General features: G+C 51.8%; 7 protein-coding genes across 23 annotated transcripts; 5 read left to right on the top strand and 2 right to left on the bottom strand.

The window, feature by feature from the left end:
• Positions 1-203: 203 nt before the first annotated feature.
• Positions 204-31,959, bottom strand: Slc44a2 (solute carrier family 44 member 2). 5 transcript variants are annotated; one of them, XM_060370267.1, is made up of 23 exons: positions 31,817-31,959; positions 16,317-16,365; positions 13,553-13,626; positions 13,354-13,438; positions 13,063-13,147; positions 12,820-12,939; positions 12,674-12,734; positions 12,464-12,587; positions 12,282-12,365; positions 12,085-12,197; positions 9,905-10,036; positions 9,423-9,522; positions 9,248-9,340; positions 8,636-8,720; positions 7,712-7,974; positions 7,534-7,628; positions 6,474-6,577; positions 6,316-6,389; positions 6,066-6,136; positions 5,843-5,931; positions 2,562-2,646; positions 2,019-2,146; positions 204-1,555 (listed from the first exon to the last, which is right to left on the bottom strand). In XM_060370267.1, the coding sequence occupies exons 1-22, from the start codon at positions 31,845-31,847 to the stop codon at positions 2,022-2,024; spliced, it is 2,142 nt and encodes a 713-aa protein (XP_060226250.1). In that variant the 5' UTR covers positions 31,848-31,959; the 3' UTR covers positions 204-1,555; positions 2,019-2,021. The 5 variants fall into 5 exon arrangements, with proteins under 5 accessions (XP_060226250.1, XP_060226260.1, XP_060226264.1 ...); XM_060370277.1 differs by lacking the exon at positions 31,817-31,959 and adding an exon at positions 30,755-31,018; XM_060370281.1 differs by lacking the exon at positions 31,817-31,959 and adding an exon at positions 16,862-16,983.
• A 120-nt stretch (positions 31,960-32,079) lies between these two features.
• Ap1m2 (adaptor related protein complex 1 subunit mu 2) lies at positions 32,080-57,489 on the top strand. Of its 2 annotated transcripts, none has more exons than XM_021649214.2 (13): positions 32,080-32,232; positions 43,986-44,231; positions 46,521-46,677; positions 46,862-46,929; positions 48,605-48,735; positions 48,823-48,970; positions 49,053-49,179; positions 51,645-51,787; positions 51,886-51,957; positions 54,261-54,419; positions 55,297-55,422; positions 56,452-56,527; positions 57,054-57,489. In XM_021649214.2, the coding sequence occupies exons 2-13, from the start codon at positions 44,190-44,192 to the stop codon at positions 57,074-57,076; spliced, it is 1,272 nt and encodes a 423-aa protein (XP_021504889.1). In that variant the 5' UTR covers positions 32,080-32,232; positions 43,986-44,189; the 3' UTR covers positions 57,077-57,489. The 2 variants fall into 2 exon arrangements, with proteins under 2 accessions (XP_021504889.1, XP_021504888.1); XM_021649213.2 differs by lacking the exon at positions 32,080-32,232 and adding an exon at positions 40,819-40,875 and having other exon boundaries at positions 51,639-51,787.
• Positions 57,490-60,821: 3,332 nt separating this feature from the next.
• On the top strand, positions 60,822-63,599 carry Cdkn2d (cyclin dependent kinase inhibitor 2D). The gene is made up of 3 exons (XM_021649181.2): positions 60,822-60,978; positions 61,239-61,395; positions 62,707-63,599. The coding sequence occupies exons 2-3, from the start codon at positions 61,255-61,257 to the stop codon at positions 63,064-63,066; spliced, it is 501 nt and encodes a 166-aa protein (XP_021504856.2). The 5' UTR covers positions 60,822-60,978; positions 61,239-61,254; the 3' UTR covers positions 63,067-63,599.
• Positions 63,600-64,049: 450 nt separating this feature from the next.
• Kri1 (KRI1 homolog) lies at positions 64,050-76,365 on the top strand. Its single transcript, XM_021649188.2, has 19 exons — positions 64,050-64,206; positions 64,302-64,375; positions 65,373-65,478; positions 66,010-66,124; positions 68,094-68,148; positions 68,226-68,275; positions 68,388-68,484; positions 68,566-68,643; positions 69,157-69,278; positions 69,581-69,707; positions 69,811-69,906; positions 70,430-70,600; positions 73,294-73,369; positions 73,450-73,538; positions 73,768-73,894; positions 73,974-74,104; positions 74,454-74,518; positions 74,587-74,685; positions 75,548-76,365. Exons 1-19 carry the CDS (start codon positions 64,113-64,115, stop codon positions 75,873-75,875), a joined length of 2,100 nt encoding a protein of 699 aa, XP_021504863.2. The 5' UTR covers positions 64,050-64,112; the 3' UTR covers positions 75,876-76,365.
• Atg4d (autophagy related 4D cysteine peptidase) lies at positions 76,036-84,682 on the bottom strand. 2 transcript variants are annotated; one of them, XM_021649191.2, is made up of 10 exons: positions 84,252-84,682; positions 83,212-83,295; positions 82,954-83,127; positions 81,720-81,993; positions 81,578-81,642; positions 79,506-79,636; positions 77,251-77,329; positions 77,084-77,160; positions 76,866-77,003; positions 76,036-76,573 (listed from the first exon to the last, which is right to left on the bottom strand). In XM_021649191.2, the coding sequence occupies exons 1-10, from the start codon at positions 84,484-84,486 to the stop codon at positions 76,391-76,393; spliced, it is 1,440 nt and encodes a 479-aa protein (XP_021504866.1). In that variant the 5' UTR covers positions 84,487-84,682; the 3' UTR covers positions 76,036-76,390. The 2 variants fall into 2 exon arrangements, with proteins under 2 accessions (XP_021504866.1, XP_021504867.1); XM_021649192.2 differs by having other exon boundaries at positions 76,391-76,573; positions 76,884-77,003; positions 84,252-84,680.
• A 13,969-nt stretch (positions 84,683-98,651) lies between these two features.
• On the top strand, positions 98,652-103,604 carry S1pr5 (sphingosine-1-phosphate receptor 5). Of its 9 annotated transcripts, XM_060370235.1 has the most exons (3): positions 99,131-99,264; positions 99,507-99,786; positions 101,625-103,604. In XM_060370235.1, the coding sequence occupies exon 3, from the start codon at positions 101,694-101,696 to the stop codon at positions 102,897-102,899; it is 1,206 nt and encodes a 401-aa protein (XP_060226218.1). In that variant the 5' UTR covers positions 99,131-99,264; positions 99,507-99,786; positions 101,625-101,693; the 3' UTR covers positions 102,900-103,604. The 9 variants fall into 9 exon arrangements, with proteins under 9 accessions (XP_021504860.1, XP_021504859.1, XP_021504858.1 ...); XM_021649185.2 differs by lacking the exons at positions 99,131-99,264; positions 99,507-99,786 and adding an exon at positions 98,652-98,843; XM_021649184.2 differs by lacking the exon at positions 99,507-99,786 and having other exon boundaries at positions 99,126-99,264.
• Positions 103,605-109,309: 5,705 nt separating this feature from the next.
• On the top strand, positions 109,310-118,469 carry Keap1 (kelch like ECH associated protein 1). 3 transcript variants are annotated; one of them, XM_021649199.2, is made up of 6 exons: positions 109,310-109,516; positions 110,848-111,515; positions 114,651-115,336; positions 116,691-116,896; positions 117,177-117,353; positions 117,695-118,469. In XM_021649199.2, the coding sequence occupies exons 2-6, from the start codon at positions 110,895-110,897 to the stop codon at positions 117,859-117,861; spliced, it is 1,857 nt and encodes a 618-aa protein (XP_021504874.1). In that variant the 5' UTR covers positions 109,310-109,516; positions 110,848-110,894; the 3' UTR covers positions 117,862-118,469. The 3 variants fall into 3 exon arrangements, with proteins under 3 accessions (XP_021504874.1, XP_021504873.1, XP_021504875.1); XM_021649198.2 differs by lacking the exon at positions 109,310-109,516 and adding an exon at positions 109,550-109,823; XM_021649200.2 differs by lacking the exon at positions 109,310-109,516 and adding an exon at positions 109,913-110,485.
• Positions 118,470-121,896: the final 3,427 nt, after the last annotated feature.

Here is a 121,896-nt window from a genome sequence, read left to right as displayed (position 1 = left end):
GTCAGTTCCCACTCTGAAGCTTTTGTTCACTAGGGGCCTACAGGACAGGCCCAAGAAGCTGCAGGGCAAGCTTTGGAGGGGAGGTCAAGGCTGGCTCTATCCCTCTTTGAGAAAACTGCCACAGCTAGGGGATGCCCAGGGCACTGAACGCCATTACTGCCAGGAGCTTCCCACATTCCCATTGCAAACACGCCAAGCCAGGGTCTGTACAAGAGGCACTTTATTAAACGGTTGGAATGCAATTATGTAAGCATGGGGCTGGGCGTACGAGAGGAGGGTGGGGCGGGGTGGCACACACAGGGCAGACACGGGAAACCATGGACCCCACGTTGGTAGCCTCAGTTTTCAAGATCCTGGTATCTTCCTGGTAGGCAAAGGAGGACTGAGGGGAGGGTCTTAGCTTGACAGGTAAAGTGAGGAGCCAGTCTATCGGCTCCCAAGTTCAGAACGTTTGGCAAAGAGATTCTCTAGCGTGTCAGGTGACAGAACAGGACAGGCCTAGTTAGCTTGGAATCCATAACACACCCACACCTCATCCCCTGAAACCATCCCTTGAGTGAACTTAAGTTTCTTTCCTCTTACAAAGACAGCAGTGTGGATTACTGGCAGAGAAAGGGGCGGGGAGGCAGGCCCTGTTCTCATTCATTTTCCAGCTTGGACGGGAAGCCTCAAGTTTTCCATTAAGAAGCCAACAGCCAAAGCCACGCTGCAGGATCTAACCAGAGAGGCCTGTTCCCCACAGCCACTCCCAACCACTGCCATTCTCACTCCTCGCACAGGGCCCTGCTTCTTCCAGAAGGCTCCTCCCATGCACACTCCTTCCTGCGACCCCAGCCAGCCCAGGCTGGAGGTGGGGTAACAGATGAAGGCACTCTCAGCGGCTCCATGCAGCTGTGGAGCCTGACTGAACAAAGCAGATAGACCGCTCACTGCATGTCCAGGTTAAAACGCAGTAAGAGCCAGAACGTAGTTGTTGGCTCTTGGGCTGAGTCTGCCACAAAGATCCAATTCTGTCCTGGCTGGAGCAGGCAGGGGAGCTTGGAGCTGGGGTTCACTGAGCCCATCTGCAGAGGGTCTCTCCTCCAGTCTTTTCCTCTTGGCTGGAGGGGGTATAGGAAGTACTAAGAAGCTTGCTGTAGACATCCTTGGGTCACCTCCTACCCTTGACTTCAAGTTACTTCACCAAATTGGCACCGTCGGAGCCAGTGAGGACTGGAGAGACCCATTCTGTCCCAGCTTCCAGGGCTGCACGGAAAACTCCCAAGTGCCCTTTGGCATAGGAAAGAGATGCCCCAAATCTTGTAGGTCCCTGGAGATGGGAACTCAGGGAGGGTGGCAGAGAGGCAGTGATGTGCCGTTAGGCAAGTCCGCTGAGCTGGGGATTCTGACCCCACCGCACAGCAAGCACCCGATCACAGCTTCCTGAGAGGGGCAGGAGGCAGGCGGCTTTAAGATTCTGCTACCTTCTTGTTGGTTTTATTCAAGAGTTTCTTGAGAGTGGAAGACATGAAGTAAGGCCTCTCAGCTGAGCCGTCATTTCTCTCGAGATCCTCCACTGTGGACAGAGCCCCAAAGCAGGTAACATAAGAGGGAGTCAGGAGGTAGGGGTCAGGATGGGGCACAGAGGGCTACTGAGGAGACGGGACAGGGTGGGGGAGGCGTTAGAAAGCAACACACAGAGAGCAGGTGTGACAGCAAAGGCCCGTTACCCAAGGCGCTTAAGAAGCTGAGACAGAACAACCCCACGCTCAAGACCTGCTTTCACTACAGTAAGCCCAAGGGCGGCCTGGGCAACCGAGGGAGGCATTGTCCCCAAGTAAAAAGTAAACAAGGCTAGGGCACAGTTCAGGGATAGAGCACTTGCCTAGAACCCTCCAGTGAGAGATGGGAGCTTGGCTCAGCGGGAGAGCCCCTGCCTTGTCTTGGGAAAGAGGGGTAGGAAAGGACTACAGGAGCCGCACATTCCCCGTCACAGCGCCACCACATGCACCGCATGCCAGCTTGCCAGTCTCCCTCACTTTCTACTTCTCCTCAACTTCCTCCTGCTCGCCCGCCTGCGAATTCCCCTTCAAAAGGATGTCTCTCAGCTCGGGCGACATGAAGTAGGGTCGCTCCTGAGAGCCGTCATTCCTCTCAAGGTCCTCACCTGGGCCCCCCAGGAACCAGCAGGGGGTAGAAATGGGGTGGTCAGGAAAGGAGGGGGGTGGGAAAGGGAGACAGAGGAAAAAAACAGAAAAGAAGCCAGCAGGCGTGGGGAGAAGAAAAGGCAGGGGAAAGAGAAAAGACACGTGGAGACCAGAGTTAGTGGCAGCCGTGGATCCCGCTCTAATCCCCAACACAGCCAGAAATTCCGAAGCCGAAGACCCAGGTCCAGCCTCAGCTCCAGGGCAGGAGGGTAAAGGTGTCTGCGTGGAGCACGGTGAGGAAGCCGGAAAGGTATGCACAGGCCCAGTAGAAGGGACATCCAGAGCCCAGGGAGCTCTGGGTGAGGGTGGTATTTCCTTGACCAGTGGGAGAGGGAGTCGGGGCCCCTGGTGGGGTGAGATAAAGGGGTCACTCACAGAAACAGAGGAACAGCGTGTCCACACACATGCCATAGACGCTGAAGAAGCCATGTGCGATCAAATAGGAGCCGATGATCACTGTCTGTTTAAGAGAAGACATTTGTTCCAGCCCGGTTCTGATGTAGAACCCCACCCCATCACTCTGCCCTCCCTGGGCTGGGAAACCTCTCACTCTCACGAGCCAAGAGGCTGCCTGTGGTTTCCCCGTTCATGGCAATCCTCCCGCATCTTTAAAGCATTTTTTTTTAACCTTTTGAAAAAAGATTTATGAGCCAGGCATAGTGGCACATGCCTGTAATCCCAGCACATTCAGGGAAGCAGAGGCAGGTTGGATCTTTCTGTGTTTGAGGCCAGCCTGATCTACAAAGCAAGTCCAAGAGAGCCAAGGCTACACAGAGAAACCATGTCTCAAAAAACATGTGAGTGTTTTGCCTGCATGTTTGTATGTATGCCTGATACCAAGGAATGCCAGATAACCTGGGATTAGAGTTATGAATGGTGTGAACCACCATGCGGATCCTGGGACTGAACCCATCTTTTGCAAGAACAACAGTGCAATAAACTACCAAGCTATCTCTCCAGCCCCTAAAAACATTTATTTTTCAGCTTCAGGTGTAGTGGTGCGTGCCTTTAATCCTAGCACTTGGAAGGCAGAGGCAGGTGGATCTCTGTGAGTTCAAGACCACTCTAGTCTACACAGAGTTCCAAGGCAGCCAGGGTTGCATAGTGAGACTCTGTCTCAAAATTTAAAAAAAAAAAAAAAAAAAAAAAAAATTATTACCATGTTGATGTGGCTAGAACGAGTACATCTTTTCCTCAGTGGGAAAGATTTTTGCTTACACATATGTGCACAGACCCTTGAGTGCACTGGCCCACGGGGGTCAGAAAAGGACCTTGGAGCACCCGGAGCTGGATTCACATGCAGCCCAGTGCAGTTGCCGGGAATTGAACATAAGCCCTCTCGCTGCAGGGCCCCCTCACTAGCCTTCAGCCTCAGCCTCTTGAGTGCCGAGATTACAGGGAAAAGTCCCACAGCTGAGTCCTCTGTGGTAGCTGGTGTGTGTGGAGGCCAGGTCACCAGCTCATGTCCTCCCTTTCCACCTTAGCTGAAATATTTGTCTTCATGTATATAAAACATTTCATGGAATGTGCACACACGCCGACAGTGCGCTAGTGGAGGTCAGGAGAAAACTTTGGTAGTTGGTTCTCTTCAGCCACGATGTGGGTCTAAGGGATGGAATTCATGTCTTCAGGCTTGGCAAGTTTCTGACTCACCTTGCTGGACCTTCACCTTAGTTTTTAGAGATAAACTGCTGCTCAGTGATTGGCTAGAATGTTTGGGCAGTGTGCTCTGAAGCTCTGCACAGTGCTGGAGTTACAGATGGGCACCACCATGGCGCACGTGTGTGTGTGTGTGTGTGTGTGTGTGTGTGTGTGTGTGCGTGTGTGCGTGCGCGCGCACGCCCAGGCTGGCATGAACTCATGATCTCCCTTGCCTCAGCATGAGCCATCATACCCAGTCCAGGGGGTACATGCCTATAATCTCAGCACTTTGGAGGTTCAAGTGCAAGGAGAGCCAGATCCTGAGGCCAGCCTGCGCTGCACAGCAAGTTCAGACACTACCTGGGCATGTAAGAGATGATCCGTGGAGAAAACACCTGCTGTGCAAGCCTGAGGACCCAAGTTCAGATCCCCAGCACCCAAACAAATGTCCTATGAGTGCGGTAGTCCACCTGCAATCCCAGCACTTACGAGGATGACTGCAGGCCCTCAGGGCCAGTTGGCTACCTACACTACCCAAACCAGTGAGCCCTGGTCCAGCAGGAGACCCTACCAGGAAATCAAGAGAGCCACCACTAGAGTGCGCTATCCCTGCCAGTTTTGTTCCTTCCTTTGCTTGAGATGGGGTCTTCTGTAGCCAGTCCTGGCCTTGAACTCACTATGTAAGTAAGGGTGACCTTGAATTTCTGCTTCTTCTGCCTGTACTTCCCGAGTGTTGGGATCACAGAGGTGTGCCATCAGTGTCATCGCTGGATAATGTCCCTACACATCTGTGAGGCCTTGCCTTGGGTGACAAAATTTGGTTTGATGGGGCAAAAAGATCAAAAGTTCTCTGCCAGCCTCAGCAGATCTCTGTGAGTTCCAGGCCAGGGTGCCACAGTGGGGCCCTAACTTAGTCAAGGAAAGAAGGTGAGAAGGGGAGCACTGGAGAGCTGCCTCAGCAGATGGGAGCATCGGCTGCTCTTCCAGAGGACCTGGGGGTCAAGTCTCAGGACCCACATGGCAGTTCACAACCACTTGTAATCCTGTGTCTAGAGGATTTGATGTCCTCTTTTAGTCACCATGAGTATCATGCATGCATGTGGTACACAGACATACATGTAAGCAAAATACCACAACACATAAATAAAAGTAAATAAACCTTAAAATTAAAGGTCCACACCTTTAATTTCAGCACTAAAGAGGCTGAGGCAGGCAGATTTCTATGAGTTTGAGGCCAGCCTGGTCTACATAGCCAGTTTCAAGTTAGCCAAGCTACATAGAGAGACTCCATCTCAAAATAAGAAGCAAAAACACTGAGTTTGAGGCCAGCCTGTTCTACATAGTGAGCTCCGGGTCAGCCAGAGTTATGTGGAGACCTTGTCTCAAAAAACAAGAGAAGAGCAGGGCCACATTGGCATGTGCCTTTAATCCTAGCACTTGGAGACAGAGGTAGGTGGATCTCTGTGAGTTCGAAGCCAGCCTGGTGTACAAAGCAAGTTCCAGAACAGCCAGGGCTACCCAGAAAAACCCTGTCTCCAAAAACAAAAGTTTTCTATAATAATAGTAAAAGTAATAAGAAGACCTATTATTATTATCATCATCATCATCATTATCATTATTCTTGCTGGAAAGACGGCTTGGCAGATGAAGGTACTAATCATCATCATCATCATCATTATTATCATTATCATTATTCTTGCTGGAAAGACAGCTTGGCGGATGAAGGTACTAACCACCAAGCCAGGTGAAAAAGAGAACCAGCTCCCACAGGTTGTCCTCTGACTTCCCACAAGCGCACCCACCCACACAGACAAAATGAACAAATGCTAGTAATAACTGTAGCACCCCTTAGGGACAGTCCCTTCATCCCTGTGCCTTGCATGCAGTAAATGTTTAGGGACTGAATAACCAATGACTGTCCCACCTCAAACTTTCACCAAAGGAATTAAGTAAATCTCCGCCCCCACCTCCCCCTGCTTCTACCCAGACCCTGATCCGTCCCCGAAGGTCCTTACCAGTATGGGGACCCAGTAATAATTGAGAGGTGGGGCCGAATCTTGCACGATTCTGATCCGATGGGTGAAGAAGAAAAAGGCCAGGATGCCTAAGGTGGGATGAAGCCAGAGGCTGAGTCCCCATCGAGGACTCAGCAGATGACCTGAGCATGACAGCGGTTTACAGTTCACTCCCAATGGGCTCCCGCAGGCCAGCAGGGACAGGCCCAGTGGCACCACTCACCCACACTACCCACAATCAGAAGTTTGCCCAACAGGAAGAGGAAGTCTGTAACTTTGTCCAGGACGGCCACCCTGTAGGGCAGAATGAAGGGAGGAGTGTGACTGTGGGCTCGGAGCCTGGGAGAGGAGGGAGGCTGGGAGGGGAGGCAGGCTAATGCAAGGCTGGTTGAGAAAGGGGGGTTAGGGCAGAAGGGAGCTGGGAACTAAGGTGAGATGGGACAGGTAGAGAGGCTGGCGGTGTGTCTTCTAACCTGATGATATTTCTCATGAGCAGGAAGAAGGCGTTCCTGGCCGAGGTGCAAAAGTTGGTACCATAGATGGCAATCTGGAATGAAGAGAAGGATGTTCGAGACGTTCGAGGCCCCGAGGGAGGGACATGGGGGACCGCCCCACCCCTGGCAGCACTCACCATGATGTAGGCATTCCTATTGAGGAATCTGATAAACTTCTCCAGGCACCAGAAGCAGCACTTGAGACAGACCATGAGGAACTTGGCAAACTTGTTCTGCGCAGCTGAGAGACAAGGGAAGGCATGCAGCGGGGACCGTAAGAGACTGGCCAGCTTCGGACGAGACCCCTCAGAGTCCAGCAAGACGGCTAAGCATCGCAAGTCTGAGGCTCGCTGCAGCTACCAGGCCAACCTGGACAACTTAGTGAAACTACCTCAAAATAAGTAAGTCAATCAATCCAGGTGTGGACGGACAATAATACTCTCCAAGGACCAGGGACACTAAGGTCATCCTTGGCTATTTAGTGAGTTGGATGTCAGCCTTTTAAACCCAAACATCTGGGAGTGGTGATAGACACCTTCAATCTGAGCACTCAGAAACAGAGGCAAGTGGATCTGTGAGTTCTAGGTCAGTCTGGTTTACAGAGTTTGAGGCCAGCCAGGACTACACAGTAAAAAGCTGTCCCAAATGACAAAACACTAGCTGGCTGCACACCTGTTATCCCAACACTTGGGGAGGCAGAGGCAGGTGGATCTCTGTGAGGCCACCCTGGCCTACAAAGTGAGTACAGGACAGCCAAGGCTACACAGAGAAATCCTATCTCAAAAAACAAACAAACAAACAAACAACAAAAAACAAAACCAAAAACTCTTAGTTCAGCCTTGTTAGCCAGAGCCAACAGCCCACCACTCTTCCTGGATCTGCCCCTAAACAGCCAGACTCTTTTGGCTCTTTGGCACTTTTTAGGTTTCTCTGTGTAGCCTTGGCTGTCCTAGAACTCACTCTGTAGACCAGGCTGGCCCAGAAATCTCAAGAGATAGGCCTGCCTCTGCCTCCAAAGTACTGGATTAAAGGTGTGTGTGCCACCAGGCCTGGCTTCCGGTGGCTCTTCTAACCGCTCCTCCTCCTCCTCCACCAACAGAGACCCAGCAGAGGCTTAACTCCAGCCCTCGCCCCTCAAGCAAGGCCCAGTCCCAGGCTAAGTCCAGGCCCTAGCCGAGGCTACAAAAAGGGCAGCACCTTTTAGGCGCTGGTCCAGGTACTCCAGAATCACCCGGATGATCTGCACAATGGCCAAGATAAGGGAGCCGAAGGCCAGGGACCCCGTGTGGTACCTGGAATCAAAAGGGAGAATCGGTGGCCCAGCCAGGTGAGGTCCCTGTACCCCTTCCCTTCCCGCCCCAACCACCCCCTTTACCTGAGCGCTCGGCCAAAAGCAGAGAAGAGGGGGAAGGCAGGCATGTCATCAGGCTTTCGAATAGCCCAGTAATAGGAGGCAAAGGCTCCAGCCAATGTCACCTGGCCCAGTGCCAGCACGAAATTGGAGAGCCAGAAGAACATGAAGGCATTGAAGATCTGCAGGCCCAGCAGGGAACGGTGGTAGGCCGACTCACCACCATAGAAGGCAAACTGGCAGCGGGCATTGGGACACAGGCGACTCTCATTCGCTGAGGGGAAGGTCTGAGGAAGGAGCCATATGGGGTCAGAAGTTCAGAGCAGGCTGAGGCTGGACCAAGGGCAGTTCCAAGGTGCATGACTACCCACTACAAAACTCCAGAGAAAGGTGGCTGGGGTGGCCTGGAGACATGGCTCAGGGGATAAGAGAACTTAAGAACAAGGACTTGAGTGAGTCAAGCCTCCAACACTGCAATAAATAGTTGGGTGTGGCCATGTGCTAGCCTGTAGTCCCAGTGCCACAGGGAAAGGAGGTACCAGCTGAGCTCCTGATTTAGTGAGAGATACTGTCTGAAAGGAATAAGGCTGAGAAATACAGAGAACAAACACATATGTACATACACCACACACACACACACACACACACACACACACACACACACGCGCGCGCGCGCGTGCCCAGAAAGACATCAAGAAAAAGGCATCAGAAGTCAAGAAAAAGGCAGAGGAACAAAAAGTGACATCATAGACGGAAAAGATACATAGTTCAGCATGCAGGGTTGGGGACAGCCCAAACTTGTCCCGAAAAACTACCAAATCCAGCAATGGCTTGAAAGCCCCACCCCGCAGAGCTCGAGATATACAGCAAGTGCAAAATGTTTTCGGAATTTATCTTCAAGGGGAGGGGCCCGGGCAGCGCCTGTCCTCGCACTGATAGAAAACCTACCTCTGGGTTGCAGGTGTTCCTCAAAAGCGGGCAGGGTGTGTCATCAAAAACCTTGTACACGGCTTCATTAGAGGTAGACAGGAAGCTGAAGGCTCATTAAGGAAACTGAAATCTAGGACTAGGAAGCTTAGGAACTTGGGAAATTCAGGAGTAGTGGCTCACCCTTAGACTCCCAAGACTTGGGAGGCTGAGGCAGGAGGATTGCTGAGCACTGGAGGCCAGCCTGGGCTACAGAGTGAGTTCCTGGAAAGCCTAAACCACAGAGTAGGGCTCTGCCGGAAAGTGGCAAAAATGGGCCAGGGAGATGGCTCGTTCATCCGATAAAGTGCTTGCCACCAAGCCTAATGACTTGAATTGGATACCCAGGACCTGCTCACGGAGGGAGAGGACAGACTGCTGCAAGTTATCCTTTGACCTCTGAGTACTGTTGTCCCTTTACTCAAAATATACAAATGTAATAGAAGTTTTTAAAGTGGAGAGAGCCATGGGAAGGAGGGCAGGCAGCTCTTGGGAAAGGCCGCCAAACCCACCGGGGTACAGCCCCACCCTGAGCCGCTGGGCATTTTAGGAACGTTTGTCACTGGAGATGACAGACTACTGAGCAGTGGATACACAGCGGTGGTGCACCAGTAGGCGATGCAGAGACACAGGAGGAAGAAAGTCACCAGCGGGTAGAGCAGAGAGCACATGACATGTCCCACAGCCCTGGGGAGAGACAGAGACAGAAATCAGGGCCAAATGCCCCAGGCTAAGACCCCAGGCACATCCCTGGCCCTCCAAGCTCCACCTGCTGGCTTCTTTGATGAGGGCTATGGCGATCAATATCCTTTTGCGAAGAAAGATGAGTAACAGGATGATGACGGCTTCCAGGATGCTTAAAATGATCACTGTGGAGAACGGCAGGCAGCAGCCATGAGGTTGGCTCATCAGCTAAAGACAACTGCAGCCAGCCCTGAGGAGCTTAGTTCAAGTCCCAGGACCCACAGGTGCAAGCAGAGAACTGATTAGCGGAAGCTTCCTCTGACCTCCTGACCTCCGCACAGGAGGGCTTTGGCAAAGATGCCTCCGCTCAACAAGGAAATACAATAAAGAATTTTCAAAAGTTAAAAGTAATGAGAAATAAAATCGATTTAAACATAAAATAACACACAGTTCAGTGAGTGCCGGAAGAGCTGAGAGGAAGCTGTTTGGAAGTCCTACCTCAATTCCTCCAGGGTTTCTCATAATACAAGCATGGGGCGGGGGAGGGGGGGCAGTGCCCCAACTCACTGAAAGCCATCCAGGTCTGCCGCAAGTGCAGATACACTCGGAAGTCTGTCTGGAAGCCAAGGTCCACCAGGGAGATGTCAGCGCCTGCCTCTCCCCTCAGCCTAGAGTACTCCATGTAGCAGTGAAATATGCCTGTAGAGCCACAAGCCAGATGGCAGTTTTTCGTTTGGTCTTTGAGGCAGGGCGCTATATTATGTGGCCCTGGCTGGCCTAGAACTTGCTGTAGAGACTGGGCTCTTGCTTGAGAAACGGCCGAGAGAATGAATGGCTATTAGGATGCCTCCTGCCTGCTGACAGCCTGCAGCCAGCCAGGTATGGTGGCACACCCCTTTAATGCCAGTCCTTGGGGAGGCAGAAAAAGGCAGATCTCTACGTAGCCAGTTCCAGGCAAGCCAGGACTACACACGGAGACCTTGTCTGAAAACCAAAACCAAAACAGTCAAGTCACCTAAATTGCCAACAAGAGCTCAAACCAGGATTAACATGACCAGCTTCTTTTCTTTTTCTTTTTTGAGACAAGGCCTTACTATGTGGCAGGATCTGTATTCAAATCTATGATCCTCCTGACTCCATCTCCCTTGACTGAGGATGACAGGTGTGTTGACCACCATGCTAACGCTGAGATTTTAGTATCTGGATCCTCAGATTAAGGTTCCAAGCATTTACCCTTTCAGGAAGTTTAAAAGGAAGAAAATCAGAATAAGGGCCACCAACGGCTCAGTGGATAAAGGCACCTGCTGCCAAGCCTGATGACCTGAGTTCAATCCCTGGTACCCATATAGTAAGAGGAGAGAAACTAGCCAGGCGCAGCAGCATGCGCCTGTAATCCCAGCCTCAGGGAGGCAAAGGCAGGTGGATCTCTGTGAGTTCGAGGCCAGCCTGGTCCAGAACAGCCTAGGCTATACAGAGAAACCCTGTCTTAAAAAAGCAAAAAAAAAAAAAAAAAAAAAAAGGAAAGAAACCACTGTCCACTGTTGATATTTGTCCTCTGACCTCCATACACACACACGTGTTCACACACATGTGCATGCACACAGACACACATACTAAATGAACATAATATAAAAATACAAAAGAAGGACAGCTGTAATGGCACACTCCTGTAATCCCAGCACTCTGCAGGGTGGACCTCTGTGAGTTCAAGGCCAGCCTGTCTACAAAGCAAGTCCAGGACAGCCAAGACCATACGGAGAAACCCTGTCTCCAAAATAAAAAACAAAACAAAACAAAAAACAACAAAGAAGAGCTGAGTGGTGGTACCTTACACATTTAATCCTAGCACTCAGATGGCAGAAGCAGGTAGAACTCTGAGTTCAAGGACAGCCTGGTCTACAGAGAGAGTTCAGGTTGGGTAGGGCTATACAGAGAAACCCTGTCCCCCCCCCCCAAAAGAAAGAAAGAAAGAAAGAAAGAAAGAAAGAAAGAAAGAAAGAAAGAAAGAATCCACAGAAGAAAACTTAATGAGAACAGGAGCCACTAGTGGGCAAGGCAGGCCTCTGCCCTGCTCAGGCCTCCTCTTGATATTATCCTCACATTACTACATTACTACCTTCTCATTAAGACTCCAGCTAGGAAACGCTGTCAATTATTCCCATGAGGTGGAAGTAATTATGCACTGGGAGGCTTAGTCATGTGCCCCAGGACAGAGCTAGGAAGCAGTAAAGCTGGGATTTGAACGAGGAACCTCGGGCACCACGGTACAGAATCCTACTCACTGGAGTAAGCAGGCGTCTTCAGAACGTCTTTGATTGCTGATTAAAATACCAAACCCGCCCTGGCTCTCAAAGCCCAGAGATAGGGTTTCTCTTTTCTGTTTTTGCAGCAGAAGGAATGGACCTCAGGGCCTTGCATGTGCTAGCACGGTGACACTGAGCCAGAGCCGGGGCCCCCCACGGGGAAGGGGTCTACCACGGTGCCACAGCACCTCACTGGAGGGCCACAGGCAAGTGCCTGACTTATACGCTTAGCCCTGGCCGGTTCACCCATCCCTGCTCCATGGGCTCTGGCTGCCTCAGTGTGCCGACAACAGCAGCGTGACCCTCTTCACAAATGTGTCAGTTTAACAGTGAAGAGCATCTGAAGGCTGAGGAGGACGTTTCTGAGAAGCTGTCACCAGGACAACAGGCATTGGCATTTTGCAGACCTTAGGCAGGAGAGAGGAGGGGGAGGGGGAGACGTACCATAGCCAAGTACCAGGATCACCATGACAATCATCACCCAGACCATAATGCCTGCCAGGTATCGCAGCAAGATGATGAACAGGAGACTCAGCACCATGGCAATGACCAAACCTCTGGGGGATAAGACGGGGGCATGAGTGACACTATTCTTAGGCTCACAGATGTGGTAGCTAGGGGACAATCTCCTCCCGACTCACATGACAATCCAGTACCAAGATACAGTGAAATCTTCAAAAATCCGCATGGCGAGCTGTCGGGCCTCTAGAACCCTGTTGGCATTCCTAGGGGCAGAAGAGACTCAAGTCATACCCAGAGAAGCCCAGCTCCAGTCCCACCCCAGGCAAGACAGGCGCCATACACGAGAGGGCTGCCTTCTCACTTGGCGCCCTCCACTAGGTCTGTGATGTTCTTCCTGGTGCCGTGTCCATCCTCGTAGGTTGTCTCATTGCCCACCATGATGACCCCTTTGCTGGCATGGATGGCAGGGAAGCACCGCCGGGCGACTGAGGGACCAGAAGACACCTGTCAGGCTGAGTCCTTGCAGATCCCCCACTCTGCGCCCGGCCCTTGTGGGGTCCCCGGGACTCACAAGGTTTGCTGGGGATGATAACCGCTGGACACTCCCCATCTCGAAGCACCTCAGCCACACTCTGCAGACAGAATGGTCAGAAGGGAATCCCTGAGGACACCCTCCTGTGTCCCCTATCTGGGTACCAAAGGGGTCTTCCTGCTCACTTTTCCGCTCCGGAAGCCGGGCATGCAGAACTGCTTGTAATACTCAAAGTCACGAGGCTCTCGGGAGCTGTGCGCATTCAGGAAGGTGAGGAAGCGGTCTGGGCACTGCTGCACGCAGATCTGGGGAGGTGGAAGGAAGGAGGTGCAGATCAGGGCACTGACACCCCATCGGGGACAGAGGCCCCACCTGATGCTCACGAGAGAGCTGTGGGAAGCGTCAAGGGGAAGGGGTGGAACGCTTACCTGAGGAGTGGGACACTGAAATTCCAGCAGGACCAGGGGGCTAACACACATCGCGATGTTGAAGTAAAACAAGAACGGTTTGTCCCTGGGGTGGGAGGAGGGGGAAAAGAGTTGGTGGAGACTTCTTACCTACTGGGCCCAGAGATGGCTCAAAGGGTTAGGGCCCTTGCCACCAGGCCTGCCGACCTGAGCTCCAATGCCTGAGAATCACACTGATGGGAGAAAACAGATTCTCTGACCTCCACCTGGGTGTGGCCGCTTAAGTACACGAACGCAAATGAATAAACTCACGCATTTTTTGTTCCCTTCTGCCCACAGAACTCGCCCCGGCTATCCGTGGGGTAGATCACCTTCCGGGGGTCTCCATGGGTCCAGGCTGTGGAGAGAACCAGAGATATATCAGCTCTGCCACTCCTCACCCACAGTGCACCCTGACCCGAGAGGCTGTGTCAGCCCCTTCCTCGAGGGCCCTCTCCCTTCCAGCATTTACCTATGATGCCCACGGCCACGTAGCCTACGATGGCCAGGAAGAGGAACACACAGCAAATGACATCTGTGCAGCCCCTGGGGAGCAGAGAAGCATCAGTGCACGTGACCCTATACACCTTTATTTTGTTTGTTTTGTTTTTTGAGGCTGGGTTTCTCTGTGTCCTCTTGGCTGTCCTGGGACTCACTCTGTAGACCAGGCTGACCTCGAACTCAGAGATCCTCCTGCCCCTGCCTTCCAAGAGCTGGGATTAAAGGCTTGCACCATTGCCTGGCTTTTATCTTTTTTTGCTTTTTATTTTTTATCTTTTTTGCTTGCACATGTTTCTGCATCACACGTGTGCCTCGTGCAAAGGCCAGAAACTGGTGTTAGAAGTGGTTGTGAGCCACTAGATGGCTGCTGGGAACAAATCCTGGTCCTCTAGAATTGCAGCAAATACTCTTAACCACTGAGCCATCTCTCTGGCCTTATGTGCATGTCGATTTTCTGTGAATAGGCAGGATCTAGAAGAGGACACCAGAGCTACAGGCATCTGTGAGGCATGTGGCTCTCTAAGTGGGAGCTGAGAGCCAAACTCCTGTCCCCATGAGCAGACAAGCGCTCTCAATCGCTGAGCCATCTCTCCAGTTGCCGACTGCCACGCTTCTCAATCCACCGCACTTAAGAACAAATTCCTCTTGTGTATCGTGAACGTATGCACGTGCCTTTGAGGGGTCCGTTTTCTCTCCCCATCGTGCAGGCTCCAGGAATTGAATGCAGGTCATCGGGCTTGCTGGCAATGGTCCTTTACTTGCTTACTGAGCCACCTTACTGTCCCTTTGCTCTTTATTTATTTAAAACAGGTCCCACACACTCAAGACTCCCCCCCAAGCTTGCTATGTAGCCAAGTTCACTGTGAAGTCCTGATCCTCCTGCCTCCATTCTCTTGGGTTGCCTCATCATCCCTGGTGAGTTCCTCAGGGCTGGGGCTAAAGACAGGGCTTCCTGCCTACTAGGTAGGTACTCTATCAACTGTCTCCAGTCCTGGCTTTAGAAGAACAAAAAACTGGGGCTGGAGAGACGGCTCAGCAGTTAAAAGCATTGGCTGCTCTTCCAGACCACCTGAGAGTTCAATTCCCAGCATCCACATGGTGCTTCATGACAATCAGGGATCTGACAAAGGTGTGCATGCAGACAGATCACTCAGACATGAAAAAAGAATAGAGAAATTAATAAAAAAAAATTAGAAATCTGAGGTGCTTCAGCAGTAGAAAGCATTCGTTCCAGGAGGCTTACAGTGGCAGTGGTGGTGCACGACCTTAGTTCCAGCACTCAGGAGGCAGAGGCAGGTGGATTTCGGAGGCCAAAGCCGGCCTGGTCTACAGAGAGAATTCCAGGACAGTCAGAACCATGGAGAGGTGCCCTGTCTCAGAAAATCAAAACAAACAAACAAACAGATAGCACTTACTGCTCTTCCAAAGGAGGAGGTTCAATTCTCAGTACCTACACTCCAGTTCCAGGGGATCTGAAGCCCTTTTCCGACCTCTGTGGGCGTCCATGCATGTGATGTACATACATACATACATGCAGGCAAACACACACATAAAATAAAGCAAAATCTACCTACGATTTTGAGACAGGATCTCTGAAAGTCACTCAGGCAGACCTTCAACTTTATTATTATTATTATTTTACAAATAGTAACTAGGAGCTGGAGAGATGGGTCAGTAGTTAAGAGTTAAGGCCATCCCTGACTAGTTATTAGGTTTAATCCCAATAACTAGGTTTAATCCCAGCCACAGGAAGCAGAGGTGGGTGGATCTCTGAGTTTGAGAGCAGACTGGTCTAGAGAGAGTTCCAGAATGGCTCGGGCTACACAGAAAAACTCTGTCTTGAAAAACAAAAAACAAATATAACACACCCACACAAACACACAAAATAAGAGCACTAGGTTTGATTCCCAGCATCTACCTGGAGACTCACAACCTTCTGTAACTCCAGTCCAAGGGGATCCAACCCCCATTCCAACCTCCTTGATACCAGCCAGGCAGGCACACAGACCACAGACATAAATGTGGGCAAAATATCCAAAAAGTTCTAGAGGCTCCGATACCCCCTCTCGACCTCCATGTGGCACACATAAACACAGGCAGCCAGAATAGTCAGACACATAAAATTAAGTCTAAAGCTTAATTTTAAAGGCACGTGCCTTTAATCCCAGCACTCAGGGAGGCAGAGGCAGGTGATTGCTATGAGTCAGAGCCCAGCCTGGTCTACAAAATGAGTTCAGGAAAACCAAAGCTACACAGAGAAAGCCTGTTTTGAAAATACAAAACAAAACAAACCCCACAAAACTAACCAAACAAAGAAACAAACAAAAAATGAGGGTAGAAATGTCACACAGTGGTAGAACCCTTGCTGGCTACTGAAGCACGGGAGGGAAAGGAGCTAGGATGATGGCTCAGGAGACAGGGGCGAACTGCTGTGGATCCTTGGAACACATGAGAAAACCAACTCATGCAAGTTGTCCTCTAACACATGCACAGTGACAAATGCACACCACACCCGTACATGCAGGCATGCACACGTAAGTTTTTAAAAAAAAAATCCATGTACACATGCACAATGGATGCCTAGCGCATGAGGCTCAGTTCCATTCAGACTCCACTGGGAGGAGTCTAGGACCTCAAGGAAACTAGCTTTCGAATCAGAGTGCAATGGTCTATCCTGCTTCGTGCAAGACCGTCCCCCTGCTTTCCCCTCTGCCCCAGGAAGGGAGTGCTCCTACCTGTTGTAAATGGGTCCCTTGAAGGTGGGGTCGTATTTCTGAGGCGTCCCTGAAAGTCAACAGGATTAGGTAGGATGGGTGAGAAAATGACACAGCCGAAGAAACTGGAGACCCCGGATCCCCTCAGCCACAAGGAGCGCGGAGTTCTATCTGCAGCTCACTTACAGGGGACTACAACCGAGCTCCGAGGTCATCAGAGACCACAGCAGGGACCACTGTCCGTGGGGGTGAGCAGCTGATTCATCAACCTGCTGTCACCCAGGGAGAATGCCTGGAAGGGCTTACAGGGACCAGAGCAAAGAACGCCAAGTCCGCTGTGGAGAGGTACAGGTGTCCTAGAGAAGTGTGCGGACCCGGTCCTCGGTAGAGGACAGAGGAATGGTTTCTGAGTCAGCTGTAGGAACCACTGGGGTGATGGGAGCTAGCATGGGGCAAAAGGCAATTGCTATTTCAGGGCAGTTCCTCCTGCATCCCTTTTGCAACCTTCCCTGACAGTCCAAGGTGCCCGCTGCTGTCCCCGAGGAGCGCAAGGAGAGCCCGCGTACCGTGCTTCCCGTAGTAATCCCGCGAATCCTTCCCCATTCCGACGGGGCAGCCCGGAAGGCGCCTGACGGCCCCGCGCCCTCCCGGACCCAGCCGCAGCTGCTCAGGCAGAGTGGCTGGCGGGACGGCCCAAACCGGTCAGACAGGCCCCAGCCAGAGAACCAAGGGGAGGGGCCGGCCAGGGGGCAGGGCCGGGTGGGGCCGCAGCTGCTCCTGCCACTCACCGGCGGCCAGATTTAGCCCTCCCTGCCCCCACTCCACCCAGCCCCCACCCGGGAGCCTGAGATGGCTCCTCGGGACCCTGGTCTCATCCTCCACCCACCCACCCACGAAGTAATGCATCCGAGGGCGCTTCTCGACCCTAAAATGTCACCCCGACCACTCCACCCCGCAAGACGGAAACTGAGGCACAGCGGGAAGAGAAAACTGGCAGCCACCAAAAAGGAAACATTTGGGCTAAAACTCAAATATATGGATAAAAATGGCGGTCGACTGGCCAGTCGTTTGTTTGAGAAAGTCTCCCATGCTTAGGCTGGCATACAACTCACGGTTCAGCCGAGTATAACCGAGTTTAACTACTCATCCTTGCGCCTCCACCTCCCCAGCGCTGGGATCAGATCAGTCAGAAGAGGCATCAGGTTCCCTGGAAACCCAAGCCGGGTCCTTTTCAAGAGCAGCCAGCGCTCTTAACCACTGAGCCATTTCTCAAGCCCTCTTATTTATTGACTGATTTATTTTGATTCAGGGTCTCACTATGTGGCCTCTACCTCTCAAGGATACACCTGTTTCGGCCTCCAAAGTGCTGGGATGAAACGCTCATGCCATCATGCCTGGCTGACTATTTACTTATTTATATAGTTATATATATATAGTTTACTAGTATGTGTATGTATGTGAAAGGGTGGGTGGGGCCATTTGCACATATTTATAAGGTACCCTAAGAGGTCAGCCTCTCCAGTCTTGTCAAAACAAGAAAGATGTGGCTACAGCAGATGTGAGATCAAGTTCAAGACCAGTCTGGGATACAGAGTGATTTGGTCTGAGAACAATAGCAGCAGGTAATACCAATCCTGGCCTAGAGATCACCACAGGAGCCAGGGGTAAGCGGCTGGCACTAGGGCTGAAGGCTGCAAACTGACAGTCAATGCAGGGGTCAACAGCGAGGGTCAGGATGGCACGTACAGTGGGGGTAGCTTTATACGGTTGGCAAGGAGGTGTGTACACACACCAGTTTATGTATGTTGTACACTTCCATAAGGGCATTTACTCGGCCGGGAGGCACACTGCAGAAGCAAGGCAGACGGTAGCTGTGATGTGTACTCTATGGTAAGTGTATGAGGACGTTCAGTGTGCATGGTGAGAGTCGCTGTCTATACCCCCTCATCACTCCTACACACACTCAAACCAACCTCCAAACCACACTGGGGCATGGCTCGGAGGTAGGGCCCTACCTGGAATTCCCTAATGAAAGACGGGTGGGGGTGGGGTGACTGGTTCAGCCCCTGCCTAGAATCCCACAGTGAGGGCTGGGGGTGTGGCTTATTGCCTAACACGTGCAAAGCATTGAGTTCTAGCTGAGCACCTTCGCATTAATCTTACTACCTGCAGCTGCTACCTCAGAGTCTAGCACACCCAGCTGGGCTCTGCTCTCTCATCATCTGTCCCCAGACACCTCCCCTCCTCCGGCTCACTGCAAGGAAGCCTTGGGTGACCCCTAAGCCACAGGCTTTGGCAAACAGGTGGGGCTAAAAACTCCAAGCCAAGAACTCCCAAAGAAACCCTGTGTTTCTGGAAGCCCCCAGCAGCCCTCACGCTGGCTGGTCACACCTCACCTAGATTTAGCTGTGGACGGAGTAGATTAGTCAGAGGCAACAAACTGCTTCTGTTCCCAGCTGGACAGTGTCTCGAGGACAGTCAAACAAAGATTTGCCCCTACCGTCACACCCTCAAGCCAAGACAGTCCTGACTTGGCTCCCTCACATGGGCTCACCCCGACCCCTGCCACTCTTCATGGAAGCCGCAGTGTCACCTCATCCTTATCGAGGTCAGAGGCAAACCTCTGTCTCTCAACCTGACCTAGTAGGGTGGTGGCTGCTCCCTCTGTGCTGGGCTCAAGTGGAGAGAAGGAGGCTTGTTCTGTACCCAGTTCCTTTGTTTGAGATACAGCACTTAGTAGACTGATTTCTGTAAAGCCTTAGGTTCGATCCCCAACAACCTTTCTCCTAGAGGCTACGCTTGGTGGCCTACAACTGCTACCCCATCACCTAAGAGGATGAGGCAGGGGACTGCCTTGAGGCCACCCTGGGTTACATAGCTAAACCCTGGCTGAAAAAAAAATTAAATACTTGGGGCTGGAGAGATGGCACAGTGTTTAAGAGCGCTCGCTGTTCAGAGGAGTTCAGTTCCCAGCTAAATCCACAGGACAGTTCGCCTGCAACTCCAGTTCCAGGAGATGGGACACCCTCTCCCTCCCTCTAAGGGCACCAAGCAGGGACATGGTGAACATGTATACAGCCAGGTACTCACGCATACACATGAAAGTAAACAAAAATATTTTTAAAAACGTTTTACATATTTGTTTATTTGGAGGAGAGGTTTTAAGACACAGGGTTTCTCTGTGTAGCCTTGGCTGTCCTGGAAGCTTTATAGGCCAGGCTGGCCTCAAACTCAGATATCTAGCTGCCTTTCCTCCTGACTGCTGGAATTAAGGGCATTTTTTAAACATGTTAAAACCTTGAGCAGGCCACTGTGGCACACAGTGTTAATCTCAGTGGACATCTGTGAGTTCCAGGCCAACCTAATTTACATAGTAAGTTTTAAGCCCATTAGGGAGACAAAACCAAACCAAGAATTTAAAGCTGCTGGCCCAATGTCACACACTTGTGACCCAGCATTAAGAAGGAGCCTGAGACTCTGGGAGGAGAGGCAGGCAAACTCTGTGAGTTTGAGGCCAGCCTGGTCTACAAAGCAAGTCCAGGACAGCCAGGGCTACACACAGAGAAACCCTGTCTCAAAACCTTGTGTCAAAAAAAAAGAAGGTGCCCAAGGAAGCTCTAGAGTTCATGGCTTGCCTCAGCTACATAGTAAACTGAGGGCCAGCCTCTATTACATATTAAACAGAGGGTGAGCCTCAGCTACAGTTTTCAGTCCACAGATAAAGCAAAACTCTTTAAGTCAGTATGCCTGATATCTAAGTGGAAGAAAATAAATTTAACCTTGCCTGCCTCAGAGGCACACAAATTCCACAAGAATTAATCATTTCAATACAGAAAACTATTAGAAGCATGAAGGAACTTCAGGAAACCATGTCTCTGATAGGAAGTCTGGTAGGGCAAGTGGGAGGCCAGATAAGGGAGTATTAGATGTTTCAACTGGGATGCCTGACGGAGGGGAACAGCCACGAGACCACAGTCACTGGGATGAAGCCTTTCCACGGCTTTACAGGGGGAAGCCCATCCCTGCCAGGTCTCCTGAAGGATCCACCCCTAATTTAGGTTTGATGGGCAAGTGGGGGGTCACTGAGGGTGACTGAGCATAGACCTGTTTAGGGAAGAGAAAGTCTCTGCCGTCTGGCAGCTGCCAGCTCTATCTGTTACAGAAAAATGGAACTTGGATTAACCTTCAGACAGAATTTAGAATACAGAGGTGGGGAGAAATGGCCTGGCAGACAGAGGTTCTTGCTGCCCAGGCCAATGAGCTGAGCTCCATCTCCAGGCCCCATACAGCAAGGGAAAGGGCTGACTCCTCCAAGTTAGCCTCCAGCCTCTGACCTCTGTGTGCAGGCCATGATGTGAGCACACCCGCCTGCAGGCCCCCACACGCATAACAGATAAGTGTAATTTTATTTAAATGTAGAGAGGGCACCAAAATGGGCTTGGCTCCAGACTGGCACTGAGGCCTCTTAGGAAAAATGAGAACATTCCTGTCACAATCTGATGGGTTCCAGTAGCTCTCATTAAGCTGAGCTGCCTGGAGATGAGAAGGGAGGGGAAGCTGGAAAAGTTTCTGATCGCGGAGGCTGATCCAACCCCTGCAGGATGGAGAAGGGCTGGGTCTTTGCAACCACAAAACCAGATAACACAAACAGAAAGCTGAGTGTGAGAGTGGGCAGAGGGAAGTGGCTAAAGCACCTGCCAAGGTGGCATGAAGCCCTTCTCCAGTCCTCGGGCTGAATAAATACAAGCTCCTCATCTCCCCCTGGGGAAGCAGAGGCTGCCTGAGGCTACAGCTAACTGGGCAGAACACTTGGAATGCAAGCATGGGGACACAAGTTTCAATTCCAAGACTCCATTTAAGAAGCGAGGCACTAGGCTGGGCGCTGGGCTCGCACAGTGATGTGAGGCTTTGATCCCAGCACCCAGGGGCAGAGGCAGACGGAGCTCTATGAATTTGAAGCCAGCCTGGTCTACAGAGTAGGTCAGCCAGGGCTACACAGGGAAACCCTGTTTGTGTAGGGGTGTGTCGGGGATGGGACCACCACGACCACCGTGAAGTTCTGTTGTGTGTAGCAGTCTCCTCTACAGAGACTCCTCTGAGGTGAAAGACATTCCGCCCTGCAGGGAGGCCAACAACAAGCAGCCTCAAGAACTCACCGACCCTGACCGGCCAACAGTAAAGCAGAGAGTGTAAGACTCCCGGAGGGGAAAACTGCAAAGACTCTCAGACAACAAGAACTGCCTGAAGAGGTGCAGACCAACTGAGGCACCTGGGAAGGACGCGATCCGACCTGCCGGCTGCCTGCAGGCTGCGCAGTGCGCTCGCTCCGGGTTCCCAGCTCTTTGGGCTGTCGCTCATGCTGGGGTGGGCAGGCCTTACTGAAGCAGCTGTCTGTGAGTCATTTCTGCTCCGGGAAGCCCTCCCACATATTCCTGTAAGCGACCCTGTACACCTCAGGGCTCACCACGTTGGGTCTTTGGTATCTTTGGTCTGATGCAGGCTCCCTGTGCGCGGTGGGTAGACGAGCGTGTTTCGTTTCCCCAGAAAAGTTGTCATACCATGGGTATGAACCGGGCACGGTGGTGCACACCGTTTGATCTCAGCAAGCTCCAGGGCAGCCAGGGCTACAGAAGAACCCTGCCTCAAAGCAAACCAAATGGTAGGCAGGTGCTCTACTCTCACATGCTCACACCACACCTTGGCCTGGTGAGGTGGCCCTGAGGAGAAGTCCTGCAGGACGCACTCTGCCTTACACTTGAAACTCTCGAGGCACAAATGTGCACACACAAGAAAGAAATCATGTTGCTGTTGTTTTGTTTTTTTTAAGGTGGTGTTATGTTGCCCTTGGTCTCTGACCAGCGCTGGAACAGATTCTACCAATCTACTGAGTCAAACCTTGCTCTTGGGGTGCCTTGACAGGTCTCTGACTCCCACCTGTCCATTCATCCGTTCCTCCAGGTTTGCCACTGGTTTGGCTTCTGGAGAATTTTAGAGTGCCCAGATTCAGGGCTTCTAAGCTTACAGGTTTCTGTAACCAAACTTGGCCTCAATTTTCCTTACATGACAGATCCAAAATGAAACTTTTTAAATCACTGCCATCGATAGGATAAATGGAGGTTCCCATGTTCAAATCTCTTCTTTCCTCCAAACCTTCCATCTCTGCTCACTGTCCCAGAAGTTTCAAATGAACACCTAAAAGAATTTGTTCTTGGCTGGAGAGATGGCTCAGAGGTTAAGAGCACCGGCTGGTCTTCCAAAGGTCCTGAGTTCAATTCTCGGCAACCACATGGTGGTTCACAACCATCTATAATGTGATCTGGTGCCCTCTGCTGGCCTGCAGGCATACATGCAGGCAGAATACTAGATACATATCTAGATAGATAGATAAATGGGATTGGGATTGTCTTCCTAACATAGGTAACTTTGTCTTCTGCCCATATATGTGTCATATCCTGCTGGTGTTTCCACACCCAAGACAACACCAAAATAGACAGCTACCCACAGGTGCTCCAGCCTAACTTTACAGACTTTGTCACTTTCCCTCCCAGCCACAGAGGTTCTCACAGGCCCTGGCAGCATCAAAACAGCCTTTTCTTGGACTTGGCCAACATTTCAGCCTTTTGGCCTCCTATCGCCACCCCAATTTCAGCATGAAGTACCCAAAGATGATTGATTTCTTTACCCCTTATTCATTTATTATCAACAGAAGGCAGGAATGGTGTGCTTCAAGCCAGGGACAAACAGCTCCAAGTTCTCCCAGCATTCCTCAGTCCCTACCTGCTGCTGGGCATGGCTGGCAAATCTCACCCTCTACCCTGAACCTTCCAGAGCAGGGACTCCCCCTCCTCCTCACCATGTAATCCAGCTCTTACTTTTATTTTTCTTTCTCTCTTACCCCCTTACACAGCGACCAAGAACCTACATTTATGTACTTTAACTTGCCTTGCGTGAGAAGCAAGGCCAACATCCTCGTTCCCACCTTGTCACCCCTCCCTAGCTCCTCATTTTTTTAATTAAACAAAAAGGGAGGAATGTTATGTTGTTGTGTAGGAAATTCAACTGGCCTGCCCTCAGGGGCCTTTAGGGTCCTATCAGTGTCCTCCATCACCACCTGTGCCCTATGTCATCACCTGGCCCAGGTGCTCCAGACATAACTTGTCTGCCATTCCCAGCTGCTCTCTTTCTCTGCTCCTGTCCTCCACTCTGACTTTTCTCTCTTGCTCCCCGCCACCATGCTCTTTTTCTTTTCCTCTAACTTCTCTCCCTGTTCCTTCCCCCAAATAAATCTCTTCATATCCAGATCTGTTGAGTGCGTGGCATTTTTAAATATGTCCTAACACGTGGTCTCTCTTCATAGCCCTGGCTGTCCTGGAACTCACTATCTATAAACAGACTAGCTAATATTTACAGAGATTTGCCTATCTTTGCCTCTTGAATGCTGGGATTAAAGGCCTGCTCTACCATGCCTAACACAATAATTTTTTCTTCAAAATTTGACTAAGCTATGGGACACCTTGTCACAATAAATTACAAACCAAGAAGGGAACCAGAGACATGGTTCAGCTGTTATGAGCTCAAACAGCTCTTATAGAAGACCTAAGTTCCTGTAACTCTAGCTCCAGGGGATCAAACACCTCTGGCCTCCTCTGGTAAGCACGCTGGCTCATGTAGGCAAAAGCGCGCGCGCGCACACACACACACACACACACACACACACACACACAGGTTTGTGGGGGGATAGTGAGGAAAAATGAAAATAGAAAAGAAAAAGCTAACTTGAATGTAACCTCGCTTGACAGAAGGGTAAACTGCAGCCACTTAAGTCCCACTGCTGGTCACTGACATAGTGACATGGTTTGGGCTGACAGCAAAAAAAATTTCTAGTCCGGCAATTTTTCTGGTAGATCCTGCTGGTGGGGGAGAAGGCAGTCTGTGCCCTCTGCAGCTCTAATCCCCACCGGGAGGTATTAAGACAATGACCAGATACAGACCCGGGGCCTTCGGGAGGTGATTAGGAGAAGGAACATTTGCCTCGGGGTTGGGCCCTGGGGCTTTATAATAGAGCTGGGTCTGGTGACATAAGCCTGCCATCCTTTCTACTGAGGAGGTGGAGGAGGGAGTGTGACAGGTTCAAGCACAGAAAGAGTGCAAGGCCACCCCTAACATAGTCATTCTCTTTCCACACAGTGGCTGCCACACACTGCCTCAACCTCCTGCTGCCTTACCCTACCCACGTGCCTGTACCTTGAACTGTGAGCCAGAACAAACCATTTCTCCTTGTTAACCCCACCACCACCGAAATAGGTCAGCCTTCCAGCGTGACTCAGCACCCAGTGCCTAGACTCCACCATGGAGGGCTGGGGGTGTGGCTCGGTGGGAGAGCACTAGCCTAGTGTTCCCCGGCTAGCTAGTTTTATATCAACTTGACACAAGCTACAGCCATCTAAGAAAGAACCTCAACTGAGAAAATACCCCTGTGGTGGCTGTTCTGTGATGCTTGTGAGCCTGACCACATCTGGAACAAACTTGGAGGGTACACCTGTGAGGAATTTTTGCTTAATTTGAAGTAGGAAGTTTCACTTCTAATCCAGATCTTTCATTCAGATCTAACCTGGGCCTTGCCTTCTGCTGGAAGCCTATAAACTAACATGGAAAAAGGAAGCTCTTACTCTTTGCCTGCCTGCCCTTCCCTTGCTACCAAATCCATTCCTTCACTGGCATTGGAGCCTACTTCAGGACTGCAGCCTCTACTGCAGAGCAGCTGAGGCATCCAGCCTCACAGACCAAGCAATTTCTGGATTCTTGGTTTTTCTGTTCATAGCCAGCCATTGAAGCCTGTAAATCATTTATATATATTATATATATATATATAATATATGTATATATAATATATATTTTATATATATATGAGAGAGAGAGAGAGAGAGATATTCATTCTGTAAGTTCTGTTACTTTAGACTCTAGAAAATCCTGACTAATACAGCCTCCATAAGATCTGGCTGCATCTGTTTGTTTTTTTGAGATAAGGTTTCCTTGTGTAGCCCTGGCTGTATTGGAACTTGCTCTGGAGACAAGGCTGGCCTCAAACTCACAGAGACTAGTCTGCCTCTGCCTCATGAGTACTGGGAGGCATTTTCTTAGTTATTGATGGGGAGGGGGGAGGGCCCAGCCCATTGTAGACGGAGATACCCCTAGGCTGGTGGTCCTGGGTTTTATAAGAAATCGGGCTGAGTAAACCACTGCGGAGCAAGCCAGGAGGCAACATCCCTCCATAGCCTCTGTGTCAGCTCTTTCCTCCAAGTTTCTTCCTGATTTGAGTTCCTGCCTTGGCTTTCTCCAATGGACTGTGACTCAAGACATATCAGCCAAACAAACAAACAAACAAACAAACCCTTTCCTCCCCAAGTTGCTTTTGGTCATGGTGTTTCATCCCAGCAAAGGTAAACTGTAACTAAGACAACCCTCCAGTAAGGTATGGGGCTCAGTGATAGATCTCCTACCTAGAGTACCCTAATGAGGGGCTGAAGGCATGTCTCTAAGGAAGAGCCTTTGTCTTTCATGGTGGTGGACCTGGGTTCCAACCCTAGCATGGTAAAACAGAAAACAAAAACAAAACACAGCACACACGTGTGGTTTCACTGACTCTCAGGCCCTGCCTCTGATTTCTTCTACAAGAAAATCATCCCTGGATAAAGCCTTGTGACCCTGGGCCAAACTGAAAGCTAACTCCCAGCGTGGTGTTAAGAGCCAGGGAAAGGCAAGGTGGGGCTGCTGGATGGTGGAAACAGTGGAGGGAGGTCCTGCCAACCTGGACCTGAGGGCTTATCTACCCAAGCTCAGTGGGTGTGGGAGATAAGGGAACCAACACAGGCAGTCTGTCACGACGTTTTTGCCAGGACATCAAGTGGCACCCAGCCCCCACACCTCCCAAACACTGGCGAAGTCAAGGGCTCCACTGTCCGAAGCCTCACCTACACAGGCCCTGCCTTTCCAGAAGCCTGGGTCTGGCCCAGAGAATGGAGATCTTGTCCTTCTGACAAGGACTCCAGGGGCAGGACCTATGAAGTGAAGTGAAGGAGAGAGTTGGGCCTGTTGGCTGACGCCTGTAATTCCAACACTCTAGTAATGGAAGCAGGAGGATGATAAATTTGAGAGCAGTTGAGGCTGCAGAGTGAATTCTAGACCAGCCTGAGCTAAGTAAGTTAATCAATTAAATTAAATAATAATTCATAAAGTAATTAAAAGCTGGACATAGTAGTGCACGCCTTTAAGCCCAGCACTTGGGAGGCAGAGGCAGGCGGATCTCAGTGAGTTCGAGGCCCGCCCAGTTACATATTGATTACCGGACACTCAGGGTTAAGTAGAGCGACCCTGTCTCAGAAAAGTGAATGAATGAATGAATAAATATAATAGAAGCTCACGGTATCATGGGTGGAGCCCTGGCTTTTCATTCTGAAATGAGACCCCTGGCCTTGCATGCAGAGTCCCGAGAAACCTGGGGCTTTCCCCAGCACCTCATCACCTGAGCAGGATGGGCCATGCCTGTCACTCCAGCCTTCAGAAAGTGAAGGGAAGCGGGTCAGGCAGGAGTTCAAAGCCAATCCAGGCTAAATAGTTTGAGGGCAGCCAGGGTTACCTGAGACCCTTCAATTCAGATTTAAAAAAAAAAACAAACAAAACTCAGAAAATGGGGGGAAATGAATGAAGCAACCACCCTTAAGCCCTCACCCTCACTTCCTCTCCTGGAGGAGTATTTCCCCTTTCTCTCCTTTCAGAAGCTGTGTGCAATCGACAGACCCGGCACATCCGCCACCCTCTGTCTCCCAAGTGTTTGGTGCTGGAATGACCAAAGGAATGTCACACAGTCTTGCCACAGAGCTTCCCCCACACGCCTCGTCTCTTCTCCCACATCTTCCTCTTGGCTAATTCACAGGGTAACAAAACTGCTTTGTTCCTCCTCCCCAGCAAGGCTGACCTCCTCCTTGGACAAAGCTACAAAGTATACATTTAAAATGTTTTTCATTAGAGCTATCCATTTTAGTTTGCCTGAGTGTTTTCCCTGCATGTGTATATTTTCACAATGGACATATACACACATATATGGATATATACATATATTTATGGATATATACATATGGATGTATATATATATGGATAGTAGGGACTCACAAGGCCCCGCCCCTCCCTGGGGATTGACAGGTAGTAACTGTTGCTGGGGAGGGAGAGACATTCCTCTGTGGTGTGAGCACTGGTAAGGAGCCGCCAGCCCTATAAACAGCCCCTCACCCACGCTCTGTAAGCAATCCCTACCACTCTCTGGGTCACACACACACACACACATAAAAAAAAAAAGACATGAAAGTAAAAGGGGGATTGGTTGGGAAGAGGGAGGGGTCAACAGGAGTGGGCAAGGCTGAGGGGGGTGGCGGGTGATGATCTAAGTGCCACACAGATATTATAAAACTATGATGGGGCTGGGCTGATCGACCCAGCAGTTAAGAGCACTTGCTGGGCCCTGGCTGTCCTGGAACTCACTATGTGGACCAGGCTAGCCTTGAACTCAGAGATCTGCCTGCTTCTGCCTCCCAATGCTGGAACTGAAGATGTGTACCACCACACATAGCTCTTATTTACTTATTTCTATACATGGGCACGTACGTGTGTGATGTGTGTGCCTGGGCTTATGTGTACCGTTGCTTGGAGGAGGATGTGAAATCCTATAGACTTGGAGTTGTAAGTGGTTGTGATGTGTCATCTGGGTGCTGGGAACCAAACTCAGGTCCTCTGCTAGAGCGGCAAGCACTCTTAACTCCTGAGCCGCAGACAAGGCCCTTACATTGTTGTTGTTGTTATTATTATTATTATTATTTTGAGACTTGCTCTCATGTATGCTGGCCTGAAACTCATATGTAGCCATGGATGAATTCTAGTCTTCTGCCTCCACCTCCTGAGAGCTGAGATGACAGGATTATGCACCATCACATCTGGTTTATGAGGTGCTGGGGAGGGAGCGTGGAGAGCCAGCCATGTATGCCTGGCAAACACTGTGCCAACAGTTACGGTCCCCAGCGAAGCAGTCTCCTGTTAGCCAAGCTTCGCTGTGCGTTGCCCCGCTTTGGGTTCTCTGCTTTCGTATGCCGAGGCTAGGCTGGGAGAAAGGCTGTGCCATTAAGGATACCGGCCAGGTCCTGAGCCATTTCCCTTTCCTGAGGAGCTGCTACGTTCTTCCGGAATTATGTTATCTACTGGGAAAGGTACTTCCTGTTCTGCCCTATCTTGCCTCATTCTGTTTCCTGACATAGGTTTGCCTGTCCATCAGTTCATGGAAAAGCTACGTCCTTCATGCCAGCAGCCACGGGGTCATCTAAGCACACAAGGCCTTCCCAGATATCATTGATAATGCAAGTCCAGCTAGGCATGGTGGCACACGCCTGTCATCCTTGCACTTGGGAGGCAGAAGCAGGGGGATCTCTGAGTTCAAGGCCAGCCTGGTCTACGGATTGAGTTCCAGGACAGCCAGGGATACATACACACATACACACACACACACCAAAAAAACAAAACAAAACAAAACAAAAAACCCTGTCTCAAAAGGCAAAACAAAACAAAAATGTAAGAACCTTGATCTGAAGCTAGGTCTGTCTGAAGCCTTTTCCTAACAATGCTCTGAGGCCATTCCATCGGCCATGGAGACAAATGGGAGGCTACTAACCGTGGGTTTACAGTTATGCCCAAGAGAAAGCTGGCACTATAGCTCAGTGCTTAGCCAGCCTACAGGAGACCCTGGGATTCCAGCACGGCATTAACTGGGCATGGTGATGCACAGCTATAACCCCCGGGTATGGAAGGTGAAGGCAAGAGGATCAGTCATTCAGATGCTCGGTGAATGTGGCGAAAAGCTTCAACTATTTTGCAGGAATGCTACGGGAGGCATAGGCAGCCCAGGTCTTTCATTTTGGTGAGGTGGGCTAAGTTGCGGGAAAAACCAGAGCCTTCCTATAGCAAGGCCCGGTGGCCTGTAATCCCAGCTATATGTGAAGGCTGAGGCACAGTGACAGGAAGACCAAGTTCAAGGCTGTCTGAGTTACAGCACAAGAACCTATCTCACAAATCTGCATGCTTGAGGCCCTAGGTTCCAGCCTTAGTATCCCTAAGGGAGGAGAGGAGGGAGGGAGAGAGGCAGGAAGGAAGGAAAGGAAGGATGGGAGGGAGGGAAGAAGGAAAAGAAGAAAATGGCGGGACATGGTGGTGCACACCTTTAACCCCAGCACTTGGGAGGCAGTGGAAACTGGATCTCTGAGTTCCAGGACAGCCTGATCTACAAAGTGAGTCCAGGACAGCCAAGGCTACACAGAGAAACCATGTCTCGAAGAAAGAAAGAAAGAAAGAAAGAAAGAAAGAAAGAAAGAAAGAAAGAAAGAGAGAAAAAAACAACAAGAAATATAAAAAAAGAGAGAAGAAAAATTCCACTTGCTAGCAGTCAAGCTGGGCGGTCCCCCTGGAGGCGGCGAGGCGGCTCTGGCTGCAGAAGCCAGGCAGAGTCTCCTTAACAGGCTCCGGAGCCTCGTGGAGGAAAACATTAAGCTGTCCCTTCTGCCTGGAACACTTTTGTCTCAAACATCTCACTAGGCCTTTGCACTCCAACCCTCATTTCTTAAAATAGACCCTCTCGGCTCTACCTCACAGGCATCCTGCCCGTTGCTCTACAACCTGAGCAACCTGTAATTACAAGTTCATCCTCTTGTCCACCCCACACAGTCGAGGCCTCCGTCTGCTCGGTGGACTGCTGTGTTCCCCGTCAGACCTCTGCCTGTGAAAGGTTCATTAATTCTTGGGGGCCTGAAATTGGGGAGGGGACGTGGCTAAGCAGCAGAATGGGATCTAGGCCCAGCCACTTGCTGATCATGCTTGGAGGCCTTGGGTTCCAGGCCCTGCCGCTTGCTGAGCGTGCGCGTTGCCTTGAGTTCCAGTGTCTCGAGGCCCTGCGTCGCATCCCCACCCCCACGCAAACACCCATGCTTTCTGAGCACCAGCCGCACCATTGGGACTCCAGTTCTTGCTAAACACGAGCCTCGCTCTCTCTCAACCCCCTTGCTTACTGACACTGACCGTTAGCAAAGCCCAGAAGGGTTCCATCCAATCACAAATACGGCTCCCCTCTACCCCTCCCCACAAAAAAACCAGGCCCTGCTTTTGGCCAAATTCAAGCCTGGGCAAATCATATCCTTTCCCACTCTTATTCCAAACAGACTTCAAGAAGACCAAAGACCTCAGGTGCGACAGCCAAGCACACTCAGGCTCCCAGACCGATTTCCACACCAGAGACCCACAGCCACACCCAAGAGTTGCACAGCGCAGCAGTCCCAGAGCCGGGAGCTTCAGACAGGAGATCGTCTGGTGGTTTGGTGCTGGCCATTTCAGCTTGGTGCCCCGGGAGGTCCCTGGCACGCGAAGCCTACCGTTTCCTTTAAGCTGGGCGGGGTGGGTCGCAGCCTCGCCCATCTGTATATTCATTTCGTTTTCTTGAGGGCACGGTCCCAGGGGACGAGAAGGGAGGCTCAGTGAGCGCCTACTTGCTTTTCTAGTTCTTTCTGAACTATTTCCGGCCCCCTCCCCAAGACTCTATAAAGTCTGGCGGTCTCCAGGAAGTTCCTGTCCCACGAGGTGGGACAGCACGAGGGGGGATAGAGCCCCTCGGCTGCAGTCTCAGCCTGGCCACTTAAGGCTTGTGACAGATTTGGGCCCAGGGAACCCAAAATAGACATGAGGAAGGAGACTCAGAGTTCAACCCTCGGTTCGTGGGAACTCGAAATCGGATGGGGTTTGAGAAAGCCGCATCCTGGCCCCACCCCTAGCTCCAAGTGGCTGACGCCTCCCCCAGGCCTCTAGGAGGTTAGGGTCCCGGTCTCCGGGACCCCTTAAAAGTACAGGCACCTGCAACAGTCCGCTAGGCAGGGAAAGTTTCTGCATCCTTCCCGCTTGCCCCCTCCTCGAAGGCACCCTCGATTCTGTCCTTCCCTGACCCGCTGGGCACCTAACCCCAGTATACAGGTCCGTCCAGCCTTGCCTCAGTTTCCCCATCTTGGGGTCGCTACTTCTGGATGTAAACGGCGGATATATGGCAGGCATTGGGGTCTTGAGGTGACAGGACATGTGAGGAGGTCGGGGCCTTGATCTTGCCCCTTGTCCCAAACTACCCCTCCCCCGCCCACCATCCAATTCCTCCCAGATAACGGGACCTCCAAGGAAGGAGCATGCGCCGTTAAGTCCCGGCCCATCGCTCAGGAGGGAGTACGCTTGAGGATACTCGGGAAGGGACACGGGGGATAACCTGGGCAGGGGCCAGGCGCTCCGGCCGAGCCCGAGCGGGATGCAGAGGCCTCCAGGCGCGGGCAGAAGGGCCCTCGTCCTGGCTGCAGCGACGAGTGTTTTGTTTTAAGGCTCTCGGATGTCCCCCTTCCTCAAAATCTCCTCCTTCCCAAGTCAGCGCAGGCCACCTCCGGGCCGGAGGAGACTCCTACCATAGACTCCGTCCTTCCGATCGTCCTCCATGGCCACAACAGGAGGGGAAGCGGGTCCGAAGCCAGCGCGACCCCAACCCAAGCGGGCCAAGACGCCGCGCGTTGCAGGCCCCGCCCTGACCCCTGACCCCGCCCCCAGCCAGCACGCCAATCGCAGCCCGGCGCCTCCGGGGCGTGGCCAGGACCCGGAGTTGGGGGCGGCCGCCTTCTCGCTTCCAGTCTGCCCCATCTGGGAACGTCCTGTGCCTTGCATCGGCTTCTCAGTTGTTCTCTTGTTTTTACTTCGTTCTTGTGGGAGTGGGTTGTTTGTTTTTCTGTGTGGCCCCGACTGTCCTGGAGCTCACTCGGTAGACCAGGGTGGCCTCGAACTCAGAGATCTGCCTGCTGGCATTGAAGGCGTGTGCTACCACCGCCTGGTAAGTCATTCTTTGTCCCGGGTACTGAGCACGGACTGTGAGTCAGCGGACTGGGAAAAAGTTAACGTGTGTTTACTCATCAAATTGGCAAGAATTTGAGAATCTGAACACATGTCAGAAGGGAATGAAAGATGAGAAGCAGAATGTTTCTTGGCAAGCCAGGTGTAGTGGCACACACCTTTAATCCCAGCACTCGGGAGGCAGAGCCAGATGTATCCTTGAGTTCGAGTCCAGCCTGGTCCACAAAGCAAGTCCAGGACAGCCAGGGCTATGCAGAGAAACTTGACTGTGCCGGGGAACAAACAATTCCTTGGCAGCCAGGCACTGTGGTTCCGGATTTTAATCCTTTAATCCCAGCACTAGGGGACAGAAGCAGGAGGATCTCTCCTTTGGTTCTGGGCCAGCCAGGTAGGGCTACATAGTGAGACCTTGCCTCAAAAAAGGAGGAGGCAGGCCTGGAGGGACGGCTTCGTGGCCAAGAGCACTGGCTGCTCTTTCTCAAGACCCACATCAGGAGACTCACACCGCATGTAACTCCAGCTCCGGGAGAACTGAGGGGCTCTTCTTCTTACCTCCACAGGTGCTGCGATGACCTGTGTGCCTGCGTGCTCGCGCACACACACACACACACACACACACACACACAGAAAAATAAGCACAAAAGAGAGAACACTGTAAAGATGATATCCTGACCGAGTCTCAGTGGCCTCAATCCTGGAGAAGCCATGAAAAGTAAAGGAACCAAAGGATGTTAGCGCTCGCCTTTTTGTTACCGTGACTAACCATTAAAAACCTACATGCATGCACATACACAAACATACAGACAATTAAAAAATAAATCGCTCTTGAAGGTTGCTCCCCATGGCTTGGTCAGCCTGCTTTCTTCTAGAATCCAGGATCACCAGCCCAAAGAGAGCACCACCCAAATTGGGCTGGGTCCTCCTGCAACACCCACGAATTAAGAAACTACAGGATGGCCTACAGCCCGTCTTAGGGAGACATTTCCTAAATTGAAGTTCCCTTCTCTCTGATGAGTCTAGCTTATGTCAGATGAAACCAGCCAGTGAGCTCAGTCTCTGATATAAAAAAAAATATTTTTTTTGTTTTAGTTTCATTGTTGTTGTTAGTTTTGTTGTTGTTTGCTCATGCCTAGCTCTGTCTCTGCCTCAGGCCTACTGGGATTAAAGGCCTGTGCCAGCGCCTGCTTCTTTTCTTTTGGGGTCCTGGCTCTCCTGGAAGTTGTTGTGTAAACCAGGTAGACCAGGCTGGGAGAAGATTTCCTCCTGCTTCTGCCTCTGAGCCCTGGGTTTAAAGGTGTGCTCCACCGTGTCTGACCTTAAAAGGAAGTTGTGTAAAGACAGTGCTGAGAGAGCAGAGCACACCTCTCCTCCCAGCACTCCAACTCTCTGGAGAGAGGCTGGAGATGAAGGAGCTGCAAGCCTGAAGCCGGCGTGGGCAGCAGGCGGTCTCAGTGGAAAAGGAGAAGAGAGCTAGGTGTGGTGGCACACTTGGGAGGCAAAGGCAGGAGGAGCCCTCTGAGTTCAAGGCTAGCCTGTCCTGAGTTCCAGGACAACCAAAGAAAAAAAAGGAAAAAGGAGAAGAGAAAAACCAGAAGTGACGGAAGCGGGGGTGGGTGTCAAGCCCACTGTAAACACAGCAATGGGAGTGGAAGACAAGAGGGTCCCTGGAGCTCACTGGCCAGTCTGACTGCTGAGCTCCAGATGCACTGGGAAATCTTGGAAAACAAGATGGAGGGTGCTAGAGGGCTGTCAAGAGCCCTGGCTCCAAAGGACCAGACTTGGTTCCCAGCAACCACAGGGCAGCTCACAACTGTCCAGAACTCCAGTAGCAGGGGATTCTGACACTCTTGTTCTTCTGAACTTCCTGAGCACCAGACACACGAGGCATGTGGGGTACTCATAACTACCCACACATGTAAAAATAAAACTGAAAAATCTAAAGACAGGAGCAGGTTGTGTTCCAAAATACTAACAGAGAGGATGTCCTAGGTTGACCGCCAGCCTCTCTACACAAACACAAATTCACACACATACACACACACATTCACACACACACTAGCATGATTAATCAAGTCCCTTGTGTACTACGTACTAAAGTTTCAATGTGAAACCACTTCCCATTTTCAAAACTAACAGAGTACAGGCTTGAGACAAGAAGACTGTAATTTCCAGGAAGCCTGAACTACATAGTGAGGCCCAACTTTTTGTCCATTTTTTTTGTTTGTTTTTTGAGACAGGGTTTCTCTGTGTAGCCCTGATTGTTCTGGAACTGGCTCTGTAGACCAGACTGGCCTTGAAGTCAGAAACCTGCCTGCCTCTGAGATTAAAGGCAGGTGCCACCACTGCCCAGATGTGAGGCCCTTTAAAAATAAAAAAATAAAAAAGTGGCAGCTACGGTTAGGGATACACTCCTATCATCCCAGCACTTGGGAGATGAAAGGAGGAGGAACAGAAAGTAGCTCGAGGCTAGCCTCATCTACGTAGAGAGTTTGGGGCCAGCCTGGGATACATGGCTGCTTCTTTTCTTTTGCACTGTCTCAATAAACAAAACAATTGTCATTGGTCAGTAGAAGGTTTGAAATATTGACAGACAGGACCTAAAATAAGATCTTGAATAAGAATGATTAATGTTAGCTGGATGCAGTGGTGCACACGCCTGTGCTCCCAGCACTCAGGGAGGCAGAGGCAGGCAGATCTCTGTGAGTTCGTGGCCAGCCTGGTCTACAAAGCGAGTTCTAGGACAGCTAGGGCTACACAGAGAAACCCTGTCTCGAAAAAAAAAAAGATTAATGTTGAACAGGGGCTAGATCAACAGCTGCCTTTGCAGGTGACAGTGCTTGGTGGGACATGCAGGTGGCAGGAAACCCAACCGTGGGTCGTTGTGTGGGAACTTGACTTCTGCTTCTTCTTAGTACACATCACATTTAAGAGCAGAAAACGGGAGCCAGCAAGATGGCTCAGCAGGTAAAGACACATATCACAAAGTATGACAACTCGAATTCCGTCCCCAAGACCCACAGGGTGAAAGGAAAGAGCAAACGCCTGCAAGTTGTTATCTGACCTCCACACGTGCATGCTGGCGCACACACTTTTCCAAAACTAAAAAAGCTGGGTGGTGGTGGCACACGCCTTCAGTCCCAACACTGCGGGGGAGGAGGCAGACGAATCTCTGAGTTAGAGGCCAGCCTGGTCCACAGAGCAAGTTCTACAACAGCCAGGGCCACACAGAGAAAACTTGTTTTAAACCACCTCTCCCCGCCCCCAAAAAAGTAAGTTACAGTTAAAATGGAAAATGTTTAAAATAGAGAAAGGGAAGAGGGTGTGGCTCTGTGGTAGATCACTTACCCTAGCAAGTGTAAGGCTAGGGCCCATCATTAACAACCACAAAGAAAGAGAGCGAGAAAAGGAGGGAGGGACGGAAAAGATATGTAGCTGTAGAGTGTCTGGTAGTATAGCCTGGGGTTGTGGGCTGTGGAAGGAAGGAAGGAAGGAAGGAAGGAAGGAAGGAAGGAAGGAAGGAAGGAAGGAAGAGCTGGCACAGTGCACAGGATTTAAATAGGAGCTGGGCAGTGGTGGCACACGGCTTTAATCCCAGCACTCAGGAAGGCAGAGGCAGGCAGATTGCTTTGAGTTCAAGGCCAGCCTAATCTACAGAGTGAGTTCCAGGACAGCCAGGGCTACACAGAGAAACCCTGTCTCGAAAAAAAATAAAATAAACCAAACAAACAAACAACCAAACTTAAATAAGGTCTAGAAAGATGGTGCCACAGTTAAAAGTGCTTGCCCTTGCAGGGGCCCCCCTTCAGATCCTTGAACCCATGATAGACAGCTTTCAGCCACTCGTAACTCCAGCTCCTGTGGATCCATTGTCTTCTTCTTCTGAGCTAAGGGCACTGAACTCAAAGGGAGAAACACATATACAGATATAATAGCAATAAAACAAACTTTTTTTTGAAGTTAAATAAATAAAGGACTAGAGAGATGACTCAGAAGCTGTGAGTATGTACTACGTGTGTGTGTGTGACTGTGTGTGAGGCATGAGACTATCACAGCCATAAGAGTAACAATGCAAGGGAGGCAAGAAAGGCAATTAAGTTCAACATGACTCGTAGCCAGTGTTGGTTCAAATTTCAGGAATCTGGCCCAGAGTAATTTATTTTAGGCATATCTAAGTACAGCACATTTTGTTGAAAATGTTTCTGGGAATAACTAACTCAGTCCTGTGTGCACAGTAAAGCACGAGACATGACCACATTAAAATCTTTGTAAACGGCCTGGAGAGGTGGCTCAGAGGTTAAGAGCACTGGCTGCTCTTCCAAAGGTCCTGAGTTTGATTCCCAGCAACCACATGGTGGCTCACAACCATCTATAATGAGATCTGGGACCCCATTTGGTGAGCAAGCATATATACACATAATAAATAAATCTAAAACAAATATTTAAAAAGAAAAACAAATATTTGTAAAGTACATGTGACATGTTGCATTAAGATGTGTTCTATAGCCTAGCCAGGCACGGTGGCGCACACCTTTTATCTCAGCACTCGGGAGGCAGAGGCAGGTGGATCTCTGTGGTTCAAGGCCAGCCAGAGATATATAATGAGACCCTGTCTCAAAGAAAGAAAAGGAAGGAAGGAAGGAAGGAAGGAAGGAAGGGAGGGAGGGAGGGAGGGAGGGAGGGAGGGAGGGAAAGAAAGAGGGAGAGAGAGAAAGAAAGAGAGAGAGAGAGAAAGATAGATAGCCTGCAGTGGAAACCGCATGCCTGTAATCCCAGCATTTGGGAAGCAGAGGCAGGCAGATCTCTGTGAGTTCCAGGCCAGCCTGGTCTACAGAGTGAGTTCTAGGACAGCCAGGGCTACACAGAGAAACCCTGTCTCAAAAAAAAAAAAAAAAAAAAAGGATGGGTGAGGACTGTAGATTGACTACATGTGACATCTTCCACAGGTTTTATAAAGGTCTGGGGAGGATCCAGGGTGGTTTTGGCTAGGTGACACAGGTAATGCAAAGGCTATTTGCTACATCTGCCCCCAGCCTTCTGGGCCGATGGCAGGTTATGGAACAAGCCTGTGGTTGGTTTAACATCCCAGTTTCCCTGAGTGCTTATCTGTGAGCACAAGGGCCTCCGTGCCCCCTACAGCCCCACTTTTTAAAAAATTGAAAAGAAATGTGTGGCTGTACTAGAGGCGAAGTTTGAATGCATTGCCTGCATGGCTGGTGCGTTAGAGGCAGCATAAGAGAATTATAAGATGACTAACAGAAGGACCAAGGGAAGGGAAAGCCATCTTAACCATGACGGCCATTCAAAGGCTACTTGAGAGAGTTTTGTTTATCTCTATGCAGATCATCAATTTGCCCATGAGCATGAGAAAATCTGACACACTAAAGCAACAGCATGCCAGGAGCTTGTTGACAACCAAGATTGTGCGTGAGCAAGAAATAGTTTGTAGCAGCTCTGTTTTGTAAAATTGTGGTTCTCAGTTTGCCTGTCTCTTGACTCTTTCTTCTAATATGTTGCTCTAATATCAGTAGCTTTACACTAATCATACAGGCCATTTTTGGAGCCTCTCTTTGTATTCCAGTAATCATTTCCAGGACTGGAAATATAAAAGCCTAAAAGTCAATCCTTCCCCCCCCCCCCCGCCCTCCACATAGCCTTGGCTGTCCTGGACTTGAACTCACAGAGACCAGCCTGACTCTGCCTCCCAGAGTGCTGGGAGTAAAGGTGAACACTACCAATCTCGGCCTCTAAAAACAATCCTCAGCATGGTAAAACAACATCATACTGTCTCCTACTATAGGCATGCTTTCTTTCTCCTGTTTCTCTTTTCTTTTTCCCTTTGGAATCAGGGTCTCTCTGTATAGCCTGGCTGGCCTAGAACTCACAAGATCTGATGGCCTCTGTCTCTGGAATGCTGAGACTAAAGGCGTACACCACCCTGCCATTAGGCCAGGCGTGCCTTTCATCCTCCCTTATAGACAGCATTGATTTAGGTGCTGCATTGGCAAGCTGGGGATTAATATGCAATGTAGTCAGTAAACATAACAGCATCATTTTGGGGTCAGTAGTATTATGCCTTGGTCTCTCTCAGTCATCGGCTTAATTTTTTCTCCTGCAATGTCTCTTCTTGACGGGTTTGTCCCCAGTCTTCAGATTCTTCACTTGTCTGGTGGTCTCCGGGATGCCGTCCTGGTCGGATGCATTAGAATGGGAGCCCTCTGGGACTTCATTCATTTTCTGGAAAGATACAAGCCTCATCCTGGTGGTAGAACAGCAGGCCCTTTCCATTAGTTCCCAGGTCTTTTCATTTAACATGTATTTTAGGCTGTGCCCCCTTTAGGGAAAAATGTTTTGGGACAGTAAGAGAAGCTTTATCCTTTATAGTAAGAACGTTTAAAGTTAGCATGGGGTAGACCTTTGTGCTTTCCACACTACTCCTGCAGAGGACCAAGTTTGGTTCCCAGCACCCAAGTAGGTTGACCCACAAGTGCCAATAGCTCTAGCTCCTCTGGATCCGAGGCTCCTTCTTCTGGCTTCCCCAGGCTACCACACACACAAATAAACATAATAAATAAAGAGTAGACAAAAACTAGTAATGGTGTTAATATTCTTTATCTTGTGGGGATGAGCATTTGTCTGAATGTCAGTCTCTGCATCTGAGGACTCTTCCCGCCTGAGGAGGCCAGAAGAGGGCATCAGATCCTGGAACTGGAGAATTACAGATGTTTGTGAGCCCACATGTGAGTGCTGAGAATGGAGCCAGGGTCCTCTGGAAGAGCCTTGACTTCTCAGCCATGTCTCCGGTCATGTAAGCTGGGTTTTTATAGAGCTGACTCAGAGCCAGGAGAGGTACGAATTTTTATATGAAGTTTTTACAACAACTTTCCAGTGTGGGGAAAGTACTCAGAGAGGTTAAGTAACTTCCCCACTGCCACACAGGGAGCATGGGGAAGAGCAAAGACTTGAGCCCTAGGAAGCAGAACCGGGAAGCCCACATTCTCTCCAAAGTTCTACTACCAGGCACCTGGGGCATATTTTTTTAGGCAAAATATATTTAGCCTTTTAGTCCCATATGGCATTGGGGGTGGGGGTGGGTGAGGAGGAACTGAATTTGTTCATAAAAGACATGAACAAATAATGGTTTTCAGAGAGACAGGAACCAGGCAGCGCAGGCGCAAAGGAGGCCTTTTAAAACAACTTATTCCATTTTTGCTGGAAGCACAACTTTAATCCCAGCACTCAGGATCAAGAGGTAAGGAGATCTCTCTGAGTTCAAGGCCACCCTGGTCTGCATAATGAGTTCCAGACCAGCCAGAGCTATAAAATAAGACCCTGTCTTAAAACAATAACAACAAGCCAGGAAGGGTGGCACATGCCTTTAATCTCAGCACTTGGGAGGCAGAGGCAGGAAGATCTTTGTGAGTCTGAGGCTAGCCTAGTCTACAGTGAGAGTTCTAGGACAGCCAGGACCACACAGAGAAACCCTGTCCCGAAAAACAAACAAGCAAAAAAACCAATTACAAAACCAAGTACCTTGTATGTGTGGGGAGTTAGAACAGCTCTTTACACTGATTTTGAGACAGGGTCTCTCACTGAACCTTGAACTCACCAGGTTAGCTACACTGGCTGGCCAGCCGGCTCCAGCTGCTGCATCTGTCTTTCTCTGTGGCTGCTGGGGCTCCAAGCTCAGGTTCTCAGGCTTGCACGGCCAGCACTTCATCAGCCAAGGGTTCTCCCCATTCCTCTACCAGAAAAGTCTTAAAATAGGGGTGAAACAGGGCTCCGCCAGTAAAGAGAGCTGCTTGCGGGATGCCTGATCACCAGGGTCTGATCCCTGAGACCCACCTGGTGAGAGGAGAACCAAGTTCTTCAAGTTGCTCCCCTCCCCCATCTTCATAGTTGTGCCCTGGCACAGGCACCATCCCCCCAACACACACATGAATAAGAACATAAATAAGTGAAAAATATGTAAATGATTTAAAATAGATATTAAAATACACTATACAAGCCTAATGTGGCAGGTTGTCTTCCCACACTCAGCAGGTGGAAATGAAGGATCAGGAGTTCAAGGTCAGTCTGGGTTACTGAAGACCCCATATTAAAAACATCAACAAGGGCTGGAGAGTTGGCGCAGTGGTTAAGAGCACTGTCTGATCTTCCCAGAGGTCCTGAGTTCAATTCCTGAGCAACCACATGGTGGCTCACAACCATCTATAGTGAGAACTGGTGTCCTGTTCTGGCGTGCAGGTGTCCATGCAGATAGAGCACTCAAATACATAAAATAAATAAATAAAATCTTAAAAAAAATCAACAAGGCGGGCAGTGGTGACATACTCCTTTAATTCCAGCACTCATGAGGTAGAGATAGGTGCATCTGTATGAGGTCAAGGCCAGCCTGGTCTACAAAGGGAGTCTAGGACAGCCAAGGCTACACAGAGAAACCCTGTCTCTAAAAAACCAAACCAAACAAACAAATATCAACAAAATGCATAGTTACAAGCCAATTGTGCAGGGGGCCTGCTGGGCATGGGAAAACCCAGAGGAGGGACGGCCCTGCCCAGGGCAGGAAGAGGGAAGTCAGAGGGACCTCTCCACAGAGAAAGAAGGACACAAAGAAAACAAGATGGTGAGAATTTTGCAATGCTGGGTAAGAGGCAGGAAGAGGAGTGAAATCACTAAGTCTAAGGCCCTTGTGGAGTGAAACCTGAGGCCAGCAGGAATCTGACTGAGCTGGGTTGGGAGCCATAGGTGTGAGAGGGAGTGGGTCATCATCACTGTGAGTTAGACAGATTTCTTTAGAGGGAGGAAAAGGGAAGGTGGCTGATGAGCAGAAGCTGGGGCCAGGGTGGGGTGGGGTGGGGTTTGGTGGGGAGAGGAGCAGGGGTGAGGAGAAGGATGGAATATTTAGGACAAACTGGGACAGAGGCACCACCTCTGGGGGATGGTGGTGGTTACTGAGCCACAGTGGGCTGGGCTGGCTGAGACAGAGCGAGTCTGTTCTCTGCTCCGACTGAGGCGCTCGGTCTCATGAATTTTTTAGCTAAATAGGCCTTGGGTTTCAGATTCCAGGGCGCTGGGCCCAGGCTTCTGGGTTCCATTTACCATGGGAATGCATCTCGGGCCCCAGGAGAGGGTTACTGGTATTATGCTCGGACCCCAGGAGAGGGTTACTCGTATTGTGCTCTGCACACTCAAGTCTGGAGGCCAGAGGACAACTTCAGATGTGCTCCCTTCCTCCTTCCTCGGGAGAGCTACCCAACTTCCTTTAAAATTATGTTTATGTTTTGTGTATATGTGTGGAGGTCAGAGGGAAACTGGCAGGAGTCAGTTCTCTCCCATCAATCATGTGGGATCTGGACTTTAGACTGGGGTCCTCAGGCAAGCACTTTTGAGCCATTTCGCTGACAACCCTCCCCCCCCCCCACTTCGCAGTCACACACACACATTGTTTTTTGTTGTGTTTTGCTTTTAGTCAGGGTGACAGTGTGTAGCCCTGGCTCTGCTGGAACTCACTATGGAGATCTCCCTGCCTCTGCCAGGAGCATGCTGGGATTGAAAGCTTGGGCCACCAGCCTGCGCTGGGGGCTCTACAGCTTGTTGTTTTGTTTTGCTTTTTTCTGAGACAGGGTTTCTCTCTGTGGCCTTGTCTGTCCTGGACTCACTCTGTAGAACAGGCTGTCCTCGAACTCACAGAGATCTGCCTACCTCTGCCTCCCCCAATGCTGGGATTACAGGCATGCACCACTGTGCCTGGCTTCATACCTTGTGTTTTGAAACCTTGTGTGTGTGTGTGTGTGTGTGTGTGTGTGTGTGTTACAGTGGCCTTGCAAGCAAGGGAGCCCCAGAAATCTGCCCCAGCACAGTGAGGTGATCCCCAGCTGCCCTGAGTCAGCTGATGATCCTTCTACTGTGGCAACCTAAAAGCTTAGAGATGGAAATCAGCAAGTAGAGCATGGACCTAGCATGCAAGAAGCCCTGGGTTCCATCCCCAGCACCAAACTAACTGGATATGATTGGGCATTCCTGAGATTCCCCCAGCACTGAGGCAGGAGGATAATGATTTCCAGGCTGTGTTGGGCTATATAAAAACACTAGTAACAAAATCAGATAAACACAACTGTTGAACGACTTTACCCTTTTGGGGTCAAACTTGAGTCTCCCCATCTGTCACTGGAAGATAACAGCAACTCTCCATTCCCCTCAAAGGGCTATCCAGAAGATGGGGGCTGTAGCTTAGCTGGTAGAACGCTTGCCTAGCATACACACAGTCCTGGGTTCGCACCACTGCACCCCATCAATGGACTGTGGTGGGGTATGTATGTCATCCTGGAGTTTAGAAGGTAGGGAGTTTAAAGTGATCCTTAGCTGTATAGGAAGTCCCGGGCTAGACGGGTCTTTGAAAAACATAAATAAATAAAAGATGTGTGTTGTTATCTGTAGGTTTCTTCTTGGAAGGTATTTAATGGCAAGCCTGGAGATGTTGCAACTAGCAAGGAGAGGTGGAAGAGTTGGGAATTTAGCCTGTGCTTTCCATGGAGGCGCCCAACAAAAACATTTTAAGGGCTGGGAGTGTAACTGGGACAGTGCTTGCCAGCACCCGCAAAGGTGGGAGTCCCACTGCCCAGGAAAAAAAACAACCAGAACAACAGAATCCTGGCTCGATAACCCGGCTGTGCGGCCCGAACACTGCGCTAGGCCTCCTCCGGGGTGGTGGCTGATACGCTTTCCATACAGGCGCTCTGCCTCAGCCTTGGAACAACTCCTGGACCGGTAAAGTCTGAGGCGGCAACGAGGCCTGAGCGGGCTTATGTCGCCCCCTGGCAGCCATGCATTAAACGTTTCTTCCATAGCCGAGCGCCACACACATGGCTCTGCTGAGGTTTGGAGTGGTTTTGTTTTTGTTTTTTCCCCCATCACCCTCCGCAAACGGTATCCCAGCAATGAGAAGGTAGAGACAGATGATCTTGAGCTTACGGCTAGCGTTGGCTATTAAAAAAATTAATGCAGTTAGAAAAAACAAACAAACAAACAAACAAACAACCCAAAGTCAGGCATGGTGGCTCGGGACTGTAATCTCAGTACTTGTAAATCAGTCTGGGCCGTATAATGAGCTCCAGACCAGCCTGGGTTATTTTTAATAGAATTAATTAAAAAAAAAAAAAAAAGGAAACAAGAACAAACAAACAAAAACAGGCTAAGCATGGCGGTGCCTTTAATCCCCGCACTCGGGAGGCAGATGTAGGTGGATCTCTGTGTGAGGCCAGCCTGGTCTACAGAGCAGGTGGGCTACACAGAGAAACCCTGTTTCGAAACAACAACAATAATTAAACGGTGGTAAAGTGGATAGTGTGCGTGAGAGGGCTACCAAGCCTGACCTGTAGTGGTGGGCAGCGGGTCAGGGACAGAATAGAGCGAGGTCTATTGATACTGCTGTGTGTGGGAGAGAGAAGCTAGAGACGCAGCCCCGGTGGATGGATGGATCGTGGGTGGGTGGGTTGACGGACGTTGACGTGAAGGTTTGTGTGAACGTGGGAGGGGCTGATAAATGGATGGGTAGGTGAGTGGAGGCGGGGATGGACACAGCGGTGGGCGGAAGAGGGGGTGAAGGAATAGACGCAGACACTCGGATGCACGGCGGCGAGCGAGCCCGCGAGAAGAAGAATCAGTGCATAAATGTCCTGGCGTCTCACCGTCCACCCAGGGAAGCTATCACACCTTCGGTTCTGCCTTTCCCAGCTCCTGAAGCACCCTCGGCTTTTGCGGTCGTCCACACCGCCCACCTGGCGGCCTCCCCTTTAAGACGCGCTCACCTGGCGGCCTCCCCTTTAAGACCTGCTCACCTGGAGGCTCACCTGGGCAAAGGCGCTTCCGCAGGAAGAAGGAAGCAGCGCTGCCGCCTCTGCCGCTTGCACCCGCCTCCCAGCTTGACTGGCTGCCACCATGTCGGCCTCTGCAGTCTTCATTCTGGACGTCAAGGGCAAGGTGAGGCAGGGATCGAGGGGTCGAGGGACGCCTGGCGAGGTCGCGGGTTCAGGGCGCAGCCCTCGGAGCTGGGGACCCGCCCTCTCCACCCGGTGTCAGCGGCAAGGGGCTCCACCTCTCTGAGCCCCCGTTTCCGTGTAGGTAATATGGGAATAAGAAAGATCCCCACCATCTGAGCGCCCTGAACCAGTGAGCGAAGCCCTTCTGCAAACCCCGAAGCTCGAGCGCGCAAAGTGGAACTCTCTGGAGAAGGAGGGCAGGCCGCCTGACCCTTCTCCAGTGACAATCACAGCAGCAGAGATGAAAACATGAGCCCTGGAATATGAGGACAGGGCTGGGCATGTGCCTCAGTTGTGAGCCCTCTGGCCTTTGGGATCTAGGTTTGATCCCAAAGTGCTGCCTAAACAGCCATAATCCCAGCACTCCGGAGTTGGAGGCAGAAGGAGACCCAGGGAGTTTGAATCAGCCCTGGGCTACATAACGCATTGCCTCAAAAACCAAACAGGCTCAACGAGTCCAGGCAGTGGCTGCCCAAGCTGGGCGTCCTGAGCTTAAGCTCCAAACTCACGTAAAGCGGAAAGGAGGCATCCTAGCAAAGTTCTCTGACCACATAGCCACGGACCATCAGCCTCTCACACACAGCGTGCACACACAGAAAATAGTAGTGCACGTGGAAACAAGTAAACAATAAGGACAGTGGAGCCAGGTGTTGTACCACGCACCTGCACCTGTCGTCCTAGCTACTCTGGAAGCTGACACAGAAAGGATGACCTGAGCCCAGGAGTTCAAGGCCAGCCTGCGCTACAAGAGCAAGACAGCTCGAGAGGGGTGGTTCCCTTCCACTTGTCTGCTTTTTGTGGACATAGTTTAAAACCTCGGCTCCCTCAGCCTAGAAAATGGAGACAAAGACACCTGCCTCAGAGCTAAGGTGGACACTGAACTCCTTAGCAAAGGCCCCTCCTCCGGCTCCTCCTCCGTGGAGGGTGTGGGAGCTGAGCTAGGACACTACCACTAAATCACAGCCTCATCTTCACACATGTTAAAAATTACATTTATTTAATTGCTTTGCATATGTGAGAATCTGTTCTGTCCTTCGCCCATGTGGGTGCTGAGGATCTGCCTCAGACCATCAGCCTCGGTGGCGAGACCCTTCGAGCACTGAGCTCTCTCACAGTCCCCTGTCTACTCTTTATTTTGAAATGGTATCTGGTGGCATTACCCAGGCCTGCTTCAGATTTACTCTGCTTCTTAGGTAGGCTTTGAACTTGCCACTCTCCTGTGTCAGACTCCCTCATAGCTGGGATGGCAGGCCCTTGGCAAGACAAGGCTCCGACATCCAGTCTTACTGGCTGATGTTTGCCTAACTTCTGCACTGCTGAGAATGAAACCAAAGACCTCATGCCTGGTAGGCATGTCCTCTCCTGCACTCTTGCCCGACATCCTCTTTTTCTTTCTTTCTTTCTTTCTTTCTTTCTTTCTTTCTTTCTTTCTTTCTTTCTTCTTCCTTTCTTTCTCTGGGACCATCTCATGCAGTCCAGGCTGGCTTTGAACTTGCTATGTAGCTGAGGACGGCCTTGCACTTTTGATCCTCCAGCCTCCCCCTCCCAAGCCCATCCCTGGCATAACACTCCTTAGTAGAAAGTTGATGGGGTTCCGTATGCACCCAGGATGCTTTTAGCTGTGGGTATTGAGTTTCCACATAACAGGCATAAAAACGAAGGTGTGCAGAGCTAAAGTCTTGTCTAGGCCCCTCAGATAAGTCGGGGGAGGGTGGTGGGGGATTTAGTTCAGTGGTGGAGCACTTGCCTAGCAAGCACAAGGCCCTGGGTTCCGTGCTCAGCTCTGGAAAAAAAAAATGTCTGGTGGGAATTAGACATGGAGCATGACATGGTGGCAAATACCTGTCATCCCAGCACTTCAGAAACTGAGGCAGGAGGATGGAGAGTTCAGACAAAACTAGGGAACACTAGAAAATGTGTCTAAATTAATAAGAAAAGGAAAGACAGGCTGAGGATATAGTTTGCTTGGTAGAAGGTTTGTAACTGTAGCTCTATCAAGGGTGAACGCAGAAGGGTCAGGAGTTCATGGTCATCTTCTATTACATCTGGATTCAAGGCCAGCCTATGTTACACAAGGTACTATCTTACCATCTCCTCCATAAACCAAAAGAGAGGCCAGTGTGTATGGGGAGAAAAGGAGAGTTGGAAAGAAGAAAATTAGATGTCCTAAGGCCCTTGTACCCTAGGTCAGGGTACTGGTGGCGACTGAGTCCTCTCTACCTGCCCTTAGCCTCTGATTAGCCGAAACTACAAAGGTGATGTGCCCATGACAGAGATTGACCACTTCATGCCGCTGCTCATGCAACGAGAGGAGGAGGGCGTGCTGGCCCCACTGCTGAGCCATGGCCGTGTGCACTTCTTGTGGATCAAGCACAGCAACCTCTACCGCATCCAGGCCTCGCCGGTCAGGAGTGCCAAGATCTCCATCCGGACAGCATTGTCCTGAGAGCATGCGCCTTAACTCAGGCTGTGCATGCCGTAAGGGTTTGTAGGAAGGGGGGGCGGGCAGCGGGGTACATGTACCAGCCCTCCCTCGAAAATGGCATTTCTTCCTTAACCTTACTGCGCCAGTGGTGGCCACCACGCTGAAGAACGCCAATGCCTCCCTGGTGTACTCCTTCCTGTACAAGACCGTGGAGGTAGGTGCTGGCCTCTCATTGGCTGGCTGGTCTGTCCGTCTTTGTGTGCTCACCCCGCCAGGCGCTGACCTTGGAGAGGAAGTACTACAAAGGCAGTGTCCCCAGTAAGGAGACACAGTAAACGGAAAAGCTAAGACATACACTCTGTTAAATATTTGCTTATTTTTTTATTTTATGTATATGGGTGTTTTGCCTGCATGTATGTCTATGCACTTCATGCTCTGGCCACAGAGACCAGAGCAATTGTTGAATCTCCTGGGACTGGAGTTACAGACAGTTGTGAGCTGCCATTTTGGTGCTGGGAACTGGACGTGGGCCACAGGTCCTCTGTGGTTCTTACCCACTGAGTCATCCCTCCAGTACCACGCTTTTTTGTTGTTGTTTGTTTTCTTTCGTTGGTTGAGACAAGTTCTCTCTAGTCCTGGCTGTCCTGGAACTCACTGTGTAGACTAGGTTGGCCTTGAGCTCAGCAAGACCCACTTGTATCTGTTTGCCTCGTGAGTGCTTAGATTAAAGATGTGAGCCACCAAACTTGGCCTCCACACATTTTTTTTTTTTTAAAAGGGAGAGCAAGATGGATCAGATCTCTTATTCTACATCTTTGAAGGCTACAGCAAGAGGATAGAAAGTTCATGGCCAACCTAAGCTCCACAGCTTAGGCCCTGTCTCAAAAAAACAAAGTATTGCTTTTAAACAAAATCCCAAATGTTTAATTTTGCCAGTAAAGACTCAGCCAGATGCTGGGTGAAAGCCTGCTAGCTCAGAGAGGTAGAGAAAGCACCCAGCTGAACTTCCTACTCAGCTGATGTACAAGAAAAGCCCCTTCTCTTTGTCCATGCTGCCTTAAAAACCCTTCAAACTGAATCCCTTCCTGTCTATTCCTGTGCATCTCTCTGTCCGTCCTCCGGACTTCCTCTCATTCTCTGTGGTTTTTTTCCTTTGTTTGCTCTCTGTCAGCTGGTTGCTTGCTCTCTTCTTGACCTGTGGTTGACTTTATTTAATCCTGTTTACAGAAAGTGTTAGATTAGAGGTGTGTGCTAGGGTTGAGACACACCACAACTAGAAACACATTTTTCCAGTACACAGTCTCTGAGTTCACAGTGTGAACAGTGCAGCAGTGTGGGTCCTCAGCAAAAACCCTGCCTAGAATCTCCCGGTAAGGGGTTGGGGTGCGGCTTAGTCCTGATCTACTACAAAGGAGGTGCTGGTTTCCTCCACCCCCTGAATCATAGCCACACCCAGAAAAGCCATTTTACCCTCCTCTACCTGTCTTTCCAGATTCTTCAAAGTATAGGTTTATAACAGTTGTTTCCTTCTCCCCACCTGCACATCCCATGACCTGTTCCTTTTCCTCATTTTGGCTCGGAGGTTAAGAGCACTAGCTGTTCTAAAGGTCCTGAGTTCAATTCCCAGCAACCACATGGTGGCTCAGATCCATCTATAGTGAGATCTGGTGCCCTCTTTTGGTGTGCAGGTGTACATACAGGCAGAATGTTATCTGATAGATAGATAGATAGATAGATAGATAGATAGATAGATAGATAGATAGATCCACGAGAGACCCAGTCTCTTTGCTTGCAGCCCAGGCACAGAGTAGGCCATCAATAATTGCTTCCTGGCTGGCTGAGTGTGCTCCTAGCTTACATGATGTCTGTCCCTGGGGCCCTGTGCCCAGGTCTTCTGCGAGTATTTTAAGGAGCTGGAGGAGGAGAGCATCCGAGACAACTTTGTCATTGTATACGAGCTGCTGGACGAGCTCATGGACTTCGGCTTTCCACAGACCACGGACAGCAAGATCCTGCAGGAGTGAGCGCAGGGGAAGGGCAGGGAGCTGGAGGTCCCTCTGAGGGGTCCCTGCCGTTAACTTCAGATCCTCCCCACTCTTCCCAACAGGTACATCACACAGCAGGGCAACAAGCTGGAAACCGGCAAGTCTCGAGTGCCGCCCACGGTTACCAACGCTGTGTCATGGCGCTCTGAGGGGATCAAGTACAAAAAGAACGAGGTCTTCATTGATGTCATAGAGTCGGTTAACCTCCTGGTGAGTCCCATGCCTCATGTCCCCAGGGCAGGAGAAGGGACTCTGCCTGTTGACACCCCACATCGGGACACCCCCTTCGCAGGTCAACGCTAACGGAAGTGTCTTGCTCAGCGAGATTGTGGGCACCATCAAGCTGAAGGTGTTTCTGTCTGGGATGCCAGAGCTGCGGCTGGGCCTCAATGACCGAGTGCTCTTTGAGCTTACTGGCCGTAAGATTGGGGGGAGCCTTTCCTGGGGATGGGCTAGGAAGCAACCTTAGGCCTCCTGGACCACAGCCAGTTATGAGATAAGTGTTCACAGGCCTGAGGACTAGTCCTGCATCCCAGCAGCAAAGCTCACCTGGCGATTGCTTTCTTTGTTGATGAGAGCCAGCTGCGGACCAAGCCCATGTCTGGCCTTGGCATCGTAGTGGGAGGAGACAGGTTAATTGTATTTAAACCTCTCCAGAGAGGCAGGCATAGTAGTCTGGGCCTGTAATCTCAGCACTCTGAATGCTGAGGTGGGAAGGTTAGGAGTCCAAGGGCATTATCTCCTTAAATTAGTGGGAGTATCTTAGAGAAGGAGGCAGAGACAAGTGGGGCACTGGGAATTCTGAGGGGCCCAGCCCAGCCCAGCCCAATCAGCAACTTCCAGGCCAAAGGAGGAATGCTATCTCAGAAAGGAAAAAACAAGCAAACCAAAAAACAGGTAGATGACACTTGGAGACACCTGAGACTGTCCCCCGATGGCCACACACACCTGTGCCCATATACACACATGCACACACACAGTAACACAAAGCCAAACAAACAAACAAACAAAAACCAGGCGGATGGCAAGCATCGAGTCACATGCAGGTAATCCCAGAGCCTGGGAGGGAGAAGCAGGAGTTCAAAGTCATCCTCAGTTACTTAGTAAGTTTGAGGCCACCCTGGCTTGCATAAGATCCTATCTCAAAAGATCACACCAAAACAAAGGAAAGGAAAGCAGGCCCACCACAAACAAAAACAGAAGAGAAGAGTTGCTGAAGGGATGTCTCAGCCAGCACTTACACAGCAACATGAAGACCCGAGTTCAGATCCCCAGAACACATGGAAAAAGCAGGCATAGAGTCTGCTGTGGTGGTGCAGGGTTTCTTCCTGTGTGATCCTGCCCGTCCTGGAGCTTGCTCTATAGACCAAGCTGGCCTCAAACCCACAGAGATCCGCCTGCCCCTGCCTCTGGGATTACAGGCATGTGCCACCACTGCCCAGCCTATCTATCTATCTATCTATCTATCTATCTATCTATCTATCTATCTATCAATCATCTATCTATCATGTGTGCAGGTATTCTGCCTGTATGTACCATGTGTGTGCAGTGCCCACAGAAGCCAGAAAAGGGTGTTAGATTCCCTGGGACTGGACTGGATGGTTGTCAGCCCCCATATAGGAGCTGGGAACTGAGCCTAGATCCTCCACACGAGCAGCCAGTGCTCCTAACCACTGAGCCATCTTTCCAGCCCCGTGAAGTCTCAGCACTCCTATGCTATTGGAGGCAGAGACAGTAGAATCTCCCAGAAAGTCGTAGGCTAGCTGGATTGGAGGGCTCAGCAGATCAGAAACAACGGTCGGCCGCCTTTCCAGGGTGGGAGGGAAGAAGCTCCTCAGACACCCACAGCAGTGTGCTGGAAATAAAAGGGCGTGTCTGGGTGGCTGAAGACGCCTGCCAGCAAGCCTGCCAGCCTGAGTTCAATCCCCAGGACCCACAGAAATAGAGAGCGCCGACTCCTACAAGTTGTCCTCTGACCTCATGCTCCCTGGCAAGCATGCTCTACCTCCCAAGTAAAATAAGTGTACTGGTGATTTAGAGAAGGTAGGCGGTGACTACCCTCAGGTTCCTCTGAGCGTACAGATACGCTCACAACACACACATGCACACAAAGGGAAAATTAGGTCCTGAGGGCAGCCCGGTGGCTCGGGGTATTTCTTCTTCCTGCAGAGAACTGAAGTTCAGCTCCCAGCACCTACGGCTGGTGGCTCAACCCAGCTCCAGGAAATCTGACACCATGTTTTGGCCTCTGTGAGCGTCAGGACATGCATGTGCTCACAGTCACCCAAACACACAGACCTCTATCTAATTACAAATACCAGCATGTCTGGTGGCGCACACCTTTGATTCCAGCACTCAGGGAGGCAGAGGTAGTTGATTGCTGTGAGTTTGAGACCAACCAGGTCTACAAAGACAGTCCAGGACAGGCAAGGTTGCACTGAGAAACCCTGTCTTGAAAAAAATCAAAACGAAACAAATCCTAAGATTTGTGCTGGGCATGGTGGTTCATGCATTTAATCCTAGCATTTGGGAAACAGGCAGGCAGTTGTCTGTGAGTTGGAAGCCAGCGTGCTCTACACAGGGGAATTCTAGGATAGCCAAGGCTATGTTAGAGAGACTGTTTCAAAAAAAGCAAAATTAAAAAAAAAAATTCTACTAAAAGTTTTAGAAAAATAAACTCCAAATGAAATGAAATGAAAATAGAAAACAGAAGCTTAGGGGTGGGAGGCAAACTGGGCTTGTTTCAGCTCCTCCCCCCTCAGTTCAGGCCCTAGGCTTCCTTCTCTGCACACCTGGAGAAGGTAGTGGTCAGTAGGGGTAGTGGAGCAGGCAAGGCCCCTCCTCAGGCCCAGGGTCATTCTGCTCGCTCCACTCCGAGTTTCAGGCAGCAAGAACAAGTCCGTGGAACTGGAAGATGTGAAATTCCACCAGTGCGTGAGGCTCTCACGCTTTGACAATGACCGCACCATCTCCTTCATACCCCCAGACGGGGACTTTGAACTCATGTCCTACCGCCTCAGCACCCAGGTGAGCCATGGCCCGGCCCAGCACAAAGGAAGCGGGAGGGAGTGGACCGGGGGTCCAGTGTCAGAGTCAGTGAGAATTGCCTTCTCTTCTGCGTGCAGGTCAAACCCCTGATCTGGATTGAGTCAGTCATTGAGAAATTCTCCCATAGCCGCGTGGAGATCATGGTGAAGGTGAGTCCCTGGGGAACTCGGTGCTGGTCCCACAGCACCTTCTGACCAGCAGGGCTCCTGGTTGGGAATTCAGGTTTCTGTTTGTTTTTAAGTCCTGCCCCCCCCGCCCTTAAATTTGTGTGTGTGGCTGTTTTGCCTGCGTGTATGTCTGATGTGCAAGACTTGCTTGCCTGCTGCCCACAGAGGCCAGAAGAGGGCATTGCATCCCCTAGAACTAGTTATGGGTGATTGTAAGCTGCCGTGTGGATGCCGAGAATCAAACTGGAACCCTCCAAAGAGTGGCAGTGTTCTTCACCTCTCACCCGTCTCTCCAGATCTAATTTTTTTTTTTTTAAGCAAGATCTCGGTATGTAACCCTGGCTGACCTCTATAGACCAGGAAGGCCTCAAATTCAGAGCTCGGCCTGCCTCTGCCTCCTAAAGGGCTGGGTCTAAAGAGGAATGCAACCTCTCAGCCCTTATTTATTTGTTCAAGATTTTTTTGATTTATTTATTTTTACTTCTTGTGTACCAGTGTTTTGTCTGCGTGTGTAACTGTGTGAGGGTGCCAGATACCCAGAAACTGGAGCTACAGACAGTTGTGAGCTGCCATGCGAAGGTGGGAATTGAACCGGGGACCTCTGGACGAGAAGCCAGTGCTCTTAACCTCTGAGCCATCTCTGCAGCCCCTTAAGATGTGTTTTAATTTTATGTGAATAGGTGTTTATCTGTTTATGCATATGTATCCTACGTGCCCATTACCTTTGGAGGCCAGAAAGGGTGTTACATCCCGTAGAACTGGAGATACAGATGATCGTGAACTGTCCTGTGGGTGCGAGGAGCCAATACCGCGTCTTTTGCAATAGTAACTGGTTCTCCTAACCACTGAGCCATCTTTCCAGCCTTATGTGTTTGCTTTTGTTTTTTGTTTGTTTGTTTATTTATTGGTTTTTCAAGAAAGGGTTTCTCTGTGTAGCCCTAGCTGTCGTGGAACTTAATAAGTAGGCCAGGCTGGCCTTGAACTCACAGAGATATTCCTGCCTCTGCCTCCCTAGTACTGGTATTACAAGCATGTGCCACTAGCTGTTTTTCTTTACATTTGGCGCAGGGCCTCCTTATGTAGTCCTGGTTGGCCCTGAACTTATAAACATCCTCCCTACAGGCTTGCACCATAATACCTGGCTTTAAAAGTTTATTAGCATGCACACTTTTAAAAAAATTTACACATTTATATGTTTATTCATATATATGTGTGTGTCGATGTCAGGGTACAATTTGAGGGAGTCAGTTCTCTATTATGTGGGGAGTCAGATCTCCTCTATTATGTGGGTCCTGGGATTTAGCTCAGGTTCTCAGGCTTGGTGACAAGTGCCTTTCCCCACTGAACCATCTCACCAGCCCCTATATTAATATATATCAATCATATATTATAATGACATTTTCATAATTCACATGACATATCATCTCCACCCCCTCATCACCCTCTTGTTCCCTCCCAACCCTCTGACCTCTCCCCAAAGACTGGCCTTGAAAACCCACAGAGATCAATCTGCCTCTGCCTCCCCAGTTCTGGAGCCAAAGCCATGTGCCGCCCCACACGTCTACTGTTTATTTTTATTACATTTTGATTTAATTAGTTTAATTGGGGGTGGACTTGGTTTCAAGACAGTGTTTTTCTGTGTAGCCCTGACCATCCTGGGACTCTGTAGACCAGGCTGGCCCCGAACTCAGATTTCCGGCTGCTCTGCCTCCCAAGGGCTAGAAATAAAGGCAGACACCACTACACCCAGCCACATTTTATTGTGTGCGTGGGTATATATGTGTGTAGGCACATGTGATGGAGGTCAGAGAATAGTTTACGGGAGTTGGTTCTCTCTCTACCACATGGGCCCCCGCTTCTCCAGCCAGGCAGCAAGTGCTTTTGCCTGCTAGCATACCTCCTGTAAGCTCAGCCTCTTTTTTTTGTTTGTTTGTTTTTCGAGACAGGGTTTCTTTGTGTAGCCTTGACTGTTCTGGACTCACTTTATATATCAGGCTGGCCTCAAACTCACAGAGATCCACCTGTCTCTGCCCCCCAAGGGCTGGAATGACGTGCATGCCCCACCATTCCTGGCTTTCCCAGCCTTAATTTAATCTAATTTGCATTTTCCAAAAGGGTCTCACTTAGTTGCACAGGGTGGCCCTGCAGTGCTGTCTCTATAGTGCGGGCCGGCGTTGGACCTGAGATCCCCTATTTCAGCCTCCAGAGCGGCTGGGATCGCGAGCATCCCCCACTAAGCCTTGCGTGGGTGTGAATTCTTCTTGCCTCCTTCTCTCTTCTGGCAGGCCAAGGGTCAGTTTAAGAAGCAATCGGTGGCCAATGGTGTGGAGATCTCCGTGCCCGTGCCTAGTGATGCAGATTCCCCACGCTTCAAGACCAGCGTAGGCAGTGCGAAGTATGTGCCTGAGAAGAATGTTGTCATCTGGAGTATCAAGTCCTTCCCTGTGAGTCCTGGGAGAGGGGGCCTGGGGTGAAAGGGGACTTGAGCGGTAGTGGGGGGGGCGGCTTGCCTGGGCCACATGAGGGCAAGGTAAAGAATATCTCGGAGAACCTCATTGCCATGCACGTGGCTATAGATGGGGGCTGACGAAGGGGGAACCCAGGCTGTCTGTGTTCTGATTGATGTGGTGGCCATGCCTGTCCATCTCCCATTTGGGAGGCGGAGGCAGGAGGATAAAGAATTCAGGCTTATCCTTGCTGACAGGACTACTTCTAGTCTAGCCTAGGCTACATGAAACCCTGTCGGAAAAATCCAAGCCTAACCAAACCAAAATGGGGACGCTGAGGCCTCTTGAAACAGCACTTCCCCCCCCCCCCCCCCAGTCCTTCAGGAATACAGCCTTGGTTCCTGGTTTCTCCTTCATAGCCTCAGCTCATCTGTGAAATGGGATGGATTACGATTGACGCAATTCTTTTTGTTTTTGTTAGTTTTTAGACAGGGTCTTTTACTGTGTAGCCATGACTAGTCTTGAACTCCTAAAGATCTACCTGCCTCTGCCTCCCAAGTGCTGGGATTAAAGGTGTGTGTGTCCCACTGTCCAGATAGGACCCACATTCTCCACATTCTTGGAACCCTGGTGGCTCTATTTTATTGTCACTTTGTGTGTATGTGTGTGTGTGTTTCTGTCTGTCTGTCTCCTCCAGACTGAGGAACAAGAGTTAGCACCCTTCCCTTGCTTGTACAAGCACAGGCTTTTCCTATGGGTCTCAGCCAACATTCTTGACTTTGAAGTCTGTGCAATGGACAGGTACGCTGCTGTGAGGGTGGCCTAAGAGACAGAGGGGCCACCCCAGGAGTCTGAAGCCTCTGTGTGTTCACAGGGGGGCAAGGAGTACTTGATGCGTGCCCACTTCGGCCTCCCCAGCGTGGAGACTGAGGAGGTGGAGGGCCGGCCGCCCATCGGGGTCAAGTTTGAGATCCCCTACTTCACTGTTTCTGGCATCCAGGTGAGGAACAGGGAGGTTCTCTGCTGCCCTCCCTCCTGGCTTCAGTCCCTTGTCATCTCACATCTTATTTATTCACCTGAGCTTTTATTTATGCTATGTGCATTGCCTGCATATATGTCTGTGTACTGTGTGTGCGCAGTAGCTGTGAAGGTCAGAAGAGGCTGTCAGGTCCCCTAGAACTAATTGAGAAAATGCCTTAGGGCTGGATCTCGTGGAGGCATTTCCTCAACTGAGCCTCCTTCCTCTCTGAGGACTCTGACTTGTGTCAAGTTGACATACAAAACCATCCAGTGCAAGCCCCCTGTTTTGTTTTTGTTTTTGAGACAGGCTCTCACTGTAGCCAGGCTGACTTGGAATTTGCTCTGTAGACCAGGGTGGCATTGAACTCGTAGAGACCTGTCTGCCTCTGTTTCCCAAGCGCTGAGATCAGAGGTGTGCACTACCACACCAGGCATTTTTATTTTGTTTGTAACCCAAGTGAGCCAAGTCCAGGCTGGTCTCAAGCTGACTGCGCAACCCAGGCCAGCTTTGAATTTATGACATTCTTCTGTCTCGATTTCCAGCACCGGGAGGAAAGTCACGTGTCCCCATGCCATGTTCTCAGTTTCTTTGTCTTCTCCCTGTGATTGTCACCTCCTGTGTTCTCAGGCTGTGGCTTCTCCCTCTGCACCGCTCATGCCCGCACCTGCCACCCCCTTGCTCGGTCACTGTTCCCCAACTCTGTCCTCTCTCTTCCTGTCTGTACACCTTTCCCCTCCTGGTCTGGACCACCTCCTCTTTGCCCATGTCATGCCCGGAGCCTCCCAGTTTGTATCATCCTGTACCTTCAGGTGTGTCCTGTATAAAACATCACTTTTCCTTCTGACTCTACTCCCCTCCCATCCCCAGTACACCCCCGCCAATACTAGGGATTGAACCCAGGAACTGGCACACACAGGCAGGGGCTCTCCCCCAAGTCATGCCTCAGCTCCTCACAGAATTCCCGGAGGAAGCTCTGCTGCTGAGCCACTCCTTTTCATCTTCCTTCAGGTGCGTTACATGAAGATCATCGAGAAAAGTGGATACCAGGCCCTGCCCTGGGTCCGTTACATCACGCAGAGTGGTGGTAAGATAGATGGGCTCTCCGGGGCAATGCAGTTAAGGAGATGGGGGGAATGGGGACCGGTGCTGTGTTCGGGACAGTTCTAAAGCATAACGTGCTTAGTACTGAGCCTGTAAGTAAGCCATGCTTCCTTGGGCGTTAGCTTATACGTCTTTAAAATGGCGAGGCTGGCCTCTCCACAGTGATAAGATCTGAACAAGACGTTGGCACTTAGCACCTCCATATGCTTCCTGCATATGGGTTCCTGTGTGAGACCCATCCTAATCTAAGCAGGATTTTTTTTTTGTGTGATGGTAAGGGTAGAAAACAGGAGTTTACACATGACAGGTAGGACCTGCCGTCCAGCCACATCCAGGCTTCTGAGCAGACGTTCCATTTTAGAGCTATGTCCTGAGCCTGTAAGCCCTAAGCATTGTGAGATACTTCCAGGGGTAATTATGTGTGTCAGGACCCATGTTGGAGGACTCTCCCTCTCTCCCCTTTCTCCATTCTCAGGTGGCCCCTGCTCTGTTTATTTTTTCCCCCGCAGATTATCAACTTCGTACCAGCTAGAAGGGAGGAGAAGAAGGGCTTTGACCATGAGGCTTCCCCCCACCAGCTCCCAGCTTCAGACTGCAGAGAGACAGTGAATGTGTGTGTGTGTGTGTGAGTGTGTGTTCATGCTGGGTTAGGGCACTGACTTAACACATTCTTACTGCCAGCACCCAACCCCCTTAACCTCTCAGCTGTCTGGGATGGTTTCTCTGTGTCCCTCACCCTCGGCCCCCCCCCCATCCTGATTTTATATGAAGAAATATCGGGGGCCTGAACTGCACTACTGCCCGGCTCCCCACTGTGAGTGCCTTCCTGCAACGACCTGCCTTGGGCAGGTGTAGGGCCCGTCTTTTATAGCTGCTGAGCCTTGGCCCTGCTGGCCCTGCACCTGAGTTTTAGGGTGTCATTAAAATAAGTCTAACAGCTGTGAATGAGCTTCTTGTCTGGGGACTGAGGATGACCGGAAGTGCTTGGGTGCTCGTGTCCGCTGGTTTCCTGCCACTCTCTTCTGCTGTGCTTCCACTGCACCCTTCTCTCACTCCCTCCCTACCAGTCTCTGACCCACTCTGTAGCCGCGGAGACTGCTGTAAAATCTGTCAGCACATCATTGCCCTGCTTAACCCTGGTGCCTGCCATCTTGTTGAAGTTACTGCAGCCTGAGGTCTGCCTGCACACCACTCCACCTCCCCCCCTACCCTCAGGGACTCCTGTCTCCCCTTTCTATCTTGCAGCAGACACTTTCAAACCTCAGGGCCTTGTAGGTGCAGCAGCCCTATATAAAGCAGGAAGCTGACTTTCTATTTGATGGTATAGAAAGACAGGACCTGGTTGTCTTCTGACCTTCAGCACTCTTCTTCCACATGCCTACCCTTGTGGATTAGAGGCGTGAGGCCCCATGACCACCTGTTTTCTGTGGTTTTGTCTTTAGTTCTGAGAGCTCTCTTGTAATACAGGCTAATTTCACACTTGCCCAGTAGCAATGAAGGCTCCACTCCCAAGAGCTGAGATTACTGACATCATCCCCAAATTTTTCTGGCTTCAGAAAAGTGTTTTAATTACTTTTCAATATATATGTGCATATTACCAACGTGTGGGTGTGCACGGGTCTGTGTGGGTGCCTGCAGAGGCCAGAGGCCTCAGATTTTTGTGATGCGGCGGTCACAGGCAGCTATAAGCTTGGTCCTGTGGAAGAGCAATATGTCTCTTAGTGGATATGTCTTGCCTTCTGTCCTGTTTTTCTGGTTTTTTAGACAGATCCTGGCTAGGTAGTCCTGGCTGTCCTGGAACTTACAATGTAGACCAGACTGGCCTTGAACTCAGAGATTTGCCTGCCTCTGCCTCTGAGTGCTGTCTAAAATGTCTACCACTACACTTGCAGTACGTTTGAGAGCTTTGAAAACTGGCTATCTAGGCCAGGCTGGCCTACAACTCAATCCCCCTGCCTCAAAACTCCTGAATGCCAATATTACATGGTTTAAGGGGCTTCCTTTATCACCTCCACAGCTTTTACTATGAAAAAAATGCAGTCACATCTCCTGGCCTAGACTGTGTGTGTCTGTGGGCTCACTGAAAGGCTACCTCAGGAGCTGTGTCTGTGGGCTCCATTCATGGCCACCTCAGGAGCTTCTTAGCAGGACTCACCTCCCAGAGCCACATGGCAGACATCAGGCCAACTTTCTATTCAGCCTGAGCTAGCCTGTGCTCAACTACAATTTCTAGCATTAGTCTATATTGTGGGGAGTGGTTTTTGTTTTGTTAAGATTTATTTATATATTATATACACAGTATGCTGTCTGCTGTACACCTGTACACCAGAAGGCATCAGATCTCATTATAGATGGTTGTGAGCCACCCTGTGGGTGCTGGGAATTGATCCCAGCACCTCTGGAAGAGCTGACAGTGCTCTTAACCTCTGAGCCATCTCCTCAGCCATGTTTGTTTTGTTTTTGAGACAGGGTTTCTCTGTGTAGCCCTGGCTGTGCTGGAACTTGCTCTGTAGACCAGGCTTGCATTAAACTCAAAGATCCACCTGCCTCTGCCTCCTGAGTCCTGGGATTAAAGGTGTGCGCCACCACCTCCGAGCATGCTTTACTCCATTTGTGTGTGGCTCTTACTGCTGTCCGAACTTAAGCCAGACATGGTGGCACAGACCTGCAATCCCAGCACTCAAAAGGGAGATGCAAGATGATCAGGAGTCTGAGGCCTGCCTAGGCTACAAGAGACCTGCTTCAATAAAAAAAAGTCACAGGACTGTGGGTATAAATCAATAGAATGATTTTCTAGCATTCACGAAGCCCTGGGTTCCATCTGCAACACTACATAGCCTGTGATAACACTTGGAAGTGGTGTTCAGCAGGCTCAGACGTCATCCTTGGCTACATACGGAATTGGAGGCCAGCCTGGGCTACATGAAACCCTTTAACATTTTTTTCTAAAGGAAATTGCTGGGCTAGATAGATAGCTCAGCAGTTAGGAGCACTGGCTGCTTGCTCTTCCACAGTTCCTAGTTTTAATTCCCAGCACCCACAAGGTAGCTCACAACTATCTGTAGCTCCAGTTCCAGGAGATATGACACCCTCACACTGGCATACATGCAGGCAAAACACCAATGTCCATTAAGAGAAAAAATTTCCAGACTCTGAAGGCAGAGGCAGGCATATCTCTGTAAGTTCAAGGCCAGCCTGGCCTACATAGTTCCAGAACAGCCAGAGCTACTACGTAAGACCCTGTCTTGGAAAAACTTCAAATTATGTGAATATGTGGGTCTTTTTAAAAGTTTTATTTTTATTTTATGTGCATTGGTGTTTTGCCTACATGCATGTCTGTGTGAGGAGCAGATCCCCTGGAACAGACAGTCGTGAGCTGCCATGTGAGTGCTGGGAACTGAACCCGGGTCCAATCTGGAAGAACAGCCAGTGCTCTCAAATGCTGAGCCATCTCTGCAGGCCCGAATATGTGGTTTTTGATTGTCAGTATGTGCCATGTTGGTACAGGTACCCTCAGAGGTCAGAAAAGGATTGGTTCCCCGGAGCTGGAGTTACAGGCGGCCAAGAGGTGTCACCTAGGTCCTGGCAACCAAACCCTTGATCTCTCTACAAGAGCAGCAAATGCTCCCAGCAGCTGAGCCATCTTCCCGACCCTTTCTCAAAAGTAAAAATAAAAATCAATTTAAAGTTTTAAAAAAAGGGTGAGGGGGGGGGGGAAGACCAGCTTGATAGGCTACTCCTTTAATCCCAGCACGGACAGTAGTGGCAGGTGGATCTCTGGGTTAGAGTCCAAACGGATCTCTACACAGTGAGTTCCAGGACAGCCAAGGTTACACAGTGAGACCCCGTTCTCAGATTTAAAACAGAACAAAAATGCTACCGCCCAGAAGCCATTCCTTTAACACAGCGGTCGAAGGAAAGGGCTAAGTTCACCGTCGCACGGTAGGAGCTTATTAGCACTTCCGCGGTCCAGGAAAGAATAGAACGTTCCCGTTCTGCGAGCTCCCAGTCCTGCCTCCCTTCCTCCCGGAGGCGCTAAAGACCCAGGACCAGTCCGCGCCAGCCTGTCTCCAACCTCCTCGCTGGGGTCAGTTAAACGCTCCTTCTCTTTCCCGCCTGCCCGCCGGTTGGGTTTGAAAAACCAAAAACCCGGCTGTGGCGGGCAGAGCCGCTGGTGGCCGCCCCCTGGCCAATCAGGAGCCGCGGCACCCCGCCGGGCCAGCCAAACCTCCCCGGCAACGCATGCTGATTGGCTAAGGTCCCAGGTGGGCGGGACCTCGGGAGGTCGGACGCTGGGCAGAGCGGCTCCTGCTACTGTGTAGCGAGTTTGTAAGAAAACAAGTGCGCTCTGGGCGGAGCCTGCGGGCGGCAGACTCGGACGGCCGGGCAGCCGGGCTCAGAGCAGACCACGCCCGCGCTGGAGGAGGAGGGAGGGTGAGTCTGGGGAGACCCGGCCCAAGGGGCGGGCGCCCAAGGGCTGGGCGGGGTTCCCCGCCGCCTCCCCTGGGTGACAGTGGGAGGAGCTGGCTGCGGGAGAGGGGGTCGCGGGCGCGGAGGGCGCGGGGTCTGCGGCCGGGGAGTTGGCGTAGGCCCCAGGGCGCCGCAGCGTCGGGGGACGGGACCCCGAGCGTCGGTGTCGTGCGCTTGCTGGTCCCCCAGCCCTGATCTGAACCGGGCCTGGGTGGGCTTCACAGACCACCCGTGTCCACTATGCTCCTGGAGGAAGTGTGCGGCGGCGACCGGCTGAGTGGCGCAGCGGCCCGCGGCGACGTGCAGGAGGTGCGCCGCCTTCTGCACCGGGAGCTGGTGCATCCTGACGCCCTGAACCGCTTTGGCAAGACAGCCCTGCAGGTGAGGCCTGGCCGGCCCCCGGTCCCGGCCGGGGTCGCTGGTCCCCTGAGGACTGAGCCTCGTTCGCAGCGATGTCGGGTGGGCGGTGAGGGCGGGGTGGGGGAGGGGATGGCTCTTCAGCGCTAAAGAATTCCTTGTCAAAAAGCCTGGAAGATTCAGTTTCTATGCGGGCGTTCCATCCCGTGGGTGGGTTGGGGTTCAGCTTCTTTGCATGCCAGTCCTTGAGGACAGCTCACAATTTCTCGAGGCTTCTTAAAAGACGCTCGATCTCAGTCTTCTCGGATTTTTTTTTTCGGAGTCCTCTTGAAGGGTCTCTGGTTATGGGGGGGGAGGGGACACGACAGTCTTCCTTTCTGCAGGTGGTGTGGACTTCTTTCTTTTCTTTTCTTTTTCTTTTTTTTTTTTTAATCCTCTGGGTGCCCGGGTTACAAAACGATTGATTCCTTCTTGCTTGAAGGCCTCATAATTTGGGGTGGCATTTGTAGGGGAGTCCCATGTTTTCGTGGGTACTCAGATCATGCCTGTGCCTAAGGAAGTTATTCCTGGACAAAGGGGACCCAACTTCGCTAGCGCATCTCGTTTCTCAAAAATTATAAGTAGTTCCCAGAACCTGGGGTGCATTGCTGGAGGGGTTCCACACTCCCAGTGATCTCCCATATGGGAGTGCCCTGTCCCTGACAGAGGCTGTTGGACTTGAGAGTGTTCATTCCTTCCATTCCTGGTTCCCCTTCCTTTCCATTGCCTGTGTTTCCCTTTCTTCTTCGTTGCTTTTTTTTCCAGAGACAAGGTCTCACTTTGTATCTCAGGCTGGCTTTAAATACGAGACTATTCTCCTGCCCTGGCCTCCTAGGTGCTGGGATTACAGGAATGGGTCACTATGCCTGGTCCCTTCAGGTGTTCACCAGAGTCACTTTTTTGGTTCCTGTCTTTTTGTTTTGTTAAGGGAGCTTTGGGCTGTGTGTTGGTGGCAGTTTTGGCTCAGGCCTTCTCTAATCCCAGCACTCAGGAGGCAGAGGCAGATGGATCTCTGTGAGTTTGAGACCAGCCTGCTTTACAGAGTGACTCCAGGACAGTCAGAAAGAAGACCTGTCTTGGGGAGAGCGAGAGAGAGAATGCCTTGGAATGTGGGGGTCCTTATTTCCAAAGAACCTGTTCTCTGAAGTCCAAACAGCTCCCTGAGGCCTTTCTTTCCTGGGGTGTTCCCATTCACCAAATAACCCCTTCTCTGGCCCTCTGGACTTGTGGTAGACCCCTTTCTGCCTGACCCTTCTCCAGTGGGAACCTGACTTTTTCTGCTCCACACCCCCATAGGTCATGATGTTTGGAAGTCCAGCAGTTGCTCTGGAACTCCTGAAGCAAGGTGCAAGCCCCAATGTCCAGGACGCCTCTGGTACCAGCCCAGTGCACGACGCAGCTCGAACTGGGTTCTTGGACACCCTGAAGGTCCTGGTGGAGCACGGTGCTGATGTCAATGCCGTGGACAGCTCCGGGTCGCTCCCCATCCATCTGGCGATACGAGAGGGCCATAGCTCCGTGGTCGGCTTCCTAGCCCCTGAATCTGATCTCCACCACAGGGACGCTTCAGGTCTCACGCCGCTGGAGTTGGCTCGGCAGAGAGGGGCTCAGAATCTCATGGACATCCTCCAGGGGCACATGATGATCCCAATGTGACTCAGGGCCACTGTCACCAGCCAGGGAGCCTCACTGGGTTACTTGTCAACAAAGGAGGAGAGAAACTTTCTCTTTTCACTCTCATCCATTGAAGAAGGGAGTGGGAGGAGCAGTTTGTGGTTTACTGGTGTTGATTTCTTGAGAGTGTGTGTGTGTGTGTTTGGGGGATGTTTCTCATTTGTTTTTCTCACCCCTTTTGGTGTGTTGGACAGAGAAGGGGCTCCTACCAGCAGCAGCCACCAAAACGGTTCAGTTTCCTCTGCCCCCTGGCTGCACAGAAGACCTCAGGGCAGAGGTTTAAAGCCTCAGTGAGGTCACCGCCTCCTGGGCTCCGGGAAGCTGGTGACCTTGGCAGGCAGTGCTCGGAGAGCCCTGAAGTGTGAGCCATCTACTTTGGGCATGGGAGGGGGAAGGGAAAACACTGCCAATCAGTTCAAAGGATAGCATGAGTTCATTTTTTTCTTGGACGTTTGTTTTCCAGTCTGTTGTACAGAGTTTGAAAATATATATATTTATTGCTTTACGGAAAGAAATTGTTTTGTGTGATTATTTAATGTTTTGGCCCATTAAACTAAGACTTAGGCATGACTACTGACTCGGGAGTCCGGGCTGGGGTATTCCAGGGCCTGGGAGGATGAGACTGGGGTTGGCTTAGTAGGAAGAGCTGTGGGGTGAAGGAGCAACACGATTACTCCCAGGGCGTCAGGGTGACTTAGCTGGGTGGGGCAGCGGTCGGGTGCTGTCGGAACGGAAGGGAGGCAGGAAACCACGAGTGGAGAAAGGGGCCCCCTGATGTCAGCTGGGTGCCGGGAGCTGTCAGGGTGGAGAGGGTGGGCGGTGGCTTGTGGCCTTTCCCCGCAGAGGCTTGTCCGTGTGGGTGTGGCCTGCTGAGCAAAAGGCCAACAGGATCCCGGAAGGCTTTGGGAGGAGCGAGGCGCTTCTGCGACGGGCCTGCTCCTTTAAGAGAAGCCCTCAGTGGGCGTGCCTAAGAGACCACGCTCCGGAGGGCGCGTTTGCACGCGTGCGCACTAGGCCACACAGCCGCCATGCCGGAACCGCGCGCTTCTGCGTCCCTGAAGGTGAACGCGGCTTTTGCTGCGCGCTACAGCCGTTACCGCGAGCGTGAGGAACTGCAGAAGCGTGAGTGAGGGGCGCCTGCGCGGGCCGGCGTGTGGGGAGCTGATGGGGGACATTTGGTGATGGCGGCTGTGGGGAACCCCGCGTGTATCCCACAGTGAAGGATCGCTATGGGGATCCGGACGACGGCGGCGACTCCAGCTCCGAATCTGACTCCAGCGATGAGCATGTGGTAAGCTTCCGCGACTGGCCCGCATCCTTCCCTGATGTACACGGGGCTTTCCCTAACCGGGCTCTCACTTGGATGCACAAGGTTGCCTTACCAAAAGGGGGTGTTCTAGATTTACCTCCTAATCTCTTCCTAGTGGTCACTAACTCTTCCTACTCTCTTAACTGGTGCTCAAGCCTCCTACGGCACTTGATTCACAGCGGGAGTCTGACCCAACCCCGTACAGCCCAATAGGCACCTCCCAAGAAGTCCTGCACCCCAATCCCCTGAGTAACAAGCAGCATTCTCCTTGCACCTAGAGAGTTGCCTTCTTCCCCAAAAGCACAGAGCACCTTACTGTAATCACGCAAGGCCTTGGAGGAACATTCAGGGCCTGCACACTACTGCCTTGAGTGACAAGAAAGCACCCTGCCCACGTCTTGAAGACACCAGTTCCGCACTACTTTCCAGAAGTGGCTCCAGGCTTCCCATCAGCTCCCAGGGGGAATCTTCCCCTGACCCAGTAGAACCTGAAAGTAGTTCTGAGTCATCTCCCCAGCCCTTGAGTGTCAGGTAGGGTCTGTCATAGCCCCCCTACTTTAACTTCCACTTATCCTCCATCACCATGGGGTACTTCGCCATCCTGATTAGTGGTCCAACCCTCCTGTCCCATACGAACCACCTTTCCCATTTCCTAAAACCAAAAGCCTGACATTTAAGTACCTGTTAGGCCACATGGGGCACTACTGTGTAGGTAGCCAGGGCCTCCTGGTGGCCCACCCAAGAGCACTTTGAGGTCATCTGCTGTGTTGCCCACTCTGTCCTATTCAGGATGTACCCTTCTTCCCTCTCTTCCTTTACCCTCTGCCTGGCCACACCTGCCCAGACACCTGTTTCTCGCTTCATCTGACTTAATCCTCAGCTGGTCCCTGCTTCATCCTGTCCTCCTCCCCAGCCCCTACTCACACCACAGTATCCGACTTCCTTCAGAAGTCAGTCCTACTTCCTTTTCATGCTCTAGGAGTTTGACCCCCAGCAGGAAAGAGACTTTTACACAACCTTGTCCTTGCTGAAAAAGAAGGACCCCCGAATTTACCAGAAAGATGCTACCTTCTATCAGAGAACAGGTATGGAGGGGGCTGCGTCTCTAAGTACCTTAGAGTTGATGGAATTGAATTGTTGAATGGATTGTTTCGCTCCCTGGGTCTCATGGCAAACCTGAGTGGCAGTATATGTGGCCCCTAATCCCAGCACTCAGGGCTCATGGCCAGGCTGACCTGTATACATAATGAGATTCTGTGTCAAAATAGGTGGGTTGGTAGGGTAGTTGCCATGCAAAGCCTGGAAGACCTGAGTTCATCCCGAGAAGTCAGCGGGTGTACACATCCGTTATCGCGGTGCTGGGGAAGCAGAGGCAGGAGATCGGGGCCCTGCCACGATGCCAGGCAGCCTGCGTGGTGGATGGGCTCGTTTCTTCTATACATAGTGAGCTTAGTATAGCGTGGGCTACGTCATCCTCGCTGTTCCTAGAAAAATAAACCGGGGGAATAAAGATGAATAAAGCAGAACTTCTATCTGCTCCCAGCCCTGCCCTGTGGGATTCTCTGCCGGGGCAAGAGGGAAGTTGAGGGCAACAACAGGTATCTTTCTGCCCATAGCCAACACTTCATCCTCAGAGAGTGAGGAGGAGCCAGCTGCCTCCTCGAAGCAGAAGAAGGTGCAGCCCATGTACCTGAAGGACTATGAGAGGAAGGTTATCTTGGAAAAAGAAGGGTAAGGAGGGGGCCTCATAACCCCACACACCCACACCCACACCCACACCCCCGTCAGCCTCCAGCTCCTTAAAGACTATGAGAGTGTTTGTCTGTTTCTGAGACAGGATTTTCTCTGTGTGGCTCTGGCTGTCCTGGAACTTGCTCTGGAGACCAAACTGGCCTTGAACTCACAGACTGAGCCGCCTCTGTCCCCTGAGCACCAGGATTAAAGGTTTACCCAAGCTTGCCCAGCAGCACTCTTAGTTTTACTTATGTACTGTCAGGGATCTGGTGCCACAGCACACGTGGAAGTTGGAAGATAAATTCTGGGACCCTTTCCCTTCCACCATGTAGATTCCAGTGACCAAACCCTCAGTGGCCCACACCTTTAATCCCAGCAGAGGCAGGCAGATTTCTGTGAGTTCATTGCCAGCCTGGTCTGCAGAAGTGAACCAGGGCTTGTTACACAGAGAGACCCTGTTTCAGAAGAACAACAACAAAACCCAAACCTCAGGTCTACTGCTGAACCAACTTGCCAGCCTTTACTGTTTGCTGTTATAGGGAAAGATAAGTAGGTGGGCTGGTGGCCCATGGGCCCATGCACACTATGTGTAGGGAAGTCAGAGGACAGCTTTGGTAGCCATTCTCCTACCTTGACATGGGTCGCAGGTCTTGAACCCAGTCCTCTGTCTTGCACAGGACATGCTCCTCTCGGCAGAGCCATCTTGATGGCCCATTATTTAGGGTTTTGCAGGTAGAAAAGCACAAGATAGCCAGGAATGATGGCATCAGCCTATATCTCAGGCCTTGGGAGGCAGAGGCAGGCTGATTTCTGTTAGTTTGATGACAGCCTGGTCTCTAGACCAGACCAGCCAGGGCTGCATAGTGAGACCCTGTCTCAAAAAAAGAAAGAAAAAGGAATAAAAAAGGGAGGGGGGTTCGGGAGATGACGAAAAGCCCAAACCTACACAGTAAGGGACCCTGGGAGAAGAGCTTCTCATCATGGCTGCAGACTTAGGCGCTTCCCTCCGGGAGCACATAGCAGCACCCCACCCCGTGGGGCCTGGGACAGGCAGGCCGTAGGGAGTGTATGCGTAGCTGTGCTGATAAACTCATTGCAGTGAGAGATCACTGACGATTGAGGCCAAACATGGAGGCACTCATCTGTAATCTAAGAACTCTAAGGTAAGAGCAGGAAGGAGAGAGTGGGGCAACCTCTGCCATGTTTGACCCACACAAACCCAAGGCCTGTGGGGGGGGTTACCAGGGAGTGGTGCTTGTTGGCGAGCCCGCCTTGCTGGCTTCAGTCCCGGGGACTCAAGTGGCAGAAAGAGAGAACTAACTTCCACATGCACACTGTGGCATGCACACATAAGAAATGAAATGTAATTGTATTAACCTCAGGCTAGAGAGATGGCTAAGTGTTTAGAGTTCTATTGCTTTTCCAGAAGATCAGAATTTGGTTCCTACACTCAGGTCAAGCAGATCACCAACCATCTGTAACTCTAAGGGGATGCTATCCTTCTGTCTTCCATAGACACTGCACTTAGGTACACAAACCCACCCACACATACATGTACACATGATGTAAGATAAAATATTTTTAATATTTTTAAAAGCTGGAGAGGTGACTCCGCAGCTAAGAGTGCTTGCTGCTCTTCCAGAGGACACGAGTTCAATTCTTAGCACCCATACCAGGTGGCTACAATCTGTCTGGAATTCCAGCTCCCAGATCCCCTTGGGATTCCAGGGGACCCAGCACCCTCTTCTGGCCTTTACAGGTATCCGCACATGTGGCATATAAACACATACACACACATTACATACATACACACATGTACACATTACATATATACACATATAAAAAATCCTCTGGGAAATATAAATACTAAATAGTAATACCCAATGACCCATTTTTTAAAGACAAGATACTGTGGTTGAGCGACTGTCCACACAGCATTCTGATGTCTGCACTGTGTTCTCCACAGCAAATATGTCGACGAGGAGAGCTCTGATGGGGAGACCTTTGACCACAGGCTCAAGGTGGGTAGAACAGCAGCTGCCTGAGGGCATGAGGGCTCAGGGCTGTTCTGGGCCCCACACCAATCCCTTCCCTGCAGGAAACGTCAAGCAAGAGTTATGTAGAAGAACAGAAACAGCTGAAGGAAAGGTGAGCTGGTGTCGGTGGGGACAGAACAGCTGCTGCAGTGTCACTCTGAGTGTCTTGGAGCTCTGGGCTGATCATGCCCCACTACTGAAGTCATGTTCCTTGGCGTGTGCAGCTTCCGAGCTTTTGTGGAGGACAGCAGCGATGAGGACAGTGCTGGGGAAGGTGGCTCTGGGCTGCTACGGAAGCATGCTAAGAGTGGAGAAGAAAAGGTCAGTGCCTGGGGCCTGCGGGGTGCCGGGACTGGAGGGGGGCAGCTGGAGTTCCAAGGACCTGAGTGCTGCCCTCCACAGGCCCAGGAGGAGGTGGACTACCTTGAGTGGCTAAAGGGGCAAAAGGAGATCCACAGCTCTGAGTCGTTGAAAGAACTGGTAAGTCCCCCAGTGCCAAATTGCCTGTATAACATTGTCTTGCCTAATGCTTCCAGATACCCAAGGACACTTAAGGGGCTGAAGTGTGGCCCAGCGGTAGAGTCCCCCAGTGAGGGGCTGAGGTGTGGCTCTGGGAGAGCTCTGCCTAGAGTCCCCTAGTGCGTAGCTGATCATGGCTCAGGGGTAAAACAAACAAAGGCACATTCTTTGAGGATAAACATGAACAATTCCTGGGTTTCCATTTCTCAGTAAATGAATGAGGCTAATAGCAGCTAGGTGTGGTTGCTCACATCTGCAATCTCAGTACTCAAGAGCTGAGACAGGATTGAAGCTAGTGCCGCCAAGTCAGCCTGGGCCACATAGCAAGACATCTCAAAAAGAGGGAAAAAGGCACTAAATGGTAGTAATCTACCTGCCCTGGGTAGCTATGAAATTTCAGGTCCTTGGTCCAGCCCAGGCTCCTTCCACGCCCCTCACCAGGGGACTGGTCTTGTGTCACCCATCTTCCCATAGACGCACCTCAAGGAGTACTGGAACAACCCAGAACTGGATGAGGGGGAGCAATTCCTGAGGGATTATATCCTCAACAAACGCTACGAAGAGGAGGAAGAGGAGGAAGAGACAGAGGAGGATGGGTGAGGAGTCGCCTCCTTTTCCAGGGTGTACCCCAGGTTATCCAGGCCAGGCAGCAAAGGGCACTGTGGACCTGAGATTTAAAGACAGTTACTCTAATTTCTTCATTGCATTTACTTATTTTCAGGGATGGGGCAGCATACCATAGGCGGCACAATTGTGGGGTCAGTTCTTCCACTGTGGGGACCCATAGCTGCCGAGTCACCTCACCAGCCCTGCTGTAGACTGCTTGTGGGGATAAAATGAGGACATGTCTCACCAGGCTCATTGGTACCCCTAAGCTTTACTCCATCATGTCCTTCAGGATTCCAGGGGCCACAGTCCAGCTGGCGGTGGACGACTCCTCAGATGAAGGGGAGCTATTCCTGAAGAAGCAGGAAGACTTTGAACACAAGTACAACTTCCGCTTCGAGGAGCCTGACTCGGCCTCAGTGTGTGCCCAGGCCTGGGTCAGGGAGGACATGAGTGCCTGGGGTCCCGCCCTTTGACCCCATACCATCTCTGAGGTCCTCTGGGCTCCTCTCCTGCCCACAGGTCAAGACATACCCACGTAGCATCGCATCGTCTGTGCGCCGCAAGGATGAGCGCAGGAAGGAGAAGAGGGAAGAGACCAGGGAGCGGAAGAAGAGGGTAAGTGTGGTGGGGGTGGCGTGCATGCCAGCCACCCCCAGTGCCGCCAGCCTGGGGAACACTTACACCATCTCCACAGTAAAAAGAAACTGGTGGCATACACTTTTACAGGAGGCAGAGGCAGGAGGATCTCTGAGTCCTAGGCCAGCCTGGGCTACAAAGACCCTGTGTCAAAAGAACGATAATAAATCAAGAGTACAAAAAGTTGGCATGGTGGTGTGTATCTGTGTTGACAGTAAAATCACCATTACTTCGGGATCAGCCTCGTCTACATAAAGAGTTCTAGGCCATCTTGAGCTACATAGTGGGACCCTGTCTCAAAAACAAAATATGGGCTGCAGCTCAGTGGGTAACCCTAGTGCACAAAACGCTGGCTTTCATCCAAGCACTGAAGGAACCAGGCAGACAGTGCTTGTTCCCTGTCCTTTATTCCCAGAGCTCAGGACGTGGGGCAGGATTCGTAGTTCAAGGTCAGTGTGGGAGGTTCTGCCTATCAGGAATGCTGAGTCTCTCTCACCTGCAGGAGAAGGCCAGGAAGCGGGAGGAGTTGAAACAGTTAAAGAACCTAAAAAGGAAAGAGATTCTGGCCAAGCTGGAGAAGCTTCGGCAGGTCACTGGCAACGAGACACTGGGCCTTGAGGAGCGGGACCTGGAGGATGACTTTGACCCTGCCCAGCATGACCAGCTCATGCAGGTATGACGGCTGAGAAACTTGTCTGTGGGACCAGAGCTCCCTCCCAGCTGTGTTCCTTAGAGAAATGACTTGGCCTCTGTGACACCTTTTCCTTTGCTGCAATTAGAGGCCTGTGGAGAAAGGCCTTGGGCTAAGGAGAGGGTGGACGGGAGGAATGGACATGAAAGAGTAGAAAGACAAGTGCTCAGGAGCAGTGGGTTCTGTACAGAGGCAGCTGCACGGGGACAGGGGGCTCATGGCATCAAGACCTGTCTGGGATACGCGGTGGGCTGGAAGTCAGCATTCTGATATACAGTAAGATCCCCAGAAGGGCAATGTAAAGGGATGGGGTGTGGCTCAGTGCTGGAACCCCTGCCTACCATCCCCTGGTGAGGGGCTGGGGGCGTGGCTGTGATAGAGCAATTATCTAGCTTTGGGGTTCAGCTACGCCACAAAAAAAAAAATGAAAAAACCCAACACACACACACAAGTGGAACCCAGGCAAACTAATGAGTAGCCCAGGTTAGCACACAGCATGGCAGAGTCCGTAGTTTCCTGTGAGTGCAGGGCTAAGAGGGGTAAGTTAATCTGCCTCTGCCAGCAGAGAGTTCCAGACAGACACCACAAATACAGCCACTCCAGAGGACGGTCCCGATCCTGTATACCTCGTGATGCAAGGAGGGTGAGGAGTTGAAGGTCATCCTCACCTACATAGTTCTAAGGCAGCCTGGGCTGAGATATTGTCTCAGCAGAGAGGCAGGGAGAGAAATTAGTTTCTCTTGGTGCATACTGTCTTTGCACTCCAGAAGGTTGAAAAAAAAAACCAAACAAAACCAAGTTGCATCATCGCTGTGTTATCAGGGATGTCGTAATTCCCTTTGTTTTTCTAAGAGTCTTACCTTTATCCGGACTGCCCTCAATCCTAGCACCTAGCTCTGCCTCTCAGGAACTGCGGTTACAGTGCGCCACCGTGCCTGGCTTGGGTCTTGAGGTTACCTAGTCATTATAAATGTGTCTGACATTTATGTGTTGAGGTGTTGCGTGTTCCATGGCACCTATGTGTAGGGTGGAGACTGGCTGTCTAGTTAGCACAGGGGCTCCAGGGGTCACACTAAAGTGCCTTTGTCTGCTGAGCCATTTCACTTTTCCCTAGGTTTGTTTCTGTTCTTGTGTATTTTTTGGTGATGTTGGGATAGAGCCATAGAACCCAGGGCCTTTTTTATGTAAGCATATGCACTGTGGCTGAGCCCTAGTCCTTAAACTCATCTTTTGAGCATTAACATTCATTGTACTGGGAAAACATAGCACCATGTTTTGGAAACAGGTGTTGAGAATCTTAAAAAAAAAAAAAAAAAAAAAAAGGTTGGATGCTTTGATAGCCCCAAATAAGCCACAGCCAAAAATGGGAAACTATGGAAGGAGGCTTAGTAAAGGAATTGGGGACCCTGTGGAGCGGTCTGCCTTTTTACTGGTTAAGGTGCTTCTCAGCTCTTAGCTTTGCTTTCTCAATGGAGGAGCCAGTGGCTGTTGCTATGGTAATTCTAAGAATCTCAGCAAGAAGCTGCTCAGGGTTGAGCATAAGAAGGTGTTTAATAAATGGACAGATAGGCCTAGAGAGATGGCTCAGCCTTTAAGAGTACCGTCTGTCCTTCAAGAAACCAACATTCAATTACCATCACCCACACGGTAGCTCACTGCCGTCTTAGTTCCAGGGGATCTGGTGCCCTCTTCTGGCCTCCAGGAGTACCAGGGATGCATGTGGCTTAGGTTTACATGGCAAAAGTCCCATACACTCTGAGCGAAAATAAAGGTTAAAAAAAGAGCACAATCAACAGTGCTTTCCTTCAGCGGGCACAGTAGACGTCAGGGTCTCTAGGGTACCCTTTATGGATTCAGCACGCAGTCCCTTGTAATGAGCCTCCTGTATATCTGACCTATCCCTGTACAGACTCGGAATAGTAATGGAGATGTGCGGCTTCAGCCTCCCTGGACTATATCACAGTGTGGCCCCAGATGTGGATTATAGTGTAATGGGTGGGGCCAGGGCTCTGTGTGTACTGGGACAGGATTCTATCATCTGAGCTCCAGCCTCTCTGTGGCCCAGGTTAGCCTGCTCCTCCTGATCTTCTAGGCTCAGCTTCCATACTGCTAAGTAGAGATGTGTGCCATGTCTAGTGTAAGTAGGGTATTGAAGGAAATTTCCTTTTAGCCCATCACAAATGAGAAATCCTGCAGAGCTGTAACAGTGTAGCTGTGTGAGACAAATGCAGCCTAGCTAACAGGCAGTGCTTGGTATGGCTGGTCCCAGCACGTAGGAGACCCTTTCAAGGAGCTAGGTCATGGAAGGCTTAGGAGCCACAAAGTTGGATGTGTTGGCATGGGTTTATAATCCCAGCTCTTGGGAATCTAAGGCAGAAGGACTGCCAGCCTGGGCTACAAGATTGTGTCTCAAAGCAAAAAAAAAAAAAAAAAAAACAAAAAACAACCCTGTCGTTCACACGTGTAATCACTGCTCTCAGGAGGTGAAGGCAAGTAGATCACAATGTCAAAGCTAGCCTCTGCTACATAGTTTGAGGCCAGCCTGGCCTACATGAAACCCTGGCTCATATAACCAAACAGTAAGGTTGGTGAGTTGTGCTGCTGTTGGCATGGGGAAGCTGAGCTCCTGTAGGCGCGTGGGTGCTGCTGCCCCTTAGGCCTGCCTTCCCTTGCAGAAATGCTTCGGCGATGCCTTCTACGGCACTGCGGAGGAAGAGAAGCCACAGTTCGAGGAAGAGGAAGGCCTGGAAGGTTCGTGTCCTGACAAAGCCGGGGAGTAGCGTTGGGGCTGCAGCTCAGGTGCTGTTCTCACTTTGCCTGTGTGGAAATAGATGACTGGAACTGGGATGCGTGGGATGGACCTGAGCATGATGGGGCCTGGGGCCAGCAGGAGCTGCACTGTGAAGACCCTGACTTCAACGTGAGTGCCACTGGTCTGAGTTCAAGTAGGTACGGTTAGTAGAGGAAAAGCTTTCCGTGAAAGAGCCCTGTGTCCCCATCTGAGAGCTGGCGCTCACGGCTTGGCTGCACAGCGTGTTTGAGGCCAGCATGGCTATGTGAGACCCTTAGAGCAGTAGGTCTCCCTGGTGGGGTCTGGAGCCTCCAGAGGCATTTAGGACTAGCCTGATCTGAACGGGTCTTCCTGATAGATGGACGCTGACTATGACCCCAGCCAACCTCGGAAGAAGCTTCGTGAGGCCCCAGTCTCCGGCAAAAAGAAGCGCAAGTCGCCATTTGCAGCTGCAGTGGGGCAGGAGAAGCCCATATTTGACCCTGGTGAGCACAGGGCCTGCTGGGCAGCAGGGCTCGCAGGGCCCTGAGCACGCAGTAACCTGGCTGTGTGCTTCCTGCACAGGGGACAAGACCTTTGAGGAGTACCTAGATGAGTACTACCGACTGGACTATGAGGACATCATCGATGACCTGCCCTGTCGCTTCAAGTACCGCACTGTGGTGCCCTGCGACTTCGGGCTCAGCACAGAGGAGGTTGGGACCAGGGTGGGCATGGAAAGTAGAGGGAACCCCAGAGAATAGGAGGAGGTGAACTTTCTCTGTGTGAAAGATGATCTGGAATTCCAGGCTGACCCTGGAAGAAAAGAGTTGAAATAGGCTAAAGGAGGGAGGGAGGAGACTGCTGTGAATTTCAGGCTAGCCCAAACTAAACAGTGACAAAAAAATAAGCCAGCATGGTGGTAATGGCAGGAGACCTTGCCTCAAGAAAAAAATAAAACTCCCACTAAACTCAGCTGTCCCCACCTCTGGACATGTCTGCTGAGTGACCGAGGCTCAGAGGCAGACTCCAGGAATAGCAGTAGATCTCGTCCTTCCCATGCAGATCCTCGCAGCCGATGATAAGGAGCTGAACCGCTGGTGTTCCCTCAAGAAGACCTGCATGTACAGGTGACCGCCGGGTGGTGGGGGAGAGGGGAGCCCGTGTGGACAGCTTCTCCAACAGCTCTCATGCACAGGTCGGAGCAGGAAGAGATGCAGGAGAAGCGGGCGTACAGCCAGAAGGCCCAGAACTTGTGGAAGAAGCGGCAGATCTTCAAGTCTCTGTGCCAGGAAGAGTAAGCTCGGGCCCTGGGGAGGGTAGCAGCAGCCGAGGAGCCGACAGCCCGCTATGCAAACCTCAGGCAGTCATTGTCCCTCTTGGTGAGGTGACTTTACGGTTCAGACTTCAAAGCTAGTTTATGCATGAAACAGTCAGAACACGGATGGGAGGAAATAGACATGGCAGCACACACCTGCCATGCCAGCACTGGGGAAGCAAGGCAGGGCTCATGAGTTTGATGCGTTTGATGATGCCACATGGGCTCCCAAGCCACAGCCTGTCATGGACTGCAAAGACTGTGTTCAGACTGGGCCTGTGTAGTCCTGGCTCTTGGAGCTCTCTGTGTAGACCAGGGTGGTCTCAAACTCTGAGATTTCTGTCTGCCTCACAAGTAGGTGGATTAAAGGTGTGTGCCACCAGGCCTAGGAAGATTCTGTTTAGCATGACTGAAGGACCTGAGTCTCATCCCAAGCCTGAACAAAATAAAATCTTAAAAGCACCTTCCAGACTTGTTAGCTGTTATAAGGAGTTGACTGACATAGTGGCTTCAGACGGCCCAGCTATTTCTAACAGTTATCTGGGAATCCCAAAGCTGAGGTCATCTGGGTTCCATAGTGAGACTATCTTAAGACTGGCGCTGGGGCTGAGTGGGCAGAGTGCTTGAGACCATTTCAACACTCCACCCCACCCCTGTTTAAAAACAAAATGAAAAAACAGGATCTTAAGTTAAAGGTCATCCTTGAGTATACAGCTTAAGGCTAGTCTAGGCTATATGAGCCCCTCCTCAGACAGGCAAAAAGAGCAAAGGGTTGGGGGGATCATTTCCTGTTCGGAACAGCAGGCTGACCTAAGCCTTGACTTCTCTTTTCCCCCTGTAGAATGGAAATGCCCACAGAGGCCACAGGGAAGTCTCAGGGCAAGGCCAGCACACTAGCACAGCTGCCCATGCCAGATGGAGCCTATGGGAAGAGGCCCCAGTCCGAGAACCCAGTAGCCAAGGAAGAGGAGTTGGCACACACAGTCTGCACAGAGAAGCCAGCCTCCCAAAGGCAGAAGAGCAAGAAGGCCAGGCTTCTGGGTCCCACAGTGACACTTGGAGGTCACAAGTTCAGCCGACAGAGATTGCAGGCCTTCGGACTCAACCCCAAAAGGCTGCACTTCCGCCAGTTGGGTCGCCAAAGGAGGAAACAGCAGAGCCGCCCCTGAGGGCCACAGGGAGCCAAGCTACCTCTACAACTAAGCTATCAACTGTACCCCTCCTGCCAACCTATGCCCGAGGGCGAAGATACTGGCTGTTTCTAAGCGTGGAAACAGGCTGCCAGAGCTGTCTCCCCATGGACAAGCTGAAATGTCAAGCAGCCCCAGCCACGTTCAAGTCTGCATCTTTATCAGCCTCTGCCCAGCAGCCAGTCAATTCTCCCAAGACAGGGACTTTGGGACCAGTGAGAACAGTGATCCAGTGCAGGCTACAGAACTGGAATCAGGCCCTGAGTGAGTGAGTGCCCTGGAGCCCACTCTCCAGCCTTGGCTCCTGAGGACAGACAGGGGCAGCTGAAGGGCACATCCCCAAGCTGCAGGCCTAGAAAGGTCTCAGCTGTGTTGGGGAGGATGGAGGCCATGAGGACAGGGGTCCAGCAGCACCACCAGAGTTCCAGATCCCATACCTGACATGACATAAATAAAAAAATAAATAGTCTGGCATCTTTCCCCTTCCCTTCCCACTATAAAAACACAAAGTCCTCGGAGCTCGGCCTTTTGGCCTTGAGGAGGCGTCCTGTGCAAGGCAGCCGCAGTGTGGGCTGGGAGAGCTGGGTGCAGAGGGCATCCAGGCTGTGGTCCTGAGCATGGCCCTCAGCCACTGTGAACATGGGGTATCTTTCCATGGCTGAGGAGGAGCTGAGGATCTGCAGGAGGATGGAGGAGAGTGGTGTCAGGATCGTCCAGAACCAGCTGCAGCACTTGGACATTGCATAGCTAATTGTGGCCCAACCTGTGAAGAGCTCCTAGGTGGCTGCCCCCAACACCCCTGAAGGCTCCCAGGTAGCTGAGCCTCTTGGTGGACAAAATAACTGACTGAACAAGTCCACCTTGCTCTCTTCCGCTGACAAGCATGAGTGTTCCTGTGTACTGTCCCAAGACTGGGTGGAAGCCAGTGTCCCGCATTTGGGAGGCAGGGACGCTACTACTCAGACTTACCCCGTGAGTATAGCTCACCCGTATCAGCTCCGAGCACAGAGTCTCAAACTCCTTCTTGTTCCCAGCATAGAACCCCACAGTACAGCTGGGGTCCATCTTGGCAAAGGCCATCTTGCGGGGCGAGGTGCAGTGAAAGGACTGGGCAGAAAAGAGAGGTTTAAGGGACCCCAACTTTGTGCCCAAACCTGCAGCCCCCCCCCCCCAAGCCACCAGCTCACCTCCAGGGGAAAGTTGGGCTGGCTGACATCCACTGTGGGCTGGCAGTAGTGAGGATCCAGATAGAGCAGGTAGTCATCTGGGGGGGCGGGGGGGGGGGGCAGACAAGTGTAAACTCATGGAGAAGAGGAAGGTGGAGGGCTGACCTGGGAAAGGGGCTGTGGCTTACCCTGGTAACCAATGAAGTACAGTGAGTGCCGAGGTTTGCCCCCCATGATGCCCAGGCAGAGTTCTAAGCGCAGGAGCTCCTGTAGAAAAGAGGGCTGCCATCAGATGAGCACAGCAAACTGAGCAGGTGCCTAGAGCCCGGGAATCCAGTGCAGCAAGCCATCAAGCTAACAAACCCAGCCTGACCACAGCGACATTCTAGAGCGGAAACAGCCTTAGCTGTCGCTGTGAACACCTTATAGAAAGGCTACACAACTTCCTTCAAGACATTTAATTTTCTGTTTTTCTGAGAGGGTCTTAGATATAATCCTAGAACTGACTGTGTAGACCAGGCTGGCCTCAAACTCAGAAATCCACCTGCCTCTGCTGGAATTGAGGAGTGAGGCCATAAAGCTGTTTCTGTGTGTGGGCGTGTGCACCTGAGTGCAGTAGCAGAAGACAATGTCGGCTCCCCGGAGTTACAGGCAGTGTGAGCTGCTGGTGTGCGCTATGACTCAAACTCTGGTCCTTTCCAAGAGCGTTCCCTCCTGGCCACTGAGCCATCTCTAACCCAGTGGTTCTCAGCCTTCCTAATGCTGCGATCCTTTAATAATTATTCATGTTGTAGTGACTCCAACCATAAAATTATTTTCACTGTTACTTCATAAACTGTAAATTTGCTACTGTTATGAATCATAATTATCTGTGTTTTCAACGGTCTTAGGCAACCCCTGTGAAAGAGTTGTCTGACCCCCAAAGGTTTCATGACCTACAGGTTGAGAAGCACTGTTCTAACCACTTTTTACATTTTTTGTTTTCAAGACAGGGTCTCACTGTGTAGTCCAGGCTGTCCTTGAACTAACTAACAGAGGGTCCACCTGCCTCTCTCTCCCTCCTTGTTCCACTACCTCCAAAGAGCAGCTACAGTGCAAGGGTATACCAAGAGGAAGACACATGCTTAAGTTGGTCTCCCTGTGTAGCCCAGGCTGGCCTTCAGCTCTAGATTCTCCAGCTTTAACCTCCAGGATTTCAGGGGTGGGGCATGCCTCCACACCTAGTTTTACTGATTGGCCAGAATGTTAGCAGAGACCTCACAAGGACTGATCTGTGGGGAAGGGGGCCTTCCATGAGGGCAGAAGATGGAGGTCTGAGCAGGAATGCTCTGCAAACACAATGGCCCATGGAGTTGGGGCTGAGTAGGAGGGAAAAGTGGAAGAAGGCGGCAGTTGGAAAGTATCTTAGGCTTACAGGGAGAACTTGGTTTTTCATGAGTGCACACATGCCAGGGGGGTTCCGCCTGAGCCTGTTATACTGTCCCCTTTCCCACACTAGCTCATCTGCCTCCTAGAAGGGCCTCCCGCCTCAGCCTCCCAAGTGTTTGGATGGGGAGACAGGTGTGTTTTTAATAAGAAAATCCAGGTAAGGGCTGGGAATTGAAGTCTATGCTGCCTGGCACAGAGCTCCTCCACCCTGAGCTGCTTCCCCAGCCTTCCAGGACATTGCAGCTTGTTCTCAGAATGTCCACTCCACCCAGCATACGATTTTGGCTCATTTCACTGGGTTTGAATCCCAGTCCCCATGAGAGCGAATGGATCTATTGCAGCTGCGTCATGAGTAGGCAGTGCTGAGAAGAGGGCCTGTGTTCAATCCCAGAACCCATGTCAAAAGCATGGTAGCCAGGGCTGGAGAGATGGCTCAGAGGTTAAGAGCATTCACTGGCTGCTATTCCAAAGGTCCTGCGTTCAATTCCCAGCAACCACATGATGGCTCACAACCATAAGATCTGGTGCCCTCTTCTGGCATTCAGGTGTACAGACAGGCAAAACATTGTATACATAATAAATCTTAAAACAAACAAACAAACAAACATGGTAGCAAGTGCCTATAATTGTCTCATAAAAGCAGGTGGGGCTGGGGAGATAAGGATAAGAGCACTTGCTCACTAGCATAAGGACTGAGTTCAAAACATCAGCACCTCTGTAAAAACCTATGCATGGCCACGCGTGCCCGGAACCCAGTACTCCGGGCAGAAACGGGCTAGCACTGGGGACTGCTGGCTGCCTGCACCCTGGCCCCAGGGCTACAGACCCTGTCACAGAGGGGTAAAGTGGAGAGTAGCTGCGTACGCACCCTGTGTCTTCTCACTTCTGCACGTGCACACCCCATACACGGACACTTACATAACCACAGAAAAGCACAGACAAAGCAGACCCACGGTTGACCTCTGACTGTTAAGTGTGGAGCCCAGGCAGCGGTGCCCCATCAAGAGGCGCTTACCTTCACACAGGGCACATACACGGGGTTAAGGCTCTCGCCACCCAGTCGTACAGGCACCAGGATGAGCACAGACTTCCACTCTGCTGTGGGATCTGGCCAGGACACCAGGCGCGCCACGTCTGCCTTGTACACTGCGGAAACAGGACAGCAGGCGACCTCTCTACCCAGCTTTCTAGTCTCAGGGGCACCGTCACCCTTGCAACTCCTGGTGAGCACAGTCCTCATCAGCAGAGAATGTCTTTTTTGTGCACCAAGTCATAGATGATGGGGAAGTGGAGTTTAGCCCATTAGCAGAGAGGGTGAGTGAGGACCTGAGGAGCTCATGTGTCCCAGACTGGCCTAGAACTCTACGTAGGCAGATGACTGTGAGGCCCCTCACTTGCTGAGATTACAGATGCGCACCAGCAAACTAGGTTTATGCCGTGTTTGGCATGAAACCTAAAGCCAGGGAATTGCTCCCTCTACCAGCTGAACCATAATCCCAGTAACAGGGATTCTGAGCAGGCACCAACATGTCTCACTTTAAACTGTTTCTTATGATGCTGGGGATCAGTTTCAGAGCTTGTGTGTCAATGTAATCCCTTTACCACTAATTACATTCCCCATCCCCACCCAGCCCGTGTGCGCCTGCACAGTGCATTTTCACGTGTGTGTATGGGTACACATGCCTGTGTGTGGACTCTTGAGGTCAGAGAACAACCTTGAATATTATCTCTCAGAAATACCCCATCTTGTTTTTGGAACAGGGCCTCTCACTGGCCTGAGGCTCAGCAGTTGGGTTAGGCTGGCTGCAGAGAACCCCATAGATGGCCTGTCTGTACCTGCTACCATGCCTGGGCTCTGGTGATGGAACTCAGTTCTTCAGAGACAACAGAGCTGCCTCCTCGCACCACATAAAAGCACACCGGCACCCCCTTTTTGAGACAGGGTCTCATTATACAGCTCTGGCAATCCTGGAACTCATTATGTAGACCAGGCTGCCCTAGAACTCACAAAGACCTGACTGCCTCTGCCTCAAATGTTAGGGTTAAAGGTGAGCACCCCACACTCAGATCAAAAGACCTCTTTTGAACTGCAATTCTCTACAGCCTCAGGCAAGAGGATCTAAAGTTCAAGGTCTTTATCATAATTCTTACATGGTAGCTTTGAGTCCAGCCTGGGCTACAAGAGCCACTAATTCAACATAAACAAAGCTATGTAAATATAATCGGCTGGCCTGAAGGAAAGCAATAGCTAACATTTGGGCAGCCTGCTGTGGGCGCTTTTTCATTAATTCATTTCTATTTGTCATATGTGGTTCAGTTCTCTCCTTTAACATGTGGGTTCAGGAGATCCAATCTACCTCATCGGGCTTAGCAGCAAGAACCATCACCTACTGAGCCTTCATCTGTCCGACCCTTTTGTAAAAATACACCTATTCTTACTGTGTGCCTGTGTGTACACATGATGGCGGTGTACACGCCATGGTGCACACAACTGGAGCTCAGGGGACAACTCTGTAGTCAGCTGCAGGGTTCAGACTCCGAGCTGTCAGGCTTTGGCAGCAAGCACCTTCACTCACTGAGCCATCTTGCTGACCCCATATTTTTCTAGATCACTGAGTCCCTGACTCCTCTGCCATGTTATGAGCCTGAGGAGACCAAACTTGCCAACACATCAGAATAGTCTTGTACAGTTAAAGTGAATAGGTCTGATGCAAGTGAAGGTGAACAGGGCGATGGTCGAGTGGGTGGCGGCTCCTGCTGCCAAGTTCAAGCTCTGGGACCCATAGAGGAGAACCCACTTCCCTACAAGGTCATGTGCACCCTGGCACAGGCCTCTCACCCCAAATACACAAATAAATGTAGGGTTGTTCTTAAAATGAGCCTGGCATGAGAAAGGGCAAAGGAGGCTTCTGTCTTGAATCTCTCATGCTGACTTTTAGATTCCACGGAGAAGGAGCAGAGGGAATCCTGACCTGACCTCCACAGGGAGTGCTTAGAATCGACACCCAAGCGTCCCTTCACCCCTGAGGAATGAGGGCCTGTGCCTTGGGAGCACTGGCTCCGGGTAGAAGCCTGTTCCCAGCTCACCCGTGCAGTCCTGAGAGACGTACACCACCAGGCGGGTAACCTCGGAGCAACTTTCCACAGCTTTCCTGGGGGCAGAAGAGCAGACAGGCATGGGTCCCTGGGGCTCCCCAGCAGCTCCCCTCATCCCCGAATCGGGTCTCACCTGAGGATGTGTGCCACCACAGAGGGCCCGTACCAGTCTCCTGCCTTCTTGCCAGAACTCTGCCCAAGCTCCACTAGCTGATGCAGGCCAAAGGGGGCCCGAGGATGGTCAGCAAACCAGGAAACAATCTGGCGGTGCCAATGATCCTGCTCCATCTCCAGCGTGCCCTTGGCCCAGCGTGCGGACACATGACGACCAAGCCCTCGGTGACTGGGAGAGGCTGGGCCTGGTGCCTCAGAGGGAGCCAGTCCTGTGCTTCCCACCCACCTCCAGTCTGCAGAAGAAATGAAATTTGTAGTAAACAGGTAGTGTGTTTGGGGCACAACTTTCCAACTTCCTCATATTTGACTCATAATTCTGATACTCAAGTAAATTCCAAATTGACCTACTGGTGCTCAAAGATTCTAAAAGAGGGTGTCACATTCCCAGGAACTGCGGTTGGGGTTTCTGGAATCAAATCCTCTGCAAGAGTAGCAAGTGATCTTAACAGATGAGCCATCTCTCCGGCCTATGTATTTATTGTTTGTTTATTTTGGTTTCTCAAGACAGGGTTTCTCTGTGTAACACCTTAGATGTCCTGAAACCCACTTTGTAGACCAGGTTGGACTCAAACTCACAGGGATCTGCCTACCTTTGCCTCCAAAGTACTGGGATTAAAGGCATGGTGGCAAACGCCTCCCTAATTATTTAATTTTTGAGACAGGTTCTTGTGTAGTCCAGGAAATAGTCTTTTTTGTTGTCGTTGTTTGTTTTTTGAGACAGGGTTTTTCTCTGTGTAGCCCTGGCTGTCCCAGAATCACTCTGTAGACCAGGCTGATCTTGAACTCATAGAGATCCACCTTCCTCTACCTCTACCTCTAACTCATACATCCTCTGAGTTCTGGGATCAAAGGTGTGTACCACCACCACCACCTGGCCAGGGAAATGAACTTCTATTTCTCCTACCTCTTCTAGTTCTCCTCTTGGTTTACAGACAGGCACCACTTAAGTTCATGTTTTACACGAGCGCACACACACACACACACACACACACACACTTACTTATTCCGGAATGGCCTAAAACTCACTATGTATCCCATACTGTACTCATACAGTAGCTCAAAATCCTGCCTCAACATCCCGTGTGCTGGGATTCCAATGCACTGTTCCACCTACAGTTTGCTAGCAATTTTGAAGTGCGAACCCAGAAGGCCCTCACTATTTCTCAGCGAGCATGCAAACACACACAGCTCACCTCTAGGCAGGAAATGCAGGAGCAGGCCCTGGGCCAGCATCATCTGACCACTTCGTAACATACATCCCCAGCCACAGTCAGAAGTCAAGCTGCCCCCAGCAAGGGGTGGAAAGTCCCGTCTGTATGTGAGCCATAGTCGAGATACAAAGTCCCTCTGAAACCTCTGGATGTCACCTATGAGAACCAATTAGTCAGCTTGGTAACCAAGGAGAACCATAGGCGATTTCTCCCACCCTGGTCCCAGGCTGGACACCTCACCCTCTCCCTCGAAATGGTAGCGTCGCCCACACAGGTGCACACAGGAGATCTTGCTGAAGCTGGTCCGGCTTTTAACTGCCCAACCTGGGAAGACATGAGGCAGCTCGCAGCAACTTGAGGCACTCACGAATCAGCAGTGGGCCCTCCATCCCCCAGTCGTGGCCTGATCCTAGCTGGGACCTCAGGGGCAGCTGGGAAAACTCCATGCCACGTCTGTCTAAAACACAGGGGGCACTGAGTTACCTCTTCGTAAGGGTCCACTATCAACTCAGAGCCAGGGTCATTCTATTTGGACTGTTGGTTTTTGTTGTAAAACGCAGAAAGCACGTTTTTATTCCTTGTGGGTGGGTCTGTGTATATGTGGACAAGCACCACAACTTAGGGCTGCAGGGAAGATAACTTGCAGGAGTCAGTCCTCTCCTTCCGTGTGGGTCCTGGATGGAGCTGAAGTCCTCAGGCGTGGTGGCAAACGGCTTGAACTACTGAGGCATCTCACTGGCCCTTTTCATACATCTATGTATGTATATTTTTAGTATGCACTGGTATAGGTACTGGTAATTAAACCCGGGTCTTCTGGAAGGGAGGCAGGGGCTCTTAACTGCTGAGCCTTCTCTACAGGACCCTTTCTCCCATTTTTTTTTTGAGACAGAGTCTCATGAGGAACTCAATTCAGCCGGGAACTCATTACGTAGCCTAGACTAACCCAAAACTCCTGGTAATCCTCCTGCCTCGGCCTACCAAGTGCTGGAATTACAGGTGTGAAACACCACCTGCTAGCTCTGTGTGTTTACTATTCCACCTACCTTACAAACGCAGGGCAGTTAACAGACTGCAGGAAACCAAAGAAATCTGGCCAAGGTCAAACAGGTGCAATGGGCGGGTCTTGAAAGCCATTCCCATCTAACCTGGCCCTGGACTGGGCAGGGCGGAGGAGCTGCGGGTGACTGCCCCGGGTGGGATCGTCCGCGGGACAGGGTTAAAGTCTAGTTCGCTTCGTCCCGACCCCTCTGCCACCCATGACCTCTGCATCCCCTCCTCACCATACTTGACGTTGTTCCAGGCTGTCAGGAACTTGGCTTTGAACTTGTCCACCTCGTCAGGCTCGGCGGGGTCGGTCCCAGATGAGCTGAGAGCTGCCACGCCTGACCCCGAAGGTGCCAGGCTGTTGGAATCTGGGATCCCGGTTTGTCCCCTTGGCCGGCGACCATCCGGCCGGCGCGCGTCCTCCGGGCTCCCGCTGCGGTATTGCGCCGCGGCCGGCGACACGGAGTTCATGGACTCGCCGGGGAGGAAGACGCAGGTGTCCCCGAGGTCGGGGGAACTGCGAACGCTGGAGCGCAGCCCCGCGGCCAAAACAGCACTACTCTGTACCCGGAGCCGGGCCCCCAGCTCTGGACGCAGCGGGTACCCAGGCCTCCACAGCCAGCGCCATCTTGGCGGCCCAGAGCACCCGGATACGGGTGGGCGTGGTCACGCACCAAGCCACGCCCCTGGACTTTCTAGTTCCCCACCCCCTCGGTCTCACCACACCCACCTTATCTCACGGCGCAGGCGCGAACGAGCCCCTGAAGGCTCTTATCAGAGAGCGCTGTCAGAGCCTGGGAAGTCACGCCCATTGCCGTTTTCTGAAGCCTTGCTAAGACAGCATTCTGGTTGAGCTTTGACTCCCCTGGCCACTCAGGTTCCACTGCAGCGGGGGTCACATCTGGGTGTGACACCTGGGGTTTTTTATGCCTCTGGAGGGCTCAAATCCACGCAACTTGCTAGAGTCTCTTCTCGTCTTCCAACCTGAGGGTTGAGAAGATCCAACTCAGGTTCCCAGGCTTTGCAGCTAGCACCTTAATCCGCTGAGCCAAATGAAGACTCTTTTCCAATGTTTTGAGACAAGGTCTCCCTTCGACCTCTCTGGCCTGAGGAGAGCAAGTTCCATGCGTTCAAGCCATGATTCGCCCAGGTGTCACCCCAGAAGATATGCCCCAGTGGCCGGGCAGAGAACTCGCTATGTAGCCTAGGCAGGCCTCCAACTCTTGGCTGTCTTCAGCCTCAGTCTCCCAAGTGCCCGGAGGCTCAAAGACCGAGCTTACTCCGGAGGGAGCTGAGCTGGTAGAGGGCCTAGTATGCATGAGGCCCTATGTTCCATTTCCAGGAACCCAGAAACTGGGATGGTGCATGCCATCCCAGTGCCCAGAAGGTGAAAGCTGGAGCAGACATTCCTTCTCTGCTGTGCAGAGTTTGAGGCCAGCCTGGGCTTCGTGAGAACAAAGGAGATTGTGAGTGTATCAACACCCTGGGGATGTGACCTCTATCAACGGCCCCAAGTGTCCTACAGGTCATGATTCTCTGTGCCTCAGTTTCCTCCTGTGCAGAATCTGAGGTAGTATCTGTAAGACTTCGAAAGAAAAACAATTTTGGCATTTTGAGACCCCCATCTCGTGTGGCCCAGGCTGGCCTTGAACTTACTTAGCTGTGTAGCTGAGGATGGTCTTGAACTTGCTTATTGTTCACTTGTTCCACTTATTTGTCTGTCTTTGCACGTGCACATCCTTGCCACAGCACTTGTGTAGCACTTTTGTCCTTCTGCCCCATGAGTCCTAAGGACATCAGGCCTGGAAAGATACCAGCCCAAAGAGGGAGAAGGGGGGGTCAGAAAATACGATGTCTTTTTATACAAAATAGGAGCGGATGAGGGGGAGGAGGAAAGAAAGAGGGGAGATCAGCGGGGGAGGGGGTGTGTGCATGAGTGGGAGAGCAGTGGCTGAGCATGCGTGGGGCCCTCAGTGCAATCCCTAGCACTGCATAAAAAGAAAAGCAAGGCCCCAGGCATCTGGGTTGAGGTGGTGAGTATACCAGTACCTTGATTGTGCAGACATTTCGCTGACATAAAATCCTATCAGATTGCCACCTAAAATATGTGAAATAAGGCTGGAGCTGTGGTGTAGTTGCTAGAGTGCCTACCTGGCATGCACAAAGTTGGGCTCAGTACCCAGCACCACGTAAACCATGTGTAGCAGGCACTTGGGAGATGGAGGCAGTTCAAGGTCACCCTAGGCTGTGTACATAGCAAGTTTAAGGCCAGTGTGAGGCACATGAGATCCTGTCTCATGAGGAGAGGAGAATGCTGGGCATGGTGGCTCACATCCTTAATCCCAGCCCTCAGGAGACAGAGGCAGGGGGATCTTTGAGGCCAGCAGGGGAATCTTTGAGGCCAGCCTGGTCTACAGAGCAAGTCCCAGGACAGACAGGACCACAGAGAGAAACCCTGCCTTGAAAAACCAAAAAAGAAAAAGGAGAGGCCTCTCACAGTGACACATGCATTTGATCCCAGCATTAGGGAGGTAGAGGCAGGTGGATCTCTGTGAATTCAAGGCCAGCATGGTCTAATCTACCTTGGACATTCCACACTAGCCAGGGCTACACGGTGAGACCCTATATCAAAAAAATAAAAAATAAGAAACAATTACTGAAACTGTTGTGAGGTTGACTTTAATCCAACATAACTCAAACAACAGGTCAATGCAGGTGACAAAAATCTATTGTAACCAAGCCATTACTGATCAATTAGGGCCACAGAACAGACTCAGGGGCTGAACTATGACCCTGAAGGGATATTATACAGGATATTTAAAGAATGAAACCATAAAGTGATGGGGAGTCTGGAGAGCTGTAGCACTGTCCAATCATAGTTTGACATATGGGACTGAGCAAGGGCACTTCCACCAAAGGATCGGAGCAGGCCCCTGGGCCTGAGAACATGAACTTAGTTGACTCTGCCAGGAAGGTGGAGAGCTTGTCACTGAGATGCCTGGACCCAGTTTGTTTCCTTACAAAATTGTCCCTGAGAGGTCTGGACTCAGACACCTGTTTTCTTACAACACAGGCTATTCAGCTGTTGGAAAGTCCCCAGCTCCCCTAGGGCCTGGGATCTTGAACTTAGTTTCTCGCTATAGTTAAATGGAGTCTGAAAACGAAATGGTAGTAGGTAGAGTAAGTTTCTTTTGCTGATTCCCAGCAGAACAAATGAAACACAACAATGAAGCAATCAAAACAGGGCAACAGGGTTTGTAAATATCTCGGCGTGTGCAGGCACTTGCTGAGACTGATGACCTGAATTTGACCCCCGCATGGTAGGAGGAGAGAACCAACGCTCAAAAGCTCTTCTTTAATCATCCAAATTCTATAATATGCTAGCACACACACACACACACACACACACACACACACACACACACTACATAAAAACGTGAAGAAAGAGAGAAATCTTTATTAAATTTCTGCAGCAGGCTATATCCCCAGCCCTTTTCCTCAGTGTGTAATGGTGTTAATTCTGTTGGGTGTGGTGGCTCAGGCCTGTCACCCTAACACTTGGGAGGCTGACACAAGATAACTGCTATGAGTTGAAAACTAGCCTTGGCCACACAGTGACTTTGAGGCTAGCCTGAGCTTCATAAAGAAATCCAGCCTCAAACAACAACAACAACAATGAAAAGAGTTGTTGCCATTATTTCTTCATTTGGGGGTGTGTGCACCAACCACCCCCATCTGGATTTCCTGGCTGAAATATGTTGTAAGAGCAACTGGGGTTCAGCAGAAATTGTGCCTCTGCTCTTGAACTTTGACTTTTTCCTTGGCTGGCAACACTTACCATACTTCTCTTTTGTAATCCTGAGCAGGGGAAGCAAGCCTGGGCACTCAGCCACCCACAGGATGGTGAAGGAAAACAACAAGATGCTACAGCAGCTCTGGTTTGGAGGGAGCAGGATATGGCATGCGACACTTTTGGGAAGGTCTTGTATAGCCCAGGCTAGCCTCCAGCAGACTGTGTAGCTAAGGACAGCCTTGAACTTTTTTAAGTATAGAGATGGTTTTTAAAATGCTTATCTTTATTCATATGTGTGAACGCCACCAAGCGTGTGTGTGCACCATGTGTGTGCCTGCTGCTGGCTGAGTTCTCGGATCTCCTGGAGCTGGAGTTATAGATGGTTGTGAGCCAAAATGTGGGAAGCCAGTTCTCTTAGCCACCATCTCTCCAGCTACAACCTCGGATTTCTGATCCTCCTGCCCCTACCACCTGAGTGCCAGCATAATAGGTGCTTGGTGTTTTGTTGTTTTGTTTTTCATTTTTTATGTTTCTCTCTCTCTGTGGTGTGGTGTAAGACACACACACCACAGAGAGAGAGAGAGAGAGAGAGAGAGAGAGAGAGAGAGAGAGAGAGAGAACCTGCAGGTGCCCACGAAGACTTGATGAGGGAGTTGGGTGGCCTGAAGCTGGAATTACACACAGCTGTGAGGCCCCTGCTGCCGGCGCATGGAACCAAACTCAGGTCCTCTGAAAGAGCGGTGTGATCTCCCAACTGCTGAGCAGCCTTTCCAGCAACATCACCAGCTTTTGAAAAGCTTCCACACTTGGTAGCAGCCCTTGGTTTCTGAGACAGGGCCCTTCTGGCCTGGAACTCACAGTAATCTTCCTGCCTCAGGGTCCCGAGTGGTGAAACCTGTGTGTGTGATCACCACCACACACAGCTGGGGAGCATTAGCCTGGCTTCCATGGAAGACATCAGGAAGGAAGGAAGGAAGGAAGGAGGGAGGAAAGGAAGGAAGGAAGGAAGGAAGGAAGGAAGGAAGGAAGGAGGGAAGGAGGGAAGGAGGGGAACAAGAAAAGCTCCATCTGATAGCCTCAGGATGACACTTCCCCTGGAATGGCTCTCTATATAGTCTGTTCTCTCCTGGCGACACTGTGGCATTGGCTCCTCCAGGTAGTGACGTCTCTCTTTCATTCCAAAAATGCTTCGGTGCACCTCCACCCAGTTCCCACGCCCTGGGTGAATGGCAGCACACCTTGAACTCCCTCCCAGGCTTAATGAAAACATGGCTAGCAGAGGGAGGCGCATTCTCACAGCCCAGAAGTTTATACCGCTCTCCTTGTCAAACTACCCCACTGTCTGGAGCCATACTGTCCCGCCTCTCTGGTTTGGACATAAGGGGTGCCTGGAGTCGGGGGTGTCCCTAGCTGAAAAGAGAGCAAAAGCGAGGGCAAGAGAGAGAGAGAAAGGGAGGTCAAGACAGAGAAAGGAAATTATGAAGAAAAAAAAAAAGAAAGGACAAAGAGAAAAGGAAAAGAGCGAGAATCCTTTAATCTAACAAATCAAGAAGATCAGGGCCATACTTGGCTGCACAGGAAATTTGAAGCTAGCCTGGGCTACATGAGACCCCTGTCTCAAAAGCAAACAAACAAACAATAAACTTTGCTTCAAAGTTACTTCACACCACACCCACAGGGTCCAGGCAGATGAAGCCGCCTCCACCTTCTAGCTGCACTGGCTGTAACTCACTGCCTCATTATCACACGAGGTCACATGACTGGAGAAATAGGGACTGGAAGGTGGCTCAGTGGGTAGAGGGGCTGGCTGCCAAATCTGAGGATCTGATTTTCATCCAAAGGATCCACATGGTGGAATAGAAAAGACCCCCCCGAATATTTCTGTGACCTTCACACATGTTCCATGTCACACACACACACACATGAGCACTTGGTGTGCAAGCATGAAAACCTGAGTTCCCAGTGCCCACGTGAAAAGCCAGCGGGCCTGAAGCTGCAGAGCAGGGCAGAGCAGAGAGTCTCTGGGGCTTGCTGGCCACTAGCTTTAGGAACAAGGCAGAGAACAGCAGAGCAGGACAGCTGACATCCTTCCCTGGGTCCAGGAGCACATCTGGGTCCACACTCATGCACACAGCATGGACTGAGCGTCAAGACCAACCAAGCAAAACATTTCACAACATGGACTAGACAGAACTGCTCCTACTTCTCGTGCTCATGTTAACTGTAGGGTGTGTTCCACCAATGCAAAAAGATAAACCAGGAAACACAAAAATACCAGTTTAGCAGGGCAAGACTTTAACCCCAGAACTCAGGAGGCAGAGGGTAGCAGGTCTCTGACTTTGAGTCCAGCCTAATCTACAGAGTGAGTTCCAGGGTAGCTATGGCCATACAGAAAGACCCTGTCTCAAAAAAACAAACAAAAAAGACTGGAAGAAAAAAGGTTGAAAGAGTATATTTAGTCAGGACTGGTGGCGCATGCCTTTAATCCCAGCACACAGGAGGCAGAGGCAGGTGGATCTCTGTGAGTTTGAGACCAGCCTGATCTACACAGTGAGTTCCAGGACAGCCAGGACTTCACAGAGAAACCCTATCTAGAAGGGAAAAAGAAAGAAGAAAGAAAGAGAGAAAGAAAGAAAGAAAGAAAGAAAGAAAGAAAGAAAGAAAGAAAGAAAGAAAGAAAGGAAGGAAGGAAGAAAGGAAGGAAAGAGAGAGAAAGAGAGGAGGGAAAGAAGAAAGAAAGGAGTAAGGAAGAACGGTAGAAAAAGAAAGAAGGGAAGGAAGGAAGGGGAAAGAAGGAAGGAAAAGAAAACGGAGTTGAGATGTACAGCTAAGAAATGCAAAGAAAGTCAAGTAGATGCAAGAAGTGAAGCCAGATAGCTCCCGGCAGGGAAATAATGCCTCATATTAATTACAATTCTCAGTTGTATTCTTCCAAGCAATATGGAATTACGTTTTCAAAAAAGCAATAAAAAGAATATGAGCCACCAAGCCGTCAAGTGTGCGCTTGTTTCAGGTCAGTGACTCAGAAGAGCCATGTGATGCCTGCAAGGCATCTCAACCTAACCTGAACTTCCACCTTCCAGAGCCCGTCGGCTTTCTAGTCAGATGCCGGAGGCATTTACTAGCATTTGAGCACTCTGTGGACCGTGGGCCACAGCGGTGCTCGCATCAACCTTGAGAAGAGCCCACCCCAACCCTGCTCAGCCTGGCCAATCAGAGCAGCCCATTTTCCCCTAGGCCAAGCAATAGGTGGTCTGGTGGTTTCTGGTGTTGCTCTGGTGATAACCGGGTCGCTTTCCAGTTGGTTGCTGAGTGAAGATGACAATTATACGGTCACTGTTTTTTTAGATGTATTTATGCTGTGTGTATGAATGTTTGTTTATGTCTGTGCACTAGCTGTATGCCTGGTGCCTTGGGAACCCCTGGAACTGGAGTTACAGACGGTTTTGAGCTGCCCTGTGGGTGCTGGGAAATGAATCTGAGCCCCCGGAAGAGCTATTAAATGTTGAGCCATTGCTTCAGCATCCACTCCCCCCATATATATATATATATATATATATATATATATATATATATATATTTAAATCTTTAAAAATGAGCTGAAGTTGGGGGCTAAAGCGATGGCTCAGCGGTTAAGAGCACTGGCTGCTCTTCCAGAGGACCTGCGTTCAATTCCCAGCACCTACATAGAAGCTCACAACTGTAACTCCAGTTCAAGGGGATCCAACACCCCACCACACACACACACACACACAGACCTACATATAGGCAAAACACCAATTCATCTAAAATAAAAATAAAACATTAAAAAAACATCCTTCCAGCCGGTCTGTAATCTTAGCACTCAGGGAGGGAGAGGCAGGAGGATCTCTGTGAGTTCAGGACAGCCAAGAATACACAGAGAAACCCTGTCTTGAAAAACCAAAAAAAGAAAATAAAATAAAAGTACCCTTCCATCAGCATGTATTGTATGAAAGAAGATGTTTGTTTGTTTGTTGAGACAGTTGCTCTGTGTAGGCTTGGCTGTCCTGGACTCACTCTGTAGACCTGGCTGGCTTCTAACCCACAGCATCTGCCTGTGTCTTCTTCCCTGAGTACTGGGATTAAAGATGTGTACCACTGCGTCTGGAAAAAGAAGAATTTTTAAAAGTCAAGCTGGAGCAGTGGTTAGTTAAGGGGACTGGCTACTCTTCAGAGAACCTGGATTCCTAGCATCCTTTGTGGCAGTTCACAACCATTCTGTAACCCCAGGATATCTAATGCCTTCTTCTGTCCCCTGAGGGTAGGAGGCATGCGCTTGGTGCACAAACACAGCAGAAGCAGGTAGATCCCTGCAAGTTCAAGGCCAGTCCTGAAAAAAACAAATCCTAGGTCCCTCGGTGCTATACAAAAATCGAAACCTAACAGGAAAACTGAGGCTCACAAACAAAAGCAACCCCCAACTCCACCTCCACACACACCAGGTGGCTGCAGCTCTGAGCTACCAGTCTGACCCCAGAGCTTGCCTGTCTTTGCACTGAGGAACAGGCCCCGTTCCAGAGTGAAGCAGAGCTTCTGGAATTGGGTTGCAAGGACTAGAGTCAGAACCCAACAGCATGGCTATTTGAACTGCACTCGGGGCAGCAGGGGGCTGTGGAGTAGTGAACAAAGTGAGGAGCAGGCGAATGATGGCCGCAAAGTGCTATCGGTGATAAAAATGGCTTCAAGGCATAGCAGTGCACCCTGTCTTCCTGGCTGCTTCGAAGGCTGAGGCAGAAGGAGGAGGCCGAGGGCACCTGGGCAGCATGGCAGAGACCATGTTTCAGGGTCAGGCATGGTTGAATGAACCTTTGTCTCTACAACTGGGAGGCAGAGCATTGCCTCATGTTGGAAGCTAGCCTGGTCTAGAATTTCAGGCCGGCCTGGACTGTGCAGTGAGACCCTGCCTTGGAAACACAAAAGCAAAGCAAACAAACAACAGGGGCTGGTAAGATGGCTCAGCGATTAGGAACGCCCTGCTGTGCCATCGTGAGGATCTGAACTGCGACCCCGGCACCCACCTAGCTTCAGGAGAAGCAGAGACAGGAGGACTGCTGGGGTTTGCTGACCTCCTGCCTGAGAACATGGGAGCCCTGGGCTCATACACAGGCACACACATGCGCTTGGAGAGACATAGACACATTCGTAAGTAAATAAACAAACCTTTAAAGCCAAAACCACAAAACCCTTACAGAGAGTAAGACTGATAAAAACATCAGCTGGGTGGCACTGTGGTGGCCCATGCCTCCTATCGCAGCTCCTGGGAGGCAGAAGCAGGAGGATCTATGTGAGTCTGAGACCAGCCTGGACTACAGAGTAATACCCTGTCTCAACAAGAAAAAAAAAAAAAAAAAAAAAAAAGAAAGTTCAAAGCACTGTGTTCAAAGCATGGTGAGGCATTAACTTCATACCCACTAGATAGTTTTAATAAAATCAAATGTATATTGGGTGGTGAGAGGGGTCCCACAAATGTCAGGCTAGCTCTGGGATATCAGTAGCTGAAGACGATCTTGAACTCCTGATTTTCCTGCCTCTACCTGCTGAGTGTTGAGTGTTGGGATGACAAAAGCGAACCAGCATATCTGACCTATATCATCTCAGAGCTCTTAAAACATACACCCTGCCAGACTTGGTGGCTTTAATTCTCCCACTCAGGAAGCAAAGGCAGGCAGAGCTCTGAGTTTGAGGCCAGCCTGGTCTACACACAGAATGAGTTCCAAAACAGTCAGGACTACACCAATATAATACACACAAATATATATTTTATTTTATGTGTATAAGCATGTATGTACAAACTCATGCGTGTCATGATACATCCATGTGTAGAGGTCAGAGGACAACTTTTAGGAGTCAGTCCTCTCCTTTTACCATGTGGGTCCTGGGAATGAAACTTAAGCCATGAGGCTTGACTGCAAGCATCTTTAACCTGAGCCACCTCTGCTACTCCTTTTATGCTTTTTTTTTTTTTTTTCCTTTCAAGATTTATTTTTCCTGGGCAGTGGTGGCAGTACATGCCTTTAGACCCAGCACTCAGGAGGCAGAGGCAGGCAGATCTCTCTGTTGAGTTTGAGGTCAGTTTGGTCTACAGAGTGAATTCCAGGACAGCCAGGGCTAAAACAGAGAAACCCTATCTCAAAAATCCAGAATCAAATAAAGATTCATTTTTATGTAAGTGTGTTTGTGTGTGTGTGTGTGTGTGTGTGTGAGGCTGTCTGTGCACGTGAGCACAGTGCTATCGGAGTCCAGAAGATGGCATTAGATCCCCTGGAGCTGGAGTTACAGGAGGTTGTTAGCCACCCCAACATTTGTGTTGGGGACTGAACATGGATCCTCTGCACGAGAAACAAGTGCGTTTAGCTCCCTAGCCATCTTCCCAGCCCCTTTTATTATTGTTTATTTTGGACAAAATTTACTGTATAGTCCTGGAACTTGCTATGTAGCCTGGATTGGACTTGAACTCTCAGAGAATTTGCCTGCCTCTGTTTCCTGAGTACTGGGTCTAAAGGCATTTGCCACCACATCAGACTCCTTTATTTGTTTGTTTGTTTGTTTGTTTGTTTGTTTGTTTGAGACAGGGTCTCACGTAGCCCAGGCTTGCCTCAAACTACCTTCATGGTTGAAGGTGGCCTTGAAGTCCTGATTCTCCTGCCTCTACCTTAGAAGTGCTGGGATTACAGGTGTGCTCCACCGTGCCAGGTTTACATGGTGCTGGGCATGGAACCCAGGGTTTCTACATGCCTGGCAAGTGCTACTTGCTGCGCCACAGCCACAGCCCTGAAATTTCTATTTTTAACCCCTCATCTCAGCAAAAAGGCTAAAGAGGCATGGGAGTTCTATTCTGCTAACAAGGTCTTGGTATATAGCCCAAACTGGCCTTGAATGCACTACCTCACGGCCTCTACCTCCTTCTCGATGACATGGATAAGGTACTAACAAGATAAGCCGGTCTCATGTCTCCGTTTCACAGGTAGAAATCTGAGGTCAGAGGTTGATGTAGCAACCTCTGTCTCTCTCTTTCTCTCTCCCCCCTCTCTCTCTATTTTGTGATACAGCGTTTCTCTGTATGGCCTTGGCTGTCCTGGACTCCCTTTGTAGACCAGGCTGGCCTATGAACTCACAGCTATCCACCTGCCTCTGCCTCCCCAAGTGCTGGGATTACAGGCTGTGCCACCGAGCCCAGCTTTGACCTGATTCTTGTATTACCTCCACCTTCGCTCCCTCCCTGCTCCATCCTTGCCCTAAGCCAATCTCACACCAGGCCAGATCAAATCCAGTGTCTGTGTGACGGTACTGGCCTCTCCTCCCTCAGGGTCTGTGTGATGGTACTGCCCTCTCCTCCCTCAGGGTCTGTGTAACTGGTACTGCCCTCTCCTCCCTCACTAGCCTGTGACAGAATGTGACAGAAGGCAGGAGAGAGCTCACTCCAGGCCTCCAAATGTAGTACTTGGAAGGGAAGGGGTTCACAGGGGTCACTTGGAGGAAACAATCAGGGCCCCATCTCCTCCCCCTCCTAAGTTATTGGCTTCTATTTTGAAACACACTCAAGCTAAACAGGAGGGCCATTGTGGGTAGGTGAGGTTAGATTTTCCTCTGCAGACTTCTCCAAGCCCGAGGGGGAACAGAGAGAGGAGAGAAGTCAAGCCTTGCCCCAGCCTCACTCAGCTTCTCCAGAAGGTGTGTCCCCAGCACCGTGCTACCTTCTCGCCCCCACTTCTGGGGTGAACAAGACCACGGGGGTTCCCAGTGAGCAGCACACTACCGGTGGGCCGTGCTGGGATTCAGCTGGTAAAGCGTTATCCGGCACCCAAAGCCCTGGATTCCATTTCATTCTCAGCACCTAATGAACCAGGGAGCTGGAGGCACAAAGCTTATAGACCAGCAAGGTGGCTCAGTGGGTAAAGGAATCTCAAGACCTGAGTTTAACCCCCAGAACCCACGTGGAAAAAGACAACCCGCTCTAGAGCTGCCCTCCCACTACAGGCACCCACGGCGCACAGGTGTGTGCTCCATCCCCAGACAAACACATGATAAAAAATAAAATAAAACGATAAACCACTGCTGTCAAGCTGAGGAGACCCCAAACCCTGACCAGTTCAGCTCTGCGGAAGTCACCCTTTTCTGCCGTGGGGGAGCAGGAGCCAGCAGCCGCTCCATTCCTCTGGCTCTGATACAGGGTGGAGATGGTCTGAGGGGGAGCTGGGTCTCCATCTAGCCCTGCCTTCCGGAGAGTGGGCACAGCGAGGGTGTGGCCGCCTCCGAGCCTGAGGATTGTCTGTAGAACAGGCTGGGCAGGTGAGCAGCCTAGACAAGCCTGGGGGCAGGCCGGAGCAGGAGCGCGGGGGCCAGGGCTGGATTCTTGCTATATCTCTGGGTGGGAGTGAGAACTGGGTGTGCTGTTGTGAATGCCTGGGGTGCAGTGGTCACCCTCTCTAATTCCTCTGTTGGGATCCAGTGGTGACAAATAGTACCCACGCTCCAAATGACAGAACTCCTGCTGTATGCGCAGTCAGTGTCCCAGCAGTGAACCCTCAATATGACTGACTGGCTCCGTCTTCCAAATGCTTTGCCATTCTTCATCTCAATTCAATTAGAAAAGGCCAGTGTGTAGAGGTGAGCAGCTGGGAAGCAGGTTTTTTTTTTTTTTTTTTTTTTTTTTTTTTTTTTTTTGGTAATTCAAGACAGGGTTTCTCTGTGTAGTCTTGGCTGTCCTGGACATTCATTGTATGTGCAAGAGTATGTGCCCTTATGCATGTGTTCTGGAGTGTGGGTATGTGCCTGTATGTGTGTGTGTGTGTGTGTCTGTGTGTGTGTGTAGGTGTGTATGTGGTGTCTGTGTGTGTGTGTGTGTGTGTGCACCGTGTGCTCCTGTGGAGGTCAGAGGGCAGCTCTCAGGAGCTGGCCTAGCTCAGGTCACCGAGCTTGGGGAGCTGGCTGAGCCGTCTGGCAGATAGATCCACACAAGCGCTTTCGCCCGCTGAGCCACCTCACTGGCCCAGGCGCAAAGGTTTCAGAAGTCTCTGAAGAATAAGGCCAGTAGGGCTGGAACTGAGAGGCTTAGGGTGTACAGATGTCAAGAAGCTGGACTACTTAGCCTGAGACATGGGGAACCATGGCTGGCTTCGGAGCCGGGAGAGACCAGGCCATTGGGAACAAGCGTTGGCGTCAGGTGTGAGCTGAAAATTAGGACGGAAGTGTGGCTGGTCAGCATATCCCCTGACATCTGTCCAGGGAGCTGCAGCCCGAGACCCCAGAGTCCTAGTCTAGGTGTCTGCAGGAGTGGAGGGCCCTGGGCCTGGGACCCCTGGCCACTGGAGGCCCGGAAGAGTCCCAGGGTGCCTAGCAGGGCTCACCGGAGGTGATATTGTCACCCTGGGAGGTGTGAAACAGCCACCACCCACACTGCTTCCCCTCTGATAGAGAAGGCCATTTGTCAAGTGCCTACTGGTTACCAGGCGAGGCCCAGGGGTTCCTTTCCCGGGCACCCGCCTCCCAAAATGCCTGGTCTTTGGAGTTCTAGGAACCAGGCACCTGAGGCCTTATCCCATGCACCCCATTGGCTGTGCTGCAGGGGCGCGTGGTTTTGATTGGTTAAAACTGGTAGGAGCGGGTTTTCCCCTGAGGCCCTGAGGAGTCTGGAGCCCAGGGGTTCCCCAGGGTCTACATTAGGGGGGCCGTACTAGGAAGCTGTCCCAGGGGTTTTGCCTGCGGCGGGGCGGGACATAGCCTGAATCATCTCGTGATTCCTCCCGCCAGGAACAGCTCTAGACTCACTCTTATCCCAGGCTCCTTAGGACTTCTCCTATGTGCTCACCTCTCTTCCGCCCTCCACAGCTGGCCAGCTGGGTCTGGAGTGACCCTGGGCAGAGGGCATGGTCCCCAGGAGGGTCACTCCAACAGACGCTGGAAACCGGACTGTGGCCACAGGCCTGAGGTTGGAAGAGCTGGGCTCTGGCAGGGATCTTTTGAGAATTAAAGGGGGTGGAAGTAGGCCCAGCTGTGACTGGCCCGCCGGAGGAGAGGCTTGGGAGAGGCTTGGGAGAGGCGTGGGAGAGCGATTTCGGACATAGAGGAAAAGAGACGCACACACAGACAGGGAGAAACAGATACCAGAGGCTGAGGCTCTGAGAGGAGCCAGAGAGATTGCTCGGAGCATAAAGCACAATTGCTGCTGAGCCTAAGGACCTGAGTTGTTCAATCCTGGGGACCCACAAGGGGGAAGAAAACCAACTTAGACAAGTTATCCTCTTAGCTACACACACATGACACGGTACACCCTCCCCCCCCAACACACACACACATGCACACACAAATGCGTAATTTTTTAAATCTGTGTGAGGGTGTCAGATCTTGGAATGACAGACAGTTGTGAGCTGCTATGTGGGTGTTGGGAATCGAACCCAGGTCCATCTTGAAGAGCCCTCAGTGCTCTTAACCCCTGAGCCATTTCTCCAGCGCCAGATAAGCATAATTTTAAGAAAATTTAAAGATGGTCGAGGTAGTGCACGCCTTTAATCCTAGCACTCAGGAGGCAGAGGCAGGCCAGCCTGAGTTCAAGGCCATCCTGGCCTACAGAACGAGTTCCAGGACAGCCAGGACTACACAGAGAACCGCTGTCTCCAAACAAACAAACAAACAAACAAAAAATCCACCACCACCAACAACAACAAGGGAGAGAGAGAGAGCAAGTAGACATTCATTTACTGCCTTACTCATTCAGAAGTGCTCACTGGCCTCATTTGTGCCAACACAGCCTCAAATCCCTGTCCCCAGAAACATGATGAATGCTCTATCCCCTGGCTGAGACCTTAAAGGTTGAAAGAAATGGGGCGGGGACAGAGAGGCCGCGGGACGACGGGACTTATTTGGGGACCTGGAAGTTCCCCTCAGCCATCCCGCTTGTATTCGCCCCTCCCCCTCTTGTCCGGGTGAGTGATGGAAAAATTGGGGACCTGTGCTTCGGAGAAGAGGAGACCGGTCCCCACCCGGTGAGGACATCCGCGCCCACAGCAAAGATCTCGTAAGTGGCGCCGCCCGGGGACTGCTCCCTTAAGGCGTCTTTGAAACGCAGGCTCGGGGGGTCCCAGCAGCAGAGGACAGGCCGGACCCCTTAATTGGAGTTGGAGAGTGGTTCACCTGGAAAAGCCCTCCCTTCCCGGCGGTTCTGGGCCCTCCCACCCCGGGTGTCCCTGGGAGGGGACCCGAGAGAGAAGCTAGGACTTGCCGGTACCAGTCGCCGCTGAGGCGCTCCCCGGTGCCGCGGCGGGTGGCACAGGCTGGCAACCCGGGGCTGGGAGGAGGAGGGGGCGGCCGCGGGCGCTCGCCGGCACCCCGTCGCGGGGCCGCCCCGAGGCCTGCCGCTCCCCGCCCCGCCCGCGCTGCAGCTGTCCAGTGTTCCCAGGCGCGCAGCCTAGGGCGCAGGACCCGCGCCAGGCTCAGGGGTGAGTGTTCGGCTCTGGGGGATCTGCGGGGAGGTTGGGACTCGGTTCCTTGAAGGGATTATGGAGCTGGAAAGGCACAGCGCCCCTGGCTGGGGTTTCTAGATCCTTTATCCCAGAGCCCCGGCAGAGAAAACCGAAAACTCGCAAGTCTCCTGCCGGGAGCGAGTGGGGACGCCAGGAATCCCCCAGCTCAGCCCGCCTGGACTCCTGCAAACCTTTCCTGGTATCATGCTGGTTTCCAGGCAGGTCAGATCACACCGGCTGTTGGTACAGAAGTCCTGACCCTCTGCTGAGTGAGCCGAGCAGAAACGCTGTTTAACCAGCTTTTGATGCACCCGGGGTGGCCCCGCCAAGGCTGTCTGTCTTCCCTGCGCCGCTCTGAAGCTATGTTTGTCTCCTTGCCTTCCTGGTACTGAGAAATCTACCTCCGCGGCCGGGTCTTCTCTGAAGCAAGACTCCTGGGAAGTCTGTTTCCTGGGAGGTCCATTGTCTATGCTCCTGAGGTTGTCTTTGTAGTGACAGGTGGGCACCTTCCGGTCTACCTCTCTGCAAGGTATTTCTCTGGAGCCTTGCTCTGTCCATGTGTGAAAGGGAACGGAAGAAGGCCTCGGGATTTGGTTCCGTTGGTAGAGGGTTTGCCTAGTGTGCAGAGAGCCCAGGAATTCATGTCCGGATAAGTGGGGTGGGGGCATTCACCCCACTTAACCTCTGAACTCAGGAGGTAAGTCAGGAGGATCAGGAATTCAATGTAACTTTCAGCTACATAATTTGAGGCTAGCCTGGGGTGCCTGAGGCCTTGGGGTATTTTGCTTGTTTGTTTGGGGTTTTGTTTGTTTGTTCTGTTTTGTTATTTTTTTAAGATTAAGTCCCAGGCCTCTACCCAATTCTAGGCATTCCTTGTTGTAAAACATTTCAGGACACGGTGCCTCCCGGCCGCTTGGGAGGCAGAGGCAGGTGGATCTCTGGGAGTTCCAGGCCAGCCCCGGGGTACTAGTTAGTTCCAGGTCGGGCAGGGTTGCGTAGTCAGGCTGTCTCCAAAATAAAGTTTTGTAAGATCTCCTTTACTTGTGTGTGTGTTGGTGCACGGATGGGTGGGACTGTGAACGTCAGCGTGCCACAGCACGAATGTGGAGGACTGCCTGTGCGAGCGGGTTCTCCGCACGCACGTCGTGTGGGTTCCCGGCATCAAACCCAACTCACCAGGCTCGGCTGCAAGCGCCTTTACCCAGTGAGCCATCTTGCCCTCCCTGCAAGGCATTTTCTTAGGAAACCGTGTTTTTGTTTATCTGTGAATTGAGACTAAGGATTGTTTATCTGTGAATTGAGACTAAGGATTGCCGAGAAGATTAAAGGGCTGGTGGCAGGTTACAAGAGTCATTGTGACTTAATGACCTGTCTACTGAGGAGTCTCTGAGGCTGCGCGGTGAGCGGCGGGATCAACATCCTCACTGGCGTTTTGAGGGAGCAGCTTTTCTCTCTTGAAAACAAGGAAAAAGCCTATGCACATCTCATGTGCAATAATGGGGCGCAGGGCCCCAGGCTGGTTGTGGGTGAAGGTTGTGAAATTGTGGCCTATGCTGTTTCTTGGGTGTGAGACCATTCTCAGGGCTGAGCCCCTGTGGCGGCCTCTGTCATCGAATCTGTGTGTGGCTGTTTCGTGTAGAAGTGTGTTCTCATGTTCCCCCGAGGTTGGGTATGGGGGGGGCACTTTTTAAAGGTCGGTGCTGGGGCTGGAGCTCAGGGCCACCCACGTGCACTGAGCTTCAGGCCTTCCACTGAGCTACAGGCCGGGAGCTGGGCCCTCCTCGGTGTGGCTCCTCCTCGTTTCATGTCCCTAGCTGTTGGCTGCGTAGCTGTGGACCTAGCCTGGAACTCACAGTATAGTCGGGGTTGCTTTTGTTCCTCTCAGGGTGACCTAATTTTTTTTTTTTAAGTTCGCACGTGTACCTGTGTGCGAAAGTCGGCAGGTGCCTAGGGAGCCCAAGAAGAGGCTCTGGATCCCCTGGTGCTGAAGTTGCAGGCGGTTGAGTTGTCTAACGTGGGTGCTGGGAACTAAATCCGGGCCCTCGGGAAAAGCAGCAGCCGCTCTTAACCACTAAGCTCTCTCTCCAGACTGAGGCTGGCTCCGAACTCCTGAACTCCTCCGCTTCTTAAAAGATGAACTACAGGCCCGAGCAGCCTTGACGACAGAGAGGCTAGTCCCTGTGTTCTGAAGAGTCTGCGCAGACATTCCTCCTCCCTCCTAAACTTTCCCGAGACCCCCTTAGGGGGTAAAGGAGGGAGGTGAAGGGGTCAGGGGCCCTCTTCCGGAGCTCTTTCCTCCAGGCCCCCTAGACCCTGACTGCCCTTGCCTCCCGCAGACCTTCGCACGGCGCCCTGGTGGACAGACCCGCGGGACAGAGCGGCGACACCTCCGCGGGGCGCGGCCCATGGAGCCCGGGCTGCTGCGGCCGGCGCCGGTGAGCGAGGTCATCGTGCTCCACTACAACTACACGGGCAAGCTCCGCGGGGCGCGCTACCAGCCGGGCGCAGGCCTGCGCGCCGACGCCGCCGTGTGCCTGGCCGTGTGCGCCTTCATCGTGCTGGAGAACCTGGCGGTGCTCCTGGTGCTGGGCCGGCACCCTCGCTTCCACGCGCCCATGTTCCTGCTCCTGGGGAGCCTCACCCTGTCGGACCTGCTGGCCGGGGCGGCCTACGCCACCAACATCCTGCTGTCGGGGCCGCTCACGCTGCGCCTGTCGCCCGCGCTCTGGTTCGCGCGCGAGGGGGGCGTGTTCGTGGCGCTGGGCGCGTCGGTGCTGAGCCTCCTGGCCATCGCCCTGGAGCGCCACCTCACCATGGCCCGCCGCGGGCCCGCGCCCGCCGCCGGCCGAGCCCGCTCGCTGGCGATGGCGGTGGCCGCCTGGGGCGCGTCGCTGCTGCTCGGGCTGCTGCCGGCGCTGGGCTGGAACTGCCTAGGGCGCCTGGAGGCCTGCTCCACCGTGCTGCCGCTCTACGCCAAGGCCTACGTGCTCTTCTGCGTGCTGGCCTTCCTGGGCATCCTGGCGGCCATCTGCGCTCTCTACGCCCGCATCTACTGCCAGGTGCGGGCCAACGCTCGCCGCCTCCGGGCGCGCACCGCCTCCCGCCGGGCCACCTCGACGTCGCGGTCGCGCCACACGCCGCGGTCGCTGGCCCTGCTCCGCACGCTCAGCGTGGTGCTCCTGGCCTTCGTGGTCTGCTGGGGGCCCCTGTTTCTCTTGCTGCTGCTGGACGTCGCGTGTCCAGCCCGCGCGTGTCCCGTGCTCCTGCAGGCCGACCCCTTCCTGGGGCTAGCCATGGCCAACTCGCTGCTGAACCCCATCATCTACACCTTCACCAACCGGGACCTGCGCCACGGTCTCCTGCGGCTGCTCTGCTGCGGCCGGGGACCCTGCAACCGGGACTCCTCCAACAGCTTGCAGCGATCCCCCAGCGCCGCTGGGCCTTCCTCGGGCGGTGGCCTGCGTCGCTGCCTGCCACCGAGTCTGGATCGCAGCTCCAGCCCGTCAGAACACTCGTCTCCCCAGCCAGACAGAGTGGACACCAGCTGCTACACCGGCAGTCCCAGCGCAGCAGCGGCCAACCGGACCCTGGTGCCAGCCGCTACGGACTGAAGCTTCTCGGCCTGCTGTCGCCCTTCGCAAGCGCAGACTGATTCTCCTCCACACAAGCGCAGCATCTGTAGGAAACGGCGGACTATGGCGGGGGCAGGAAAGAAGAGGGGGAAATGGATTGACTGTCCCATGACAGGAACAGACAAAAATGCATGCCCCTCATGGGTCTGACACGGACGATAAGGAAAAAAGAAAGTGGTGGGAACGTAGATTGGAAGTGACGGAACCTGAGCTGGGAGCCCCTGAAGCAGAGCCGGTGTGGCTGGAGCAGAAACCGAGGAGCTGCAGGGTGGGAAGAGGAAGAGGCAGATGGGAGGCAGGCTGTGGGAAGGCTTGTTGATTCCGAGGAAGGCCCTTGGTTTGGCTGTGAGTCAAGTGGAAGCCACGGAGAAGTCTAAACAGTGAGGGACTCACCTGGATCCAAACCGCCACAGGTGCCCTGCGACTACCAGGGCAACCGGAAGATAGGGGAGTAGAGGGAAGCTCCCAGCATGGTCAGAGCCAGGTGACGTCTAAGCAGGCTGTGTAAGGACAGGATGATGGGTGGCTGCAGAGTGGAGCAGCATTGTGGAGAGAGACGTTAATGCAAGCTTAGCTCCAAAAGTTTGACTTTGGAGCCTCAGCCAGATCTCAACTGCCAAATTTCCAGAATGCGGACAGGTTCTTCATGCAAAATCCACGTACAATAAAAACAATTCAAGCAGCTGTCCTTACTATGATCTTTCGGGATAAATTCATTCATCTATTTATTTATCTATTATTTTCCCTGGAGTGCCGTAATCATTATCTTTGAAAGTGTTTATTTGTTGGGGTCGGAGCGATGGCTCAGCAGTTAAGAACACGTGTTGCTCTTGCAGGGGACCTGCATTCCATTCCCAGCACCCACAGGGTGGTTCAAAACCACTGGCAACTTCCAAGGTGTCCCGATGCCCTCATCTGACCTCCAAGGGCACCAGGCACAGGCATGCTACACAGAAATGAATGCAAGCCAAACACTCATACACACAAACTAAAAAAATCTTTTTAAAATTTGGTTTAAAATTGTTTATTTGTTATTTGTTTGCTTTGAGACTGGCTCTCACAATGTGGCCCCAGCTGGCCACGAACTTTTTATGTAAACCAGGCTGGCCTGGTACTCCTGAGTGCTAGAAATAGAGGTATTTTATTTGGGTTGGGGGTCGTGGGATATGTCTTTGCTTTACAGATGTGTCAGTTCAGGCCAGCCTGGTCTACACAGGGAAGCCCTGCCTATGAAACTTTTGTTTACAAGCCCAGCAGTGGCGCAAGCCTTCGCCTTTAATCCCAGCAGTGGGGAGGCAGAGGCAGGAGGAGCTCTAGGAGTTTGAGGCTAGCCTGGTCTACAAAGTGAGTCCAGGACAGCCAAGACTCTGTTACACAGAGAAACCCTGTGTCCAAAAACCAACTAACCAACCAAACAATCCAAAAATAACAACACCAACAAAAGCCCACACTTTTATTATGTATTTTGTCCCTGTGGGTTTTGTGTAGGTGCCCACAGGCCACAGCAGGACTGTGGAGGTCGGAGAACAAATATCCTGTCATTCTTGCCAGCAAACAACGTCATCGTCTGAGGCATCTCACTGGAGCCAGCATCCCACCTCTATTTTGTTTGGTTGGTTTGGTTTCTCACTATTTATGACAGATATCCCCCGATTTCCTCTGGTGAAAATCTCTTTCAGACTGTTCATCAGCCTTCTCCAATCGGAAAACAGACGTATCTGACACCCCAATCCTGCACACACACACACACACAGATAGCACAGGTTTTAAACTGGTCATTAAACCTGTCTGTAATCTTGTAGACTTTGGCCGCATTCATCTGGAGAGTTGAAAGGTCCTTGCCAGTGATGATGAGGTTGCTCACTGAGCAGTTCTGTGCCACGTACAGGTCCAAGGGCTCAGGTGGTTCTGCATGTAGAGTCTGTGCCTGCTCACTCCAAGTCCGGCCAGCGTGAGCCCAGCCCCCACATTGAGACTCTTCTTGAAGCCCAGGCTGGCTTCAAACATACTACGAAGCCAAAGACGATCTTCTTTTTTTTTTTTTTATAATTTATTTATTTTTATTCTATGTGCATTAGGGTGACAGTGTCAGATCCATTGGAGCTACAGACAGTGTGAGCTGCCATGTGGATACTGGGAATTGAACCCGGGTCCTTTGGAAGAGCAGACAGTGCTCTTTACCACAGAGCCATCTCTCCAGCCCAAAGACGACCTTCTTAAAAGGCTTGTGAATTCTGTTTCCCGGCAAGGTGTGTACTACCACACCTCACTTAAGCTGTGTTGGGACGGAACCCAGGATCTGAAGCTAAAGCAAAACCTCCACTGAGCTACAGTCCCGGCTCTGTTGGGTAGATGAACTGATTTTCCTCGCCCCGTTGTCTTGGCAAGTCTACCCTGAGGCCCCTGTGCAGGAGGGGCTGCCTGGTGGGTGCTGCTCTTAGAGGGTCTGACTAGACCGCGCACTAACCTTCTTGGAAGGTTCTGCATCGCTGCCTGGAGGCAATCGAGTTCCGGTTTGAGTCTCTAAAAGGCTAACTTCCTATGCCGTCTCCCGCAGGTTTCTAGACGCAATCATGACCCCTGGCACTTGCCTGGCTGTTGGGCGGGCACGGGGTGGGGGTCGGGGGGTGGGGGTGGGCAAGGGAAGGACTCAGGCTGCGGTTTAAAGTGCCGCGCGCCGCCTTGCAGCAGCCCTGGGAATTGCATCAGTCAGAGGGCTGCCCCGGGTTCGGCTTCTGGCCGCCGGTTGAGGTACACCGCTCCCTTGAGGCAATTTTGGGAACTGCAGGCATCGTGAAAGCGGGTGGTGATGGGCATGCGCTGGGGCGGCTCGCCAGGGGTGCCAAGGCGAACCTTTCCCAGAAGTTCGCACAAAGCGGGTGAGGGGCATGGTCCGGCTGGTTCCCAGGAATCCTCTCCACAGTCCTCGTCTCCTTCTTGCTAGGTTGGTTTGGTGGTTTGACAGTGGGGAACTTAGAGATTCTGATACTCAATTTAAAGAGTACCCAGTTCTCTATTTAAATACTACATTTAAATAGCGCTGTTGGGACTTGGAGGGAACTTCCAGACATTTCTGTGGGAAAAGACCTGAATCGAAAATCTCCCCCCCCCCCCCATTTGGTTTTTGTTTTTGGAATAGAGTCTCACTATGTAGCCCAGGCTGAACTGACTCTGTAGCCAGGGATGGCCTTAAATGTTCTGGTCCTCCTGTTTCCTGTGTGCCGGGATTACGAGTCTGCCCACACTCAGCTATCCCACGTTACTCTTGTTTTGTTGAAATTACTCCTTTAATAGAACAAAATAAGGTCTTACTAAGTAGCCCTGGCTGGCCGGGGACTTGCTCTGTAGACCAAGCTGGCCTCATAGAGATCTGCCTTCCTCTGCCTCCCAAGTGCAGCGATTAAAGGTGTGCGCCCATCGCTCCCAGCTTTCCAGCTCCTATGTTTAATTTCATGTTTGTCTTGTTACAGGGTCTCTAAGTAGCCCAGGCTGGCCTGGAACTCATTATCATTTCATCTCAGTGCTGTAGTGATGAGCTGTGTCACCCCGCACAGCTTTTATCTTTACCTTTTTTTTTCTTGTACTCGGAATGACACTCAGGCCTTCGGGCATGCCAGGTAGGAGAGCTGGTATTGAGTTATGCCCTAAGCCTGCTTTTCAATTAAAAAAAAAGTTTTAAAAGTTCTGATTGTGTGTGTGTTGTGGTTAGAAATGGGGCATTGCTGGGAACTGGAGTTTCAGTATTTATGTCACTTGGTGTGGTTGCTGGGTCCCAACTCTGGTCCTCCCACAGTGCAGTTAAATGCCTTAACTGCTGAGCCATCTCTCTAGCTCTCTCTTTTGCTTTTTCCTTGAACCTGTCATACTCCTGCCTCAACCTCCAGAGTAGCTGAAATGACAGGCCTACATCACCAGGTCCAGCTCCGTGTTAATTTTTGTTTGTTTGTTTGTTTTGTTGATGTTTTGAGAGCCAGGGTTTCTCTGTGTAGCCTTGGCTGTCCTGGACTCACTTTGTAGACCAGGCTGGTCTCAAACTCACAGAGCCGCTTGCCTCTGCCTCCTGAGTGCTGGGATACAGGCATGCGCCAAGCCCAGCTCATCTTGCTTCTTTTAATTGGCTGTATCATATTTCACATTACAGAAGTACTACCAGCTACCAAGTCAGCGGCCTACAAAAAGATGTAGGGAGTTGGGGGGATGGCTCAGAGGTTAAAAGCACCCACTGCTCTTCCAGAGGTCCAGAGTTCAATTCCCAGCAACCACATGGTGGCTTACAACCATGTATAGTAAGATCTGGTGCTCTCTTCTGGTGCACAGGCATGCAGGCAGAATATTCAATAAATAATAAATAAATATTAAAAAAAAAGATGTAGGAGTTGGGTCCAGTCCTTTGCCAGTCACATTGTCCTGTACATGTATGAGCCTTGATAAATCTCTACAGCCATCTCTCAGGGCCTGCGGATTGTGATAGAAATTTGGTCTCAGCATATCAGGAATACACCATGGTGATAAGACACCACCTCTGGAGAAGCCTGGAACTGCAGCTTTATACAAAGTCCCAAGTCCTAAGAATGAACATTGAAAAGGTTGAATTCATCTCCAGTCTCCAGGAACATCCCACTCAGACCAACATCTCTTCCACTGGACATTTATTTCTTTAATCAGCTGCTAAATACAAATACACTTACTTAAAGGCAAGTGGCCAAGCATGGTGGCTATGTTAAAAACCCCAGCACTTGGGAGGCCGAGGAAGGAGAATCGCTATGGGTTCAAGGCCGGTCAGGGCTGCACAATGAAACCCAGTCTCAAACATAAGTAAAGCTGAGGAGAGAACATACATTTGTAATCCCCGCACTGCGGACATGGAGGCAGGGAGAGTCAGAGTTCAAGCCAGCCTGGGCTACAGAATGACATCTGCATCAATCAATCCGTCAAATATTAAATATTAAAATTTTCATCTACTTTATGTGTATGGGTGTTTTATCTTCATGGTCCTGGTGCCTGTGGAGGCCAGAAGAGGGCACTGGATCCCCTGAAACTGGAGTTACAGACGTTTCCACCCTAATGCCAGTTCTGGGAACTGAACCTGGGTTCTCTGGAAGAGCAGTCAGTGCTGTAACCACCGAGTCACCTCTCCAGCACCAATAAGAAATAACTTTATTTTTCAAAATTAATGAAAGTGTGTACATGACAGTGAGAGAGCAACTTGGAGGAGTCGGCTTTCTCCTACCAAATGTGGGTGGCAGGAAAGGAACTCAGGTTGCCAGGACTGGCCAAATGCACCATTTCCCACTGAGCCACCTTGACAGTTCAAGATGAAGTAACTTTCTCTCATAGATGCCATTTGCAGCAGTAAAGTATCTCTTACCATAAAAAATATCAAAAATTTGTGAGAAAGCAGTGAGGTGGATCTGGGCATCCCAATGCCTTCAGATGGACGCCACACCTCTCCTCATGAAAGATAACCAGAGAGAGAGAGAGAAACTAACATCCTCAAGGGGGCCTTCAAGATGGCTCAGCAGGTAAAGGTTGCTGTTGCCAAGCCCGAGCAACTGAGTTCCATTTGCAGGCCCCACGGAGGGGAAGAGAATCCGTTTCTGCAAGTCATCCCCGACCTCCCCACAAGCACACCCACAAATAAATTCATGTACACAAAGCCTTGTGTGGCGTCACAGCCTTTAACCCCAGCATGCAGGGGTCCGAGGCAAGAGGGTCTCTGTGAGTTCAAGGGCAGCAAGGGTTATACAGTGCGGCCTGTCCTAAAAGGAGGTTATAGGGCTAGAGCGATGCGATCAGCAGCTAAGGGTACTTGTTGCTCTTACAGAGGACTCAGGTTTGATTCCCGGCAGCCCCGCAGCAGCTCACAGGCATCTCTATCTCCAGTTCGAGGGACCCTTACCTCCGTGGGCGCCAAGCATGCATTCAGTGTACATACATGCAGGTAAAACACTCATACATGAAATTAATAATTGAAACTTTAAAAAAAATAATAACGTTATAAGGCTGGAGAGATGGCTCAACAGTTAAGAGTCCTTGCTGCTCTTGCAGAGGACCAGACTTCAATTCTCCCATCCACAGGGTGGCCCACAGCCACCTGTGACTTCGTTGGGCACTGCAGGCACACGGGGCACAGACACACGCGCAGGCCACACACCCCCGTCCACGCAAAGTAAACTGCAGATCGAAATAAAAGCATTAAAAAGTTATCTTAAAAAGAAGATTGTATCTATATACCAGGTAGACGCGCCTGGCCAGGCCGCGCGGGGCGTGGGAGGGTCCGCAGGTTGAGCGGGAGGAGGACGGATCAGCCTAGCCCGGAGGCCGGCGGCTAGGGCCGCCCAGCCCCACGCCCTGCTCCCTCCGCCCGGCACCTGCAGGAAGGGCTGGAACCGCCTCTGCACGCCCGCCGCCCGCTTCCGCCCTCCCGCTCCTCCCACGCGTGCAGCCCGCGACCCCGCAGCACCGCCGTGTCCCCGGCCCGAGGCCCCCCGGGTCCCCCGTCCGGCTCCTCCCGGAAGCGCTGCGCGTGGCGGCCCGGCGGCGCGGATTGGACGCGTGGCACCCAACAGAGACACCCGGGGGTGGGTGGGACGGAGGTGAGCGAGCGCCCGCCGAGGATGCGGTGGGGGAGGCAGCCCCGGGCGCCGCCCGCGGTCGCGCGTGGGGCCGTGCCCGCGGGGTGTGGGTGTGTGTCGCGGGGGGGGGCGCGTGTCCCTCCGAGCGCGTGCCCGGCCGCCGAGCCCGGCCGCCGGCGCGGGGTGCTGGGTGGCCGCCGCGCGGGGCGGAGGGCCGGGGTCGCCCGCGGCCGGCGCCCCGGGACTCTTATTGTGACAGGGTGGCGCGCTGTGCTTAGTCACCGTGACCCGTGCGGCGGAGGCGGAGGCGGAACGCGGCCATGGCGGGGTGAGTGCGCCGCTCGGGGCCGCGGCCCGGGACCAGGCCCCGCGGGCCCTGCAGGCATCGGGGCTGCGCCTCCGAGCAGTGGGGAGGCCGCCCGGGCAGGCGCCGGGGACGGGCGGCCGCCGCACAGCGCCCTGCGCCCTGCCAGGCCTGAGCCCCGGCGGCGTGGTCACGCGTGACAGTCGCTCCCTCACCGGGCCCCCCTCCCCCGCCGCCCACGGTGCTTTAAGAGACACAACAGGCGGGGACGCGACCCCAGGCCGAGCCCCAGACCCCGGGGAGCCAGCTGCGGACCCCCTCGCTCTCCACATTTCCTGTTCATAACATAACTCGTCCCTACGGCCCGGGGCTCCCAGGGTCTCCCGAATCCCTCGCCGTGTGTGTCCCAGATGCTGCACACTCTGTGCCCCCAGGACCTTGGCGCTTAATGCTATCTGGGCAGGCTTTGCTTTACTCTCAGGTCTTTTCTGGCTTTTCCTGCTGTGTCCCCGGAGCTCAGAACAGCTCCTAGCCCTCACTTGGCAGGCTCTGTACATTTTGGTGAGGTGTTGAAAAGAATTTGACCGTGTTGGAGGAAGGGAAGGATGGCTAGGAAAGGAGCTGGCGGTGCGGAGGTTTTGCAGGCCGTCGAGGAGCTGGGTTTCTACTCTTGGGCTCCGTAAAAGGTACTGGGTAACGCTGAGCAGGAAAGGAACATGACGTGACCTGTTTCTCAGAGGAGCCTTCGGGCTAGCGAGTTGGGGAGACGTTGGTTTGAATGGAGCCGGGCGTGTCCAGTTTACTCGGCTTGGCAAACTGCTCCGGAGAGCATTGCTTAGCCTTAGCAAAGGGAACTGTGGCACATACCGTAATCCTGGCACACAGGAGGATCTAAGTAGTTCAAGAGCCAGCCTGGTTAGAGAGTGAGTTTGAGGCCATCCTGGGGTAGCTAAGACCCTGTTTAAAAAGAGAGAGAGAGAGCGCGCGCGCGCGGCAGGGTCAGGCCAACCCGGCCTTTTCCCAGCCCTGTCCTCTTACCTCCCTCCAGGACCCTAACTGCTAGTGGTGGAACTGTACCTTGTCACCAGGAACCCCATGCAGCCCGAACCCAAGCCTAGCGGGGCTCCCCGCAGCAGCCAGTTCCTGCCCCTGTGGTCAAAGTGCCCCGTGATGTACGCCTCCACGGAGTGCAAGGCCGAGGTGACGCCCTCGCAGGACGGGAACCGCACCTTCAGCTACACGCTAGAGGATCACACCAAGCAGGCCTTCGGGATCATGAACGAGCTTCGGCTAAGCCAGCAGCTCTGTGATGTGACCCTGCAGGTCAAATATGAGGACATCCCGGCCGCCCAGTTCATGGCCCACAAGGTGGTACTGGCCTCCTCCAGCCCGGTCTTTAAGGCCATGTTCACCAACGGGCTCCGGGAGCAGGGCATGGAGGTGGTGTCCATCGAGGGCATCCACCCGAAGGTCATGGAGCGGCTGATTGAGTTCGCCTACACGGCCTCCATCTCCGTGGGCGAGAAGTGCGTGCTGCACGTCATGAACGGGGCGGTCATGTACCAGATCGACAGTGTGGTCCGGGCCTGCAGCGACTTCCTCGTGCAGCAGCTGGACCCCAGCAACGCCATCGGCATCGCCAACTTCGCCGAGCAGATCGGCTGCACTGAACTGCACCAGCGGGCCCGGGAGTATATCTACATGCACTTCGGGGAGGTGAGTGAGGCCTGGGGTTTGGGATAGGCCAGCGTGGCCCTTGTGCCCTTGTTTGAGACAGGCATTCAAGGCTGGAGGGAACCTTCCGTTTGGCATTTTGTTTTTCCTTCCTCCTTTTCTCCCTTAGGGTCTCGTGTAGCCCAGGCTGGCCCTGATCTGGTTCTGTGCCTGAGGATGACTTTAAACCCCTGATTCTCCTGTCTCAGTCTCCTAAGAGGGAGGACGCTCTCCCTCACAACTGACATAAGTTGTGCTGGGATGGAATCCAGGGCTTTGGGCTTGCTAGCCAAGCACTTTACCAGCTGAACCCCGGCCTTAGAATTTGATTTTATTTTTTTGACAGTCTTCTTTAGCTGAAGGTTTTATTTATTTAATTATGTAATTTGTTTTGTTTTGTTTTTTGAGACAGGGTTTCTCTGTGTAGCCTTGGCTGTTCTGGATTCACTTTGTAGGCCAGGCTGTTCTCAAGAGAACTCACAGAGATCCACCTGCCTTTGCCTCCCTGAGTGCTGGGATTATAGGTGTACACCCCTGCATCCTGCTTTTTATTTATTTATTTTTTTTATTTTTATGTTTTTAGTGGGAGAGGGGTTGCAGGTTTGAGACAGGGTTTCTCTGTGTAGCCTTGGCTGTCCTGGACTTACTTTGTAGACCAGGCTGGCCTCTAACTCACAGAGATCCGCCTGCCTGTGGGATTAAAGGCATGCCGTGTGCCACCATGCCCGGCAGTTGAAGCTGTGTTTTTTTTTTGTTTGTTTGTTTGTTTGCTTGTTTTTGTTTTTAAAGATTTAATGTTTTATGCATACAGTGTTTTGTCTGCATGTACACCTGCACACTAGAAGAGGGCACCAGATCTCATTATAGATAATTGGGAGCCACCATGTGGTTGCTGGGAACTGAACTCAGGACCTCTGGAAAAGCAAACCATGCCCTTAACCTCTGAACCACCTCTCCAGCCTGAAGCTGTGTTTTAACTCCTGTCTTTGCTGTCACATCCTGAGTGCTGAGATCATGGGCAGCTGACACCCGACTCTAAAAAACGATGATTATTTTTCCCGTATTTGTGAGTGCGCATGGACAGGCTAACCTTGTGTGGGGTCAAAGGGTAACCTCCAGGAGTTGGTGTCTCTCTTGCTACCTTAGAATCTGTTTCTAGGCTTGAACTCAGATCATCGGCTTAGCAGAACAACCCACATTGCTGGGCTGCAGACTCAGGTTCTGAGTCCCAAATCCAAATGCAGACAGGCCCTAGGACCAGGTGAAGATAGGCCTCACGGCAGCTTTCTTTCTCTGAGGTCAAAAGTCATGACAGCCAGTGATTTTAATCCCAGACTCTAGAGGCAGAGGCAGGTGGATCACTGAGGGTTCCAGGCCACCCTGGACTACACAGTGAGACTCTGTCTACAAAAGAGGGGGTGCACCTTTAATCCCAGCTCTCAGGAGGCAGGGGCAGGCAGATAGATTTGAGTTTGAGGCTAGCCTGATCTATACAGTGAGTTCTAGGATAGCCAGAACTATACAGAAAAACTCTGACTTGACCTCCCCTCCCCTTCAAAAGGGGGTCAGAGTGCGTAGCTGTATGAACATGCAGTCAGCAGTATCCACCAACCTCATGCATGCAGTCTGGGAACTGTGAGCTCCAGCCCTGCTTGGGTTTTCTTGGGCTCACATAATGTTGCTTTCATTTTCATTTCTCAGTGCAGGAAGTCTGTAAGGGAAAGTAACAGGAGAGTTCTTGGAAAAAGCCAGTCAGCAACATGACAGCCCCAGACATGACAGTGCATTCTGAATATTACCAAAGCCAAACCCCAAGTCTGAAATGCTGAACACCGTGTGTCAGCCTTAGGTGCACAGTTCCATGCCTGACCTCACAGGAAGGGTGGCAGTCACGCCTTAGGCATAGTGCATAACATCGTAGGGGGAGGGCATGCCACTGGCTGGTGGCAAGCTTGCCCAGCATGCATGGAGCCTGGGTTCCGTCCCCACCTCACATAAACCAGGGATGGTGCTCACCTTTAACGCCAGTGCGGGGCAGGCGGGTCTGAGCTGGAGGCCAGCCTGCTCTGCATAGGGAGTTCCAGGACAGTTCCTCAACATACACCACACACACACACACACACACACACACACACATCACACACATCCTGCAAGCAGTGTAAGGTCAATATGGACCCACATAAATGTATTTTGTTTATCTCTTGGCTTTTTGAGACAGTGGGTTTTTGTAGCCTAGGCTTGTCTGGAACCCAAAATTCTCATGTGTCAGATACGCAAGTGGGAAGATTGGATGTGGGCCTTGTGGTCACTTGCCTCATCTCATTTCTATAAAATATTTCTATATCTGCAAAAAGGGCCAAGCTCAAACACTGTCCATCTCTCATTTTATTTATTTATTTATTTATTGGTTTTTCATGGCAGGGTTTCTGTGTAGCACTGGCTGTTCTATAGATCAGGCTGGCCTTGAACTCTGCCTCCCAAGTTCTGGGACTAAAGGCATGCACCACCACTGCCCAGCTATATTTTTATTAATTAAAAATTTTATTGTATTTTTTTTTAAAGATTTCTTTTTTTATATTATGTATATGAGTACTCTGACTGTATGCACACCTGCATGCCAGAAGAGGGCATCAGACCTCAGTATAGATGGTTGTGAGCCACCAACTGTTCTTAACCTCTGAGCTATCTCTCCAGCCCTCTTTATTTTTGAGGCAGGATCTTTTTTATTTTATGTGCACTGGTATTTAGCCAGCCTGTGTCTGTGTCAGATCTGTTACAGACAGTTGTGAGCTGCCACGTGGGTGCTGGGAATTGAACTTGGGTCCTCTGGAAGAGCAGTCCGTGCTCTTAACCACTGAACCATCTCTGCAGCCCCCTTGAGACAGGATCTTACTACGTTGTCCTAGCCGGTCTGGAACTGGCTGTGTAGACCAGTCTGGCCTTGAATTCAGACATCCTCTTGCCTCCCGAGGGATGGGAGATTATAGGCGTGTGCCACTGCGCCTAGCTATAGATATAATTAAAACCAAAACCAATACAGAAGCCTGAAGAGACCCCCCTGTGTGGCGTCAGGCCGGGCGTGCGGGTGGCGGGCCGGGAGGCGCCCCCGCCTCAGCCTCTCACCGGCGCCCCCTGCAGGTGGCCAAGCAGGAGGAGTTCTTCAACCTGTCGCACTGCCAGCTGGCCACGCTCATCAGCCGCGATGATCTGAACGTGCGCTGCGAGTCGGAGGTGTTCCACGCGTGCATCGACTGGGTCAAGTACGACTGCCCGCAGCGGCGCTTCTACGTGCAGGCGCTGCTGCGCGCCGTGCGCTGCCACGCGCTCACCCCGCGCTTCCTGCAGACGCAGCTGCAGAAGTGCGAGATCCTGCAGGCCGACGCGCGCTGCAAGGACTACCTGGTGCAGATCTTCCAGGAGCTCACGCTGCACAAGCCCACGCAGGCCGTGCCCTGCCGGGCACCCAAGGTGGGCCGCCTCATCTACACGGCCGGCGGCTACTTCAGGCAGTCGCTCAGCTACCTGGAAGCCTACAACCCCAGCGACGGCTCCTGGCTGCGCCTGGCTGACCTGCAGGTGCCCCGCAGCGGACTGGCTGGCTGCGTGGTGGGTGGGCTGCTGTACGCCGTGGGTGGCCGCAACAACTCTCCGGATGGCAACACCGACTCCAGCGCGCTGGACTGCTACAACCCCATGACCAACCAGTGGTCGCCCTGCGCCTCTATGAACGTGCCGCGCAACCGCATCGGGGTGGGGGTCATCGACGGCCACATCTACGCGGTCGGGGGCTCCCACGGCTGCATCCACCACAACAGTGTGGAGAGGTGAGCACCGGGACCCAGGGACGCCACCTGCCGTGTCCTCCACCTGATTGAGCGCTGGGAGGTTCATCCGGAGTGTCCAGGGTTGGGAAGGGCTGGAGGGGCTGTGCCAAACCTACGGCCATCGTCTGCGCACACTAGGGACGATGGGAATGCGCCCAGCCTGTGGGTTATGTAGTGCTGACAGTGTATCGTTAGCCCGTGTCCTCTAAACCGGGTGTAGATCAGTGGGAAGACTGGAATCCCTTTCCAGGTTCTGTCTTCAGCACTGCCGGAAGAGAGAAAGAGAAAGAAAGGGCTGGGGGTGTGGCTCAGGGGGCAGAGTGCCTGCCCAGGGTTCCGGAAGCGCGTCCCAGCACCTCCCAAACCTGGTGTGGTGGCACACAGGCCTGTCCTCCCAGCTTTTGGGAGGTGGAGGGAGAAGGATCAGAATTTGATCATCTCTGGCTATATATGGCCTGGGATACAGGAGACCCTGTCTGAAGATACAACTGCCTCGCCCACACACACAAATTTAGGGCTTGCAGTAGGAAAATGAGAAATTGAAAATTTTCCATTTGTGGTGCTGGGAATTGAACCTAGAAATTTCTGCATACCAGGCCAGCCCTCTGCCCTCAGCTAACCCCACCCCAGCCTGAAAATGGAATTTTAAACAAATGCCCTAGGGGCCTCTAATGTGTGTGGTCTGTGAATAGGATGGTGGGATGCAGGGCACGGCCTGCGTGGGCACCCTGAGCGGCCACTCTCAAGAAGGACAGGGGCATATTAATAACTCCAGGAACACAGGTATGGACGGGCTGCTGCTGGCCCCCCGGTACGCGTTCGCCCATCTCCGAGCATGTCGCTTGGAGGAGAACCGTCTGGGAGAACCAGTTAGCTTCCTTGGGGTTCTGGAGTGGAACATCTGCCCAGATGTTCCGCGGTGACCCTGGATGTCCTTCCCCACATTTCCAGTGCAAATCTTACTTGTGGTGTGAGGCGGTGAGCCCCAGCAGGGTGAAGCAGGCGGGTGCTACCACCCTGAAGGGGAAAGCTGCTGAGAGTTAAGGGACTTGCTGACGTTCTCATAACTGATGACTGGGGGTCTCAGTTTCCTCCTTGGAAACAAAACGGAGCTGCTGACCTGCTCCGTAAAGTAAAGCAATCAGAGCCAGGAGCGGTGCTGCAGGCCTCTCATCCCCATACTGGGGAGGCCAGAGCAGGACCATGAAGTTCAAGGCTAGCCTGGGTTACACAGCAAGAACCTATCTCCAAAAAAGTAGTGAGAATAAAAAAAGGGCCGGTAGATGGAGGGCCTTGCTGCAAGGAAGGCCAGCTGTGGCCCCTGGACAACCACGGGTGACTCCGTCCTCTGCAGATACGAGCCCGAGCGGGACGAGTGGCACCTTGTTGCACCAATGCTGACGCGGAGGATCGGCGTGGGCGTGGCGGTGCTCAACCGGCTGCTGTACGCCGTGGGGGGCTTCGACGGGACCAACCGGCTCAGCTCGGCGGAATGCTACTACCCAGAGAGGAATGAGTGGCGGATGATTACCCCAATGAACACTATTCGAAGTGGGGCCGGTGAGTGGGGCAGGTGGGAAGGCCCCGCCCAGCGCCCTTTATCTCCTCCCTGGAGCTCCTCCAGGCATCAAGCCTCCTCCCTTCCCGCTGGTTTTGATTTGTTTGAGTCACAGCTACAAGTAACCCAGGCTGCCCTCAAAGTCCTTATGTAACTGAGGCTGGCCTTGAACTCCTGATCCTCCTGGCTCACCTTCTCAAGTGGCGGAGGGGAGGGCGGTGGCTACTGAGCTCCTCCACAGACCAGGTCTCACAGCGACTCCCACTGTGCACTTCTGTTCAGGGGTCTGTGTGCTGCACAACTGTATCTATGCAGCAGGGGGCTACGATGGGCAGGACCAGCTCAACAGCGTGGAGCGCTATGACGTGGAGACGGAGACCTGGACTTTCGTGGCCCCCATGAAGCATCGCCGGAGTGCGCTGGGGATCACCGTGCACCAGGGCAGGATCTACGTCCTCGGTGAGGCCCTCGGAGGCTGGGTCAGGGTGGAAAAAACGCAACTGTCTGTATCTTGCCTTTCTCAAGTGTTGGTGCTGGGGTAGTTGCTCGGGAACGCCTGAGGCCTTGGCAAGCTTCTATAATTGTGCCATGCCCCAACACCTTACTGGGAGGTTCTCGCAGGGGCGCTACCATGCAGCCACTCCCCACCCAAGGCCGGAGGTCTACCCCAAGCCACATTCTACCTCATTCTTATCCACTACAAGCAGGTGCTTCCTCCCTCCTGTTTCCTGCTGCCTTTTCACCCGGGGTGGACTGGGCCTTCTGAGGGAGGTGACCACCCTCTTCCACTTTCCCTGCAGGAGGCTATGATGGCCACACTTTCTTGGACAGTGTGGAATGCTATGACCCAGACACTGACACCTGGAGCGAAGTGACCCGTATGACATCTGGCCGCAGCGGGGTGGGAGTTGCTGTCACTATGGAGCCCTGTCGGAAGCAAATTGATCAACAGAACTGTACCTGCTGAAGCACTTGGGTTATCTGAGCACTGACAACAAGAAAGAAAAAAAAGTCCATCCAGACCACTGCTGTCTTTGTACAAGAAGAAGAAGAAGAAGAAGAAGAAGAAGAAGAAGAAAACAAACAAACAAACAAAAAAAACACAACCCACAAACAGAAAATACAGGAACAGAAGAGGCAGCAAACAAAACCTCACTCCCCATGAAGGGGGCTGGGATGCCTTGTAAATGACATTGTGGAAGATGAGACCTGAGCTCCATGTGCCCATTTGTCATAGCCCCTGGAGCATCCAAGACTGCCTGCCTAGGATGGGGTAGGGAGGGTCACCTACACAGGTGAAAAGCCCCTGGAGCCTCTGCCTGGGGAGGAAGCCACCAGCAGTACCCAGACCCCCGAAGAGGGGACAGGCCAAGCAGGAGGTCCCTGCAACTTGGTGATCAGTTCCAAGGGACAAGGGGAAGAAGGGATCAGGTGAGGCCAAGGGGCGGAGGCTCCCTCTGAAGCTGTGGTCCCCAGGGACAAGCCACCAGGCCTCTATGCCCTGGACAGTTATTTTGTTAAGTAACCCTGTAACTTTCCCATGGAAATAAAGAATGGATTAAAAGGTGTCTTGTACACAGGCCCTCAGAGAGTGGTTGGAATCCCTCAGGGAGAGGCAGCTCTTGTATTGAGATGCACTCGGATCTCGATGGGGCTGGAATTAGAAACCCGCTGTCGTCTCCGCTTACCATTGTGCATTCTGCTCCTATAGGACATCTCCCTCTCGGGCCTCACAGTTATCTGCCAGTTTCAGGTGCACTGGAAGCCAGTGACCTACCTTCTGTGCCACTTCTCCTGGGGCCTCCTGTATTTTGCTTGATTTTGAGACGGTCTCATGTGGTCCAGGATGGCTTTCAATTCAGACCCTGAACTCATGATCCTCCCTCCTGCTTCCACCTCCTGAGTGCTAGGCTTACAATTGTACACCACCAAGCCTGGTTCCCGCTTGTCCTTTTTCTTACCCACGCAGGAAAATGAGGATTTCTGGGACCTTCAGGGGGTAGAGAGCTAACCCAGAATGTATGAAGCCCTGGCATCTCCAGCACTCATAAAGTAGGCATGGTGGGCCACACCTGTTATCCAAGCAGCAGGAGACAGAGGCAGGAGGGCAAGTTCAGGAGCATGCTTGAGTACATTCGCCAACTCAAGGGCAGCCTGGCCTACCGGAGCCCTTGTCTCAAAAATAAGAGCAGTGGCTGGTCAGTGGTGGTGCACCCCTTGAATCCCAGCACTCAGGAGGTAGAGGCAGACAGGTCTCCTTGAGTTTGAGGCCAGCCTAGTCTACAGAGTAAGGTCCAGGAGAGCCAGGGCTGTTATACAGAGAAACTGTGTCCCAAAGAGAAAACAAAACAAAAAAAAAACCCCAAATAGCAAAAAAGACAAAAAAGCAAATGAAAAAGCACGTGTCACCATGCCCTACTCCTGGGAAAGTTTTTAACAGCACAGAATAAAGGAAGTTCGAGGTCGTCCTCAGCTATGTATGCGGTTGGAAGCTATACTGGGCTCCATGAGGCCAAGTCAACACTGTCTGCTCAGCAGTTAGGAGGAGCACTTGCCGCTTTCCCAGAACCCAACTTTAGTTTCCCAGGACTCATGTTGGGTGGCTCACAAACACCTGTAACTCCATCTGCAATGGATCCCATGCCCTCTTCCGGCCTCTGAAGGCAACCGAACACGTGTGGCATGCACATAAGATAACACACATACACAGAGGTACACACACAAACTTAAAAATATAAAAGTAATTTTTCTTATGTTTAGGAAAAATGGCCAGGTGATTTTCCACCAAACTCAGGGTCCTTAGATGTCTTCATATGTAAAGTACAGCTAGGAATGATAATACAAGCCTGTATCCCCAGTGATGGGAATGTGAGGCAGGAGGATTGTCACTTCAAGCCCAGTCTGGGCTACACAGCAAGATCCTCTCTCATATATATGGAGCTAGGTGTGGTGGCACACACCTTTAATCCTGGTGCTAGGAAGGGGCAGGCGGATCTCTGAATTCCAGCCCTGTCTACAAAAGTTCCAGGCCAGCCTGAGCTACATGGTAAGACCCTGCCTAACAGCAAACTAGTGATACATTAGGCTGGAGAGGTGGCTCAATGGTGAGCATGTGCTGCTCGGTTCATAACCGGAGCAGGCTCTGATGCCGCTGCCTCCTGTGAGGTGTCTGCACACAAACACACAGACACTCAAAGCTGTATGTAAGTAAAAGTCTCTCAAAAAGCTGGAAATGGGGCTGGAGAGGTGGCTCAGAGGTGAAGAGCACTGGCTGCTCTTCCAAAGGTCCTGAGTTCAATTACCAGCAGCCACATGGCAGCTCACAACCATCTATAATAAGGTTTGGTGCCCTCTGCTGGCGTTCAGGTGTTATATGTAGGCAGAACACTGTATACATAATAAAAAAAAAAGCTGGCAATGAAGCGCCATAGAGCCCTTGCAGCCAGGCGTGGCAGGGTACATTCCCAGCACTTGGGAGTCAGAGGCAGTGGATCTCTCTCTGAGTTTGGGGCCAGCCTAGTCTTCATAGAGAGCCCCGGTTCAAAACAAACAGAAGAAGAGAAAGACAGAGACCCAGTAGTGAGTCCCTGCCCTAGAACCCTCCGTGAGGGCCTGGCTAGGAGTGCTCACTCTAAAAGCAACAGGACATGAGTCTAAATTCCCAGCACCCGTGTCAAAGCCGGGCCCCAGCTGCACCATGCGACCCCAGCACTGGGGGCAGAGACAGTGCCAGCCAGCCTGGTTAAAATGGTAAATGTTAGGATCAGTGAGAGGCCGGGGGAGGGGGTGCCAGAAGAAAACACCAGCATCCCTCCTCTGGTCTCCACCTCTCAAAAACACTCAAAAGTGGGGAAAACCACACTCGAGCACCTTTTGCTCCTGCAGAAGACCCCGCCCGGTTCAGCAGCTCCACGCACTGACATCACAACCACCTGTGACTTCAGTGCTGCGGGATCTGATGCCCTCTGGCCTGGATGGGCACCTGCATGCTCGTGGTACCTATGACAAAAGCATGAACACACACACACACATTTAAAAAAAAGTTTTTAGAGGGAGAAGGAAACGAGGAGGATTTGTACAAGGGTCGGGATGTCCGGTAGCACCGTTTGTTTGGTTTGCAGGGTCGGGAAGGAATGAGAAAGGGAAGATTCCGAGTGGGAAGCCACGAGGAACCCCACAGATGTCACCGCGGCAGCCTTTTTAGCATTTCTGATGTTTCCTTCTTAGTGTTCTGATTACACTGGCTTGTGCCTGAGGCAGGGCTGCAAGCACACAGGGCACTTGGGCGGTCACCGGAGAGAACGTCTCTCCTCCTGCCCAATGGGTTCTGGGTGTCAAACTCGGTTGTCAGGCCAACGGCAGGCCACTCCGAGCTGTCTTGGCTTCTACTCGGCGTGGGTAAGGGAAGTTAAGGAAAGTCCTTGCGCACAGCAGTGGAAGCTCCAGAACTGAGCGCACGGCTGAGGAGATGAACCTCTCGGAACCTCTCGGTGCGGTTCCTCTCGCTCAGTTGGGCGATCTGCAGCGTGGATGATCCGGGCCTCACTCTCAGGTCAAGGTCTCTGACTCAGGAGGCTGCTGGGTTTCGGGATCAGGAGCTCTTGCTGGTGTTATCTGTGGAGACGGGACTTTGGCCTCCGCTGTGCAGCACGCCTGCAGCAGCAGCTGGATCGCGAGGGCCAGTTTTCAGCTGCTGACTTGTTTTTTCATGCTAGGGCTTGACCCCAGGCTCTGCTGCACACTAAAAATGTGCTCTAGCCCCGAGCTACACCCTCAGCCCCAAAGATAAGCATGTACTTTCTTTTTTTAAAAATAATTTATTCACTTTACATATCTATTAAGCATTTACATTCTTTCTTCTTTCTTCCTTCCTTTCCTTTTTTATTTATTGTTTTAGTGCTTTCAAGATAGGGTTTTTCTGTGTACTTCTGGCTATATCCTTAAATTCCTTCTGTAGACCAGGCTGGCCTTGAACTCACAGAGGTCCGCCTGCCTCTGCCCC

Source organism: Meriones unguiculatus, chromosome 1, assembly GCF_030254825.1.
Source record: "Meriones unguiculatus strain TT.TT164.6M chromosome 1, Bangor_MerUng_6.1, whole genome shotgun sequence".
In the NCBI taxonomy this organism is placed as follows: domain Eukaryota; kingdom Metazoa; phylum Chordata; class Mammalia; order Rodentia; family Muridae; genus Meriones; species Meriones unguiculatus.
This window is presented reverse-complemented; position numbering and strand designations above follow the sequence as displayed.

Bases quoted from the DNA above. Each gene is read 5' to 3' on its own strand.
- Slc44a2 (XM_060370277.1), bottom strand. From the start codon at position 30,809: ATGAATATACAGATGGGCGAGGCTGCGACCCACCCCGCCCAGCTTAAA. The intron at 16,366-30,754 runs GTAGGCTTCGCG...GTTGACTTTCAG, and splicing joins CGCCCAGCTTAAAGGAAACG to GGACGCCTCAGAAATACGAC. The intron at 6,137-6,315 runs GTTAGAAGACAC...TCTGCCCTACAG, and splicing joins CTCATGAGAAATATCATCAG to GGTGGCCGTCCTGGACAAAG.
- Ap1m2 (XM_021649213.2), top strand. From the start codon at position 44,190: ATGTCGGCCTCTGCAGTCTTCATTCTGGACGTCAAGGGCAAG. The intron at 55,423-56,451 runs GTGAGGAACAGG...ATCTTCCTTCAG, and splicing joins TCACTGTTTCTGGCATCCAG to GTGCGTTACATGAAGATCAT. The intron at 56,528-57,053 runs GTAAGATAGATG...TTTCCCCCGCAG, and splicing joins TTACATCACGCAGAGTGGTG to ATTATCAACTTCGTACCAGC.
- Cdkn2d (XM_021649181.2), top strand. From the start codon at position 61,255: ATGCTCCTGGAGGAAGTGTGCGGCGGCGACCGGCTGAGTGGCGCAGCG. The intron at 61,396-62,706 runs GTGAGGCCTGGC...ACACCCCCATAG, and splicing joins TTGGCAAGACAGCCCTGCAG to GTCATGATGTTTGGAAGTCC.
- Kri1 (XM_021649188.2), top strand. From the start codon at position 64,113: ATGCCGGAACCGCGCGCTTCTGCGTCCCTGAAGGTGAACGCGGCTTTT. The intron at 64,376-65,372 runs GTAAGCTTCCGC...TTCATGCTCTAG, and splicing joins ACTCCAGCGATGAGCATGTG to GAGTTTGACCCCCAGCAGGA. The intron at 69,907-70,429 runs GTAAGTGTGGTG...TCTCACCTGCAG, and splicing joins CCAGGGAGCGGAAGAAGAGG to GAGAAGGCCAGGAAGCGGGA.
- Atg4d (XM_021649191.2), bottom strand. From the start codon at position 84,486: ATGAACTCCGTGTCGCCGGCCGCGGCGCAATACCGCAGCGGGAGCCCG. The intron at 77,161-77,250 runs GTAAGCCACAGC...CCGCCCCCCCAG, and splicing joins GTACTTCATTGGTTACCAGG to ATGACTACCTGCTCTATCTG. The intron at 77,004-77,083 runs GTGAGCTGGTGG...TTTTCTGCCCAG, and splicing joins AGCCCAACTTTCCCCTGGAG to TCCTTTCACTGCACCTCGCC.
- S1pr5 (XM_021649185.2), top strand. From the start codon at position 101,694: ATGGAGCCCGGGCTGCTGCGGCCGGCGCCGGTGAGCGAGGTCATCGTG.
- Keap1 (XM_021649199.2), top strand. From the start codon at position 110,895: ATGCAGCCCGAACCCAAGCCTAGCGGGGCTCCCCGCAGCAGCCAGTTC. The intron at 115,337-116,690 runs GTGAGCACCGGG...CGTCCTCTGCAG, and splicing joins CACCACAACAGTGTGGAGAG to ATACGAGCCCGAGCGGGACG. The intron at 117,354-117,694 runs GTGAGGCCCTCG...CTTTCCCTGCAG, and splicing joins GGGCAGGATCTACGTCCTCG to GAGGCTATGATGGCCACACT.